This window comes from Trichosurus vulpecula, chromosome 4 (assembly GCF_011100635.1).
Source record: "Trichosurus vulpecula isolate mTriVul1 chromosome 4, mTriVul1.pri, whole genome shotgun sequence".
Lineage (NCBI taxonomy): Eukaryota > Metazoa > Chordata > Mammalia > Diprotodontia > Phalangeridae > Trichosurus > Trichosurus vulpecula.
In genome coordinates this window covers 163,113,443-163,223,818 of record NC_050576.1, presented here as the reverse complement: position 1 = coordinate 163,223,818, position 110,376 = coordinate 163,113,443, and the positions used below count along the sequence as shown (strand labels likewise).

General features: G+C 42.2%; 3 protein-coding genes across 3 annotated transcripts; 1 reads left to right on the top strand and 2 right to left on the bottom strand.

The window, feature by feature from the left end:
* Positions 1 to 24,954: 24,954 nt before the first annotated feature.
* SHE (Src homology 2 domain containing E) lies at positions 24,955 to 48,046 on the bottom strand. The gene is made up of 6 exons (XM_036757424.1): positions 47,375 to 48,046; positions 44,659 to 44,785; positions 37,515 to 37,844; positions 33,799 to 33,955; positions 31,667 to 31,786; positions 24,955 to 29,642 (listed from the first exon to the last, which is right to left on the bottom strand). Exons 1-6 carry the CDS (start codon positions 48,032 to 48,034, stop codon positions 29,456 to 29,458), a joined length of 1,581 nt encoding a protein of 526 aa, XP_036613319.1. The 5' UTR covers positions 48,035 to 48,046; the 3' UTR covers positions 24,955 to 29,455.
* A 13,232-nt stretch (positions 48,047 to 61,278) lies between these two features.
* TDRD10 (tudor domain containing 10) lies at positions 61,279 to 93,568 on the top strand. Its single transcript, XM_036755585.1, has 12 exons — positions 61,279 to 61,283; positions 62,069 to 62,148; positions 69,554 to 69,612; positions 80,039 to 80,109; positions 82,809 to 82,965; positions 86,997 to 87,072; positions 87,452 to 87,542; positions 88,374 to 88,521; positions 89,695 to 89,843; positions 90,692 to 90,846; positions 92,935 to 93,005; positions 93,275 to 93,568. Exons 1-12 carry the CDS (start codon positions 61,279 to 61,281, stop codon positions 93,305 to 93,307), a joined length of 1,095 nt encoding a protein of 364 aa, XP_036611480.1. The 3' UTR covers positions 93,308 to 93,568.
* Positions 93,569 to 97,130: 3,562 nt separating this feature from the next.
* Positions 97,131 to 109,089, bottom strand: UBE2Q1 (ubiquitin conjugating enzyme E2 Q1). The gene is made up of 13 exons (XM_036755903.1): positions 108,694 to 109,089; positions 106,272 to 106,376; positions 105,805 to 105,909; positions 105,324 to 105,374; positions 103,819 to 103,959; positions 103,489 to 103,573; positions 103,174 to 103,234; positions 102,821 to 102,911; positions 102,585 to 102,643; positions 102,449 to 102,497; positions 102,045 to 102,140; positions 99,544 to 99,610; positions 97,131 to 99,138 (listed from the first exon to the last, which is right to left on the bottom strand). The coding sequence occupies exons 1-13, from the start codon at positions 109,051 to 109,053 to the stop codon at positions 99,107 to 99,109; spliced, it is 1,302 nt and encodes a 433-aa protein (XP_036611798.1). The 5' UTR covers positions 109,054 to 109,089; the 3' UTR covers positions 97,131 to 99,106.
* Positions 109,090 to 110,376: the final 1,287 nt, after the last annotated feature.

Sequence of the window (110,376 nt, the reverse complement as noted above, 5' to 3'; positions counted from 1 at the left end):
TTGTTTGGGTTTTTTTTAATATTATCTGAAGTCTCATAAAGGTTTCTGGAACCTGAGCACAGCAGAAATAGTGCTCAGAGGAAACTTCAAAATAAGCATCTGCCTCACAAAGGATCATTCTGTGCCTTGCAGTTCTTAAAGTATTTGAAAGGGTTTTTTTTTTCTTTTTGCCCACATACAAGCTTAACAAACTCAAGCTGAGCCAAGTTAGACTGAGATGTGAAATTCAGATAACTCATTATCTCTGAGAGCCAGCAAGCTTTGATCTCAAAATGATGATGGCTCTCAGGATTACTGTAACTCTGAATGTTTGTTTTTTGTTATTTTTTTTTTAACTAACCAAAGAGCACTCCCCAAGCCTGTTTCTGTCTTTGTCTCCCTCTCTCTTTTTTGTCTGTCTCTCTCAATAAGCTAGAATAAATGAAGCCTAAGTCAGTTTGAACCTTCTTTTTTGAGTCCTATCCTTTCCCTGAGAAAGTACTACCCAAATTGTCTTGAGAGGTGGCAAATTCCCCATCACTGCAGAAGCTCAAACAGAGACTGGATAACCACTTGGTGGAGATCGCACAAGAGAGTTCTTGCTTCGGATTGGAATTTGGCTAGATGACCTTTGAGGTGCCTTGTAACTCTGCAAATGTATGATTTGAAGCCATAAGCTAGCACTAAGGTTCCCCTTTATCTTGAATGACTGTTGACTTTAATCTACGAGAGTCCATTTTGATCCAGACCTTAGCTTCATGTGTTGGCCTTCATCCACGATGATGGTGCTAGTGACTCAGCATCAGCAGCCACCTGTATAGTTGTTAGACTTGAACATTTATAGTAAGAGGCAACATGTCAAGAAAGGCCACTTATTTTTATGACTGAAGACTTGGAAACCCCTGTCTGTACAATGTTTATATTCAAATTTTTGCGCAGCCTTGAGGCTTATTGGAATGAGAAACACCAAAGAATGTGTTTTGATCAATGCTAGGTCCACCTAGTCACAAGTAACCCTCAGAGAGGCCTTTCCGCTAAAGCACAGCAATGAATTTGTGGGTTCATTTGCCAGGGACAAGTTATCATATACATCCTGGAGGAGGTGGGAAAACTGTGTGTCCAATGAGGACAAGCACTAGCAGGGTGGGAAGGAGAGAGCCCCTCTTGGGAAAGAGAGTCGTGGCCTGAAACAGGATCCAAGCAAGCACAAACCAAAAGTCCAGGCCAAGTAAATACCAGGGTTTCTTCAATGCACTCAAAGACGAAAGTAGGAAACCCAGTGGAGCTGCTGAGATCCAGACCTGGAGGAGAGTACCAAATAAGGTGGTGAGAGATAGGGAGTGCTGGGGAAAATTGTTTAATTCAATCTGGCTCTCCCGAGCTTCAGCCTTTTCTGGTGCCTGTGACCCATTCCCTACCCTGATTTGCACTGGGTTGTAGGACAGATATACCATACTCCTTGTGGACTCAATAAGGCTTTGGGGCACCAGCACTCATATTTCAGCTACTTCTGCTTCTGTGGGAAATTAACAGCTGTCAATAACCTAATCCTGAATTTCCTTTTATATATTGGAGAATCTGGACCATAGCAGCCAGAGCATGTATTGTGGGTAGGACCAATTGCTAGGTAATTGTCCCTCAAAAGCTAAGGCTGGTGGCATCTCCCACTCCATGATGAGAAGGGTCATGGTTTCTGAATTTCTCAGTGAACATTCTGGAACCTCATCCTCTTTCATACTGAGTCATAGCCTGTATCTGTGTTTCCTGACCTAAAGCCATGCTTCAGGTATACACAGCATTTTGGAGTCTGACGGCAGTCTGAAGATGTTTTCCTTTGGAGAAATGGCAAAAACTGAAGATGGTGATTTTGAGCAAGAGCACGGTGCCCTGGCTTTCTACTTGGGTCAACGACCAAAATGTTGTGTTTCTGGAAAGTCTGGAAAGTGGCAGTTTTTGGACTAGGTGAGGTGGGAGGTTTGAGGGGCTGGGGAGAGCCCTGAGCATAGCACTCAAAGCAGATGTCTCTTCTAATCAGCTAATGTCGATCTTTGCGTCACATCCTTGGGGTGGCTGGGAGCCAGCCATCCAGGGTTTCTATGGTAATGTTAACATTAATTAAGGGACATTCTCCGTTTCATGAATGTTGGCTCAAGCTAAGATGCCACTAGAGAAATGAGCCTGCTCCACATTGGAGAATTCTAGAAGGTGGCAAGGCGACGAATGCTACGGAATTTACCTGGATGTAAATCACTGGCTTGTTTTTGCAAAATACCTCAACTCTATGTGATTTTGTCAACAGAAGTAAGATTTTTCAACTGTCTACCTGATTTCCTGAAAGCATTTACCAAAGGTTAATATCTGTTATCAACAGGATACCTTTTCCATATATTTTCTATCTGCTGTTTTTATTTCATTTAAAGAAAATATTTTTTAATGTTTGAAATAAACACATTTCTAAAACTTATGTTTGAGATGAGTTTGTGTTTGGGGTTCCCAGACTGTTTGGAAAGACTATATGGACAGATGAAAGGCAGTTTGGCATAATGAACAGAGGGCTGGAGTAAGGAAGACCTGAGTTCAAGTACCAGCTGTGCCACCATGGGCACATTAATCAGCCTTTCAGTGCTCTAGGCAACACTGTAAGAGTACAAGTTACGGAGAATTGCTTACATGCATAGGGGTTGGAAGGGGGAGTTTCTATACTGGGAGTTCCTCACACCAGTGACATCACAGGTCTGGGGACCAACCAAAAATCGGTCTGTGACCCGAAGCATCACTTTCTGTCACTCAGTTTCCTCATCTGCAGGGGGAAATGAGGAGTTTGGACAAGAAATAACAAGACCATTTATATAGAACTTGAAGGTTTACAAAGCGTTTTAACAATAATAATAGCATTAATTTAACATTAAAATCAATAAAGTAAGAACTGCCAGCTTTATGTAAGCTCTTCAAGGTTTGCAAAGAGTATTACACATATGGTCTCATTTGTTCTTCACAACAGCCCTGGGAATGTAGGGGTTATCATTCTCTCCTTAGTACAGGTTGGGAAGCTGAGGCTGAAAGATTAAGTGACTTTCCTAGGGCTACACAGCTAGTAAGTATCTGAGGCAGGGTTTGAACCCAAGTCTTCTTGACTTCAGGGCCTGTATTCTAACCACTACACCAGAGGTGTCAAACGAGCAGCCAGTGGGCAACATGGAGCCTACAACACTCCCAATGCAGCCTGAACCAGATTAAAATGTAATTGGAAAATACTGAACAAAATAAATAAAACTATAATTAGAGAAGGAAATGGTAAACCACTCCAGTATCTCTGCCAAGAAAACCCCAAATAGGGTCACAAAGACTGATATGACTGAACAGTAGAAACAACGTGACCTAGGCCTTGAAGAAGAAGATTTTGTGGAGGAGCCCATGACCTAGGCCTTGAAAAGGAGGATTTCAACAGGAGGGAGTGCACCCTAGGCAAATGCAGAGAGGGAAAGGGCAGGATGAGTATGGGAACAAGTAGTAGTCCAGTTGGGCTGGAATGTAGAGAATGTGACCAGATTCATACACTTAGGAAATCTGGTTTGGCAGCTGTGAGAGGGATGGATTTTGAAGAGAGTTTGGAGATGTAGATGCCATTAGTGAAAGGAGCTCCTTCAGGGAGAGCTACAGGAGGGCAAGATTAATGTTCCCCTCCAGGAGGACATGAGTGATGAGGGCCATATGTGATAGAGACTTGGGGAAATGAGGGGAAAGAAGATGAAAAGAAGAGTATGACCAGAGGAAAGGAAGACCCAGGAGGTTTTGATCTCATCTTACAAAGGGAGATGGCACTGAATGATTAAAATAGTAAAGATTTGTCTGAGAAACCAGTGGGTCAGTTGGCTAAGGAGTTGGAAGGTGGAGGGAGAGAAGTCAGTCAACAAACATTAAGCACCTACTACATGCCTGGAACTGTGCTAAGGACAAAAGAAACAAAGATACAAAGAAAAGACAGTCCCTGCTTTCAAAGAGCTAAGTCTAATGAGGGGGACAACATGCAAATAGTTATGTACAATCTATAAACAGAATATAATGATAATCAGTAGAGGGAAGGCACTAGCTTTAAGGGGCATCAGGAAAGGCTTTTTCCCTGAGGAATGGAGACAGGAGGAAAGAGAGAGAGAGGGACAGAGAGACAGAATGAAAGAGTAAGAGACAGAAAAAGAGAGCGAGGAAAAGAGACACTGAGCATCTAATCTCTTTGGGGACTAATGGTTATACATTTAAAGGTCTCTTTTTGCTTTTCTTCTTCTAATAAAACTTTTCTCTAAGACACTCAGAGAGAAGGTCATGGTTTGCAGGGTGTTACATAGCGCACTGACCCAGTTTTCCTCTTCAGGAGCTACGTACATACTGGCCAAGAGACTGAAAAAAGAAAAACCCAATATGATTGCTAAGTGACTTTCAAGGACAGCATCCTCAAGTTGGGACGGATCACTGCAACATTTGTAACATCAGGCCATCCAATGAAGTCTAAGAAAACCGTCTCCTCTGATCGTGTTCTAGCCACCTAAACCAAGTTAAGAGACCATGGGAGTGTCACAGACTCCTTTAGAGTACTGCAGATGCTTATGGACTCCTCAGAATAACGCTTTTAGATAATTCAAGAAAATCTTAAATTTCAGGTAGAGATTAGTGAAATAAAGATACAATTTTATTCTATCCAAGTTCATTGACCCCCCCAAATCTATCCAGGAACCCCTGGAGGTCTATGCACCACAGGTTAAAAGCCCTTCTTCTAGATGCTGGAATGTATAACTAAATGTTGTTTTAGCCACATGACTTGCATATTAAATCCGTAAGATATACACAAAAAGGAACATTTGTTCTACCTGAGTAGGACTTTAGTGAGCTTTACAAAGCCAGCATAAGCTCATTTAAAAGGTCTTCTTTATCTGGAGGTTGTTTAAAGTGGTCTCATATTCTTCACCTAGAAAAATTTTAAATAATATGTTTAGCTTGTAAAAAAAAATGGAGGGGAAAGTGAAAAACTCACACTGCCCCCTCCCCCCCAGTTGTCTCAGGTCTTCCATGTCATGGAAGCTTCTGACACAAAAAGCATAGGGGGAAAGGTACAAACCAATTATTTGTAAGAGGGAACATTTTTGGTAAAAGGTGTTCTTGGAACCCATGACTTGTACTGATGTTGGGAAATTGAAATGCAGTGGTTACTCGATAGCCTAGGAGCGACAGTTTAGAAAGCCCAGGGTTGTACAAAATAAAAGACAAGGTAGAGAAAGTTTAGGAACTAGAATTGTGGAATTAACTCTTTTCAAAAACTGAGCTGAAATATCAATGTGAAGAAGATACAGACAGTGGGAGGTAAAGTAGAAACAGTTTGGGGTTGAAGGGGGGAAGAAACCTCCAACAAAACCCTGCAGGGATGCCTGAAAGTTACTCAAGGCAGATTGAAAAACATGTGAAAGCCATCTGCTGCCTGCTCCCCTGCCTGGGCAATCAGAGGAAAACCACAGGACAAGAATGGCAGTATCCACGGTTTCCTTCAGGATATCTACTTCTGTTTCTGAGGTCGGTTTCCTGGCTTGCTCAAAGGTACACAGGAAGCAGATGGCCCCAGGGTGACAATGCTGCATGGATAGTGGAGCCATGGGGTGAGAAGGAAGGCACAGGGCCAGAAGAAACAAGAGACCGTCCCTTCCCTTTTTTCTTACAGTGTAACTGTTAGGATAGCAAGGCTATGGTATTCATACCAAAGGAACTCCTACTGGCAGATGGTGTTTCAAACCAGGGACACTCTGTTCCACGAACAGTTTCTAAGAAAGCTGGATCGATGATATTGCACCAAGGTACAGCTATCCCAAGCCTGGCTTTCTCTCATGTACAGATATAACCTTCAGTCTCAGTTTCCTCATCCACGATAAGCAGTTATTAAGCCTTTCTTTTGTCCCAGGTACCATGCTGAGTCTACGGTCCTTTCCAGCTTTAACATTCAGGGATTCTGTATGGCCGAGTCAAGAAACCTGGGGGTCTGCCCTTAGCTTTGTTGGCCACTTTGGACATGTTGATTACCTTCCCTGGGCCTTGGCTTCCTCGTTTGTCAAATGAGGGGTTAGATTAGATGGATTCTAAGGTGCTTTCCCAACTCCAGCACTCTAGCCACTGTATGGTTGGCCATGCCAGAAGATCAGAAGCATTGACGAGGTTGTCAGTTATTCATAATGCACTTTTAAAACATCGAACCCTCAACTAAGCAGAGTCTTATAGGAAAAAGGAAATGAAAGATCTCAGGTATTTACAACTCCTCTTGGGTGGGCTTGACTTGGATTCTTATGTTGAAACATCTTCCCCATGTGCAGTGAGAGCCTCCCACCCTTTCAAATATTTCACCACTTCTCCTCTTATTTTCTTTCTGAAAGCCTCTCCTCTCTCCTTCAAATTAACTTTTTGACTCAGCTACTTCCTAACTGAGACCAAAATAGCTTTAGGTGTTGACCTAAAAGTGTCACAGCAGAAACGTGAGGGTGTATTCATCTCTGTTGGAATGAATTTGTTCCAAGTGTTAAAAATAAAGTACCTTCCCCAGCAGGTGCTCAAAGAGTGGTGGGTGTTTTTTGTTTTGTTTTATTTTTTTTTACAGATGTTGCAATTAAGTCCCAATTGTCAAATGAGGTATTTGTAAAGTACTTAGCACTGTGCCTGGAACATAGTAGATGCTTAATAAATGTTTTCCACCCCTTCCCCCAAAGATGAATATATATGCTATGGGACCCTGGCCCAAATATAACTAGGAATCTTTTCACCTGGGGCAAAAGCTTTGGATGGAGGGTCACACAAAGGATGGTCTGAGCTGGTGGCTGCCCCACAAAGGATTGTGGGCAGAGGGTGGGCTCTCTCTCTGTCCCTGACCTTCATGGCCCCCAGCTTTGCTTTTTCTATCACCCTCTCCTCTGACCTGCCTTTCTCTACCTGACCTCCCCGGAAGTGCAGATTTGTGGAAGGTCATAAGATGAGAAGCACAAAATTAATGGCACCTTGGAGGGTCCTCTCAAGAGGAGGGAGTTTGCTTCTCTCTTTCTCCCCTCCCTCCCATGTTGACTCCTGGGAAAAGCCCTAGATGCCCTGTCCTAGTCAATCCTCTGGATCTCAGGGTAGTCCCTGACCCTCTGTGTACTTCAGGCAACTCCCTCCTGAGATTTATTTACTAAATTAGGGATTCTTAACCTTTTGGTGTCATGGACCCCTCTGGCAGTCTGGTTAAACCTACGGACTCCTCAAAAAGCTTTTTTAAATGCATAAAGTGAAATGTATAGGGTGACAAAGAAACACACTTTGTTGTAATTGTTATTAAAGTTAAAAAATACCCACAAAAACCTCAGCTCATGGATCCCTGTGCTAAGTCATAGAAGGGTTCCTTCTGTTTCGCTGGAAGAAGCTACAAAGACAAAAATCACAGATCTTTCTATGTTTGTAGTAACTGGAGCATTGGAAGAACTCTATGTAAAGTGATTTTATGTGATTTAAATTTATCTGCTCACTGGGGAGGGAAAGGAATGAGGGAGACAGGGAGGGGGGTGCTGCTCCTGTGAAGGGAGGGGGCCAACAATTCAAGATGGGAGCCAGGGATAGAGAAGCAGGAGCAGGAGATGAACGTGTGGTGGTGAGGGCAGACATGGGGGCCAGACTGGAGAAAATGGATGACTTCTGCTTTCACTTGGAGGGGTTTTTTAAGGTTTGTTTTGGGGGGGAGATAGGAACACTGAGGCAAGGGGCAAGGTGGAGGGGAAGAGAAAGAGAAGAGAGAGAGAGAGAGAGAGAGAGAGAGAGAGAGAGAGAGAGAGAGAGAGAGAGAAGGGAGAGAGGGAGAGGGAGAGACAAAAGAGTTGTCGTTCAGTCATTCAGTCGTGTCTGTCTCTATGCCATCCCCTGGACTTTGTTCATGGGGTTTTCTTGGCAAAGGTACTGGTTTGCCATTTCCTTATCCAGTGTGTCCCCATTTTACAGATGACCTTAGGCAAATAGGGGTTAAGTGACTTGCCTAGGGTCACAAGTCTAGTAAGTGTCTGAGGCCAGCTTTGAACTCAGACATACCTGACTCTGGTCCTAGTGCTTTATCCAATTGCACCCAATGAAGTTAACATAGGTGTTTTTTGGAATGTGGATTTCTTTCAGAACTCTTTAAGTGAAGTCGAATTTGCGTAATACGAATTTACATAAAGCAAGAACTGTCTGTATTATGACCGTTCCATTGATTAACAAGATATGGCTTTACACTATTGACCCAACTTTTATAACACTAATGCAGTTTTAATTGAGGTGTTATATTCATGAATTGTCACGGCCTAAGAATTCATTACCAAGCAACCTGTGACGTGGTGAGGAACATCTCTGTACCTAGTGTGGTTCTTGAAAAGCAGCTTGTCCCGGAGACCATCTCAGAGCCTTTACTGCTGGGAGGAGGGGCATCTATGATGGTGTTCTGCTGGTGTAGCCTTTGAGAACCCAGAGGCATTTCCAAAGGGCAGTGAGGCCTTAGAATAGGACCACAAGTATACAGATTTAGAGCTCTACTGCATCAATTTAAGAAAAATATTTTTTAAAAATTAACCTACTGTTCTCACTACCTTTTCCTCCAACTAATCACACTTTAAAACAACCACCACAAATTCCTCAATACAAATCAACATAGTCTAGCAAAACAAATCCCTATATTAGTTTTGTCCCAAATTGGATGTTTCTTTCTGTATCTACAATTCACCACCATTCTGCTAGGAGGCGAGTGGCGTGTTTCATCTTCATTCCTTTGGATTCATAAATTCTTCTTGCATTGGTCAGAGTTCTAAAGGTTTTCAAAGTTGTTTTTCTCTGTAAGGTTAACATTGTATAGTTCTACTTACTTTGTTCTGCACCAAAGTCTCCCCAGTTTCCTCTGAAATTATCCATTCTTATGGCACAGTAAATTTTCTATTACATCCATATACTGCAATCATTTAGCTGTTTCCCAATAGGAAGATAACTCCTTAGTTTCCAATTTTGAGTTATGCACATAGATATCCTTTTCTTTTGTCTTCGATTTCTTTATGGGTAGAGGCCTAAATGAGGCAGTGAAGTGGTGAAGTAGATAGAGTGCTAGGCCTGGAGTCAAGAAGACTCATCTTCCTGAGTTCAAATCCAACCTCAGATACTTAGTAGTTGTGTGACCCTGGGCAAGTCGCTTAACCCTGTTTGCCTTAGTTTTTCACCTGTAAAATGAGCTGGAGGAGGAAATGACCACTCTACTATCTCTGCCAAGAAAAGCCCAAAAGAGGTCACGAAGAGTCAGGCATGACTGAAACAACCGAACAACATTAACAGAGGCCTAATAGTGGTATAGATGAGTCAAGGGGTGTGTATAGTTTTTTAGTTTTTTAACTTTCTGGGTATAGTTACAAATTGTTTGCCAGAAAGCTTTGACCAATTCAAAGCTCACCCAAAGGTACAATAGTGTACCTGTTTTTCCCTAGTTTTGACAGAAATTTGTCATTTTTTCCCTTTGTCATCTTTAATATACTAATAGGTATGAGGTATGTCATCAAGGCTGCTTTAATTGATATTTCCCTCATTATTAGCGAATTAGAGTATTTTGTTCGGATTTCTTCCTTTGCCTATTCATATCCTTTGACCATTTATCTACTGGGAAATGGTTCTTGGCCTTATAAATTAGAATCAATTCCTTATATATCTTGGAAATGAGAACTTTATCAGGGACACTTATTGCAAGGATCTTTCCCCCCTTTTTTCTATTTTCCTGCTGATTTTTACTATGGTAGATTTGTTTGTGAAAAATTTTTTAATTTTGTATAATAAGATTGTCCATTTTATCTTATGTAATCCTCTCTTAGAGATCACTTGCTTAGTCATGAGCTATCCCCTGTCAATATATCTGAACAGTAATCTTTCTCCTTTTCTTTCTTTCTTTCTCTCTCTCTTTCTTTTTCTTTCTTTGTTTCTTTCTTTCCTTCTTTCTTTCTTACAATTGGGGTTAAGTGACTTGCCCAGGGTCACACAGGTAGTAAGTGTCTGAGGCCAAATTTGAACTCAGGTCTTGACTCCAGGGCTGGTGCTCTATGCACTGCGATACCTAGCTGCCCCATTACTTTGTTTCTCTAATTTGTTTATGATGTGACTTTTTATATTTAGGTCCTGTTTCCATATGGAACTTACCTTGGTGTATGGAGTTAGGAGTTGGTTCACTGTTGCAATTTGAATGAGGTTCTTTCTGTGCTGATTCAAGGAGTTTTACAATGAGATACATGATTGGTTTTCTTCCTCCATTTCAATTCCCACATTTGGCAACAAAGGCCTCTCTTAGACTATGTGATTAGAGAGTAATTGTAAGGGAAAATGGAAAAGCCTACACAAAAGATTTGGGTCCAATAGGGCTAGAGACAGAGCATGGCTGTGCTGTGATCATCCAAATGTATGCCCAGACCGCAGCAGTAGTGTGGCAGTTCTCAAGATAGTTCCCTTGTTTTCTCCTTTTGCACAGAAGTCCTGCCTCTGATGTGTGTTAAGTGTGCTGGCTCCTTGGGGTGGAAGGCCAGTGATGGATAGGGAGCAAGGTGCTATTCACTACTTCTACTTCCAGAACCCTGTGTAGCCCAGGTAAGCTCTAGGGGTCCAACTGGGTCCTCAGATGGCTGGTTACATCTCCCCCAGAGCTCTAGGGGTTTCCTTGAAGGACAATGGATTTTCTCTTCTAATATTATCAGCCCAAGGTCCTATTCTAATGTGCTCTCTCCAATATCAATCTCTAGTTAATACCTCCTCAATATCACTGACATACCTTTTACAAAGGAATATTTAGTGAGCAGTTTAGAACAGAAAACACAAAACAGGCCCCCTTTCAGCACCAGGGGGTAAATTTCCCCCTTTCTCACTGTCGTCTCTGAGCGGAGTGGGTAAAAGATTGAAAATGCAGAGTACAGAAAGTACATCTTGGAGGGTATTTTATTTTCTTTTATTATTTTGTTAAGCCCTCTCAGCACTTAGTATACTGCCTGGTACACGGCAGGTGATTAATAAGTGCTACTAAATGTGAGTTGGAGCTGGAAAGTGCATTGGTATTCTTTTCTTTTAGAGCTCAATAGTGTTTTATTTTTCCCCACAGTTAAATGTCAAGAAATTTTTTAGGATTCATTTTTACCAGAAGGAAAGTGTGTTGGAAATTGGAAAGTCCAGAACCCTCATTTTGAGACTCAGAGGAGAAGGAAGTTGGCTTTCCCAATGTCAGTGCTGGGACCAGAACACTGGCTTCCCGACACTCTTAACACACCAGGTGGTTTGCCTTCCTGGCCATAGTGGTAGTCTGAAAAAATGTTCGTGTTTCTTTAATTGAATTGAATGAATGGATGAAAGGCATCTTTTAATTCTTTGGTGTGCTAAGCTGGGTGATCAAAATATAAAAATGAGATAGTCCCCGTCCTCAAGGAGCTTCCCTTTTATGGGGGGGAGGAGATGGCCAGGGAGCGGAATTACCGTCCAGGAAGTCACAAACACTGTCAGTAAAACCGTAAGGCAGTCAGTCAACAGAGTCTCCCTTTCCAGCGACAAGGGTGGAGTTGATTTGATTACAATTCTCAGAACAAGCGGTGGCATAGGCAGACACACTGGTACCCCAGGGGCTTAGGTCCTCCCCAGCACAAATCTCTGAAGGTCAGGCTTGGAGGATGGGGCACTCAGTGGGTGTGGCACTGGATACACACAATAACACAATAACTTTCCTACATTAAGATACCCTTAAAGGTCAACTTCACTGTTCACGCTGGCATCCGTTGGGAGTATTTTTTGAAGCAATCAGTCATTCAACGACAATACTTTAGCAAGCTGGGGAGGCAAAGTGCTGGGGATACAAAGATAGGCAAAGCAGTTCTCTGCGCCTGGGGAGCTCTAGTGGGGGGAGACTACATGCAAAAAGCTCTGTACGGACAAGATAAAGAGAACAGGAGGTAATTTTGGAAGGAAGGAGGGTGGGGAGGGGGACAAAGAAAGACCTTCCGCAAACGCTGGGTTCTGAGTTCAGCTTCAAAGGAAGCCAGGAGATGGAGGTGAGGAGGGGGAGGGCTTGCCAGGCAGGTTAAACTGTCCGTACCGAGACCTCAACACGGGACGCGGACTATGCACTCGAAGAGTAAATACTCTCGCAGAACTGGATTATAGAGTTTGGGGAGGGGAGTGAAATCTAAGAAGCCTGGAAAGGTAGGAAGGGACCTTAATAGGGAGCCGCTAGAGTTTACTGAGGAGGGATATGTGCTTTAGGAAAATAACTTTAGCACAGAGCATAGATACGTTGGAGAGGGGGAAGACTCGCGGCAGCTAGGACAAGTAGGAGGCTTTTGCAATAGTTGTAGGGGAGATGATGAGGGTCTGTACTAAGATGGTAGTTGTGAATGGAGGAAAGGGACTTGGAAGATGTTGCGAAGTTAGAAACGACTTCTTTCATGACAGTGCTAACGAGTGTGCAGTGCAGATATCCCTAGTTTGCAGATGAGGAAACTGAGGCTCACGGAGGGGATGTAACGTCATAATCTCGTAAGCTTTGGTTTCAGGACCCATTTGTACTTTTAAACATTCCTGAGGACCCCCCCCCACCCAGAGCTTTTGTTTTGTTTTATATCTATGTTTACCTTATTATAAATTAATAAGTAAATTGTATGATCAATAAATGTATTAATAATCAATATTAATAATAAAATGATAAATATATTAATAAATATAACAAATTATGAAATGGATACATTTAAAAATATTTTTCATTAAAATAACATGTACATGGTACATGGTAACAAATAATATTTTTAATGAAAAATATATTTTACAAAACAAAAAAATTATGAGGTGTGGCCTTGTTTTACAAATTTATGCAAATCTCCTCAATGTCCAACTTAATAGAAGACAGCTGTATTTTCATATCTACTTCTGCATTCAATCTGTTGCAATGTTGTTTTGGTTGAAGCATATGAAAAAAAAATCCAGCCTCACAGAAATGTAGTTGGAAAAGGGAAGAAGTATTTTAACAGGCAAATAACATCTTAGTATTATTATGAAAATAGTTTTCACTCCAGGGACACCCATGCAAAGGTGTCAGTGACCCCCAGGGGTCCACAAACCTTACTTTGAGAGCTGCCGATCTAATCTAATTCCTAATTACAGGAGGAAAGGGATTTGCAGAGCAGTGAAGGAACTTGCCTCAGATCACAGAGATAGCAAGTGGTTGATTCAAACCCAGGTTTTCTAGTTCCAGACCTGGGAGCTTTCTCTCATCACCCAATGTCAGTTTCTGGACCCCATTTAGTAAGTAGTAGAGTTGGAGTTGAAGTACACACACACACACACACACACACACACACACACTACATACACACGTTATGTATGTAACATACATTTTTTTTTACTTCTGTAAGTAATCCCTCTTCTTGGAGGCCCCTAGATCTGTCTTATTCTCATTTATTCTATAGCAAAAGAGGCTCCACTCTAAGACTTTAGAAAATGAATCACATGACCTGCAAAGAGGTACCTTCAGTGCCCTTATTTGTGGACCCCTTATTCAGTAAACTCCAATGGCTCCCTATCAACTCTGGATAAAAATATAAAATTGGCTGCTTGGCATCCAAAGTCCTTCATAACCTGGGCCCCCTCCTAATTTGGTTGGTCCAGTCTTCTAACTACGTAACTCCCCCAGCCCCACCCCACATACTTTACAGTCCAGTGATACTGACCACCTTCCTGGTCCTCAAACTAGACACTCCATCTCTAGACTCTGGGTGTTTTCACCAGCTGTCCCTCATGCCTGGAATTCTCTTCTTCCTCATCTCCACCACCTTCTGTTGTTGCTCAGTCATTTCGGTTGTGCCACCCCCCCCTCTGCCATGCTGCCTAGCCACCACTTCTGGGTCCCTGCTAAAACCCCACTTTCTACGGGAAGTCTTTCCCAATAATACTTGATATTAATGCCTTCCCTCTGTTGATTACCTCCAACTCCTCCTGTCTAGAGCTTGTTCGTCCATAGTTGTTTGAATGTTGTCTCTCCCATTAGGCAGTGAGCTCCTTGAGAGCAGGGACTGCCTTTTTGCCTTTCTTTAAATGCAGTGTCACAAACACAGTAGGAGCTTAATAAATGCTTGTTGACTGACTGACAAAGCATGGCAGACTTGGAGTTAGGAGTTGTTCAGTCATTTCAGTCATGTCCCACTTTTCTTGGCAAAGATACTGGAATGGTTTGTCATTTCCTTCTCCAGCTCATTTTACAGATGGGGAAACTGAGGCAAACAGGGTTAAGTGACTTGCCCAGGGTCACACAGTAAATGTCTATGGTCAGATTTGAACTCATGAAGATGAGTCTTCCTGACTCCAGGCCTGGCACTATGTGACCATGGGCAACCTCTCAGAAACCTCAGTTTTCTCAACCGTAAAATGACAGTAAGAATACCCACACTGACCACCTGTCAGGGCTATTGTGATGAACAGGCTTTGCACAGACCTGAAAGTCCTTTTCAGATGTGAGTTGTTACTATAACAGTCCACTTTGGAGAACATCTCTTGCTCCTGGGTCCCTTCTTTAGGCTGCTTGTTTTTCTCTTGGGTCTACCTCTTTTCTAACTTCACTCCCTCACTTCTTTATCCCAAGGCTTCCCCCTTATTGTTCTACCCACCCCCCAAACCTGTCTGGTTTTGTGGGATGTGTTCACACAACATACCCACTCCCAGAGATGACGCAGGTCTGTGATGCTGTCATATGTAAAATAAATGGATATCAGAGGTGAAGGATGACACACCCTACTCCAGAAGTTCAAATTCATAAAATAAGGAGTAATAGCAAAAGCACATAAGTGTACAGTTATCTGTAACCCGTGGCCCAAAGCATCTCTGGAGAGCCACAGACCCACATTCAAACTCTGGAGGCTTCTCAATAATCCTTCTCCGTGGCTTGTGGCCCCATCCAGGATAACCCTGGGACCGTCTTAATTTATCTTGTTTCCTTCTCTTGTTTAGGTGTCCCCAGTATTCTTGCAATCACCAAACTAACAAGGCATGAAAAATATAACCAAGTTATCATACGCAGCAAACAGGAAGGATTTATATGGGAGTCCCTAGAGAATAAAGAAAACTTTTCTCCAGGAGGTCCACATTCCTTAGGGCTGCTCTCAATTTACAATGCTACCTATGGGTTGAGAATTCCAATGTGAGAAAACAGTTTGGAATTTCTAGGTAGTAAAACAACCCACTCGTCTGATGAGCCCTGTCTTTCCCAAGGGCCTATCTTGTCACTACAGACTAGAGCTGTGGTTTCCCCAAGTCAGGAATAAGTCAGTATCACTAGAGAGTTGGTCCAACCATCTCCGAACCCCTACAGCCCACCCAACTCACAGTACCAGTGAAGTGCACGATTCAGCTGGCTACTCCATAGTGTGTTTCTGTTTCTTAAAATTCCTTGATTCCAGTTCCTGGCTTGAACCAGAGCCAGGAACTCCTCAGTGACTTTTTTTTATTGCTGCTACCACCCCCAGGTGCAGGTAGTACTGCTTTCGTTTCCTCTGGGCTGCAGAGAGTTTTACGTCCAGTTTCTTGTTCCTATCAAGGCTTTGCTGCTCCCACACACTGACATTTTTTTCTGCTGCTGTCATCTACTTTCCCTTCTACCGGAAGGTGTCACAGCTTATGCTACGGAGATAGTAAGGGCCAATATACAATATACTTCCAGGCTAGTTAATCAACCCACATCTAGCCAGTTGTTCTTCTACGCCCACAGAGGGTTCCATCCTGGGCTCTGCAGGTGAGCTGCTGCTCACCCAACTGTCTCTACCAGAGACACTCAACCTTTCTAGACCCCAGTTCCTCATCTGTAAAATGAAGGGACTGGCTAGATGGTTAAACTCCTTCTGGCTCTAAACCCACAATCCAAAGTGAATTAAAGAGTATGCATTCTGTTCATCTTCCTCCTACTTCAGCATATAGTCAATGTGTAGCCCATAGATGGGTCCTAATAGATTTAGAAGTTGGATTGGAGCTTAGAGACCACATAGTCCAATTCCTTTGCTTTACAGATGAAAAAATAAGGCTGACTGGTTCTACGCCTTACCCAGGGTCATACAGCTAGTAAGTATAAGAAGTAGGATTTGAACTCAGATCTTCCTGACCCAAGTCCAGCACTACCCACTATGCTACAAGGAAAGACACTAAATTTCCAACTCACTTCATCTCCCCCTAATCCCAACTCTAGGGTCAGACCATGCAAATTACCATGAGGCTCAGAGAAGACTCAAGAAAGCATTAGAAATACTGTAAAGGGAAAAGGCAGTATAGTACAGTAGAAAGACTGCAGGTCAGGAAAATCTGGGTTCAAAACTCACTTATGTACTTATGAGCCTGGTGACCATGACAACCTTATACCTAATTGCTTAACCTTATACCTAGCGAGAGCTATCACACATGGGATTGCTGTAAGGCTCAAATCGGACATCTAAATGCCAAAGGTCCATGGTCCCACGACATCCATAACAGTGTCAGGGTATGCAACGTGCTTTGTTCACAAGCCTGTGGGGGAAGACCACTTTAAGTCTGGTCAACTTTTTTATTGATGAGGAAACTTTTGGCTTACAGCCAAATAGCTAGTATCTAAGGCAAGATTTGAACTCAGGGCCCTGACCCCAAATCCAGCACTCTTCTCTCTGTATTTGTTCCATCATCACTGATACCTACCATCAGATGAAAGCATCATAGGATGTAAAGGAACCTTAGATATCATCTAGTCCATGCATTCTTCATCTGAGGTCAGTGAACTTTTTTTTAAAATAAATATTTTGTTAATTACATTTTCAATATAATCATCTTCCTTTGTAAACCTATTATTTCATTCATTTAAAAACATTATTCTGTGGAGGGGTCTTACAGGCTTCACTAGACTGCCAAAGGGGGTCCACGACACAGAAGAACCCCTGGGCTGATTCAACCCTCCCTCTTCCTCCCATTTTATAGGTGAGGAAACTGAAACCCAGACCAGGGAAGTGACTTGGTTAGGACCGTACAATTCAGCTCAATTCAGCAAATGTTTAGATGCCTTAATGTGTGCATTGTTGTTCAGCTGTTTCAGTTGTGTCCAACTCTTCGTGACTCCATTTGGGGTTTTCTTGGCCAAAATACTGGAGTGGTTTGCCATTTCCCTCCCTAGCTTATTTTACAGAGGAGCAAATTGAGGCAAATGGGCTGTGACTTGCTTAGGGCCACACAGCTAGTAAGTGTCTAAGGCTGCATTTGAACTCAGGTCTTCCTGACTCCAGGCTTGCCACTCTATCCACTGTGCCAGCTAGCTGCCCCTATGTGCAAGGCCCACAACTAATAGAATTAGGATTAGAACCTAGGTCTTTTGAATCTCAAACTAGTCATCTTTCTACTATATCACTGCTACCTAATAGGAACAGCTGACAGGCTTAAAAAGGAAAGAACAATGGGGAACAATGGGGACTCCCAGTTATTTAAAGAGCATGTTCTTTTCCACGGGATGGACCAAATTCTCTCCAGGTATTCGTTGTGCAGAAACAGCCTTTTTCACTCATTATTTGTCAATATAAGCTTTGACAAATTTCCACAATTTCTCCAACCTTGCCAATTCATATCCCCTCGAATTTAGAAATTGATATAATTAAATTTGAAGCTCAAATTCTTTGCACATTCTTTGAAGAAAGGATTAATTAGGAAAATTAAGAGTGCAAAAATTTCAGCAAAGGCCATTTAACTTAAAACATACTACAGTATTTTTAAGCACTTCAGGAACATCCATTTAATACATATGTTATCTATGGTCCAGGGGGTACCCTCCTATGAAGAGCTCTAGTTCTGGACTCACATGGAGTCTGGATTCATTCTGAGAGCGGCTTGACCGCTAAAAAAAAGAAGAATCAGGCTGTTCCCCCCTCATTTCTTTGGTGCTTTATGTCCCTACCCTAGAGAGCTAGAGATAAATTCCATAAACCGATCACATTTGTAATACACTACTGGGAGATAAAAATAAATTCATTCTCTTGAAATCTTCCTTCCATCCCCATTACTCCGTGAAAGCTGCTCCTCTGACACCTTGTCTTTGACAAGTCCAGTGGTTCCTTCTCAGTCCCATCCTCTTGGCACCATAGAGTAGTGGCAAGAACACAGGTGATGGCAGGGAGAGGGTGGGGTCAGAACACCCGGGTTACAATCCCAGCTTTGCTACCTGTGAGACCTTGGGGAAGTCTGTTTCCTCATGTGAAAAATGAGCGGTTTGGAACAGATAATCATTAAAGTTCACTAAAAAAATCACTTAGTTCCATAATTACCATTTCCGTGGCAGTGGACCCTTATTCACCATTTCTTCTTGACATTTTCCCACCAATTCTCCTTTCTGATCTAGTCTTTCTGATCTCTTTTGCTGGTTTGGCTTCCTTCTCCTGAGCATCCTGGTAGCACTACGGATATAGTGCTGGGCCTGGAGTCAGGAGAGACCTGAATTCAAATCTCACCTCAGACACTAACTAGTTGTATGATCCTGGGCAAGTCACTTAACCTCTGTTTGCCTCAGTTTCCTCAGCTGCAAAATGGGGATAACCGTAGCATCTACCTCCCAGGGATGTTGTAAGGATCAAAAGGGACAATAAATGTAAAGCACTTAACACGGTGGCTGGCACACAGTAGGTACTATAAGTTAGCTATTATTGTTATCATCATTATTACTATATCTAACAAGACCAGGCTTCATATACCATCCAAGTTTCTCACTGAGACTATGTGTCGAGGAGTAGACAAAAATAAAAATATATTACATTTTCCTCAATTAGCACAAATTGGTAATTCCACTTCATATGCAGAGGTTAGAAGGTTTTTTGTTTGTTTTATTGGTGCCTTTGGTTTTATATCACATTCATTTCTTAAATCCATCTCCCCACTTCCCTACCCAAGATGAGCCTTTCCTTGCAACAAAGCTTTAAAAAAAGAAAAAGAAAAAAAAAACAGCTCTGCAAAACGGACTGACCTATTGACAAAATATGTAACGCTCTACTGCCTGTCTCCGGAAGGAAGGGAGATGTTCTCAAACCTTCCCTGGTGCTAAGCTAAGGCACCATAATTACCCAAGGTTTAGTTTCAAATTTATGCATTTTTTTTTGTTCTCTAAGTTTACTTTGTGACAGCCATGGTGTACCCTGTCTTCCTATATCAGTTGATGTCTTCCTGCGTTTCTCTGAATTCTTCATATTCATTGTTTCTTCTGGCATAGGAATATTCCATTACATTCATGGGAATGCTTAGGCATCCCCCGATCAGAGAATCACATAGAATCTGAGAGATGGAAGGGACCCCAGAGTCATCTAGTCTGGCCCACACCCAAATGGAATCCCCAGTACAGCATGTATGACAAGGGTTGTTCTGGCCTCCACTTGAAGAGTTCCAGTGCCAGGGGATCTACCACCATTGAGGAAGTTGGGTAGTACTTTTATTTCCAGTTCTTTACTACCGCAAAAAAAAATACTGCAATGGCCATTTTGGTTTGTGTGGGACATTCTTGTTGGACCTTCTTGCGGTATAGGCCTAGCAGTGGTATTTCTGGTCAATGGGTATGGACCTTTTTTTTCTTTAAGCATGATTGCAAATTGCTTTTCAGGATGGCTGGATCAACATAATTTGCTTTAAAAAGTTAAACTCTAGAGGGCAGAGCTAAGATGGCAGAGTAAAAGCAGGGACTTGCTGGAGCTCTCCCCCAAACCCCTCCAAATAGCTGAAAAAAATGACTCTAAACAAATTCTAGAGCAGCAGAACCCACAAAATGACAGTGAAACAAATTTCCAGCCCAGGACAATCTGGAAGGTTGACAGGAAGGGTCTACTGCACCGAGCTGGGAAAGGAGCACAGTGCATCAGGACAGAAGGACCTAGCAAACCCAGAGCAGGCCTCTGGGGACTGAATCACTGGCAGCTGTGGCAGTTTCTAGACTTCTCAACCCACAAAAACCAAAGACAACTTAGAAGGTCAGTAAGAAAGGTCTGTCAGACCTTGGTGAGAGAGGAGCACTGTCTGGCCCCAGCCCCAGGGCGCAGCAACAGTGGCTTCTTCCAGAGCTCTCAGCCTACAGACAGTGGAGGGGGGGGAGATGGAGCAGCTCATTAGAGGGGGATTGCAGGGATCTCTTTGCTGGCACTGAGGCAGGATTCTATTGCTTTGCCTGTGCTTGGGTTGCAGTCCTGGGGCAAGAAGGAGTGCTGGCATGGTGAAGCTTGTGGCAGTGGAGGAGAGGGAATCCTCCTCGCAGTTCCAAGGCAGCAAAGAGTGCTTATGGTCACTCACAGACCACAGCACAGACCAGGACGGGAGTAAACACCTCTCCTTTGATCATACAACCTTGGAAGAACTGAAAATTGACAGGTCCCAAGAAATATCCCTGAAAACAACTGCACAAAACCTTTGAAACTTGGGACAGTACACCCTACACACTGGAAGCAGAGTCCTATCTTAACAAAGAGTTAAAAAGTCAAGAAATTGGCTGGGAAAATGTGCAAACAGTGGGAAAAGTTCAGACTATAGAATCTTACTTTGGTTGTCACTTTGGAAGATCAAAACATACAACCAGAACAAGACAACAAAGTCAAAGCTCCTACATCCGAAGCCTCTAAGAAAAATATGAATTGGTCACAGGCCATGGAAGAGCTCCAAATGGATTTTGAAAATCAAGTAAGAGAAGTAGAGGAAAAATTGGGAAGAGAAATGAGAGTGAAGCAAGAAAATCATGAAAAATGAGTCAACAGCTTGCTAAAGGAGACCCAAAAAAATCCGGAAGAAAATAATATCTTAAAAATTAGACTAACCCAAATGGTAAAAGAAGTCCAAAAAAGCCAATGAGGAGAAGAATGCCTTGAAAAGCAGAATTGGCCAAATGGAAAAGGAGGTCCAAAAGCTCATTGAAGAAAATAGTTCCATAAAAATTAGAATGGAGCAAATGGAAGCTAATGACTCTATGAGAAATCAAGAAATTATAAAACAAAACCAAAAGAATGAAAAAATAGAAAACCATGTGAAACATCTCATTGGAAAAACAACTGACCTGGAAAATAGATCCAGGAGAGATAATTTAAAAATCACTGGACTACCCGAAAGCCATGATCAAATAAAGAGCCTAGACATCATCTTTCAAGAAATTATCAAGGAAAACTGCCCTGATATTCTAGAACCAGAGGATAAACTAGAAATTGAAAGAATCCACTGATCATCTCCTGAAAGTGATCCCAAAAGGGAAACTCCTAGGAATATTGTAGCCAAATTCCAGAGTTCTCAGGTCAAGGAGAAAATATTGTGGTAATCAGCCAGAAAGAAACAATTCAAGTATTGTAGAAACACAATCAGGATGTTACAAGATTTAGCAGCTTCTACATTAAGGGATCAGAAGGCTTGGAATATGATATTCTGGAGGTCAAAGGAGGTAGGATTAAAACCAAGAATCACCTACCCAGCAATACTGGGTATAATACTTTAGGGGGAAAAGTTGACACGCAATGAAATAGAGGACCTTCATGCATTCTTGATGAAAAGAACAGAGCTGAATAGAAAATTTGATTTTCAAATACAAGATTCAAGAGAAGCATGAAAAGAAGAGATCACTGGCTGCCCAGACCAAGGACTCCAAGCCATTCCAGTCAGGTTGGATGTGACAGAGCCTATGTTCTACTGCCCCGAACTTGGAGAACCCAAGGTCACCATGATGAAGGCATGTGAGGTGGGCTAAGGGAAGAGTCAGATGTTGAAACAAGGACAAAAGAAAGTACATAAAGAATAAATACAAATTTAAAGCGATTGTGAATGTTACTGTCAACTTTTGTTATTTGCAGACTTCTTAGATTATCCTCTGCCAAGGCAAAGAAAATAAGAGTTATATAACTTTAACAAGTCACTAACCAGCTCATCCTATTTGTTTCCAGAGCCCCTGCTAAGCTTCTTTTTGTGCATGTGTATATGGACATGGATTTTATTGTCCTTGCTGAGATCTTTTTTATTTTTTTAAACATAATGGGTCAGTGTCTTTGTAGCTCTTTCCTTTATATTTTCTTCACCTTATGTCACTTCAGGTAAGGCTTCTAATATTTGTTCAAAGTCTTTGTATGCATTATTTCTTGCGCCAGACAACATTTTATTCAATTTACATATGCTATTTGTCTAATCACTTCCCAAATAGTCTTTTTTCCTGACTATGCCACAACACCATTCAAGAAGTCTCAGTGGTTCCCTTGGACAAAATAATATCAGCTGTTCTTCTTGGCATTTAAATCCTTTATAATCTGACTCTATATGATCATTCTTGGCTGGGTAAAGACTACTACTCTACCTCACCCACTTCAAGTTCCAACCCAAGTGGTTTGCTCCATGGGCCCATGACTTCTCATCTCCTGCCTTTATGCAGAGTTACAGGCTGTCACCCCCTGCTTGGACTCTCCTTTCTCCCTACTTCCACCGCTTGGAATCCCTACCAACTCTAGAGGAGGCCTGATTTGGAGGTGGGGTCAAGAAGACCCGAATTCAGGTAGTGCCTCAGAGGCTTACTTGGCTGTGTGATCTTGGGCAAGTCATCTAAAATTTTTCAGCTTCAATTTCTTTATCTGTAAAATGGGGATAAGAAGCATCACCTATCTCATGGGTTTTTGTTTGGATTAAGTGGGATGGATGATGTATGTAAAATGCTTTGCAAAGCTGAAAGAGCTAATTAAATGTGAGTTATCTGAATCTATTGGAGATAACTTGGATGTTAAAAATTTACAAGAAAAACTTATTTAAAATTTTTTCTCCAGCTAATCATTTTCTAATTTTAAATATGTTGGTTTTGTTTGTCGAAAGAATTTAATTTTCATAATTAAAACTGTTCATTTAAAAAAATTAAAATCTATCCTGTATGCCATTGTTTCTAAAGTTTGACATGGGATGAGGGAAATTATAAATAACAGGCAGAAAAAAATCTAGAATTAGTCACATACCATTTTTGAATGGGGATGCTAAATGATACAGAAATGGGGGTGGAGGGTACAAAAATTTAACCTCAAGACTGGTACCAAGTGTGGACTTTGGAAAATTATGTCTCTCATGCTTATTTCAATTTTGTAAATTTGAGATAAATATAAAAACTATGACTGTCAATACATCAAAACTGATCCAGGAATATTCTGTTTATATTTGATTTTTAAAAATCAGGTGCCTACTATATGCAATGTACGTAAGTGAAGCATAGTTTGATTATCTTCCTATCCAGTTGACTAAATTAGTTATTAGCATCAATTGAAGACTACTACATGCCAGGTGCCAAAGGGAACAGGATGGCCTGTGAAAACCCAACATCCAGTAGAAACACCCCAGATCCCTTTGTCCACCTGAAAATAATTTGAATCTTGAAAAATATGGCCCTCAAATGATATTTTCTCAAGTCAAATATCCTACCCTTTTGCCAAATATTAAGAAAAATAAAAGTGAACTCTCACACCCCCTTGTGGTCAAAATTATTCATGCTCAGTAGAACCTTATTTGGGATTGATGGATTTACTGAAAATAAGGGCTAAAAACCAAACTATTGTACATCCAAAAAAAAAAAAATAAATTCACTCCTTTATAATCTATGCTATTTAGAATGAATGTTGAGACACTCCAATGACTTTCACAATCTATGCTATTTAGAATGAATGTTGAGACACTCGAATGACCATGCCAAGGAAATCTAGTTCCATTTTTAAAACTACTTTCTCTGAAGAGAGAAGGTAAAAGAAAGGAAATTTGAGAGGTTAAGAGGTTTGAAAAAATAAAAATAAGGCCAAGATTCCCTGGTCATGCGTTTGAGAACTTGACATACATTTTTCACGGAAATACAGGAGAACTTCTCTGGAGCTGGACAAGACCTCAGAGACAAATTAATTCAACCTCCTCATTTTATAAGGGAAGCCAAGGAAGACTTGACCAATGTCAGAAAAGATGTGTTAAGAGGTGAGATTCGAACCCGAAGTTGTCTGAGGCCAGAGTCAATCTGTGTCCTCGCAGCATAACTTTTGGCTTCCCCCGCTGCAGCGGTCTGTCCCCTTTGCTTTTTAGTTTTGGACTATTTCATATCACATACATGGAGGGTTCCAATGAAGGGAGAAGGTACCTATTAAATTTAAATAAACAAAAGGAGTCATAACTATTCCCCAATAAGTAAGGGGTCAAAGGATATGTACAATTCTCAAAAGAAGAATTGTGGAGTATTAACAAACCATGTGAAAGGAATGCTCCAAATCACAAATAGCATGAGAAATACAAATCAGAACTACTCTGCGGTTTTATATCACACGCTGCAAATCGTTAAAGACGACCCTAAAAAATGGCAATAGTTAATATTGGAAGGTTTGTGGGAAGGAAGATAGGCACGCTGATTCATTGTTGGTTGAGCTGCAAATCGGCACGACCATTTTGGAAAGCAATTTGGAATTATGAAAATGAAGTACCCTTCAATTCAGAGATTCCAGTACTGGGCTTATGCCTCTAGGAAGCCAGACAAAAAGAGTCCCCATACACCAAACAAAATATTTATGACAGCATTTTTTTGTGATAGTAAAGAACTGGGCAGGGATGGGGTGGGGAGGTTCCCTTCGGAGGGGAATGGCTAAACAAATTATGGGTCATGAGTATAATGGAATATTATTGTGTTGTAAGAAATTATGAATGTGTTAAATTGAGTACTATGGAAAAATCTATGTGAACTGAGGCAAAGTGCACTTTTTCAATTAATTGAGCAATTGTGCCAACATTTTCTACTTCATTTTTTTTTCCTTTTTTGTCTTAAAAATACTATTTGTTATAGGGGATGGTTTTCTAGGAGAGGGAAGGGGAGGAATACTGGAGAAAACAATGATAATGTAAAAAACCAAAGATCGTTAAAAACTATTTTTTAAAAATAAATTGAATGAAATAAACCAAAGATTGTGATTTGTTTGACATGACATTTATTTAAGTTACATTTCAGGGTAAACAGCATTCAGGGGATGTGTAGCCTATGCTGGCTAGCACAATACATTCAGAAATTGTACAAAATATTTCTGTATTATAAATACTTAAAAATTAATAAGATAGGCAGTTGGTTAAAATACATTCTTCAAAAAAAAAAAAAGAAAAAAGAAGCCAAACCTATATATATCAACTGATATTTTAAAATGTCAAAGGTCCCCTTATAAAAACAGCTGAACAGAATTAAGAATTCTGGCAAAATTAGACATCTGCCCCAATTATCTGATAATCACCAGCACTTTCATTTAAAATAGAACTACAAAAAACAAGCTATACAAGCCTAAACAATGTTGAGCACTATAGTATCCCAGGAATCCTGGTTGAAATAGAAAGAGGTTTATTAGGATGCAAATCTCCTTTTAGAGGGAAGGGTATTTCAAGGTGGCTACAGTAATCAGCACCATGTCAAGTCTTTCTCCCATAGAGAGGGTTTCAGTAATTCATCAGGAAACAATGAAGGGGATTAATATTATCTCTTCTGAATAGCACTTTGTTCAGACAGTCAGCCATAAGAATCAGGCCAACACACCAATTTTCCCACTGCAGTTTGCTCTCATTTCCATGAGATGGTAGTATTAACCTAACTCTTTCCTTTATAATGTTAGAGGTTCCAAAGAAAATTGCAGGCCAGATTTTTTTTTAAGTTAGCCAACAGATTCAGTGACATCATGTATTGGTGAGGACCTGATGACTGAACCATTAGCAGCTAGGGTAATGATTCGTAATAATCAAAGAATATGTTCCCTGAGACATCATGACATTAAAAAGATACTGGTGATCACATTTTTCCCAACCAAAAATTGAGACTCAGGGTCTGACGAAGGATATGTCTTTTGCAAAGTCTCATTAAAAGTATACTTTTTTCCCTCCTTGAAATTGGAAGAGTTTCAGGAAATCTGGAGCATACGGTCACTGCAGCTACAGGAAATCATAAGGTAAATTAAACAAGAAGATGTGGAACAGGGGACTAACAATGTCTGAAATTTAGTCAAAGGCCAAAAGTACCCTGGGGATGGTGGGAAGAAGCAGAAACTAAAAAACATTCTTAATTAGAATGAGGGAAAAAAAAACCGGCCATCCTTTTCTGTTGGCAGAAGGCACTTAAAGGAACCTGAATTAAAAGAGTGGCTAATGAATGCATAAAAAACACTCCCAAAAACAAACGGAAAAAGACCTAACTTTACAACCTCTTAATTAGTCTTCTGAAACTCTAATACTTAACCAAAAAAACCCTCAAACCCTCAACTTCACATGAGATAGACTCTTTCTCAAGACAGACAGCTAACAGTACACTAATTAACAAATAATAAAACCAGAAATTTTTATCTCCCTGTTAAAAATTAAAAATAACTTGATGATAGTTACAGATTGCATGCTGTTCTCTCCTATCCCCCCATCCAAAGAAACAGTTAAATAAACTGCTGCTTGCTAAAGCAGAAGAATTTGAACAGTTAGGAATGAAGTTCTTTTCTAGAAATCTTACTCTTAAGCAACATTTCTGTTTAGAACTGCTAGGAAAAAAGAGGGGGGCTGGGCAGGTGCCCTTAGAGAGTAGACACATAGGCATATTTTGTTTTTATTGTTCACCCATATTAAAATTTTCCATGATTCCCTATCCTAACTTTTAAAATAGTACTTGTAAATAACGGACAGCTAACTATTCCTGGTTTCTTAGAAACTTGCCCTTTTAAAACAATTGACCCAAGTATTCATAGGTGAGGAAGAAGAGATATAAAACACAATTAGTGGATATTGTATTCAAATCCTAGAGACACTAGGGTGCAAGGAAATGCAGAGAGATGCCAGGAAAGACAGACTTTTGTTCCAATTCTGGGATTTTAGTTGCAATTCTGCTACTAACTAGAGGTATGATCTTAGATAAGTCACTGTCTCTGAGCCCCGGGCTTCCTCAGTCACAAGATGAGAAAGTGGGTCTGATCTCTAAAACACTAAGAAGCTGGATATTCTAAATGACAATACTGTCTCTTCATAAAGACTGAAATTGTTTCCCCTACTGGAAATAATTTAATTCACGTGAATAAAACCGTAAGATGCTTGCTGTTGAGACAAACTGATCAAACCCACCGATGTTCCCAGCTCACAATAAATATCTAGCTTTGATACAGCTTTAGATCAGCTGGCCCAGGCAGCTTAACAAGGAAGCCATTAGGTGACACCCTGCTGTGCCTAATTGTTTTTAGAACATATGGTACTTTGTGTCACCACCCCAGCTGTGAACTCTCAGGCTTTTGTCACCATCTGAAGAGCAGCTTAACTCCTATCCCCCAATTTACTCTACTTTCTGGTTTGTCGCCGTCTCCCATAGGCTCTTCTCTCGTCAGTCACTGGAGACAAAAAAAAATCACTTTTTAGAAGAACATAACTCATTTTTTCCTTCTGGCTTTTTAAAAATGAATGTAGTGAATTACATAGGCATCACAACAAAATGGCAAACCACTCTAGTGTCTTTGCCAAGAAAACTCCAAATGGAGTCACCTAGAGTCCAACGCGACTGAAACAACTGAACAACACAATGAATAAAAGTCCAGAAAAAGCACAGTGCTGGGAATATAAGTGCTTGGCTATATACTGGATTTATTTATCATTTATACCTTAAATGTTACTTCAGTATTTATCACAGTAGCTGGCACTGCCAAGTTTTTAAGTCATTTAGTGCACAAGGTAAACTTTAATAAATGTTTTGGCATTTGTTAAAATTAGGACATTTCATTAGATCCCATTTATGGAATAACTATAGAATAAGGTCTTAGATAAAATGGAACATAATGTAATTGTGATCTGTGGAGGCCTTAAAAATAAGCCCAGTTTTAAAGGTCCTAATCTATGCTTAAAAAAAAGTTATAAGATTACCAACATAAACAAGTATTATCAAAAAGTTTCCTTCAGAATTTTAAAACCAAGGGTATAAGTAAGTATATAGCCCCTTTGGCCAAAATTTGCATATCAAGCGAAATGCTAACAGTAGAAAAATAAGTGGGGACTGCGGAGATATTCCTACCTCAGAAGGTATACAAATTAATATTTTTCTGGCCTTCCAAAAAAATCCCCATACTATAAAAATTAACTTTTCATTGGATCTTTTTGTAGGCACCTAGAACATTTTTAGGAATAAACTGTAAACCCCAGAATACAGAAACAGCTGCTCAGCTTTAATTATAGAGCCTCTTACCATAATATTATTCTTCTCACAGTAAGTCTGTTATCCCCATGTTTTTCTCACAGTAAATAAATTGGCAATATAAGTTTATGGTGTATTATAAAGATACCATAAAAGCCTTATTTAAGAGCATAAGAAATAAAATTTATAGAAAATCTGTTATGAGGTTAAAAACACACATACACAACCAAAATTATTTTAAAATACCATAGCAGACAGACTAAGATTCAGTCTGGCAGATGCAGAACAGCAAACTCTTAAAAAAAAAAAACACCAAAAAAATTTCAAAGCAATTTAGCTTATATCGTTAAATCCCAAAGTACTACTTTTGTAAAGCAAATCTAGCCGAGTTGTCCCAAATCACAAAGATCCCATAGCAATAGGTTTTTTCCCCAATGAGGCAGACTCACAAATTATCCATTTCTAAAATCATATTTTGCTACTTAAAATTTTCTTTTGGATTTTTTCATCAATAACAAGCCCTTTGCTACTTATTTTACTTTACAATTTCAGAACAATGCCAATGTTTAGTTACAAGAGCAATTAAGACTTGGGGGGATTCCCACCTCTTTCCTCAGTTACACACACATGTGACAGATGCCAGGTTTGAAAATAAATCCTTGAGCAAACACTCCATTAGTAGAAGGTACAGGGGGATGGGATGCTGACCACCAAAGAAACCTACTGTCAAACTTCCAAATTTGGAGTTCTCCTTGAATGACAACTTATCAGAAAACTTCTTTTGAGGACCCCTTTTCCAGGGTTACCGGCCAATTCCCGTTTTGCATTGTTTCTCCATTCTCAAAGGTCTATCCCATGGTGATGTGTGCACTCAAGTACCCTGTCCTTTTCTGGCTGGTGCCTCCCCAAGTGCAGAAGGACTATACAACAAGGTGATGTTTTAGAAACTGGGTACTTTGGTGGGCGATGGGTGCCTTTCTTCGGCTGCGATTGAAACGGGCAGATGTTGCTTTTTGCTTATACTTTCTGAGGAAGTTTTATTTAGTATAGACACCTGGACAATGGCAGAGAACTTACTCTCCTTTCTCACTGCTCTCCTCTTCAGTGAAGAAGAAAGTGGTACTGAGGGCTGGATTTGGGACAAATAATAAATGAAGACTTTCATTCCCTTGAAAATTCCTGTAGAATAATTGAGAAAGTTGAGAAAAAGTCCAGCCCATCTGAGGGCCGAGTTTGTGCCTCTGTGGTCGGGGAGGCAGTCGCCCCAGGCTGTCACTGGTGGAGTCAGTGGAGTCTGCTGTGGACAGGGTACAGGAGGGTCATGTGTTCTGCCCCCTTGAAAGGTAACTTCTCGTTGGAATAGTAATGCACCACCTCTGGGATGCTGTCAAACACAGCACTCGTTTGATCTAGGGTGTACTTGTTGTCTTTAGTCTGGGCCACGATAATGTGAACGCATCCTTGACTGGTCCTGTAACAAGCCAGAGAAGAAGCCACTAGTGAGCAAGGCTTAGAGGGACCCTCCCCCAGTAGAGACTCCTCTAGCCAGGTACTCAGCAGTCCGACAGGCTCTCCTGGTCCTCCCTCCATTGTTCTATCAAACAGAAATAGCTCGACATCCAACACTCAAGCCAAGCACTGGAGGCTTCCCAACCCCCTGCTAAACTGGTTTCATCATTGGGAGCTGTGTCTTCAATATAAAAGACATTATAGGTGCTAACTAGACTTAAAGCCTTTTATATAAGAATTATCAATGCTATCCCATGATTAATCTTACCAGACTCCTTAAAGCACCCAGACTCAGGTTTTAAAAAAAAGTCCACCCCATTTCCTTCAACAACAACAAAAAAATAAAGTATGAATCCAAATAAATTCTTTTCCACGTCTGGAAAGGCCATTCCTTGTTTTAAGTAAGTTTGTTTTGCTCAGATACAGCCTGTTGGCTCAGACAATGTGAGTTGGCAGAGAAAGCTCCAGCTAACCCAGAAAGCGCCCGTTTCAGGAGCAGAGAAGGCTATTCCTGGCATTGTATATTTGTTGGCCATTTCAGTTTTATGAGCAATATTGCTTGGACACCCAGCCCCTTTTTCCCCCCTCTGGTCTGATTGTTTCAGCTACAGGGGCTCCGCTTCCTCAGGAAGGAAATGCAGTTAGTACTCCCGACAATGATCCTCCAATATAGCGCCATTGAACTAGCCTTGGAGACAAGGACTGCCGGGGAACACCCAGACTCCATGGGGCTGAGGCATAAACACGTCTTTGTGTACAGTCAGGGGCAACGGAGAGTGAGAGGCTGGCCATCTTCTCCTCTCCTCTCCATTGTAAGACACTCACGGGAAAGCTCCCGTCAGCCCTGCGGCGACCAGGGCAGCGTTCTCAAAGCCCAGAGTACAAAATGCAGAGGCAAAGTACTCCAGAGTGAGGGAGGACACAAAGGATCTTTATCACAAATGAGAGCTTATTTTTATTCAGTCATCATCCTCAAGGGAGAGAGATGAGGCTGGTCTGAAAAATTCTAACTAATAAATGGATTATTATTGAGCCATCAATTATGAAGACAGAATTTAGAGAAAGATGGGAAAATGCGTATGCGTATAGTAAGCAACACACAAGAATTGCAAAAATGCAGATGTGAACATTTGAAGAAGTCTGGCCTCCTAAGTCCCAGAACAGAGACTGTGACACAGCCCTCCCTCCTCGGGACTCGGCAGAGAGGAGAGAGGCTGCAGAGACAGAGGACTGCATGCACTCTCTGCTATGCTCACTTGTCAGTTTTGTTTCTGGTTATCAGAGATCGATCGATTTTGGGGGTTGGAGGAGAAAGACATTAAATCCAGAAAAAGCAGACATAAAAACAAAAGGCATCAATAAAATTTCTTAAAATTATTTTAAAAATAAATAATGTTGCACAGATGGAGAAGGGGTCACAAAACCATCAAAAACCATTCCTGACTGGTCAAGAGAAAATAATTCTCTTTTCTAAGTTACTCCCACAGAGAAACCATCTTATATTTTCCCATGGGCAGTCACTTGACATTGCAAGGCAGTCTTTTGCCACAGAGGTATTCTTTGAATCAAACCACTCTATGAGTTTGAAAGGTCTATTGTGACCATTTGAAAGGACCTTTACTCTTAATTTTTTCTGTTAAGTCCCCCCTCCTCCTGTCTCCAATATGCAGTCCTAAGAGTCTGTTAAATCAGTCATGAATGACTTAGTCCTAGAATGACACCAGGGAAAAAACCCAGGATTTGGAGAATTAGAGGAGCCAGGTTCAAAATCCTGCCTCTGACACTGGCTCCCTCTGTGTCTCTGGGCCAGAGTTCCCTTATCTTTAAAGTGAGCGGGTGGTGCCTGAAGGTTCCTTCGAGCTCCAAGTCCATGACCTCTCTTTCAAAAAAGAAATGCTTCTTTTTAACCTTATTCCATCTAAGACATTCTTTGGCCTATTTCTCATTTTCTCTCTCAGCAGTCTGGTGGGGCACCGAGGTACTTACTTTAGTGCGATAGAGTATCTACTGTTCCCAGACTCACTGTTGCGCACCAGGTAACTGGCTTCCTTACAGGGCTGGAGCCGACTCTCTGCCTCTGCCCGGGCGATGGCTCCATGATACCAACTAAAGTAAGGATGGAGGTAGAATTATGTTAAAACTCAAAGTCTGGAGACTGAGAAATTCACTCCTGGTTTACACAATGTACTTGGTGCCTTTAGTCACTTATACTAGATCCTACTTCCCTATTTTAAGCTATATCAAAAGGCAGTTAGGATAATTCCGCATCACAAAATCTATCAGAACAGCGAGTTCAGGTACTGTTGAAAAATACAATTTTCACTCTGTATAATATGTTTAAGGTTCAAGTCAAATGCATAAAGTCTGTGTGCAACCCCCACCTTAATACAGAAAACTCATGGCAGCCATGGCAATATAAGGTTCATTATCTATGTGTAACCTGTTGTTGTTTGTCTTTCATTCTTGAAGAGGACCAATGACATCAGGAGGGTGGTATCTTGACTTGCAAGTGAATTGGACTTAAGTGAAGCAGGGCTGTGCAAAGTTATCAGCTTCACTTTCTCTTTCAGGGTCATCTGCGTCCAGTGGCAAGACACAGGTCAGGATGACTGGTGACGGCCCTGGATGCAGTGGGAGACATGGCCTTTTTAAGCGAAGGTCTTTCCCAGGTCTCAGTTTGTCTGAGGCAAGACCCATTCAGTGATCTTAAGGCTAGGTAAGAAATTAGGCAAAAGATGGCCTAGTTTGCCTACTCAAAAAAAAAATCAACCTGGGAGGGCCAGAAAAGAAACAATTGCTATTTTACACTGTTAGGAACAATCCAGTGTAGAGAGTAGCAGTTCTCTAACTTTCTGGTCTCAGGACTGGATCCCTTTACACTTTTATATTATTGAAGACCAAAAAGAACTTTTTTAATATATCTATCAATATTCACCACATTAAAAATTAAAATGCATACATTTAAAAATATTTAGTTCACTCACCTTAACTTAAAAATTAACAATAATAAACCCATTGCATGGTAATATAAATAACATTTTTATGAAAAATATTTTCCAAAACAAAAAAAAAAATCACGAGAAGAGGCATTGTTTTACATATATCTGAAAATCTCTTTGATGCCTGATTAATGAAAAGATAGCTAGATTCTCATATCTGCCTCTGTAGTCAATATTGATGCATATTGATAATTAAAATTTGTATAGTGCTTACCATGTGCCAGGTACTGTGCTAAATAAACACTGTACAATTATGATCTTACTTGCCTCACAACAACCCTGGGAAGGAGAGGCTCTTATAAGCTTTATTTTGCTGATGAGGAAACTGAGGCAGAGATTAAGCAACTTGCCTAGCATCACACAGCTAATAAGGGTCTGAGGTCGAATCTGAACTCAGGTCTTCCTGACTTCAGGCCCAGTGCTCTCTCTGGTGAGTCACCTAGAAGCTCCCAAATATGTTTTAATTGACACATATGAAGAAAATCCAGCCTCACACAGATATGTAGTTGGAATAGAGAAAAGTTTTTTAGTAGGCAAATAATGTCTTAGTACAGTATTATTATGAAAATAGTTTTGACCTCTCAGATCCCTTGAAAAGGTCTTGGGGACCTTTAGGGGGGGTCCAAGGATCACACTTTGAAACCTGCTGGCTGGAAGTACCAGCCTCAGAGCCACAAAGACCTGGGCTAGAGTTTTACCATGGACATACACTAGCAGGTCATTTAACGGCCCAGCTCTTCAAGTAACATCTAAGACTATGAATTGCATAGAGTGTGTTGACTTACCTTGGTAGAAGGAAGCTCCCCATACCAATGAAACCACAGGCCCAGATATCCCATCTTGATAATGGAATAATCATTTGTCTCCAAGTTGTTGTTTTTTTATTTCTGCAGGAGCAGCCTGATGCAGTAGACCTGGCATCAGTGGACCTAGGGTCAGACCCCAGCTCTGCTCCTTGGAGCCTGCGTGCCTGTGGGCAAGTCTGAAGCTCTTTGGGCCTCATCTGTAAAATGAAGGACTTGAACTAGATGGCTCCTGAGGTCCTTCCAGCTCTAAACCTACAGCCCTACGAACATTCTACATCAGCCCAGAGGCGATCAAAGGAAGGGTCAGACTCACGGCTGCTTTTCCAGGCAAACAGCTGGGTCCACTCTCTCCCCTTCACTGTGATCAGAAAGTGTTGGTTTCAGGATCTTCTGGGTCCAGCTCTTCTGCCTGTGGTGATGTCGCACTGTTTCTTCCTTGATGGAAGGTCTCTCCGATCCCTCAAACTGGACTGGAAGGAAGGCTCCGTTTAATAACAGACTTGTCATTGCAGTGGTCTATGTAAGGCTTCAAAGAAAAAAATGCTTATCCTGACTCAGCTCAGGAAAGAAGGACTTTTTTTCCTTCAACAAAAACTGCAGAGAGCAGAGAAATATGTTGGTGTATCTGAGCACCCTGAAATCTCTGATATTCCATTACACTGCTAGCATCATCCCACATGATGCTACTTCCCAGTAGGCCATCCACTACTAAAAGGAAGTTTTAGTTGTGACCAAACACACATTTATCACATTTACTCAGGGATTCCTACTTTTGCACTTTTCAGACCCAAAGGGATTTCAGTGAGGTTGTCTCAGCAAAGCCCATGTCCACTGAAAATAATGCTTTTCTGGAAAGTTTTGGTATTTTTAAATTAAAAATTCCTAGCAAATGGAAGATGACAGGGATAAATGAAGACAGCACAGGTATTTTTTTAAAACTACTGACTGCAGCAATTTATTGTCTTCAATATCGTATGTGCTTTGGTATTACGGCTGGATGAATGTGAAGCGTGTACAAAGACAAACCAGGCACCTAATTTTGTCGTTGTTCAATCATTTCAGCTGTGTCCGACCCTTTGTGACCCCACTTGGAGTTTTCCCGGCAGAGATACCAGAGGGGTTAGCCATTTCTTTTTCCAGCTCATTGTACAGATGAGGAAACTGAAGCAAATGGGGTTAAGTGACACACCCAGGGTCACACAGCTAATAAGTGTCTGAGGCAGGATTTGAACTCAGATCTTCCTGACTCCAGGCCCTGTCCTCTATACACCAAGCCATCTAGCCACCCAGGGACCTAATAGGTACCACAGTACAATGGACAAAGGCCTGGCTCTGGACTTAAAGGGCCTGGGCTCAAGTCCCATCTGTGACGTTTACTACCCGTATGGTCCCGGGCAGGTCACTTAGGCGCTTTAAGCCTCAGTCTCCTCAGCTGCATAAACGAGGGAGCAGGACTAGATGACCTCTACGGTGACAGTTCCAGATCTATTATCCTAAAATCCTCAGATGAAATGGATTAAAGGATCAGCTGCTAAATACATCACCTACACGTTAATAAATCTAGATTATACCTTAGCTCATAACTAGAGTCATGTTAATTAACTGTTAGAGGAAAAACAGCCCGAAGGCATTCAAATGGAGGCAGCAGAAGCTAATGAGAAGCCAGGATTAGGCACTAGAAGTTTGATTTCGGACACTACTATAGACTCTCCCACTATCAATTTATATAAATATGTGTTCACGTGGTCATCCCTCGACATTCACGGGGTTTCACATTCATGGATTTCACATTCGTAGTTTTGATTATTTGTGGACCGGCCATTGATAATTAAATAGGAATTTTGGAGATTTGTGCTGTACTGGGGAATATCACAGACGATGTCCATATGTAAAGAAAACTAAAAACAATTAAGTCACAAATGCATAAATACTATGTGTTATCAATCTATTTTATTATTTACTATCATAAGTATGCACACATAAATTTGTTATAAACATTAGTTAAATTTTGTTGGAAGTTTCAGTGCACTAAAGAACTACAGACTAATGCTCTTTCTTTCGGAACCCTCCTCTTTGTCTCTCTACCATCCAGACTCAGTTGCATGATTTTCTCCCTCGGTGACCACTGTACCCTGCTTACTACACCAGTGGCTGTGAAGACTGCATAGTGTATGAGATAGTCATCTCTCTGGCTTGGAGACTGTAACTTTTTATGGGTGCCACATGATTTACTTGCTTTTTGTGTTAAATATGATCAGAATTATTAAAAATAAAGGTTTGGAATGGGGCCTAGAGTTATTTCAGCTTTTTCACATTTGTGAGGGTCCTTTGCCCCTAACTCTGGGAATGTCAAAGGACGACTGTATATACACATATATGTAAAGTCACTTTAATATCTGATTCCTTTGAAATATTAAACTGAGAGAGATACAATGCTCACTTAGTCCTTAGATGACTATTTTGTGTGTATCCCATTTTATTCAATATTGTAAAGAATATTATTTTACAAAACAGATCTTAACAGATTTGTGGGTTATCTCCAAGTTTGATCTGGAATACACATACAAAAGTCCCAAACACGGCTGAGTTTCCTCATCTACAAAATGAAAAGATTGAATTAAATAGCTTCTAAGGTCCATTCCAACTCTAGAGCTATGATCCCAAGTCATCTAAGCCATTTTGTATGTAATCAAGAGGCTTAACAGCAAAAAGAAAAAAAAAAACTTAAGACAGAACTTAGACAATATTTTAATAACTTTTGGATGATTCTAAACATCTAATAAGATATCACTTAGAGAAGAAAAAAGTGTATAATATAAATATGAAGAAGAACAACTTTAGACCATTTCCCTAAATAACTAAAGAAAAACTTCCCAACCCTCTTTTCTTTATAATATAATTCAGGATAGTCTTTACCACGGAGGTATCAAACTGACTGAAGAGCCAAGTGTGGGACTTTTCTTCTGATCAGACAAGTTGTGTTGGGCCCTCTTCTCTCTACTCCCTCTGAGGGAATCTCATCAACTGCCACGGGTTCAACTACCATCTCTAAACAGATGACTCTCAGAGTGGACCTCCATTCCTGGTCTTTCTCTTAAGCTCCAGCTCCACATTACCAACCAAATTTCCATTGGGTTTCTCAAACAATGTGTCCACAACAGAATTTATCTCTTTCTCCAAATCCTCTTAACTTTCTTATTTCTGCTGAGGGCAACACTATCCTTCCAGGAAACCAGGTTCACTACCCAGAGCCATTCTTTACTCCTCCCAACCAATCAGTTGTAAAGTTACTGATTCCACTTCCACCACAGATCTGACATCGACCCCTTCTTTCATCTCATATGGCCACCGTCCCAGTTCAGATCATCCTCCTAACTGCCCCTGGTCTCTTCCCTCTCCAATTCATCCTCCACCAAACTGATATTCCTAAAATGCAGAGTGGACCACATCCCTCCTCTGCTTAAGAAGCTTCGGTGGCTTCTTCTCACCTCCAGGATAAAGTAAAAACTGCTGTTTGCTTTTAAAGCCCTTTGCAATCTGTCCCAGTCCACTGCTATAGGCTTATGTGCCCTATACTCTCCTTCACATGCTCCATATTCTGGCCTAACTTGTTGTTCTCTACACTCAACAGTCCATCTCCTGTCTCCATGTGCTCCCTCCTCACCCTTATCTTACAGAATCCCCAGCTTCCTTCAAAGTTTGGCTCACGGGCTACCTTCTACAGAAAACCTGTTCTGATTCCTTCTTTTGCTCCTCCCCCTCCATTCCCTTTGATCTCTTTGGATATATGTTGGCATTCCACATTCTGTGTGCATGCTATTTCCTCAGCAGGAAGCTCCTTGAAGGCAGGACTGCTTAGTCTTTGCCTCCTTGGTGCTGAACACTGGCTGGCAAGTTGCTGGCATTTCACAAAGGCTTGCTGAATGAATGTTGACTAAAGAATTCCTAAGTAAAAAGCAAGCCCAGACGTTTTATGCAATGTGTGATTTGGGTGAAGTGGTATCACCCGTTTCAGTGATTTCCTCTTACCTGACAATGCTTTCACTATCTGTTCTTTTTTCCATTCCCACGGCTGTTCATACTCTGCCGCTGGTCGCTCATCATTTTCAGGAAGCCTGCTGTCTGGGGAACGCATCTTCCTTTCTTGTATAGTACCCATCTGTACATCTGGTTTGGGTCCTCCTTCTCCAGGTTCATAAGGAGTATCATATAGCTGCGGGGGTTTGCCCAGAAGGTCTTTGGAATTTCGTCTTTTAGCCAAAGTCTCTGGTTTAATGCCATTTTCCCCTGACTCGCAGGGGCTGTCCAGCAGTTGAATAGCCTTCACCAAGGGGTCTTTAGAACCTCTTCGCCTTATCTCTGAAAGGTGTACACATATATTAATGAAAACATGCATGTAGCACCACAGTTCCCTAGAAGGGGACATGCTGTTGTAACATTCGTGAAACTTAAGCACCTACCCATCTTTCTGTCTTATCTATCCAGTCAAGGCTGGCATGTAAGCCTGGAGTTATATTTCAATAGCTCTGATTCTCTGCCAGTAGCGCCAACAGTGACAGCAACTATGGGAGCAAGACAAGTAAAGTGTCTACTCCTTCCTTCCTCTATTTGCTATATAAATCCTATGACGTATAAACATTAGGCTGGAAACGATCACAGAAATCTACAGATCCCAAAGTAAGGCCCAGTGTGAAGCAATGTAGCCAAATGAAGCAGCAGCTCCAGGGCACACTGCCACATACCTACTCTAACCGTGCAGTCTGATCTGGCTCCAGTTTAGCCTTAAACTGTCTGCTCCATGTTGGAGAACAAAATGAGACAAGCCAGATGTAAAAGAGCCAGTGTGTAGGAAACTGCAAACAGCAGGAAAAATTTGTTTCTGTGAGCTAGAAATGATGTCTTCTAATCATGGAGAATAACCAGAGGGAGGAAAGTCTTTTGTAAAGTATTTTGTAAAGAATGCACATGATGGGAAGAAGACTGATTACTTAAATTTTAGAGCCACTAAGAATGCTGCAACCTAGGAAACAACAGAAGAGAAATAAAACCAGATTAAAGGGGGGAAAAGTTACTCAAACTTGGGGAACAGAAAATTCAACCTAGAATCTGTTTACAATGCATAGGAGATCAATGTCCATATACAGCTTTAACTCTGTCACTTTTGGGTCTCACACACCCTCTATCCCAGCTACTCCTGGGCTCTGCAGCTGGAGCCTTCTTCATCTGTTCTGTTCAAGGTTTAGGAAAAAACCAAAAACACCTTTCCTTTTAGCTTGGTCAAAACAAAGTGGTAGTTTTTTCCAAAGGAATCACAAATAAGAAATGAAAACAACAATGAACACAAACACAAGAAAACAGGAAAGGATAGGTTAACAGAGAACACATTTAATTCATTCTCAAAATCCAGCCATGTTATATCAGTTGGCATTCTCTGCTCTTCCTGATCTCACTTTCACCCTGTCTCTGCTGAACTAAGAGGAAAAGTAGTTTGTCTATACTTATGATCAGGAGAAATATACTTGGGTAGATAAGAATAAAGCAGAAATTGCCTCATATGGAGCAATTTTACGACAATGCTCAACATTTCATATTGGTTCTTTAAGTGTCCATGGTCTATATAACGTAAATGTCGGTGTTAGATGTCTTTCTGCTTTTTAAGAAAGAATGTCTGTAGAGTTCTGGGAGAGAAGTAACTGAGCCAAGAACTTGGGCTGGTGATTGGATCATAGAGTTTGAGAGCTGGAAGGGACCTCAGTGGCCATCTAGTCCAACCCATAAGCAAAAGGAAGGGAAAGAAAAGCACTCCTTCCTTTGAAAGTCCTTAGATTGGGTAAAAGATATGCAAAGTATTATTAGGTCTTTAAACAATGTTTAATTAGGAAAAAAGCAAGACTTACACATGGGGTCCCTCCACCCCCTCAAGCTCAATGACTTCAGAGTTCATTCCAGCACCTGGCTGTCTTGAACCTGAGGCGCCATAGTAACAGAAACAATCACATGGTTGAAAACGGATCCTTCCTGTAGGGAGAATAGCCCCTGACGTGCGGAGCTGGCTCTGAGAGGAAACAAGACTGAGAAGGAGGAAATGGAGAAAGGAAGCTACACCCAGGCTGTCTGATACAAGCCATTTACCATGGCAGACAACAGAAAGCAGTTAACTAACTGCAGATAAACAGTCATTTGAAGCAAAGGGCTGAAACCAAGAGCTGACCTTATAACAATTAAAATGTGCTGCTGGATGGAGCAAGATATGAAATGTGCTAAAAAAAATTTTCCTTCTTAATAACTAATTCTAGTCTTGTAGCATGTACTCCACATATATTTACATTTTTGATAACTAGAAGAACACAGAGGGCTTTAACCCACCCCCCCCCCCGCAACTTAAGCAATTTAGTTTTAGTCTGTAACTCCTCTGTTACAAGGATCTTTAATGATTAAGGATTCTTTGACGGACAAAATTGAGCCTTATTTTAACCGTAATGTAAATTTAAGAGTTTAATTCAAACTCTCAGTTTATAAAAATCAAAGAAGAAGAATTTCAAAATATGATACTTCAAGCCATCTTCCCCCATTTAAAGAAATCAAGCTTTTATGTGTAATATGGTATTGTGGGGGGCAGGGGTGGGGAGGGGAAGTTTTGATCAAAGGTCCTCTGACCACTACATTAATGTCATCTCCATGAGCTAAGTGTTTCTTATACCGGCTCTATTCAAAGACATTCGGAAAACATTGTCATATTTGGAACACATTTTTAGAAGTATTCAAACTACACAAGGATTTTCTTTCCAGACAAAAATGTCTAAGTTTATGCTCGTATGTGGAACAAAAAAATCAGAATGCAGAGTTGTAAACCCCAAAGTTTGAGGTTTACAAGGGAAATGGTGAAAAGTCTAAAAAAACATGACTGTGTTCCTCCCCCCCATAGTTGTTTTCTCCCCATATGTGAACTTGATAGAATACCCAAACGATGAGAATCTTTTAAAAGCCTGAATGTGTTTAAACTAAAAGACAAAACCAGAAAATAATCCTGAATGCTATGAGAAATCCTCATACTGGGAGGGAAATTGGGGCCGGATGACCTCTAAGATCTCTTTTAAGGATCTGTGATATTAATCTGGCAGCTCTGGACTAATAACAAACAATGCTAAATGCTTACAATCTTCATTGCATTCATTCTTCTGAGGAAAATGGTTTATGTTACTACTCCCCTATTCATAACCTCTCTTCTAAAGGAAGTACATATTCCTGCTTGTTTTAAAAATTCCCAGAGGTTCTGGGTTCTAGTCTCAGTTCTGCTATTAAATAACTACTTGACCCAGGTTGATAAATGCCTCCTCCTGCCACCCCACTCCCACGCCTGTTTCCTTCTTACCACATGGGGTTGTTACAAGGATGAAGAAAAATTAGAGGATCACAGTTCAAGTCCAACCTCCTCATGTTGTAGATAATATAAAGGGAGGTGCTTTCATACCAGATATTATAGCTAAAAAGCAGGTTTATACCCTCAACTTTATAGATCAAGAGACTGAAGGGTAACTCAAAAGAAGCCCAATAGGGTAGTATCCCCCACCATGAATTGTGCTACTTTATAAAGAAATGTTTATTTTTAAACATTTAAATCACTCTACAGTACCTTTAAACCATAACTAAGCAGAACAAAAAAAAAGAAAGAAAGAAAGAAAGAAAGGAAAAAACCCAGCAGCAAATCATTTATTTCCAGCTTCTGTTCAGCTCACTCACTTCCTGTTATTCTGCCCAGCTGTGTAGCCCCATGGGCAGGCTAAGTCAAGGCATTTCCACTACGTTGATAGAGAAGGGGATGTATATGTATTAGGTATCAAGGGAGGCAACTAAGACCCAATTACTAGGGACCAATGGCCTTTAAAAGGTTAAAAGGAAAGAATATAGATTGTTGTTCTAGTATGGATTGCTGAAAATGAGGCAGTTGAAGTTTTAGATTTTAAACAGAATTCAGATACTTATTAAGTGCTGACTACTTAGAAGAAATTAGAAATAAAGATTCTGCCTTGGCCCGCTCGCAATCATCCTTAGCTTCAAGCTTACGTATTAACAAGGGTAAAAAGATATGCACATAACTATTATATAAGGAAGAATATGACAAATATGAAGGAAGGTTCATTCAAAGTGCATGGGAGAAATGTGAGGAGAAAGAGATTGCTTTCAGCTGGGGAGAAAGAAATGGAGAAAGGAATACAGAAAGGCTTCCTGGAGAAGAAGACATCTGAGCTGGGCCTTCAAGAAGAGGGAGTTTTAAAAAGAAGAAAGGTGTGGAAGAAATCCATTCTAAGCATGGAGGTGGAAAATTAACACATAGCCCAGTTTCCCTAGAACATGAGGTATAGTACCATAAAACACGAGTTAGAAGGGTGAGGTGGAAGTCGATTGTGGAAGGCCCTGAACCAAGTGAATCAGTCTGCATTTTACCTTACAGGAAAGAAGGAACTACTGATTGTTTTGTTGAAATGGCAAATTTCACAGATACACTTTTCATTTGGCAGGATCAATTGATCTGTAACTTCCTTTGTAAGCCCACGACATTAAGATTACAACATTCATAAGAAAAATACAATGGTTTGTATTCAGGGGTATGTTTTTCACAACCACTTAAAAAGAACCCTAGAGACAAAATGATTTATTTCATCTAAAGAGGAAGAGAGCAAAAAATATGAAAACAAAAGGAGAACGGAAACTTAAAACAGGAATTCAGCATAGACTCTTAGGGGAAACTCCTTTTTTGAAATTTTACATCCCTTTTAATTGTTTTAATTTATCCTTTTTATTCCTCTCCTCCAACCACCTAATTAAAAAAATTTTTTTTTTTTACTGTGACTCAGTTCATTTTTCACTTCCTTTCATTCAAGGGTTTCACCAGGGGTCACAGTCCACTGACCCTTAGGGTCAAAGCCTGGCCAGGCTACACCCTCCCTGAATCCAGCTCCTTATCTCCATCCAGCAGAGCAGCAGGAAACAGAAGCACTGCTTTCCTGTTCTAGTTCATTTTCATTTCTGAAGCCTGCCCTGACTGTATCAGAGAGCTGAAGCTATCCTTGTGTTCCACTATTCTGTGACTCTGCTTATGTTGCTGTAACTTGACAGCTTTTCAATTTGTTTTAAAAACAGTAGGAACAAAGTCTTTAATGTGTGCCCAATTATTCTTTTCCCAGGCATGAAACTCATGACACTCAAGGGGGGAAAAAAAACCCAACCAAAAAATCCCTTGAGTCAGCACTCATATACTAGATGTCTGTGTATCTAAGTTAAGTTAGTAGATAAAATTAACTGAAGGAAGTATTTTTTATTTGTTCTATGAAAGTACTACAGTAAAAGACATATCAATAACTTAAGCTCATAAAGATGTAAAATAAATGTAATTAAAATAAGAAAGTTTAGTACAAAATAACAGCATGATTCTACTGACTTTATAATTCTAGAAATAAATCACTTATAAATTAAGATGCTGTAATCCAAAAAAAATGAATTTAAGTCATACATTTAAGATACAGAAATTTTAAGCTTTGTCACATTAGCCAGTTTGAGAAGTTTTTTTTTCCCCAGCAAAATAATAGGAACGTATCGTGTCTATATGATTTCAAGTTATTCTTTAAAACAACACATTGTTTCCTTAATGCACACTTGTGACTCACTGATATCCAACGGCTTAGCTAGGGAAATGAGGGATTCAGGAAATAGATATAGTAACCTTAGCAATGAGAATCCCCTTCTTCACTCATTTTAATTCATAGAAGTAGTAATCTTGCCTAGAGGCCAGAGTGGATTGAATTGAAATAGATTGAAAGATCTTTGAAAGTACATCAGACTCTGAGAATTACATGATCCAACAGAAACATGAAGCAAGTTAAGAAGGGCCTTCTGTTCTAATCTCGGAAAGAATCAATGTCCTGGACTAAGGAGGTCATGAGTCCCCTCTAGTCAGTCTTCCCTCCGTGATTATCTCCAATTAATCCTGTGTATCTGCTTTGTACACAAGTGCTTTCATGTTGTCTCTCCCATTAGACTGTGCGATCCTTGAGGGCAGGGTCTGTCTTTTGCCTTTCTTTGCATCCCAGTGTTCAGAACTGTGCCTGGCACATAGCAGGTTAATAAATACTTGCTGTTGACTTGACTCTGCCCTGGTTGACCAGGGTTGATGTCAACTATTTAAAATACAGCATCTAAATTTAAAGGTGATTTATTTCTGGAACTCTGAAGTCAGCTGGATCATGCTATCTTTTAGTCTCAAAATTTCCTATTCTTTTAATTAGCTATTTTAAATGTTTTCGGAGCACAAAAATTATTCACGTGTCCTTGCTTTCGTAGGTCAAATCAAAAACAATATTTGGAGTGCTGGGGTCAGTTCTGTATGCCATGTTGTTAAGGAGGACTCTAATACGTTGGAGAGCATCCAGGGAAGGATAAGCCAGGATGGTGAAATCATTTCACATGAGGATCTATTTAAAGAACTGGGGATGTTTTAGCCTTGAGAAGACTTGATGGGGGGGGGGGCGGTGAGGGTGGGAGTGGAGGTGGGGAGTGAAACATGATAGCAATCTTCAAGTATGTTAAAGGTTGTCATGTGTAAGACGGATTAGTCTTTTTGGGCTGAGTCCCAGAGGGCAGAACTATAGATAATGGGCAGAAGCTGCGAAAGGGGCAAAATTCAGGCTTGGTGTTAGGAAGAACTTACAATTTAGAACTATACAAAAGTGGAATAGATTGCCTCAGGAGGTAGCAAGCTCTGGTCTTCCAACAAAGCCCAAGCCCTCCTTCGATCTACTATGGATTTGGTCATGTTACTTTATTTCCTCCCTGATACCTACTCTAAAAGAACTTGAGAAAGTAGGTATCAGAGAAAGGTATATAAGCTAAAAATACTAATAAGTTTTTTTGTGGTTCATGATGACACCGGCACCTCCTACTGAGGAAACTCCCTGAACCGCTGCAGATTGTCAACTATCCTAACACCTCAGTCTTGGAGCTGTCCGGGTTCCTGGGAGGTTAACCTGCTCATCATGACGTAGCCTATACACGTCAGTTTCTTGACTCTGAGGTAGGCTCCCTACCCACTACACCAAGCTGCTTTTTTTGCTCGAAATGGTGAAACGTATGAAGTAGTAGGCTTATGTCCGCAATTAACCAGCACTTTTTCACAAACCTGTTATCATCTGCTGTGCATCGTATGGTTCCATGTAGCCATCATTCTCCCCTACCCTTTCTGCATCCCTTTGACCCTTTGTACGCTTGGCATCATAGGGATCAGCATAGTCTTCTAAAATGATCACCTGTAAAAAGAAGAGTTCAGGATTCTAAAGCACCTAAGTAGTAATTGTACCCAAATGACTGTCTTCAGTATCGAAGAATCACCATCAATGCACAAATGATTATACGGGTAGTGGATGTGCTTTGATATGCATGAGGACTATCATATGGTCTCATCATCAGCAAGAAGTACAACTGGATGCACTTTTTCCAATAACTGCTTTAGCACAGTGCACACAGTAGGCACTTAATAAATTCGAGGTGGAGTCGCACTACTCCATCCACTCTTGCATGTCCTCTCCAACTTCAAGAAAGCATTTGCTACATAAAGTCCATGGTCTGGGGACTTGAAATAGAAAACAAAGAAGCCAAAAACCTTAACAGCACATCCACGTGATGATTAACCCCATTACTTTGGCCTCTTTAATTAACTGAGCTTATCAGCCTCAGTCTATCAAAAATCAAATACTTACTGAATGCTTGCTAGGCATCCTGCACTGCTAGGAAGCTGTGAGAGCAACATGTAAGACACGGTCTCTGCTGTCAAGGAACTTAAAATATAGTTAAAGAGGCAGGACCAAAGCAAGAAATAGAAGAATTAGATGGTATTGTGTGGCTCTACTGGTAGGATGAGTTCAGAGAGGGGACTGGTAGGTTGAAGAAGGACTTTAGTTGTGTTTGTCACTAAGTATAGTGTATGACTTTGAGAAGCAGAGTGGGAGGAGGGAGAGCATCAAGGGTGAGCTCTTACCCCATGGGAATGAAAGGAGGGAAGGCAAAGAAGGGGAAATGAGCAGGACCTCTGAAAGGACTCAGAGTAGCTGTTTAAGCTGCAGGTACCCAGCAGCTACCTGTGAAGACTGAAAATGTGTCAGTCACATTACTTCTTTTACTCAACAAATTTTTATCAACAGCCAATTAAACTGCACATGTAGACTTGAGCTAGGCACAGCAAGAGATAAACAATATTATGCTATGCAGTTTCTGCTCTCAAGGACCTTATATTTTAGTTAGAAGGACAAACCATATTCTTGTGAAACACTAAATAACGTAAAAGTTAAATATGACAAGAATAAACAAGAAATATTCCAAAGCTGTATGGCCCTCATGTTATAGGCTCTTATCATCATCCAATTAAGCAGAATGTCCAAAAGGACTGTTAATTGGGCCTGCTAAAAATTTACTCTTCTGTTCAGACCTCCTCTCCAACCCAGGAATCTGTGAAGCCAGCGTACCCAATAAAAGGAAAATGCAAGACTGTTAACACAATGTACTAAATATTTTATCCCTCACTTTCACTGCCTTTTAATCCTGGACAGAATCCAGACTAGGATGTAATAATGAGGACCAGAAAATATTTTTGCTCTTCCTGATCGTAATCTCCTTAAGAGTGTTTTGAAAACTGAGAGGACCTAAAAGCAGCCTGGTATAGTGGGCAGTACTGCTGGAAGACCCTGGTTTAAATCCTGTCTCAGGCTCTTCTGCCCTTCCACTCTTCTTAGGGAGATGAATTGCTCTGAGCCTCAGTTTCTCTCCATCTGTAAAATGAAAAGGGTGGGTGTGCACTCAACTTCCTCTAAATCTATGATCTATATCCCTTTTCAAATATTAGCTGTAGGGATTCCAGTACTAGCAAAGAGAACTGGGCTGGTCCTTGATTGATTTTTATCAAAGTTTTGCCTATAAACTCCCCACACAAAATCACAATATTAACACACACCCTTCAGCAGGCAGACAAGTGTGGCAAAATAGAGTCCTATTTAAACAGAGCTTTGAACTACCAGTAAAATGATAACACTACAGGGGCAAGGTGAAGCTCCTTAATGCTAAGAATAAGACAATGTCACTAAGGATCCAAACATCTCTTTGAGGTGTCCAGTTTTTACTTTTCCTTGACTATAATGAATATTAGATTTTCTTTTAAGTAAAGATTCAACCCCCTAAAAGTGACATATGTATGAGGTTGTAGGGGAATAAGAAGACACAAGAAATGTTCCAAAGCTACATGGATTAAGTAATTTAGGTTCCTACCATCATCCAAATTACATGGCATGTTCATGGGTTGGGGAATAGTTGATTTAGTAGTAGGGGGGGGTTGATTTGATGGGGGAAAAGGTTGGCTTGATGGAAGGCAGGGTTGGCTTGATAAGGGAAATGATTGGTTTGATAGAGGGGTAAAGGTTGGCTTGTTGGGGAGAGGTTGGTTTGATTGGGTAACAGTTGGCTGAATAGGGGAAAAGGTTGGCTTGATGGAAGGAAAGGTTGGTTTGATGAGGGAAAAGGGCTTAATGGGGAGAAGGATCGCCTTGATGTGAAAAAATGGGTTGGTTTGATGGGGAAAAGGTTTGATGAGGGGAAGAGTTGGCTTGATGGAAGAGAAGGGCTGGTTGGATGGGAGGAAGAGCTGGTTTGTTGGGGTAAAGGTTGTCCTGATGGGGAAAAGGTTGTCTTGATGGAAAGAAGGGTTGGCTTAATGGGAAGAAAGTTTGGATTAATGGAGGAAGAGTGGGCTTGATAGGGGTGGGAGGGTGGGAAGGAAGAGTTGATTTACTGGGGTGGGGGGAGGGAAGGGAGGATTTTAATGGAGGACAAGAGGAATGCTTTCTTCATACCGTGTCTTGCTGCTTGACACCCCTGCCCTTGTCCAGTTCGGGTCCCAGGGAGGAGGGGGAGGAAGAAGTGCTGGAGCTGGAGCTAGAGCTGGAACTGGAATAGTTTTTCCCGTTCTTCTCCTGGGTGTCCACCTTGATGAGCCGGTTGATGTAGGTGCTGCAGCCGGTGCTCTTGACCGAGCCGCGGGGCTGCTCCTCCTCGGGAGCGGCTGCGGCTGCGGCGCGGGAGTTCTTGCGGCTCTTGCCGGCGGCCGCCTGGAGCATCCCTTGGATGCTGTCGCGGGACAGCCGACTGTCCTTGGCGGGGCCGGAGCCTGCCGCCTTGCAGCTGCCCAGCTCGGCTGCCGAGTTCTTGCGGCTCTTGCCGGACGGCGGGGGCAGCCCGGGGCCGCCAGCTTCGGAGTTCTTGCGTAGTTTGCTGGCCAGGCCGCCCCCTCCTCCCGTGCCCCCTCCGCCGCCCCCTCCTCCACCTCCGCCGCCGCCGCCGGGCTTCGCCCGCTCCGACACCGTCTTCAGTGTCAGCGGTAACTCCTTGAACCACTTGGCTGCCATGGAGGGCGCCCGGCCGGGGAGCGTCGTGGCCCCTCGGGAGTCCGAGCCGGCGAGCAAGGAGGCGAAGCCCAGACACCGAGAGACGCCCGGCGCCGGCGACACACACATTCCCCGGGGCAGCGAAGCGGCGGGGGGCGAGCCCGGCTAGGCCGGTCCCGGGGGAGACGGGGAAAAGGGGACACAGGCGGCTTTCCCACGACGGGAGGCCCGGGGGGCTGGGAGACCTGCAAGAGCGGCCGCGACTCGGCGGCCAGTCCGTGCAGAAAACACGAAGGGTCCTCGCGCGCTCCGCGCGGCTGGCCCGGGGTTCGAGGCGGGGCCGGGCGTCGCCGTCCCCCGGGCTCCTCTTCCTGCAGCCCGCGGCCCCCAAGGTTTCCTCCGCTCCCGCCCCCGCGAGCCTGCCGTTCTCCGGAGCCCCCGGACGGTTTGGGACGGCCCGGCTCACTGTGTACTCGAGAACAGCCCTCGACGCGGGCGCTCGTTCTTTCCGAGGTCTAGGACAGCTACAGCAGGGACCAGACGGACTAACCCATAGATAGACAGCGCCGGGAAAACCGCCCCACACCTCCGAGAGCCTCCCGTACTGCCCTTCCACTCTGCAAGCATTAGGCGCCGCCCCTCTTCCCCAGATTCCCGCCCAGCTCGCGTGCCGGGAGAAAGGGGGCGGGGCTGAGGGGGCGTGTCCTCGCGCCTGCTCCTTTCCCTCGTGAGCCCTCAGCTGTGGAGCGATGTTCGAAGCTCGAGGCCCAGCTTTGGCTGGCGCCAGTAGGCGGGGGAGGGGCAGCAGGCCCCTCATCCTGGCGTGAAGGAGGTGAAGAAAAGGGCTGACTTAGTAACAGTATCCCAGCCTCACATTCAGGTCCTACCCACCTCAGGGAATGTAACTGTTTCTCCTAAGTAAGGGTTAGTGGCAAGGGTTTGGAGTCAGGAAAACCTAGCTTCATATACCCATAAACTTATTAACTATGTGACTGAAGGCGAATCTGAAAGTCCAGTGAGACTAATAAAATAATTAAATTCTCCGCCTCGAAGTGTTGGTTCGAGGCTCAAATGGGAGATGTGCATTTTGCAAACATTAAAATGCTAATAATATCTAAATGTCAGTCGGGTGGTAATCTCTGCTTTCTCCTCCCCTTCCCCCCCAAAAAAAACCAAGTTGCGCTTTCCCCACCCAGCCTCCAGCATCAATCACCGGACATGCGCAGTACCCATCATCCCTCGGAGCGCCTCCCTTCTCCCCTCATTCTGCCTCGCGCAGCCTCACGAGGCAGAGGGAGCGGGAGAGTGGAAGAGGGCTAGCTCTTTTCTCTCTGTCACGGTCTCTCATTGCTGTATCCTCGCTTTGCACGTCCTGGGAAGGCCTGTGAAAAGAAAGTGGGTGCGAGGGGGCCGAGAAGTTCGGTAAGTGAGGCAATTTTGGCTACATAACCCTCCTCAACCCCTCCCCTCCCCCACCCCCACCCCCACCCCCACTTAGCGTCCAGGGCTGAGCCACATCCAGTCAGTCAGTCAACTAGTGTTTTTATCGAAGCCCCTACTGTGTGCCAAGCACCATGCTAAGCTTTGGGGATGCAAAGAAAGGCGAATAACGCCGTCCCAGCCCCTCCCCCCAGTCTGATGGTGGTGAGGTGGAGACATTATCAGATGACTCTTCACACTCGATAGAGACAGGTCTGGGAAAGGCTTGTTGCAGAAGGTTGAGTTTTAGCTGAATCGGGAAGCAAGGGGCCAAACACGTAGGGGCCTGAGAGCATGTGAAACAGATTTTAGTTTCTTCTCCCCCAGAAGCGTGGTTGGAGTGAGGGGAGTACCTCATCTCCCAGCCCCTTACCCCTCTCCCGAATTTGGTCTTGTAATTACTTCCCTTAAGTGTTCTACAGTTGGGACCAAGTCCAGCAGTTGCATGCAAGCAAAACTTGACTGTGTCTAAGTTGAATTGAGTTTGGGAACATCCCCCAACACTTGGAGTCCCTGGTGGAAACTGGAAAATGGCTTTGTTGTTTGGCCGACATTAATGGGGAGCTGAATGTGCTGGAGAAGTTAGGGGTGGTGGTGGGAGAGTTTTTTTGTGACCTGTTATTTTGTCAGTATTGGGGAACTTCTGGTGAGAAACTAATGGAAATCAATAACTATTCCATTATAGTCTTAGAGAGTTTCCAGGACCACCGAGAGGTTGATTAGCTTGTCCAGGTTCAGGCACAGTCAGTATACGTTCAGTTAGAAGGGGACCTTGAAACCCGGTTTTCTGAACTCTGAGATCTGCTCTCCATGTACTGGACCGTGCTCTTGTTGAAGGTAACAAAGTATCACAAAGTTAAAATGGTGGCGGAAGACAATGGCTGAGACCATTTGGATTCTGTGCTCGGCTCTGGCACTGAATAGACTTTGTGAACTTGGACTCATTGAATCTCTCTGAGACTGTTTTGTCATCTGTAGGAGGAGGGTGATAACAAGAGAGATAATCCTGTGAAAGTGTTCGGTAAAGCCTGCCCTATAAAGTTGTAAAGTGATATTAGTGATCTGTTGCAGATCATCCTTGTAATTTTGCAGTTAGTCAAGAAATTACAACATATGAAGTATAATGATACAATAATATACCCCACAAATCTCAGTTTCTCTCTTTTTATAATATACCTTGTATACGAAGGGAGGGCTGACTGGGGAATGGGGCAATCAGAATATATGCCATCTTGGAGTGGGGGGGGGGAGGGTAGAAATGGGGAGAAAATTTGTAATTCAAGCTCTTGTGAAAATCAATGCTGAAAACTACAAAATATTAAATAAATTAAATAAATAAAAAAATAAAAAATATATACTTCGTATACTCATTCAGAGTGCTAAGCTTAGAGTCAGGAGCAAGGATGGGGAAGAATCTTATGTCTATACTAGCTGTGTGACGATGACTGAGTCACCTAACTTCTCTAAGGCTCAACTTTCTTATCTGTAAAATAGGGATAATAATACCATAATACCTACCTTACACAATTGCCCTGAAGTTTAAATGAGTTAAGATATGTTAAAAAAAAGATATGTTAAAAAAATGATTTGCAAACTCTAAAGCATTATATTAATGCCTTTGTTGTCAATCTGTGTCATATACTTATATAAAGACTCTTGAATTCAAACAGGAATTTTATTCTGCAAATTTATTTCTTGCAGGTATAATTTCCTGCTTTGTCTTTCTAACAGCCTTGGAAAGCATGGGAAAACTATTTCCATGTTCCAAATGGAGACAGCCACAATAATTCATTTAAGGTCACAGAGTCAAAGGCAAAGTTGGGATGATTGTACTTATAGCCTATGGTTCTGATTATTAGACTTGATTTTATTTGTATATACATATATACTTTTTTCTCCATTTTAAATCATTTCTCCCATAGAGACTGTGTGTATTGTTGATGTATCTTTTAAAGGGAATAAAATCTTGAAGTGATGAATTTGTTACATATTTTAAAATGAATATCTAGTAATATTGATATTTAAGCCTATGAAACTAGGGAGCTTGAAACAGAAGAGAAAAAGCTTATGGGAAAAGAGTATTCTCTGGTTTACTGAGGTAAGGGTTTAGAGCTAATTAATTAATGAGAGATTGAACATTTTAATTAATTTATGAGGCACTGTCAAAACCCCTTGATTGCCTTACAACCCAAGATGAGAAATAATAAGATAATGAATCAAGTAGCAGGATAGAAGGGAAGGGGAGGTTCATGGTAGCTGTCAACTAGTATGTGCATGTGAAACCCACATGCGAGAATACTTGTCCAAAATCCTGCAACATAGGTAATAGCTCCCTTTCAATTTTGTGAGAAAAGTAATATCATTTAGTAAATTAAAAACTCTTTCTATACATAACCTCATTAGAACCTCACAATAATTCAGTAAGGCATTGATCCCATCTTACAGATAAGGAAATAGAGAGGCTTAGAAGTGATTCATCCAAGTTCATAAGGCTAATTAATAAATGGCAGAGCCAGTACTAGAACCAGGTCTTCTGATTGCATGGTACAATACCATGCTGATTTTCATAACATGGATTAACAGTCCCTCAATTATTTATGAACTCTTTTTTAACATATAATTTTTGTTTTATTTCTTTCTCAATTACATGTAAACTTTTTTGAACGTTTATTTGAAAAAAGTTTAGAATTAAATTCTCTCCCTCTCCTCTTCACCTCTCATTGAGAAGGCAAGCTGTTTGATATAGATTATATGTGTGTAGTCATGCAAAACATTTCCACATTAGCCATGTTGCACAATATGCAAGTTGAAAGGCAGCTCCCCAAGAAAAACAAAGTAAAAAAAAGAATGCTTCAGTCTGTATTCAGCTCCATCAGTTCTTTCAGTGGAGGTGGGATAGCATTTTTCATCATAAGTCCTTCAGAATTGTCTTGGATCATTGTATTGCTGAGAATAGCTAAGTCATTCACAGTTAACCATTGTACAGTATTGCTTTTACTATGTACAATGCTCTCCTGGTTTTGCTTACTTTACTTTGCATCAATTCATGTAAGTCTTCTCAGGATTTTCCGAAAGCATCCTGTTTGTCATTTCTTATAGCACAGTAGTATTCTGTCACAATCATATATTACAGCTTGTTCAGCCATTCTCCAGTTGATGGGCATCCCCTCAATTTCCAATTGCTACCACAAAAAGAGCTGCTATAAGTATTTATGTACATGTAGGTCCTTTTCCTTTTGCTTTGATCTCCTTGGGATACAGACCTAGTAGTGATATTGCTGGGTCAAAGAGTATACATGGTTCTATAGCCCTTTGGGCATAGTTCCAATTGCTCTCTAGAACAGTTGGATCAATTCACAATTCCACCAACAGTGAATTAGGGTCTCAATTTTTCCATATCTCCTCTAACATTTATCATTTTCCTTTTATGTCATATTAGCCATCTGATGGGTATGAGGTGGTATCTCAGAGTTGTTTTAATTTGCATTTCTCTAATCAATAGTGATTTAGAGCATTTTTTCATATGACTACAGATAGCTTTAATTTCTTCTGAAAACTGCCTGTTCATATCTTTTGACCATTTATCAATTGAGGAATGGCTCATATTCTTATAAATTTTACTCAGTTCTCTATATATTTGAGAAATGAAGCCTTTGTTAGAGAAATTTACTGTTAACACCCTCCCCCCCTTTCTGCTTTCCTTCTAATCTTGGCTGCATTGGTTTTGTTCGTGCAAAAGCTTTTTAATTGAATGTAATCAAAATTATCCATTTTAATCCCGTAATGCTTTCTATCTCTTGTTTGGTCACAAATTCTTCCTTTATCCATAGATATTTATTTTTGAACTCTTAGAAAATTTATTTCTGAGCTCTTCATATTTGCACTTTTTTGTTAAAGCCTTTTAAATTATCTTTAGTTATTTTCTCACAAATTCTTACCTTAGTAACCTTCCGCTAAGTATGTGATGATGATAAATTATGCGTGTATTCATATCTAACACTGGCTGATTTTTGCTTTGCAGGTGATTCCTTCAAAAAGAATTAAAGAACTGCAAACATGTAAGTTTCTTTTCTCACAGCCACCATCTGTCAAGCTAGGTGCTGAAAGTAAAAATGAATAAAATGTTTAAAATGTGGGTGTGACATTTTAGAAAGAATATTGACAAACTGCAACCAAAAAGGTGAAGGGTCTAGAAACCATGATATAGTATAGAAGGCAAGTTGAAGGAATTGGAGATGTTTAGTAGTTGAAAAGAGGACTTAGGCAGTGCATGGTACTGCTTTCACATACTTGAAGTGTGTTATTCATATGGAAAAGAGGGTGGATTTATTCTATGTTGCTCTGAAGAACAGAACTGGGGACCAATGGCTATTGAACAATTAGAGTTGCTCCAAGATGAAATGAACTATTTTGTGAGGTACTGAGTTTCTCATCCCTGGAAGGGATGAGCTGTAAGTAGGGAGAGAGGAAGGAGAATTGATCAGAATACAACTTAACAGTTGATTTTTCCCAGCCCAGGTGATGTCACCACAGAAAATAACAGTAAACAGTGAGGTGGCAGATTTTAAAGGAAAGGTCTACACTTTGTTACCTGTAAATGAAGTGTAAAGAAGTAATGAAATAGAGATTTGAAGAAGAGCCCTGTGAAGAAAGACTGATGCTTCTTTACCCCTTACAAAGTGTGAAAACATTCTTTAGTCCAGCTTGATAGGATTATGAAATTATATGGTGGTTAGCTATTGACTGGCCAGTGGGTCAGCCACAATCCCGGTGACCCTTCAAAAAGCAAGATACACACTCTAGAGCAGGGCTTCTTAAACTTTTTCCGCTGTCTCTTTTTGCATTTTGGTAGCAGGTGTTGGCTTTGTGCAGCCTGAGGGCATGCACAATGCAAAGTGCCCATGCTTTGTGTTTAGGACCAAGGCTATAGTTAAGTTGCCTGATTCAACATGGGCAAGCCCTGCCAGAAACCCCTCGTATTCATTATGCATTTGATTTTTAATTAACTTTTGGTCTTTGCACATTCAGAAACCTTTTACTGTTGCCAAATATGAGGTCATGACCCACAGTTTAAGAATAGATGAGGAGTCTAGAGCAGGAATCCAGAGAGCCAAATCTGGCTTGTTGACTGTTTTTTTGTAGGGCCCCAGCTAAAAATGATCTTTACATTTTAAAATACAATAAAATTTTATTTAAAAATGTAAAAATAATTCTGAGCTCATGGAGTTCTGACCCACATAGTACCTTGAAAATGGGGGTAGTCACCCTCCTTAGGGTGTGAGTTGGAAGAGGTACCCAAAAGGGGTGTTGTATAAGTGGTGTTGATACGCTAGGTCTGTATACTAAAGACGTCAAAAAAAGGGAAAAGGACCTATTTGTACAAAAATATTCAGAGCAGTTATTTTTTGTGCTGGTTAAGAATTGGAAATAAGATGCCCATCAATTGGAGAATATAGCTAAACAACGTGTGGTATGTGATTGTAATGTAATATTATCGTGCTGTAAGAAATGACAAGCAGGATGATTTCAGAAAAATCTGGAAAGACTTACATGAGCTCATGCTGAGTGAAGGGAACAGAACCAGGAGAACATTGTACACAGTAGCAGCTGTATTGTTTGCTGAAGAATTGTGAATGACTTAGCTATTCTCAACAATACAATGATACAAGAAAATCCAATGGGCTAATGATGAAGTATATTATCCACCTCTAGAGCACGGACCGATACTGTTTGAATACAGATTGAAGTGGGTTATTTTTTACTTTCTTTCCTTCTTTTTCTTTTATTCAAGTCTTCTTGTACAAAATGACTAATATGGAAATGTTTTACGTGATTACATGTGTATAACCTATATTTCATTGCTTACTATCTCAGGGAGGGGGATGGGGAGAGAGGGAGGGAGGGATAGAATGCGGAACTCAAAATGTTTTTTAAAAATTATATAAAAAATAAATAAAATAAGCCCATACAAACAAACAAAAAAGTGGTGTTGACTAGGGGAGTTTTTTAAACAGTTTAATAAGGTTACTTCTTTACCTAGAGAGTGTAGAGATGACCACTGGTGCCTTTTGTAAAACTAGGGGATATGTTCCAGCTCGTTTCCAAAGACCGAGGCTACTTTCAATATAATTGGCTAGCTAGAACTCTAGGAAAGGTAGGCTCTTGGAGAGGCCGTCTCCTTCCTGGGGTTTGTAAAAGTGAGGCCACAACCTGCTTAGCCCTTTTTGTGGGAAAGGGGGAGCTCCTTTTCCTGGTCAAAGGACAGATGAAAGTACCTGACAGACTAGACCTGTATTCTGGGTAAAGGCTTATCCACCAGGAATGAGTTGGGGTTTTTTTGAGGCCAAAGTGCCTAAAAGTTCCATGCTTACTCACAGTTTCCTGAGCCCAGGGAGACTGGAGACCTGAGAGTAGACTTTGATAGCTGAAGAGATGGCAGTAGCTGGGGCAATGATAGAGTTCTTGCAGAAACACTTATGTGCTTGCATGTGTGACCTTAGAGGGACTTCATGGACTTCTGACTTCCAGTCTACTGTTTGTTGGGGAGGGGGAGGAATGGGAGAGATTTTTATTTTCTAGGCAGCATTATCCAAGAATTTAAACTTCCAGCTAGAGAAGGGAGACTTCCTTGGCAGTATCGGCCTTGGGGATTGCCCCAGGAGTTAACTCCAAGTTAACAAGTAAAAGGATCAGGTCTTTTAAGAGAGAGAAGGGTGTTTCCTGAATAGTGGCTTGAATTGAGAAAGATCACTTCACCTACTTGGCCCCTGAACATAAAAGAACAGTAAGGCATAAAACTATTACTTGGGAGTCAAGAATCTGGGACCTTGCCACCCCCAACTGTTACCGTGGGTTTTTTGAGCTGTCTATTCCTATGAGGGTTCTGCCCTTGCAGACTTGAAGTATGTTTGCCTCCCAGGTGGTAAAATCAGAGGGGGCATTATGAGTCAAGATTGTGGAAGACCTTGTGTGTGTTGTGGGAATTTCACTGGAATGGTGTTTGTAATGACATTTCTTTCTAAAGAGAACAATGTGAGTACTTTATTTGTTCTCTGTACCTGTTTGTGGATTCCCGTGAGTCCTTTGTATCATCTGCATTTTGTATGGGGTAAAAATAAAGGTCATCCTTTATGTACGTACATTTGTTACTTTGAGTGCTTGTATGAGAACTGTGGACTTTGTAACCCAGTTGGAGGAATTTAGAGTTGGAGTATGTTTGAAAATTGTTTGAAACCTTGTAGGCCCCAGTCTGAGTTGTCCCTGATATTGTGGAACAACATAACAGCATAACACTAAAAAAGCAGCAGCAAGAGGCCTTCTCTCCAGAAGTACACAGAGCCCGAGCCCTAACATCAAGTGTGAAGTCAGGAAGTAGGCAGGAAGAATGAGCAAACAAAAAAAGAATCCTACCATTAAAAGCTATTATGGTTACAGAGATGCTTGATACAAACCGAGAAGAGAATGACTCCAAGACATAAGCCAAGGCTCAAATTAAAACACAGCTTGGTCACAAATTCAACTAGAATTCCTGGAGAGATGAATCAAGAGTTAAAAAGGTTAAAAATGTTTTTGTGAATGAAATGAGAATGCTAGAGGAAAAAATTGGAAAAGAAATGAGAGCTATGGAAAAAAAGATATGACAAGAGAATTAACAGTTTGGACCAAGAGGTACAAAACCTTGTTCAAGCAACAAATGCCGTGAAAATTAGAATTGAACAAATAAAAGTCATGACTCCATGAAACAAAAAGAAATATTAAAACAAAGTCAAAAGACTAGAAAAAAGAAGAAAATATAAGGTCTCATAGCAAAAATCACTAACTGGGAAATAGATCAAGAAGAAAAAAAAATTAAGTCATCAGACTACCTGAACTCTAGGACCAAAACATGAGCCTAGACATCATATGTCAAGAAAACATATGTCAAGCTAATATCCATAGCTTCCAGGTAAAAGAAAAAAGTACCGCAGGCAGCCAGAAAGAATTGAAAGTACTGAGGAGCCATGGTCAGGATCACATATGATTTAGCTGCTACCACTATAAAGGCAGAGAATTTGGAATGCCATATTCCATAAGGCATAGAATATAAATAAGCTCATAGACAAAAATAGCTTACCGAGTAAAACTGAATATAATACTATTTATTTTTTATAATATAATATAATTATATAATACTATTTACTATTATAATACTGTAAAATACTAACAGAAAAAATAGATCTTTAATTAGAGTTCTTCCAAGCATTCAGAAAAGCTGAGTAGAAACTTTGAGATTCAAACAGAAGTTAGGAAAACCATCACAAGGTAAACACCACTGAATGGTGATAAAGGATTAAACAAGGATAAACTGCTCACATTCAAACATGGAGAGATGATGCACATGTCCCGTTTGAACTCTGTCATCATCAGAGTCATAATTAAACAGAAAGTCTGGAAGTACTCTGTTATATCTTCATGACCCTAAGAGAAGAATGGAAAGAGAGAGGAAGAGGAATATACTGGGAGTGGGGGAAGGGAAAAGAGGATTAGGAAAAATTATCTCACATAATCAGGGTGTGCAAGTAGAAGTCTATCATAGGAGGAGAGGGTAGAGGGAATGTCTGACACTTGAACTTCACTCTCTGAGGTTTTATCTGACCTGATCAAAGGAGGGAAGAATACGTACATACACATGCATATACGCTATTCAGTTGTGTCTGACTCTTTGTGACCCTCTTTGGGGTTTTCTTGGCAAAGATACTGGAGCGATTTGCATTTCCTTCTGCAGTGGAATAAGGCAAACAGGTTAAATGACTTGCCCAGGGTCACACAGATAGAAAGTGTCAGAGGTCAGATTTGAATTCAAGTCTTCCTGACTCCAGGCCCAGTGCTCTATCTACTGAGTCACCTACTGGCCTCCTATGCATATTTACAGTTGAGTACAAAGATGTAAATATAAGGGGAGAAGTGGGAATTAGAGAGAAGGTAGATTAAGGGAGAAATTAATCCTAAGGAAAGCAAACTCAAAAGATTTTTGAGGTAGCAAACAATGAGAATCTGAGGGGATGTCCGCGAAGTGGGGAGTGGCTGAACAAGTTACCATATATAAATATGATGGAATATTATTGTGCTCTAAGAAACGATGAAAGGGGTAGTTTCAGAAAACCTTGGGATGACTCATATGAACTGATACAGAGTGAAGTTAACAGAATCAGAATAATTTGTATAAAGACGATAATATGGTAAAGACAATTTTCAGAGAACTAGGAACTCTGATCAGTGTAATAACTAACCATGATTCTAGAGAACTAACAATAAAATATGCTACCCATTTCATAATTGAAAGATGAAAGACTAAGAGTAAAGATTGAGATATATTTTTAGTGGGGTTTATAGCCAATGTGGAAATTAGTTTTGCTTTACCATATATATTTATAATGGTTTTTTTAAAAATTCTTTCTCAGTTGGGGGGGGTTAGGGTGGGAGGGAGATAAAGTAGATTTTTGCTTATTGAAAAAATATAATTTAAAAAGAAAGCTATTACAATATGCTGGGTGAGAGGTGATTAGGGTGTTTGTAGTTTAAATGGAGAGAATGGTCCAGAATAGCATCTGTATGAACTTTTGCATAAAATTTAAAACTGGAAAGGATAGCTAATGTGTTGAATAACAACAGATTCCAGATAATCTCCACATACTATAACTATGGACAGAATCCAAAGTGAGGAAATTTATTAAAGAAAAAGAAATCCTGTGCTTGAGTTTTAAAAAATCAACCATACAAAGGTTAGGGTGAAAGATAATAAAACTAAAAATCGTATCCATGTGAAAAAGATCCAAGGTCTACAAGCTCCATCTGAGTCAGCTTTGTGAGCTGACAAGAAAGTGAATGGAGTTTAATGTTGACTGTCCAAAGTAGAAGTATCATAGTCTAGTGAAAAGAACACTTGAGTCTGAGCTTGAACCCAGGTCAGATTCTGTTTGCTAACTGGGCAAATTGCTTAGCTTATTTGAGCCACGGTTTTTTTTCTTGCCTATAAAATGAGGGTGATACTTGTACTGACTACCCCTAAAAATTGTTGTGTGATAGCCTTTGTAAGTGGTGATTCACTATGTGGAATTTCACACTGTGCTTTATAACAAGTCAGTGTTATCATTATGGAAGTTGAAAATGCCACTATACTGAGCCCTGGTCAGACTATGTTTAGAGTTTGGTGTACAGTTCTGGGCACCTCATTTAAGAAGATTTTGATCATCTTGAGTACATCTACAGGAGAGGGAGAGCACTTTGGCTAAGGGTTTCTTATACGGGTCAGGTCAAAGGATTGGGATGTTTACAATGAAGAAAAGATTTTAGGGGGAATGTGATAGTTGCCTTCAAACATTTGAAGAGCTTTGGCTAGGTTTGGGAATTATCACCAAAACCATAAAATCTTCAGCATCGAAAGGGACTTAATGGGGCAGCTAGGTTGAGCAGTGGATAGAGCACTGGCCTTGGAGTCTGGAGGACCTGAGTTCAAATGCAGCCCCAGACTCTTGACACTAACTGTCTGACCCTGGGCAAGTCACTTAATCTCATTGCCTTGCAATGAATAATATAAATAAAAACTGAAAGGGACCTCAAAGGGCATCTATTACAGCCTCTCCCTGAATTCTCCTCAATATCACCAGTAAATTATTTAGCAGCCCAGTCCTGTGTGGGCTCCCCCACACTGACTGCTTCTGTGATGATGGTGGCCAGTCATTCATTACTTATTTGTCCAGTGCTACCATACTGCCTGAGAAACTGAATCATACACTTACTTGATTTGGTTTGGAGGGCCATAGAGGTATATATCTAGAGCACTTCCTCTGAGGTCAGAGGATCTGGGTTCATAATCTTACCTCTAAGGCGTATTACTTTGGACAAGTAACTTTCTCTGTGCCTCAGTTTCCTCATTTATAAAATGGGGGAGGGGCCCTGGACTAGATGGTCTCTGAGGTCTCTTTCAGCTATAATCCTATATAAAATACAGATTGTGTATATGTAGATAATATGTATATATATATATATGTGTATATCTGTGTAAACACAGATGTGTTTATATGTATGGGAGGGGCCCGATTCAGTAAATCAACTCATGCTTCTCCATTTAAAGTTAAGATGGTAAGCCTGTGTGTCTTAGTTGAGTCATCCATCCATCACATTAGAACTATGAGAAGGTCTTGATCAATTCAGAGGTCTTTAATGAGCCATTGGATGAACGAGAAATCAAGTTGCACGTGGAATGTTTGGATTTGTAAGAATATTTGGTAACATACTGTGGGGCCTGTAGAAAACCAAGGAGGATATTCCAACTAACCCCCAGAAAGGAATTAAGTGGTAGGGGTGGGTGGGGTAGAGTAGATAGCAAGGTTTCAGCCTTGGTCTTGGTCTTTTTCTCCTCCCTCATCCCCTTGACTGGAGGAGAACCTTGAAAATTTCATAGGGACAGGGTTTATATTTTTTGTTGGCCATCCAAGCAACAACCCCTTGAATTTTGAAGGTCCAGGCTTTTTCTCACATAACCTCCTTAATCAGATGATGATAGTATTTGCATTGGAAGCCAAGGGCATATTGGACGCAGATTCAGAGCCTAACAGAAGAGCTGCACCATAGCAAAGAGGAGCTTGTTGGGTATCCCATGAAGGAAAGATGGATTTCCAAGAACATGGAGTTATAGATTGTTCCTTTGCTACATGTATCTTCAAATTTCAGCCCACTTTACCCTGGACTCTCTATATACTGGTGGGAGAGTATGTATGTCATAGCTTTTTTGGTGGGATGTTTAATACTAACTATTCTTACCATACCATCTCAGTTAATATTCCTTTCTGAAAACTAACTGGCAAATTGATGTGAACTGACAGTCATTTTAGACAGCACAATGATGGAGAATCATGAGGTACATAGCATTAGAAAATCACCCTCCAGCTCCTCAGACCTAACCCTAGAACCCTGAGGGGAGATAGTAGCTGACCTCTGGGCCAGGCTGACCTGGTCGGTCAGTGAGAGTAGGGGCTGAGAAAGTCTCCCCAGAGCAATATATGTGCGCTCTCTCTCTCCCTCTCCTTCTCTTTCCCTTTTTCACCTTCTCTCTCCCCTTCCTTTTCTTTCTCCCTTATTTTCTCCTCTCTCCCCCTCTGTTTTTCTCTATCCCCCTTTCTTTTTTCTTTTCTCTTTTCATTCTTTCTTTTTCTCTTTCTGTCTTTCTCTGCCTCTCCTATTTCTGTCTCTCTCTAACACAGAAGTATAGAAGTACATATCAACTTTGTAGCATCATCACAAGATTAATTTGTCATGAAGTTGTAGCTTTGTGTGTGTGCATAGGGAAGGTGCCACATGGTAGTGTCTTACTTAAATTTTATACCAGAACATGGAAAGGGTGCTGAATTAAGAGTCCCAGGACCTGAGTTTGAGTCTGTCCTCTGTTACTTAGTACCTGTGTAATCTCTCTGGGCCTTTGGGTACCCTATCCTGTAAAAGGAAGAGGTTAGAGTGGATGTCTTCTGAGGGCCCTTCCAACTCTAGCTCTCTGATCCAGTGAACAAAATAGTGATGGCATTTGAAGCAGAACCCTTAGCTTCTCTTGAGGTTTCTAACTTACTATATGATCAAGTTTTATACAAAGAAAATCATAGGGGGAAGAATATTGTTCCAGAATTGATGCCTTTGTTATGGTTATGGCAGGTCTGTGAGCAGCGGTGAACACCGACCCTTTACTAAGTACCTCAAGAAGAATGGGAAGTCAGAGCAGCATAAAGCCTTGGGTGAGTAGGGTCTAATGGGGCTCATAAAAATGAAGAAATCACCTGGATGTTACTATAAGTGGTTGCTAGCTATTATAATAAACAACCCTTCTTGTTCTGTGTGTGTATAGCTCTTTATGGAAATATGGGAAGAATGTATTTTGGTATATCTGTTTTGTATAATTATATATGTATTGTAATATATTCATGTACCATAAGGGGAAATAAGAGAGGTATTTAGTGTAGCATCTTACATAGGGAGGTTACTCTCATGTATCATGTTTAATGGGGGTGGCTGTCATGACTAACTCAAATTCTCCTTGCACAGGTTTTGGCTGGCTTTTGCCTCAAGGGGTTATCACTAGTGGTAGGTCCATGGGTCAATTTATGTTCATTTTACCAATTTTGCTTATAAACACTTCTATTGCAGAAACCTGTGCTTATTTAGGGATATTATGTCATCTTTTTAAAAATAAAATTTTATTGATATCTTGTTATTCTATCACCTAAATTTCTCCCAGTACTTCTCTCTCTCCCCTGTTCCTGAGAGCCATCCCATATAATAAAGAAAAAAAATTCTGAGGGAGAAAGGCAGGGCAATTGGGGTTAAGTGACTTGCCCAAGGTCACACAGCTAATAAGTGTGTCAGGTGTCTGAAGTCGGATTTGAATTCAGGTCCTCCTGACCCCGGGGCTGGTGCTCTACTCACTGCGCCACCTAGCTGCCCACAAGAAAAAAATTTTAAAGAAAAAGAAGAGAAAAAAGTCAGCAAAATCAGTCAATACATTAAAAAATATATATGCAGTCTTCCACACTTATGGTTAGAGGTACTACCTCAGTGTGCTTCCTTTGCATTTGTGAATTATCAACAGCATCACTGCCTGTTCCTTCTTTCTTGAGTCTTGCTGAAGTGATCACTTTATAAAAATCAAAACTTTTTCTCAAATCTCTGATAAGCATGCCAGCATTTAATCACGCAGATAAGAATTAGTGCCCCCTAGATTTTTCTTTATGTTTGTGTGTGTATATGTATACATGCACATATACATATATACCCACATATATATAGCTAGATAGATATAAGATATACATCTGTATATCTAGTTATACATACACATAGACACTCACTATCCCCAAAGCAATTAAAGCTTAAAATGGATATATATGTACACATATATGTATATATAGATTTTGTGTGTGTGTGTGTGTGTGTATGTATACACACGCATCAGAGAGTGAAACAATAGAAAGGACAGTAAGCAGTGGTAAGGGGAGGAAGTGTTCATTTGGATAGCAGGCAAATAGCACCTTATGCGGCTACCTGCGGGGGCAGAATCAGCTTCTCCCTCATCTCAGCCTTCTTTCAAAAGGGAAAGGAAATCATCCACCAGCTTAATTAATGGACATTCAAGCATTGGACCAATTAAGTGAAGGGAGGTGCAGCTCCCTCTGGCTACTTGGCATTCTCACCAATGTATGCTCATCAGTTCTAGAAGGGGGAAGATAACCCTTGTTCCTTAGACTTGAACAGAGATTCTCAGAAAAGGGGAGGGGCCCTGGCACCCAGAGGTTGGGGCATCCTGCTTGGGCGTTTGGCTTTTTCACCATCTGGTAGATAACAGGAACAGGAAGAACGCTCACTCTTCCTAATTTCTAGCCTTTTCCCCCCAGAATGAAGGAGCTTCTCCAAAAATGGAGTTCAATGTTATCATCAAGTGAAACTTTGATATAGTGGCTGTTTGGAGTTCTCATCTTTAATTGTAAAAGGGCTGCTTTCATGTGTGTATATGTGTGTGTGTATATATATACATATGTATACATATTTATATAAAATAAATATCAGTCAGATATTACAATATAATATAGTTTGTTGCCTGGTAGCCTCAGTGAATATCCCTCCATTTTTCATCTTTCTACAAAGAATATTTTATAGTTGTATTTGTATAGCCTAAGTATGTCTTGGTATGTTAACTTGAATATTTTATACATTTGGTAGAGATTTTGAATGGAATCTCTCTTATGTCTCCCTGGTTTTAGTTAGTTACATAGAAATGCAGATGACTTTTGTGAATTTATTTCATATTTTTTTACTTCACTAAAACTGTGAATCATCTCAATTAGTGTCTTCTCTGATTTTCTAGTGTTTTCTAAGTATACCGTAATATCATCTGCAAATAGAAATAAATCTGTCTTCTCTTTGTTGATGTTTCTACTTTTGATTTTGTTCTTATGGCTATAGGTAGCATTTCCAGAATTGATAAATAATAGTGGACAGAAGAAGACTCTTTGATTTGCCTGTCTGTACGCTCACTCCTGGCCTTAAAATGCTTTGGATCACGATAAAGAAGGGTATTTCCGTGCCTGTACATTTTAGGGTTTTTAACATAAATGAGTGTTGCATTTTGTCACACTTTTCTGAATCTGTTAAAATAATCATGTGGTTTTTGTTTGTTGATGTGATTAATTACGCCAGTTTTCCTAATTTTAAACCATCCTTGCATCTTTTGTATGATAACAACTTGAATTCACAGTTTTTTTGGATATGGTGCTAGTCTTGCAGAGATTCTGTTTAACACATTTCTGTGTCAGTATTTGTTAGTGAAATTGTTTCTTTCTCTGTTTTGCCTCTTACTGGTTTAGGTATCACAAATATATTTTATAAAAGAGTTTGGTAAAGTGCTTTCTCTATTCTGGAGGACGATTTTTGTAGCATAGCTATTATTTGTTCTTTAAGTGTTTGATTGAATTCATTTGTAAATTCAGCTGGCCCAGAAACTCTTCTTCAATCTTTCTTCCAACCCACCTTTGGCAGTTCATTTATGACCTGCTTGATTTTCTTTTTCTGAGATTGATTTGCTTATTGACTTTTCAAAAAGCAGCTCTTGGTTTTGTTTATCAGTTCTGTTAGGGACAGTGACTGAATCTGTGATTTCATTAATATAGGGAATTCTGTGTTGAAGGAACTATCTCTATGAATGCAGATCAGAATCTTTTCTACAACTTATAGACTTAGAGAATTAAGTCACCTTCCTAGGGTCCCATGGCCACTATGTATCAGACACAAGATCTGAACCCTTCTTCCTGACTTAAAGGTCAGCTTTTTATCTCCTGTGCTATGCTGTTGCCTAGCGATTCTTCATTATTTTTAATTTTAAAGTTTTTCTGTTTCTCCTGTCTTTGAGATTTCCTCTTTTGTACTTTGTTTTAGAGTACTGATTTGCTTTCTAGTTTTTTAATGATCAATTTGTCGATCTCATTTTTTTATTTCAGTTAATTTTTTTTGAGAGAGAAAAATTTTCCTTTGAGGTCTGCTTGATCTAGGTCTTTCAAGTTTTGGCCATAGTCTCGTTGTTGTCTTTAATATAATTATGTTTTTAGATTTGTTCTTTGACCCACTAAGCCACCCGTGTAGGTATGTAGCTTTTGCTCATATAATCTTTATCAATTTAATTTTTTATTGCATTACAGTCTGCAAAAGATATTTGTTTTCTTTTTTACATTTATTTATGATTCTGTTATGCCCTAGGGTAGATCCTTTTTTTTTTTTGTAAAGGTTCTGTGGGAGAGCGAGAAATATATGTTCTTCCATTTAAAACTTTCTATATATCGCTTACATCTATTTTTTCCCATAACAATCTGTTGAGTTCTGTTTTTAAAAGAATATTCATCAGTTTATACCAAATTTTCCTTCTTGTTTAATATCTTTCTCGGAATTGGATAAATCCAATAGAAACATAAAGCTGCTTGCTGTTTTTGTGTTACTATCAATGTCTTTTTTGCAGTTCTACTGCTTTCTCTTTTAAGAACATAGTATGGTATTTGATGTGTGTATATATTTTAAAATGCTATTTTTGCCTGTGGTACATTATGTAGTTTCCTTATTTGTTTCTCCATATGATCAATTTTTGTTTTCTTATCCAAAATAATCACAATTCTTGCTTTTCTAGAGTTGCCGAAAGCATAATAGATTTTGTTTCCTTATTTCATTCTGTATTTGTCTATGTGGTTTAAGTCTGTTTTTGTATTTGCAAAGTTGTGTTTTTGTATTAATAAATACAGATTTTTTTAAATTGCAAAATTGTTGGTAATTTTAAACAAGTTATTCCTCTATTTTTTGTTGGAGAATTTAACCCATTCACTTTTAGGGTTATAATTAAATTTGTGACTTTGTTAAATCTTTTTATCTACACTGTTTTCCTCTTTTGTTAAGTTTACGTTTAGGCTCTGCAGTTTGTGGTCCTTATACAGATCCAATCCCATCTTCCTGGCTTCCATTCCTTCCTATTACCCAGTCTTTCTCAAGTTCACTGAGTTTACTTATGTTGATTTGTCACTGCCTCTCATATTTTACCCTTATCCTACCCAGTTCAGATGAATGGCATACCCAATGCTATCTTTCTTTATCCTCACTACGCCCCAAAATTCATCCTCTAAATTTCAGTGACATTAATTTGTAACGTCTCTTTCCAAGGAAATATTCTCATTCCATCACCTTTGTTTCTCCTTTCTTTTTTTTTTTTAAGATGCTCTAGAATCTGTCCTCAGAAATGTTAATCCTCAATGAAGCACCAGGATAAAGTTGGAAGCTCTCTATGACTCTATGGGTTGGGGGAGCAACCCTGTTCTTTTTTTTCCCCCATTGTCACTTTTGATGTGATGACATCTTTCCCTTTAATATGCCCTCTTCAATCCACTTTGAGCTATTCTTCCCCAGGAAGTGGGAGTTAGTAAGTGCTAACTAAGAACATGACCTTTGCTTAGAGAAACTGTTTGCGTAAAGTATAGCACCCCTCCCCAAAAAGTTCATTACCAACTCCTACTATTTTTGCTCCTCTTGCCTGCCTCTGTGTGTTTGCTTCATGATGTTAGCTGATCATTCCCTTTTTGTTGGCAGGAACCATCATCTCCTCTCCTCTTTGTGATCTGTCCTTCCAGGTTCTCTCTTTACTTTCCCAGTGCCCCAAAGGCAAGAATAGAAATGGAAAGCTTCTTGGCCACCTCTCCTAAGTCTTGATTGTCTTTTTAAGCCCACCCCATCTTCTTCTACATTCTCCTTTTTATCATCATGTAGTGTGTAGAGTGCTAAATTTGGAGGCAGGTAGATCTAAATTTGAATCCTGACTTAAATATTTAATTAGCAGGGTGACCCTGGCCAAGTCACTCAACCATTTAGCTTCAGTTTCTTCACTTGTAAAAGAAAATAGTTGGACCCAGTGACCTTTGAGGTTTCTTTCACTTCTAAATCTGTGATCCAGTGATTTACTAATGAGGTTTTTTTTTTTTGATCCTGAAATATAAATTCATTTTTCCCTCTTGTTTTCATGATTTTATGTTTTGCTCCCTAGATTCTTTATCCCATTGATAATCTCTTTGCCTTGCAATATCTGTCTGCCAGTGTGTATGTTTTTTTAAAACATAAAAGAGCAAATAAGACTTTTCTACCTCACATTATGGCTTTGTCTAGCCCTAGCCACATGAAAAATCATTTCATTTCTTAGTTTTTCATTGCTACCTTAAAGTGTTCACCTGTAAACTAATAGAGGAAATTTAAAACCCCCTTTACCTGTTGGTTGTTTTGAAGGAATGGCTTGAATAATTTCCTTTTGGTGATTGTCCAGTTGTTTACTTTGATGCTAAGGTTTAACTTTGCAAAATGTATTATTTTTTTCATGCCAACCAGTCTTCTTTGCTTTTTGGAATATTATATTCAGATTTTTCCTTTGGTGTCTTATGTACACTGAGTAATGAAGTCTATATCACTGATTGTCATTGAAACGTGAAAGGTTTTTTTCCTTGCTGTCTGCAAAATTTGTTATTATTTTGAAGTTTGGCTCTGATTTTCCTTGGAATTTCTTTGTCTTGGTGTTGTATAGATTCTTTAGATCTGTCTTTTGATGTCTATTTCCACTCTTTCTGGGCAGTGATTTTCTAAAATATTGTGCTCAGATTTTTGTAATCATACTTTTTCTGGGACACCTGTAGTTGTCAGATTATCTTTTCATATCCTCTCTTCAAGTTCCATCCTCTTTTTAAAAAAATAACATTTTTGTGTTCTTTCAGTCTTTGTTGTCTTTTGATTTTGTTCACTCAGTTTTCCTTCTGCCTCTTCACTTTTGTGGGCCACAGTTCTCTTTTTCAGAGAATCTATTGTTTGGGAGAGTCTTATTTTGTTCTAAATTCTCTATTCTCATTGTAGTTGTTGATTTCTTCCTTAAGAACTCTGATTTCTGTTCCTATTTCTTTGATATCATCTCTTAGTTCTTTGATTGCTCTTCCTATTTATGGTAGGAGGTTTTTAGAGTTTTTATTTCAGAGGATCTTCCAGAATTTTTGGGATATTTTTATTCCCTTTCATATTTGGGGCTTACCTTCTTTAATTGTGAAGTATTTGTTCATTGAAATAGTTCTTTTCAACTACTCATTTCTCTTCCATCAGCTTTTATCAGTCACTTTGCTGATGTTTCTATGTTATTATTTTAAAATACATTTTTAAGTACATTCATAAATCAGTACTTTCTGTCTGAGGGCCTAGGACTCCTGTGTACTTCCTCCAGTCTTGGTCTGTTTTCTCTTCCCTCATAGATCTGTAGTCCTGAAGGGATTGGAGTGATAGATTAGGCCTACCACAGGAAGACTTGTGGAGGTCACTATGGTTCTTTCCCATTCCCATTGTTCTTAGTTCCACATTTTCTTTCCTTTTTTTTGGTGTAACCCTGTAATATATGGGAATTCTGGGAATTGACTCCTTTACTCGACTTTCTTCAGTTCATAGATTGAGGAACTAATGGAAGAGGGTACCCTGAATAATTGTGAGGGATAGCTTTAGAAAAACCTTTAAAGTTATGTCTCTTTTCCACCTTTCACTCTTTCTGCTGGGTTCCTATTTTCTCCATTAACAGAATTAGCATTAAATAAGTGTAACCAGCTCCTCGTTTCTGTTCCCTTCTCCACAATATGCTCCATCTGGCTCTGCAGTTGCCCATTTTATTCTTCTCTTGCCTCAGGGCTAGTCTGATTCACTGGCCTCTCTGTAACTCCCTCCCCCACCTTCAAAGAACTGGGGTTGGAGTATTATCCACCATACCAGAAACAATAGAAATGGTCTTCAGTGTTTTGATATGTTTTTAATTTTTATGTAACAATTGCCTTGTGGTAGGTTCTTCCAACTTTTTTCTTCTTGTCATTTTTGTATTTTCTCCTTGTGGATATTTTATAGTTATTTGAGTTGGTAGATGGGGAGCTGCTCCCTAGGATTACTTGTCTCTCTTTCACCTTCTCAGAATTTCCCCTCTCCATCTGTTTTCATCAGAGAAGTTCAATCATCAGAGACTTTAGTCTTCCCTAATATTTTTGGGTCCACAGTAATGCTACATTAAAATGGGGTTACAGACAATCTTACTTTTCATATATTTTTTTCCCTCTATAGGACACAGGAAGAAAGAATCAGAGGTGTATGTTGGAAATCTTCCATTGGACACCAAGGAGGTATCATTGCCCTGTTTGCAAATGGTTCTCTTTTCCTTTCTTGTGTAAAAATATTTTTAATTTTCTTTTTAGAGGTTTGCATGTTCAAGCCAAAATTTTTTTATCCCACAGATTTGGAAGAATAAGTTTAAGAGGATTTGAATGGTAGAATTATCCCTACCTTATTCAGTTGTCCATTCTCTAGACATATGGAGGGGATCTGTGTCACAGATAATCCAAAATCCATTAAAAATTTTTTTTGGAATGTATTCAACACTGTGAAGGAAACTCAAGTTAAACTTTTAAAAATGTCTACTGTGTGCAAAGCACTAAAAAATGACAGTTACTACCTAACCAGGTGAGGTGAACTGGGGATTAGTCATATACATAAGGCCATTACTGTTTTCGGACTTTAATTATGCCTCACTAAAGCATTCATTTCCTTGAGATTAGAGACTGTTTCTTCTTATTTTTCTTTATATATCCAGGCTTAGTCCAATGCCTGGCACAAAGTGAGTGCTTAATAAATGCTTATTGATCTGAGTAGTTGAGGGGAGTTGCAGAGAGCTATACAACAATACAAAAAGATATAATTACATGTGAAATTGTGTAGCGCTCTAAATTCAGAGAAAAGAGATCCTTTTTGTCCTTATGGTAGATGATAGAACAGTCAGAGGGAGGTTTCATGAAGAAAGTAGAACATGAAGGATGCACAGCATTTGAATCAGTGTAGCAAGGGGACTTAGATGATCAAAGGCACAAAAATAGGAATGAACAGGAAATATTCATGGAACAGCAAATGAACTAACCTAACGCTAAAAGTAAGTATATATTAGGGTAAATTTGAGGAAGTAGGGTTATACACATATGCCAAGTTAAGATGGATTTTTGGCCAAGCACGAGTTTGGTGGGGGTAGGAAACCCAGAGTTTTTTGAGCAAGGAAGTAACATGATGAAAGTAGAATTTAAGGAAGATTAATATGATGAGTATTATATAGGACATATTCTCATGGTGAAAAATCAGACTTGGTGTGGGGGTCGAACAAAAGCTATGGCAAGAATAGTTGATGGGAAAGAATAGATAAAAGCAAAGTCAAAAGAAAAATCTACAGAAATGGGTGCTTACAGGATATGAAAGATGGAGAGGGATAAAGAATCATGGATGACTCTTAGGGTTTCAAGATTAAACGATTAAGAATGGTGGCACCATTGATGGGGGAGAAAGGGGGAAGAAAGTGGTTTCTTGGAGAGGAAAATGTTGAATTTGAGGCAATGAATAGAAATAAAGGACTAGGACTTGAGTAAGAAGAATTGAATGGAACTACAACTTTGGAAGAAGTGATTGTTAAAGTTGTGGACAAAATAGAGTGAAAGGTAAGCTAGGGGTCTAAGACTGATCTGTAGAATACTTGCCATTTTTTCAGTCATTCATTTATTGAACTTTTGTAACATGCAAGCCACTGTGCTAGACTGAAAGCAAAAAAAATCAGGAGGGGGCAGCTAGGTGGTGCAGTGAGTGGAGTACCGGCCATGGAGTCAGGAGGACCTGAATTCAAATCCAGCTTCAGAGACTTGACACACGTACTAGCTGTGTGACCTTGGGCAAGTCACTTAACCCCAATTGCCCTGCCCCACCCCCCAAAAAGCAAAAGGGAACAAAAAAGATCAGGAGATGCAGACTCCCCCCAGACTATTTTCATGGAAAAAATAGGCTGTCAATAGATAAATGGGGCACCATGATAAATGCTGAGCACTATAGGCAACAAGTGCTGCAGGAATTGAAGAGGACGATATCACTGTTTTTCCTGTTGGGGTATTTGAGTCCTTTGCTTTTGAGGTTCTTGCCAAACTTGAAAACTGTGGTCCTGATTTTTGAGTCCTGCTTTGAAGAAGCTACAGTTCTACGCTAAGATGGTTCAGAGATCTTAACAAGGTAAGAATACACCCTCTAATGATCATAGCCCATACCTGTCTTTTCATCCTTGCAGCTATTGTCCATGATTTCCAGTAAATCCTCCACAAGGAGTTCCTCCAGTGTATTGAGATATTCCTCCAAATCTCTTCACACTGCGTGGTTCCCAGTGGAGTCTGCAGGCTCTTTTTGTATTACTCATCTTTGCTATATAATTGGCCTTCCTCTTCCAGTTCTGTCTTTCTGATGACATTCTGATTCTTCTCCTGTATGATTCTTCATTGCTAATGTATTGCTGTCTACCCAGACCTACTCCTCTTCCTGGCTTCCCCATTTCTGTCCAGAGAGCCACCACGCATGGAGGTCTGCAGCTCAAGTCATCCTTGACTCCATACTCTCGCTTGTCTCATATAGCTAATGTTTCAAAATCTTATTAACTCCACAACATCTCTTGTGTCTATTTCCTCATCACTCAGATGCTTAGTACCTCTTTACTTCTCATATGGACTATTAGTAAACTTCTGTTTGGTCAACCTGCTTCAAGTCTCTCCTTCTCCAGTTTATTTTCCACGTAGTTGTCTGAGTGACATTCGCAAAGCACAGGTCTGATCCTGTTGCTTACAGGCAGCAGAGTCAGAGGACATGGGTTTAAATTTGAGTTTTGCCACTTATTACTAATGTGACCAAGTTGGTTATCTTCTCTTGTCTTCAGTTTCTTCATCTGTGAAATGAGGGGGACTAGATGATTTCTGAAATTCCTCTCAGCTCTAATCTGTGATCCTGTCATTCCCTGCTCAAGAAAATCGAATGACCATGACTTCTTTGGTCAAGTACAAACTCTTTGGTTTGGCAGTGAAAGCCCTTCATAGCCTGGCTCCAGCCTACCTTTCTAAGCTTATTATTCCCTTTATACATCCCATGGTCCAGCCAAAGAAGCCTTTCTAGGCTCCCTCTGCCATGACATTCCATCTCCTGTTGCTTTTCCTTTGCATTGCTGCCTGCCATGCCAAGAATATACTTTCCTCTCACTCCACCTCTTAGAATCCTATGCAGCTATGATACCATCTCTTGCATGAGGCCATTTCCATATTCTCATCCCTCCCTAAGCCCAAATTACCTGGTGTTTATTTTCTGTATACTTTACTTTAGATGTGTCCCTGTCATCTCCCCCTATAGAATATAAACTCCTTAAGGTCAAAGATCGCATCATTTTTGTCTTCGTATTTCCAGTGCATCCTGGCAGATGCTATGTGCTTTTCTTTAATAACGTTTTTCTCAATTACATGGCAAAACAATTTTGAGCATTCTTTTTTAAATTTTGAGTGTCAAATTCTGCCTCCCTTTTTCTCCCCCCTCTTCCTAAGATGCAAAGCAATCTGATATAGATTATACATGTGCAGTAATGTAAAACATAATTACATATTAGTCATTTTGTGGAAGAAAAACCTGGAGCAAAAAAAGAGAAAAAAAATACACACATAAAATGTAAAGAAAGAAATAAAAAAGAAAAATAATATGCTGTGGTCTGCATTCAGACTCCATCAGTTCTTTCTCTGGAGGTGGATAGCATTTTTCATCATGAGTCCTTTGGGATTATTTTGGATCATTGTATTGCTGAGAATAGCTAAGTCATTCACAATTGATCATCATATAACATTGCTGTTACTGTGTACAATGTTCTGGTTCTACTCACTTCACTCTGTATCAGTTCATGTAAGTTTTCTTAGGTTTTTCTGAAAGCATCCTGTTGTCATTTCTTATAGCACGATAGTTTTCTGTCACAATCATATACCACGACTTGTTCAGCCATTCCCCAGTTGGTGGGCATTCCCTCAATTTCCAATTCTTTGCTACCACAAAAGAGCTGCTATAAATATTCTTGTACCTGGAGTACTTATTTCACTGTGTTGCTATTATCTATATAATAACGTATATAAAGTACTTTGCAAGGCTTAAAGTTTAATATGACTGTCAGCTATTATTATAAAAAGGGAGGACTGAACTAGATCTTAAAGGTCTCTTTTCTAGCTTTTTTAAAGTTTTTTAAAAGTCTGATGACTTCTGTTCTGCTTTGGGATGATGGAAAGAGAGGCATTGTGGTATAGTGGATAGGGTGCTGGACTTGGAGTCAGGAAGTCCTGGGACTGGCCTAAGCTGTGTGACTCTGGGAGGATCACTTAAACTCTCTATGGCTCAGGTTCCTCATCTGTAAATGAGAAAGTTGTACTTGTTGATGTCTCAGGTCCCCTCCCAGCGCTAACTCATTAATCCTGTGAAAGTGTACTAGATTTGGAAGCAGGGAACTTGAGTTCAGATCCTGACTTTGTGGCTCACTAGTATGACCTTGGGCAAGACATTTAGCGCTGGGCCAGATGATCTCTAAGGTCTTTTCTAGCTCTAAATCTATCATCTTGTAATAACTTTAATTGCCAACTTCTGCCTCCTCTTGAGCCCAAGATGTACCTTTCTGTAACTTTCACTCATTTGGCTTTTTTTTTTCTTTTTAGGGATAGACAAAACAAATTGAATCCCTCTTCTGAATGTGTTTAGTTCTGAATGCTGCATTTTAGGAAGGATACTGAAAAAATGGAGCTTTTCCATGCAGAGGAAAGTGACCAGAGAGATGGTGGGGAAAAGGGGAGTGTCTCAAAACTCTGTTAGACAAGAAGTGGCTGAGCTGATTGAGGGTGGCTGGTCAAGACAAGACTGGAGGAACATGAGTGCTCTCTTGAAGATGAAAGGTTGTCATGTGAAGGTCTTAAATTAGAACATAAAAGGTCCTAGAAGAGCCAGGGAGGGGACTTCCTAATCCCAAACTCCTAATTAGCACAAAGGAAGATTTCTTAGGTAGCATGATTTTAGAATCTAGCCTTATATTTGTAGCACTAGACTCAAGAAATGCCAGTCATTTGAACCAGCAAGCATTGATTATACCTACTGTGTGGAGGGGCTGAGCAGAGGCATTAAGGATACAAAGACTGACACCTGGAACTTAAATATCTGCCAATTTGATATGCATGCCGCCTATGTCTTTATCTAAATCATTGATAAAAATGTAAATAGTATAGGGCCAAAAATAGATCTCTAGGACACTCCTCTGGAGATCTGCCAAGTTTAAGTTAAGCCATTATATCTTAGTAACATTTATCCTTTGAGTCCATTCACTTAGCTTTGAATTCATCTATTATTATTTAGCCCACATCTCTCCTTATTTTTCTACAAGAATACTATGAGACACTTTATTAAATGCTTTGCTGGAATCTAGGTGCGTTGTATCTATAATATATATATTATAGATATATATATATATATATATATATATATATATATATATAATATATAATTCAGGATATATCTATCCTGAACCTACCAGTTTAATAACACTGTCAGAAGGAAATGAGGTTTATCTGTCATGACTTGTCATTGATGAAGCAGTGCTGGCTCTTAGTAATCACCTTTTCCTTTGCTCAGTGCTCACTAACCATCTGTTTAATCATCCATTCTAGAATTTTTTCAGAAATAGAAGACAAGCGCATTGGCTTGTAGTTCGCAGGTTCTTTTTTTTTTTTTTTCAGTTTTTTAGAAAATCTGAATATTTGCCCTTCTCTAGTCCTATAGAACCTCTCACGTTTCCAGAATATTTTAAATGTCATTGACAATGATTTAATCACACCTCATAGTTATTTCAGTACCCATGTCTGTATCCTGTGACTTCAGTTCATCAGGTGAAAGAAAGTGGTCTCTTTTGGATCTCCTTACAGGTAACAACTCCCTGTTAACCATTTGTTCTCTTATTTACAGTACAAAAGTCATTCTCCTTGGCAGGAAACCAAACAGAAGCAAGATGAGAATTGCTCACTTTCTCCACCTCCCAAGCAGGGTTCCTCTCCCTTCTTTGATCCTTTTCTTTCTCCCACCATAACCTTTTAAAAACCCTTTTTGTTGACCTTAGCTTTACTTGCCAGCTTCAGTTCAATTTGAGCTTTTAGCACTTCTGATACTGTGTTTACAGGACCATGCCATGCTCTTATATTCTTCCTTTATTACCTACCTTGCTGCCATCTTCTGTACATATCTTTTAAAAAAAAAGTTGGTTGGTGAGTACACTGTGCATCCACACTGATCTCTTCAGTTAACTTTTTTCCTTTCTCATTAGAATTGTTTCCCTTTGTATCTTAAGAATTTAATTCCTTTGCTTCATGGGATGATGTTGCCTGTAGAATTGTAGTTCCTGGGATCCTGTTATTTTTTCCCTAAATCCTTTGTCCTTCTCTAAAAATTTAGAGTGCATCTCTGATTTTGTCCAGCTTTCATCTTCTTCATTACCAACTCAAAAAGGGAATGGTCACTTCTTCGCAGGGTTCCTATCGTTTCCATTCTAGCAGCCAGTTCCTTTTGTTTTTTATAAATCAGATCCTATATAAAAATTTCCCCTAGTTGATTCTTCCACCCTTTAAAGAATGAGATCTCTTCTAGACTTCAAATAGAACAATCCAACACTTTGACATCTAGCTATCTATTTCCTCTTTCTGTCTAGGTGGTCCAAGGTAGATTGTAAAGACAAAATTGTTTTTTTCCCCCTCTCCATTGATTTCACTCAGATCTTCTCCATTATGCTTCCTGTCTCTGATTTCTGGATTTTTTTCACATGTATATAACTTCTTAATTCCATTACTCTCTCCCTTTATGTATCCTGTTTCTTTTGAATAAGCTCTATTAGGAGCCATATGTAACAGCAAGCACTTGAGCATACCCAGGATGGCCTGCTAGCACAGGTTCTTTGATCTGCTTTTAAAGGAAAAATAGCTTTTAAAAGGGTCAGCGACCTTACTTTAATTACATTCACTAGTACAGGGGAGAAGTCAGCACCCTGAACGTGGAGAAAATACAAGCAGAGAAATTAGCACAAAGACCAACAGACAGGGCTCTAACTGCCTGAATCAAAGCAATATTGCTATACGTTTTACATACATCACTGGATTGAGAGAGTCTTTACATCTGAGTAGTTGGGGAGTTCTGAACATACAGAGTCTTGACCAGGAAATCAAAAGATCCTTCTCATAAGCGAACCCCCAAAGCAAAGTCTCACCTTAGAGTATATATACACTTTTGGCTAATAGGCTCGGAGCCAGAAGTCATCACAACCCTTGTGACTCAGTGCCTAATTAGCTTAGTAACAGCAGGTGTGAAAGCCTTCCTACAAGCAAGACTCCCCTAAGCAATCTCCTCCCCCAGTGGGCTCCACATGAGGACTATTAATGGGCAGGGAAGATCTTATATCCCATTAACATTATACCATATTCTAGTCCTGGATTTCATTCTACCAAATCTCAGTAATAGGTCACATTTGCATAATTTCTTTTGCTTGTTGCCTAAATGTTTGCCATTTGTGTATAAACATTTTGAGGCCTGAGTTTTTACTTCTGGCTCCTTTCTTGGATTTTGTCTCTTCTGAACTTCTAGGTGACTTAACCTGCCATTCTTCTTCCTTCTCTGTAAGTTATTCTCAGTGGTGTATTGTTTTCTGGTTAACAGTAGACATTTTTATCCCTCCCTCTGACCCATCCTTTTTAAAGCTCTTTTTATTAGATTAGATATTAGATTTGTTGGCTTATGAGATACCCTATAAATACATTCTTACCAGTCTTTGTAGGTGTCTATTATCCATATAACAGCTGTGGTCCAGAAATTCTGATCTCATTCTCAGACACTATTTTCTTATCCACGTGAATATTTACCAAATGATTTTTCCTCATTTGCATTCTTTGCCTTTAGTAGGTTATAGTGAGGGAGACAGAGCCAATTGTAGCTTCTTTCTCCAGACTTCATAACCTTTGACAATCTATCTTACATTCCTTCTGGCAGAATCATTTGTGCCCATGTGAATTGCCAGAAGTAAGGAGTAGTCATCGGTCTTAGGAAGTTCTGTTAGGTTGTGTCTCTATACTCCCAGAAGACAATAGACCTCTTTGTTGTTATCAGGTCAACAAATGGCTCTCATAGTACTCCTGAGCCAGGGAATTGTCAGTTCTTTTTCTTTGAACACTTACTGAGTTGATCCAATCATCTGATGACTTCAGTGGTTCAACTCTGTAATTCCTTGGAGGACAAGCAGCTATCTCTTCCTCAGTGCATCCAGCTCCCTCCTTTTCATAATGTGCCTCAAATCTGTAAGGGACTCACCAGGATTTGGGGATATAACCTATTATAGCATCCCCATGTGTGTCCTGGTGGTGTCTAAATTGTAGGGTTAGCACCATGAGTAAGGAAGGTAGTGTGTGGAACTAAATGTGATGTTGTAGAACAAGAAGTTCACTGCCATTCTAAGGGCAATCATCCCACATGGTGATACCAAGTATGGAGGATTTTAGTACCTTGTGGAAAAGTGACCTGTACCAGAGCAGAAGGATAATAGCAACTCATAAATTTTCTGTGGGGTGAAATAAAGACTGTCCTACACTCAGTATTTGCATTGTTTTCATCAAATACTTATGTGGAATTTGGGGGTTACTGTTCCCCACATCTGTGAAGCCCTAGACAAGAACTGGAGTCTCGAGGTTTCCCAGAATAAACTCTGAGTAGGGGTATAACAGTAATATTTTGGAGTCATACCCCCAACCCCAAGATTAAACCCAGTCTCCATAAACTTATGGCTGGGGGCCTGGCTTACACTGGGCTGTGGTTTACATTGGTATATAAAGCTTAAAATCTTTTGAATGGCCCAATGGTGATTTCTGTCATTTGGTGTCAGTAGAAAGAGAAATAGCTCCTTAATTACTAAAGTGTGTTTAAATGGCATTCTTTACCTGAGAATGGACTTTTCTGGTGTCTAAAACACTTGGTTCTGAAATTTGGGGAGTTTTTCCGGTCACTTGAATAGTAAGGATAATGATTTAATGTTGATCAATATTAATAATGATTTAATAAATGAAGGTTTAATAATAGTGACTTTTTCATGACCATATTGCTATAACGTAAGTAAATGTTTTTTAAAAAGAAATTGACAGTGGTCTAGAAGGAGTGCTGGTGAGGTAGGTAGAGAGATAAGATGACATACTATAAACAAACATGAAAATTTTGAAATTTTTTGAAGAATTACTGTGGAATATTTATAGATTAAAAAATTATTTTAGTCTACAAAGGCCTTATTCCCCCAAAATAATTTCTAATAACTATTATGAGGAAGATTTAAATAAAAACTAAAGCAATCTAATTTTAAAAACCTTTACCAAGTGCAAGACACTAGCTTGACTTTGAAGATCTAAGATGAAAAATAAAATATACTTTGCTCTCAAAGAGTTTGCAAATCATATGGGGATTATAAAAGTAATAATATCTGGCATTTATACAAGCTGTCCCAAGAGTTTAAGACTTTACACCCTGTATAGTGTTTAAGGACTATAAAGTCTCTCGCATATTTTCTCTCCTCTGACACTGCCACCACCCTGGCAGGCCCTTTACACCTGGACTGCTGACCTAACTTTCGGGTTGGTCTCCCTGCCTCTAGTCTTTCTCTACTGCAGTCCATCCTCAATTTAGCTAGCAGAAGTGATTTCCTAAAGCTCAGCTCTGACAATATCAACCACTCCCCCCCCCCAATAAATTTGACTTTAGCATCACCCTGTTACCTCTAGGATAAGGAATAAAATCCTCTGTTTGACTTTCAGAGCCCTTTATAACCTAGCCCCTTATACTTTAATCACCTCGAGTACTCTCTGATCCAGGGACATTGGCCTCCCCGGATGCTCCTAGTCTAAGATACTCTATTTTCTGACTGCATGCATTAGGGCACTGGCTGTTCTTTATGCCTCCTTTCTCACCTCCGCCTCCTGACTGTCTTCAAGTCTCAGGTAAAATCCCGCCTTCCCTCTGACCTTACTCCCAGAATATGTCTTATATGTATATAGTTATTAGCATGGAGTGGGAGCTCCTTTAGATTAGGGACTGTTTTCCCTTTCTTTGTATCCCCAGAACTTAGCACAGTGCTGGGCACATATTAAGTACCTGTTGACTTTTTGACCCAAGAAGTTTATATTCTATCAGCAAAAAACAACATGTGTACCTCTTATAAATACAAAATATGTACGAAGTAAACACAAGATCATTTTTGTGGGGAGGAGCCTTTAGCAGCAGAGGAAATCAGAAGACGCTTTAGGTGGGAGGTGACTACCCCTCTCTCGCATTACACTTGTCATGGTTCCTGCCTAAGTCCATCTTCTTCAACCAATATTTAACATGCCATAGATTCAGGCCCTTCACAGTCGTAATTGCTTCTTAAAAAGGAGAAGTCAACACAGTTCCTTTTGGTAATAGATTACCATATGAAATAGGGTTGGATTTGAAATAAATTTATTCTCCCTATGTACCTCTTGCCTGATGACAGGACATACGTAGCCCAGGTACCTGGTGTATTGCAGTTTAAGATTAAAAATTTAAGAACTATTATAATGTTGTTTCCTTCACCCTTCCCTTTCTCCCTCTCTTCCCCACCACTACTCTTCTTTCTTACTTTTCCTTTTTCATAATTCTCCTTAGGAGGACATTCTATCCCTTCTGAAGGACTTTGGCCCACTCCGTGTCCAGAAAGTCCAGAATGGCTGCAAATGGTAGAGTGGCTTTTCCTTTTTGACTTTTGGGGGAAATACTTCTTCTCACCTTTGTCCAGTTTGCTGATATGCTGCGCTGGCAAAGAAACAAGATTGAAAGGCTCCGAAGTGCACAGCTTTCCTTTAGCTTCCTCTTTGGCTGTCCATTCAATTTTGGAAACACCTTCCACAAACCCTTTGTTTATTCAACAAACATTTAAGTAGCTGCTGTGTGCAGCACACTGATAGGCAGTGGGGTTGCAGAGGTAAGATAGTTCCTTTCCTCAAAGAATTTATAGTTTGGAAGTGGTGATAAGATAGGCATATGGATACAATTGGAATTAAGAGAGTGAACAACAAGAATAAAAAAACACCATGAGATCCAATGAGAAGGACATCACTTCCTCCTGCAGGAATCAGAGGGATTTCCGGGGGAGAAACATTAGTTAGGCCTTGAAAAAGATGGGCCTGGGTCATTTTGCTGAGGTGGGGAGGGGAGGGTAGCCCTTTAATCATGAGGAACAGTGAAGAAAAGCCCAGAAGAATGGGAGGAATAGTGTATGCTCAGGGATGGCATAGTCCATTCAGACTGCAAAGTCTTCTTGAGGAACAGGCTTAAGAGTTGGGACTTTTTTCTTGGTAGGCAATAGAAAACCATTGAAGGTTTTTGAGCAGTGTGGGCAGGGTTTTTTTTTTTAATTTTTATAATCAGACCAAAGATTAATCTAGCAGCATCATAGGGAATGTATAGAGAGCAGAGAAGGACTAGAATTAGGGAGTCGTGTCGTTAACAAAAGGTCTTTAAGGTAAAAGTCATCCAGAAGAGGTCAGAACAGATGAGGAGGTGAACTTTTTTTACTCATCTCCAAAGGCAGAACTAGCAATGATGAGTGGAAATTGCAAAAAGGCAGATGTAGGCTTGATGTAAGGAAAAACTTAACAACTAGAGTTGTCCGGAAGTGAAATTGGCTGCCTTAGAAAGTAGTGGGTTGCCTGCATTGGAGGGAGGATTCCTCAAGCAGAGAGGAATATAACACTTGTTATTGCTGAGGGAATATTTTTCAAGCTTGGGTTGTGTTATTTGGTGCTGAGATCCCTTCTGTGATTCTGATAGAAATGGGCCCTAGAGAAATTGGGAGAGAATTGTTGATTTAGAACTTGAAGGGATCTTCAAAAGGAACTAATCTAATCCACTCATTTCATTTCATGGATGAGAACAGTGAAGATGAGATAAAGGTCACAGAAAAAGGAATTAGCCTTCACCAGAAAAACAACCAGATTTCCTCAGAGGTGGGGGAGGGGCAGGGGTAGGAAGGAAGGTAATAGAAGATGCATAAGTTTTAAAGTAAGAAGGAGGAGACCTGAGGGAGCTCATGTTTCAAGGCTTTTATATTCTCAGAAAGTAAGGGAAAAGGTTCATCCGTTAAGTGGCTAGATGGGTTTGAGAGTTGAAAGGTGAAAAGGTTTGGAATGGATGCTGTGGATGTGATTCTGCATCTATCCCTGAGATCACAATGCTTTGTTCTATTTCTGGCCTTGTCCTTGACCTACAGTGCTAGATGACCTTGAAGAAACCACATCTTGCTGACTTGGTTATCTGTAGAATGAGGAAAATGCACACTCGCTACTTTGCTGTTGTGCTAAAATGACAAAACATAGTGATGAAAGTGCTTTGACATTTTTAGTATATTGGTGCTATAGACATTCAAAGGAATAGTAATGTTACCCCCTCTTGATTGTCCCTGAGTTTTCTTCCCATGAGGCTGGGACCTGGCATGATTAAACTGAATTAGGAGAACATTGGAATGGAGCACAGGACTGCAGGTTGTTGGGTTTTAATCCATCCATTCAACTCTGTCTGTTGAAGTCCTCTTCTAGAGCCAAATCTTCCCTGACCAGACTGCCTACCCCCAGGTGAAAGTTCTCTCTCAAAAAATGTTTTGCCTGGATCTTCCCATTACCATGTATAGAAAATTTCAGTGGTCCTTGTAATTTACCTCCATTAGATTGTAAGCTCCTTCCTTGCATGTTTGGTTGTTAAAAATGAGGATAACACAGGGTGTCCCAAAAATCTTAGTGAAGTTTTGAACGTTGATAGCTTTTAATCTCTTTTAAGCTTAAAACTACAGTAACACTTTTGGGACACCCTGTATTATCCTCTAGCCAAGCATCCATGTAGGGCTATGAGGATCCAGTAAATCTGTAAAATGAGGAGGTTGGACTAGATAGCCTTGAAGGTCCTATCTTGGTTCTCTATGTTCCATTGAAGTGGTAGAGGAGTGTGAACCTCTTTATGAGGCTGTGTAGTGCAGTGGAAAGAGCACTGGATTTGGAGGCACAAGACCTGAGTTCAAATCCCAGACTTAATTATTTATTACTTATAAGAGCTTGAGCAGGCCTCTTTACCTCTCTGGGCCTCAGTTTCCTCATCCGTAAAATGAGGGAGCTAGAATCGATCACTAGGATCTCTTCCAACTCTATGGATCATAGAGTATGAGTTCCTTTTTTTGTGGGAACTTTTCTCCAAATGCTTCCTAAAGCCAAGGAGAAACCTTTGTGTTATGTGTTAGTTCAGTTCTTATCCCTTCCCCAGAACAGTGTGGCTTCCTGGCCTCAGTGTTGTTGGGCCTCTTGGTGCAGCAGCAGCTCATGAACTGGACATTGAATCGCTCTGAAGTGCTGACCTGTGTCAAGGTGGGGCTTCTCTCTTTCCCTCTTAGCTTTGCATTTGTTGACCTGGCCTCTGCGGAGAATGTGCACCTCGCAGTCAAGCAGCTGAATGGACAAATGTTTCATAACCGGAAGTTGTACCTGAACTCAAACAACTGGATCCCCAAGCAGAACTTGGACTCCACAAAGGGCAACGCAGAGTTACCGGTAAATTTTCCTCTTCTTCCTCTTGCACCTTTTAACAAGAACTTTCCTGACAGCAGATAACTGGACACAAGTCACTTGTGATCCTTGGCATTTACTTAAGGTTTTTTCATGATGAAACATGAGGTTAGACCAGTTGAGTGGTCTTGGATGGCAAGTCACTATTTTGTCAAATCTGGAGCAATGAGCCTTCTTAAAGAGAAGAAAAGGGTGGTAAGAGACATTAAGGAGACATAGATAAGACTTGATGACTGGATAGGAGGGACAAGGAAGAGTGGAGGATGAACTCAGAGAGAGCTTACACTTAGCTTCTAGGGATTTGAGTTTGGACTAATCCCCATACAACTATAGATGAAAAATTAACTGTCACTATTGTGCTGGAGGCACAAGAGCACAACCTGGGTTCAGATCCTGGCTCTGACATTCACTAGTGTATGACCCTGGGTAAGTCACTTCATGTCTCCCAGGCTGTTTTCTCACCTATAAAATGAGGATATTAATACCTATGGCATCACAGCGTTGTTGTGAGGATCAAAAGAGAATTTATGTGTTAATAAGATTCAGGCGACCTAGCGTATAGTGAAGCCAAGGTTACCTTTGTAAATATTTTACATATCTTAAAAGGGCTATGTAAATATTAACGTAGCTGGTTACCCTGGACCCTGCTACGTGAAGGGTGAGTGAGTTAACATTTCACCCTTCTCTCTGTTTTCTAGTACTCTTAAGGGGAGTTGGGGGGGGGTGTTCATTCTCTCTGCCATTGGCTCTAGCCCCCACTGATTGTACTCCCCCAATTTTAAGGGTCTCATGCATCCCAGTTCCATTTAACCACTTAATAGATTAGCTTTCACAAGAGAATATTCACTTTAAAGATATAATAAAATCAAATATATCTGCCATAGGCCTCAGTCTCTAGAGAGGGAAGGGAAATGAGAATCATAGCTTAAAACTCAGTTACTATGTATCTTAGTCATACCAAAGCCTCCTTTGAGTTCAGTTCTGGGTACCCTGACTTTTCTCATGGGTTTCCTTCCATGCTGGCCATGGCTTGAGTTTAGGTTTGGAGACTTACTGAGACCAGCAAGGGATAAATGAAACAGACCAAAACCCCAAGCCCACTTCTCAGGGCTACAGGGCCCGAAAGAGTGGAAGGAAAGGTCATCTTTGCCCTCACTCAGCTTAGTTCATGGTACCCATGCTGGGGATGAACAGGACCTTCACCCCACTGCAGGCTGCCAGAGAGAGACTGGTCCAGTCTGGTGGTTTGGCTACATGACCGGTGGAAAAGTTGGCGGAATGGCTTCCCCCAGAAGCGGATCCTTGTTGTCTCAGGGACTCTTACCTTAAGCGATATGAGCATGTGGGCGCAACCATTTGCGGCAGTTGATATTTTTGTCTGGCCCTGTGATTTCCTCAGTGTAGGGAGCACCTGGGGAAGAAACTCCCTTTGCCATTGTAGATTAACAGCTATTCTACACTCTGTTGCCTTGAAGCACTGAGAGGTTAAATGGCCAATTTAGGGTCCTACAGCCATTATGTGTCACAGGGGGAACTTGAACCAAGGGGATCCTAACTTGGAAGGTCAGACTTGTCTCCATAGTGCCAAGCTGTCCCTTGGGGTTTGTGTGTGACAGTTACTTGTTAAAAACCTGTATGTTTTTGGGTGAAGTGGGAAATTTGAATGTAGACTAGTGTTAGCAATACATGAACCTCTTTCTAATAATGAATAGCAACACAGCATAGAGCAGTCATGTTCAAAGTGGAGGCCTTGGACCCAAGGACTGTGTAATTAGCCAGAGGGTAAGAAGATGGTTCACATGTCTTCCCTTTCTGCATCATGGGGCTGATATCCGATCCATCTACATCTAACCTTATTCTCCAGTGTGGTGCAAGCTCCCAACCCTCCTGGCTTCTGATCCAGGTAGCATTCCCTGAAGACATGATCAGCGGCACCTGTAGGGCCATTGGTACAGTTTGCTTCACCTCTTGCTGGACAAGCTCTGGGGTCTGGGTTAAGAGTCCCACCTCCCACCTTTCATTTGGATGGAACCAAGTGAGTCATGTAGGGTGAACAGGCATGGATGGATTGAAAATCTCATTATTTTTTCATTCTCCTAAAACTAGCCTGTCTTCCCAGTTTCCCTTGCACTGTTGAGAGCACCACCATCCTTCCAGTCAACCTAGGTTCACTGCCTCAGGGTCTCTTCAACTGCCCATCCTCCCTTGCTCCACAAATCTAATCATTTGCAAAACTTTTTAGTTTTTGCCTGTACAGCATCTCTCGTATTTCTCCCCTTCTGTCCCCTCACACAGCTACTATCCTTATTAGGGCCATCTTCACCTCTTGCCTTGGACTGGACTATTTCAGTAGCTTCTTAACTGATCTCTTTGCCTTGTCTTTTCCTTCTCTGGTCCATCCTCCACATGTGGCTAAACTGATTTTCCTAGAGTGCAGTCCTGGCCATGTCATACCTCTACTCAGTGAACTTCAGGGGCTCCTTCTTTATTCTAGAATCAAATGTTATTTTGCCTTCATCTCATGCTTTTTTAATTTCTATTTCATATAAGTTTTATAATGAGCATAATTATTAATACAGTACTATGTATGTAATTTACAAATAGGTAAATATATACTTTGAATGTGAGTACTCAAAAATTGTTTAATAATAGGATTGCAGAATTTTAGAGCCCACTGGCATTAGTGGATAGTGAGCCAGCCTTGGCATAGGGAACACCTGGGTTCATTCCCTGCCTCTGACATACTGACTTTGTGACCCTGGGCAAATTGCTTACCCTCTCAGTGACCCAGGCAACTCTCTAAGGCTGTGGGATGCAGAGTAGTTGTAGTTATATGTGAGGAGGAGGGGCGTGTGTGTGTGTGTGTGTGTGTGTGTGTGTGTGTGTGTGAGCGCGCGCGTGCGCTCGAGCGTGTGTGTGTTTTCATTGGGAGTTCCCCTATGAAATCACATCTGGAAAAAAAGTTCTTCCTTTTTTACAGTTTATCTGTGTTGTGTGCATGTATACTAAATAATTGAGTAGTAATTGCTTTTTGTTCCTTAGTGTTCTCTTTGAGTTCTTGGCCTTGGAAATCTAAGGATAATTTATAGAGGGGAAGGACCCAGGGAGAAGTTGCTATGAAATTAGCCTGCTTAAAGTGTTGGAGTTAATTCTCACTCACTATCTTGCTTCTGTCTAGTCTGGTTTCCTAACGAGATCATGCCACAAAGGGAAGTACCACTGTTGGTCAGAAGACCTTGCCCAGGTAGTGATGGTGAAGACAGTGACAATATTAAGCAGTCATTTTAAGAAACCTTTTATTGAGTTAATGATTAGATTACTGACTTACCATTGTCACTCTACTGGACTTCACTGCTTTTGCTATTATTTTGCAAAAAGACCAGCTTCAAACCCAGTTTGTTTAACATGGACTAATGCTACACTGCCACACTTCTCTTATTTGTGTGTCTGGTACCTTACTGTAGTAACCGATGTCCTTTCATCCAGAAATGAGGGAAGCTATCAGAAAACAGACTGTCCCTCTGCTTGTCTGTCTTTCCATCCATCCATCCAGCCACACAAACACATATAGTTAGAGTAGGCTAACTTGAGCAAGTCCTTTCTCCTCCGTAGGCCCTATCTTCATCCCCTCTAAAATGAGGGGGCTGAACTAAATAATCTCTCAACTTTCACCCAGCCTTTGCCTGCTGGTAATTCAAAGGGCTAGAATTCGCAGAAGTAAATTCCCCATTCTGCAGTATCAGTCAAGGAAGAATTAATCACCTGCCATGTGCCAGGCACTGTGCTAGGTGCTAAGTGAGATAGGCCCTGTCTTCAAGGAGCTGACATCCTTTTGGAGGAAATCATGTCTGTAGATGTCCTGTATGTTGGTTTATTTCCCATGGAGAGGATAGAGACAGCATGGTAGATGTGGGGAGCTGAAAATCCTTCTGTCAGAAAGCAGTAGCAGCCCTTTTCCCTACAGTTAGATAATATGTCCTCATGTGGCTAATGTGGCACTCTTGGGTCTGCCTTAGGCTTTGGAGAATATTCCTTTTGAAGACAAAGCTGCGGTGATTCCTGGTGAGAAAGAGGAAGCCACAGCAACTCCTGGTAGGTGCCTGGACTGATATCCCTCCCCAAAGTGCCACCAGAGGGCTCTTCTCAGGCTAACTTGTTCTTTCCCCCCCCATCTTACCCAGGGGAACATTCTAGCTTTTCCCCCAGCTCATTTATGCCACTTTAGGAAATCTTCCTTGATTTGAGAAATCTGATCAGCCAGAGCTCCCCATTCACCCATTCTTTGCTTCCAGCTGACCCTTTGAGGGCAGGGGAAGAATTGATATTTTGGGGTGGGTTTTTTATCCTTTCTTTTCCCACTTCTCTGTTCCTCAGCTCTCTAAGAGCAAGGCCTGGGTGTCCCCTAGATGTTGGATTTCACATATTCTAACCTAGAACTTTGCAGGGGCTGAAACTTCTGTTTGTGTTCCAGTGCCTGCCCGGCAGACCCCTCGAGCACCTGTTTCCCCTAATGTAACCGAAAGACCAAGGACAGCCTCCTATGCAGTTCCCATGGAGATGAGGTCAGTAGAAGGGCAGGAAAGACTGATTAGGTATCCGGCAGGGAGCTTAGCCTTCTGCACAGAAGTCCAGGGACAGTGTCAGAATGTTTGGTGGTAGCAGCAGTAAATTTTTCAGGAGTCTTGGGGTTTAGTCTAGGCTCTGTTGTTCTGTGACCTTATGGAGCTCATTTAACCTTTGGGGGCCTCTATTTCCCCATATGTACAAGGAGGATATTATCTCTAGCTCAGATGGTAGAAAACAATTAATTTCAAAGCTCCTTCATGTCTTTGATAACTGGACTTTCTGTGCTAAGAGAGGAAATCCATAGTCCAAATCATTAAAAGTAATTTGTATTTGATCTTGGAATACTAAGTTTTAAAATTTCTATTTTAAAAAGCAGCAAATTTTATTTTTAATTTTGTTATGTATAGAAAGTAGCTCGAAGTCACAAGAGAAAATTACAAATGTGTTGAGAGGCAGTTTGGTATAGTAGGATGGGTGTAGTCAGGAAATCTGGGTTTGAATTCTACCTCAGAAAAGATTGCTAGTGGTATGACTACGGGAAAATCATTTAACCTCTCAGTCTTGGTTTCATCTTTGAAAAATGAGGGATAATGATGCTTGGATCATTTCCCTCACAGGGTTGTTGAAAGGAATATGCTTTGCAAATCTTAAAGTGCTATACGAATGTGAATGATTAGGTGTCAGAAGCAGGACAATTCACATGGAGACCTTGCTGGGTTACCACATGAATCCCTTTAACATGCTGGGAAGCTTCAGAAGAAAAGAGTAGTTGAGTGACTTTAGCCAAGGCAGTCTGTTTCATTTCCTGACTTTGCCCTTTCCTGTAGAGGATCCTTCTTGGTGTTTCTTCTAAGGGATTGCTTCCAAGACCTGAGCTGGCTAGCCATTATTCGCAGCATCCGTGGGGAAGTGGGGCTGCTGGTGACAGACACAGTCCCCCAAACACCATTCTTCTGGGCCATCCACCTCACCGAGGTAAGACTGTTGGCTAGTTGGGTCTGTGCTGTCGCTGCTGATTTCACCTTGGGGTGGGGGTTAGGAACAGGAGTTGCTTTGAATTTAAAGAGGAAGTTTAGTGTAGCAGATGGAGCATTGGATTCGGAATTAGAACAGCTTGGTCCCTAGTTCTGGTTCTTCTGCTTCTTACCTACTTATGTGACCTTGAGCAAGTTACTTTCCTTTCGTGGACTTCAGTTTCCTTTTCTGTAAAATGAAGGGATTGAACTAGGTCCTAGCCTCTCAGGTTCCTTTCAGTTTGTAATTATATGAAACCACCGCAAAGCAACCTCTGGAGCCCAAGAATAACATTGATGCTCCCTTCCTCAAAGTAGACTGAGCAGTTTCTAGAAGGTCAGAACATCAGAGTTCCTGGGAGCTTCATCTGTCTCCCAACCAGCATTGCTCTACCTGGGTGAGACAGGGAGGGGGCTAAGATTTAGAGTTGGAAGGATGTGATCTCATCTAATCCCCCTTCCCACTACTAACACTTTACAGATGAGAAATCGCCAGCCAATGACCAAGAAAGATATGTGTCAATATCTTTCTCTGTCATGATCCTGTTCAATCTTTGGCCCTTTTGTGGGAAGATGAGCTTCTATAGTGGCTTGAAATAAGCCTGACTTAACTTGTTTTCTCGGATTTGGGTCAAGTTATTCCCTGTCTCCTGCCCAAGGAGTGGCTATTTAATGCCTGTTAGTGCCTATAGTAGCACAGCATACTGCAATAAAATTGACACTAGCTCTGAAGTCAGAGGACCTTGGGTACGATTCCACCTCTGATACCTTGGACAGATCACTTAATCTCCTGGGCCTCAATATGCTCACCTGTGAAATAAGGGAATTGAAGTACACGGCTTCTGAGGATCCAGCTGTAGATCTCTGAGCCTGTGACCACAGTTGAGGCAGAGATATTGGAGGATTGACAGGATATAGTGCCAGCACAGTCTTGGTTACTCATACCTTTTTAGTTCAGGTGTCTCCTGAATAACTCCCATGCTTCCCAGAGAATACAATAGCTTCACTAACCCATAGTATACTCACATGGCCACAGCCTCTCTCTCTTCTTCCCCAAAGATGAGTATGTGATTGAATATATAGGCAGCATGGCTTGCAATATAGGAAATGTGATCAGGTGTGCTACCGTTGACAGGAGGCTCATATGAACATGGAGAAGCTGTTTTGTGCCCTGGCAGAAGTGGAGGAGCAGCAGCCTTACCTGGCGGAGGCAGAGGTTCAGCGTGGGATCCGCTGCTTGGGGGAGTGCCACCTGGGGGACGATGATGATGGGGCTTGGAACAGGTATATAGCAGGGAAGGGGGTGGCATAAAGGCTCTTAGGGCAAAAGGGAAAACTGATTTCCTTAATTAATCAGCTGGAAGAGTAGTCCTTGATATCATCGCCCATGGAGGCAAAGCCCTGTGCTGAAGACATAGAAAAAAAATAGAAGACACTTAATAAGCCCCAAAGGAAAGAAATAGCGACAGGAAGCAAGACTCATGGACACGAGTGCACAGGGAATGTGTCAAATAAATGGCTGTGGTTGGTTGGTTGCCTGGAGACATTAGGCCCTCAGGTCTCGGGCAAGACCGCTGGAGAAGATGAATTTTGAGTAGGGTTCACCAGTAAAGAAGTCATGGAAGCAGGCAGTGGGAGCAGGGTCGTGTGTGGGAAGATTCCCTTTTCTCCTTGCCTGTCTGCCCCATTCTCTCAGTAACTTTCTCCTTCCTCTGTCACCCCCTTCCTCTGGTATATTCAGCCCCTGCAGGGCTCCTAGCATCAGCTCTGTTGCCCCTTGCCTCATGGTTTCTCCACTGTTCACTGTCTCTAGAGCAGAATAAAAATTTTTAAAACCTGACTTTCTTTTCTCGCCCTGTTCCGCCGCCCCCCTCAGCTTTTCTTTCTTAAGAAGACAGGGTGCAGGGTTTGGGGGCCTAGGTGGCCAGGTTGCTTCTACCATGACTTCTTACTGTGGGGTCCTGTGCAAGTCATTTAACTTGTCTGGGCCTCAGTCTTCTCATCTATAAGATGATGAGTTTGGAATGTTGACCTCTGAGTCCTTCGGGCTATCTCTGGTCCTCTGTTAGGTGCCTTCCTTTGGTGTGGGTCTTTGTGGAAACAGTTCTCCTCTCCCTTCCTTCCTCTGGCAGGTGCTGGGTGTTGGACCGAATAGGTGACTGGGCGGTGGTGCTCTTCATTGATTTTGGCTGTTCAGCCACTGTCCCAGTGCGGTCTCTGCGCAGCCTGGACAGTGATGATTTCTGGGCCATCCCACCTCTGACTCAGCCCTTCGTGCTAGAAAAAGGTAATCCATGTCATGACTCTGCTCTGTCTTCTACCCCGCCCCACAGGCATGCCCTCTGGAGAAGAGTGGAGGGAAGGACAAAATGGGGTGGGGGGGAAGGCTGCCTGGCAGCTGGAGATGAAGGATTCAATCACTGTTCTGGGCTGAGAGCACGGTTTTCCAAACTGTTGTGCAGAAGCTTGGGGCTCTATGAGCCAAGTTGGATGCCAGGGAGCAGCATTCCTCCCAGCTCAGCTGTAGCAGGGGTTGACTGACCTGTTGAACAAGGCTATGCTATGTGGGGGGCTCCCATCCCACTCCAACCTTTGCCTTTTCAGATGGGGTTGTGAGTATCAGGGTTGTGTCTTCAAGGGATGGCACAGCCTGGGGCAGGAGTCACTGCCCTTCTAGCTGTGTATTTCTGTTAGAAGCAACATGATAGCTACCCCCTCCACAGGTGCACGCGCACACCACACACAGACGTGCACGAGCGTGCAAAAGAGACAGAAATAGCCCTGGCTCCTGCTTTGTGGTTCCTTTCCTAAAATACCCACCCCTGGGTTGGTCCTGGTTGATCTCTCCATTCCCTACCAAGTAGTAAATGCCCTGTGAGCCTTGACCAGGGACCTCTTCATTTGTGGGTTCCACTAACATTTGCAAGTCCCAAAGTGTCCCCTAGGCAATTTAATTTGGGAAGCACTTCATTAGAACTTGGATGCTTTAAGAGTTTGGACTGTGGCTGATTGGGGAGCTAGGCCCCCCACTGAGGACACCCAGTAGTCAAGGGGCACCCCCTCGAGGCTTTTCTTCAGAATTGCACTTGTTCAGGTATGGGGTAGTTTGTTAGTTCACTACAGTGTGGATCACTACTGGCAGTGTTGAGGGGGTGAAGGATCTGAAGGAAGGAAGTGCTCCCTGTCCATGAGGGATGACTAGTTAAGGGAGAAGACACACAAATATATCCATTTAGTAGAAAGTAAACTTCTTGAGGCCACAGAGCTTCAGCTTTTGTCTGTATTCCCAGTGCTAGTTGTGTTTGTCCTTTGTTTTTGAAGAGGACCATGACATCAGGGAGATGATGACATGACTTGCGGTTGACTTTGATTTGAGTGAGGCAGGGCTGTGCAAGGTCACCAGCCTCACTTTCTCCTCCAGAGCCATCTGGGTTCAGTGGCCTGGTATTCACCAGGATGACTGGAGGTGGCCCAGGATGCACTGGGAGACCCTCGCCCTTTGAGGCTAAGGTCTTTTCAGGTTCTCACTTTGAGTGAGGTAATGCCCATTCAGTGAATAGGCCTCTTTAAGTGCCTTGAATGGAGTAAGCATGTAATAAATACTTGTTTGCATTAAATTAAAGCAGGGCTAAATGTATAAGCGCATACATATACATGTGTAGAGGGAATGAAGCCAAAACATGGAGTAGTAAGTACATGGGAACAAGTCCAAATAAATAAGATACAGCCTGAGTCCTTAAGTACCATGGGAACTGGTGATGGTAAGAGCTACCATTTAGATCTTGCTTCAGGGTGTGTCGAGTGCTTTACTTATGTTATCTCACGGGAGCCTCACCACAGCCTGCTGACATAATGCCCCCTGTGAAAAAAGCTGCTATTCTTTTCCCCTCTTTATGGTCTGACAATGACCATCTCTGGGTGGGACCATGGAAGGCAGGGAATTGAGGAATTATTCCATCCCTCCATGCCCCCATTACTGCACAGGTGGAAGCCTTCCTGCTCCCTATCCTTCTGCTGCTGCAGCTGCCACATGAGTGCACTATAGCTTTTGGCCTCACTTGGAGTAGAGGGGGGTGTGAACCCTGTGCAGATTCTTCTTCAGAGTCCTGGAGTTACAGTGAACAGCATCACAACATCCTCTTGCATTAGAGAGAGAGTGCGTGTATGCATGCGTGCTCACGTGCCCCCACCCTCCCTCCACAGGGACACGATGTCTCACCCTCTGAGCCAGGGTGTCTGTGTGAGTAGAGGCTCCACTCTCCGCCTCCCTTTTGCTCACTGACACACTCCTGTTTCCCAGGCCTCTCTCTCCCCCTCCTCAACCCCAGCCCAGACTAAAAATGTGTTTGAAGGTCTCATTTTGATTATTAAATAGATATTCTCAGTTCCAAGCAAGCTGTTCGTCAAGTCATGAAAGGAAGAATCACTGGCTGCTTGAACATGGAGGTAAACCAGCTTTTCGGGCAGCCATTTTGTCTCTCTCCCACTACCCTTGTCGCTTCCCCCATCATTCGTGAGGTTCTTTGCTAGAGTTCATGTCCCAGCCCCCCTTCTGTCTGCCTGATGCTTGTTCCCTACATGCAGGTGCCAGGTGTGCAAAGATTCCATGTTACCTATGTGACCAAGGGTCCCCTTTCCAGAGGAGAGTTTGGGGGTTGGGTCCAGGGGACAGCTCACTATTCTACTGATGGGTTCCTCTTTCTCCTTCCTTCTAGTCTCACGTCCTGAAGTTTGAAGAAACGAAATGATAAACCTGCTCACTTATTTTTGGTTTCCCAACCCACCACCACCCCAGTTCCCTAGGTGATACCAACCCACCCATTTTGTTTGTAGCCATGCTGTTTCACCTCATCCTATTGGATCACTTTTATGTCTGTATCCCTAGGATAAGCTTGTGATTATATTTGATTAGATTCCAGTTCACAGGGCTCTGGACCCTGGCACAAAACCTGGAAATTCCAGGAAAGTAGTTAAAAAGCTTTTCATTTTCCCCGGTGCTCTTCTGAGAAATAAGCTGTATGTGAAGGGCAGTTCAAACTTAACATAGGACTACTTGGTGTATGTTAAGAGCCTGAGTTGGCCTATATGTTATTTTTCTTTTTGTACCCCCTTCTGCCACACTCCAGGAACAGGAAATAAACTGTCTTTGCAGATTTGTTGAATGGAGGGTACTGTTGCATTAATATCATGTCTGATATATATGAAATCATTTTAGGTGGAAGCTGTTAACCCAAGGGTTGTCAGCCTAGCTGGTGGAAGTTACTGGGAGCCAAATGATTTTGAATAAACTAGTTGAATATGCCAGAGTCTGATCTGGTGTTTCCTTAACTGTCCTAGCTGCTGCCCCTCCCTGCCACCCCCTTCCCTCCACCTAGTCTTTTTCTTTAAGCTGTGAGGTTCAGAGGCTACTCACCGTTCATAGAATCACAGAATTTTACAATTGGAAGGGCCCTTAGCAGCTGTCTGGGCCTATTCATATGTGAAAAAAAATTGCTACTGTACCGGCAAGTGGCTACAAGCCTCAGCTTGAAGAATACATCACCTCAGGAGTGAAAGGTTTTCCTGATGCCATCAGTCCTAAACTTGCCCTTTTGTAACTTCCACCCCATTAGTCCAAGTTCTGCCACCTGTTGCCAAACAAACAAGTCTAATCACTCTTCCACATGACAGTCCTTGAAATACTCGAAGATAGCTATCATGCTCCAAATGAATCTTCTTTGGGCTGCTCGTCTCCAGTTCCTTCAACTAATCCTCAGATGGCTCAAAGCCCTTTGCTGTCGTCTCTCCAACTTAGGGTCTTTTACAAACTCTGGTGCCCAGAACTGAGCATAGTACTCCAGGTCTGGTCTGACCATGTAAGAACGTGTTGGCATATCCTCATTTTGTCTCTGTAAGCTGTGACTTTCAAAGCCATCCAAGATTGCATTCGAGTCTTTTTTGGCTGCCATGTTACACTCTCCAATTATGTTCATCTTGTAGTCCACTTGTACAACCTACAGATATTTGCCATTATTTTTACTGCTGTCTTTTCACTTTATGTCACCTTCTGAATTTATTCCTTCTCTCTCACCCAGTAAGCCATCCCTCGTAACCATGAATTAAAAAAGAAAGGTGGAAGATAGTTTAGCATAACCAGACGGGCCTGACTGTATGGGCAATATTCCATACCCGTAATCCCCTGCCTCTGCAAGAAAGGAACTCTTTTCAGGAACTTACCTCTTCTCTGGGGCTAAGCTCGGTTATTATAATCACAGTGACTATTTTGGGTTTTGTTCTATGTTGCAGTCTCATTGTTTGCTTGGTTCACTCTGTATTGTTTCATATGTTTTCCCATGCTTCTCTGAAGTAACATTTCTTTTTAACTAGTACTCCATTATACATGTAGCACAATTTTTTTTTATTCCCCAGTTGATAGCATCCATCCCAGATGTTTTTCGAACTGTCTGACTATGCCTTATTGAATGCTCTATGGCATTCAGCTCCCTACTTTGCAGTCAGTTGTCCCCGTGTGGTTAAGGGTGGCATGGATAGGATTGCTTTATTTCTTGCCCTTAAGTGACATGATGAGACTTCTCAGTTTCTGGCTTCTCCCACTGCCTCACTAAGGTCTTGAAAAGAAAGGCAGTTGGTTTTTATGACTGTTTCGACCTCATGAACGAGTCTAAAGGCAAAGTTAGAAGTGGTCCAAGGGAAAAGTTCTAAAGAATTCAACAATCTCTTTGACAAAACAACATAGAATAGATTCTCAAAGGAGTCTTATCACCCCTGCAGTGGTCTCCAAGAGACAGAAAATCTAGAGTTCTCTAACCCAGGTAGCGTCCTAGGAATTGCTGAGTAAAGGTCTGATGACGCTAGTTTCTAAACATAGAACGCTGAATGATTGATAAAATGCTTCACCCGGCAGTGGATATGCACCAGGGTGATTCAGCTTGTTTTCGTGTACCTGTTGAAAAATAGTTACTGAACTGAAAAGCATAACTGACTCCTCAGCCAAGCTTGATGTTACTATGTGGTTATATGTAGTGTTATAGTCAGCAAAGAAATGAGGGAGGCACCATCTCACTCTTTTTTGGTCATTATAGTTAGACAGCACTGAGTTTTAATTTTGTTCTTCCCACTTACATTATTGATCATCGTGTATGTTTTTCTGGTTCTGCTGGCTTCATTTTGCGTTGGTTCATTTAAGTCTTTCCGCACTTTTCTATATTCACATTCATTGGTTTTTTAGTTGTTGTCCAGGCATTGCAGTCATGTCCAGCTCTTCCTGACCCCCTTTGGGGTTGTCTTGGCAAAGAGAGGGGAGTGGTTTGCCATTTCCTTCTCCTGATCTTTTATGGATGAGGAAACAGGTGAACAGGGTTAAGTGACTTGCCCAAGGTCACACACCTAGACGTCTGAGGTCACATTTGAACTCAGGTCTTCTTGACTCCAGGCCCACCACTTATCCACTGTGCCACCTAGGTGCTCATTTCTTTCTTATAGGACAGTAATATTCCATTATAGTCATGTGCCACAAGTAGTTTTAGCTATTCCTCCGTCTTCCCTACTCCAAAAAGTGTTTGGTGAGAGATGGTGGCTATATAAGACCTTTTTATCATTAACTTCCTTGGGGTATATACTTAACAGTGAGGTCTCTGTTTTATTAGGGTATGGACTGTTTTTTCCCTGCTTGCTTTCCAAAATGCTTGTACCAAAACAAGTGGTTCCACCAACATTGTATTAGCATGCTTGTCTGTATATAGCCCCTCAAACATTTGACTAGTCTCATCTCTCAGTCAAACATTTAAGCACCGTTTTTGTGCCAGGCACTATGTGGAGCTGAGTATATGGAAAAGTGTGAAGCGGACTGCTCTCAAGGAGCTTATGTTCTGGTTGGGGGAAGATACCTACATATGTAAGTATACACAGAATTAGTTATAAAGTAAATACAAAGTGGGTAGTCGGCAAATTAGAAAGTCATTGTGTTGTTTTTAAGATTTACACTACTTATATTAGTGATTTGGAACATTCAGTAGTTACTAATATTTGCAATTTTTGTGAGAGTGGTTGACCTCCTTTGACAACTTATCTATTGGGGAATGGCTTTTGGCATTACATACTTGTGCTGGTTCTCTCTATATCCTGGCCATCATATCCTTATCAGATGTGGATTCTAACAGAGGGAGTGGTAAACAGGAATGGTTGTTTTCGTCATAAGGATGGTGAGTTGGAATCATAGGGGAAGGGAGCTGACCTTTCTAGAAGTAATAGTATTGCTTTGGGTGTGGTTGCCTGAGAAAGAGGTGGCAAGCCAGAAAAGAGAGGATCTGCAGAAAAGAGAGGGCAGCAATGCAGATGGCTAGATGGCTAGAGTGATGTTGAAAGTTATGGTAAAAGCAGGACTGTTCAGGTTGGATGAAAGTTATGATGAAGAGAGGTCTGTTCAGGTTGGGCTGGACAACTAAGATGTCCCGGTCATTGCTGTACAACTTGAAGGTGACAGTTATTTGCCCCCAGTTTGTTTCCCTGGAGTAAGGTAAACCTTGCATATGAACTTACCTCTTTAATATTAAAAAACTGTTAGAGCCAAACTATTTAAATAACTTTTATTTCCATTTCATCCTTTGGTAGATGAGAAAAAATACATTACAAAAAACATTATGCAGAGAACAGCGCATGGAGTACACTCTACTAAAACACAATCTATACTCCAGCCAGGGCTGGTAACAGACATTAGGAGAGGAAGCAACAGAGGCCTTGAAAGCCAGATTTCTCCTCCTCAGAATGAGATTTCCTCTATGTCCCCTGTTCCACAAAACTCATCTTATTCTGGAATACCCAACAAGGTGAAGGTGGGGTTAGAGCAGCATTGAGTGTGGCTGGTGAACCCTTTCTATTCACCTGGAGCAGAAACTTTCTTTCCCTCAATGGAATAGAAAGAAAACAAACAAACAGAACATCCCAAATACAGAGTTAACAGTCTGGACACTCTATCCCTCCCCCAACCACTTTTCTCCAAAGCCTATGTGGGAGGAGTCTATGACCCCTTCCAGATGACTCAAGTCCTAAGTTGCCTGAGGCCAGGAGCCTCACTCAGGTATCCCTAGCCTGGTTCTGTGGCTTCCTTCAATAAGCAGCCTACGGGCACAGGCTTTTAGCAGAGTGGCTACCCTGGCCTCTAAAGCTGCCTTGCTGACAAGGAGATGTCAGAAGGAGGCTGGTAGCACCTAAACTGGGAAGCCCAGAAATCTGAGGCCACCACTAGCACGTGGAGTGTTTGTTTAGCACGTCCAGATTCTGTTAGGAATTATCCCTCCTGACACCAGGACCCTGGCTCTCAAATCCTGTGAGGGCACTGGACCCCCATCATCCAGGGTACCCTCCTTTTTAGTCAGCTCCACTTCTGGACAGTCCTATAAGATTCTCTGTTGAGAAACCGATCTAACTACTACTTCCATAGCATTCCTTCACAAACTAAAGCCAGTTCTTTTTTCAACTGACTCAGTGGTAGCCAGGAGTAACAGGAAGGTGGGGGCCGGGGGGGGGTTGTTGGAAGTTGCTATCCAGATGCTCTGATGTAGATGTTTTCAGGACACTAGCAGAGGGAGGAACATCAAAGACTACGTAATAGCTGTAGCAGAGCCCACGAGACCAGAAGAGACAAATATACACTTGGGTGACAACGGCCTCTACCTTGCTCTAGTCTTCACATAACTCTACGAAGCAGCCTCCATGCTTCTTTTTCCAGGAATTTGAAAATATTCCAACTAAAGGGAAAAAAAGAAAATCCCAATAGCACCGAAGGTGCCACTGAGTATAGTTCAGAAGGTCAAAAGCAGTTAGGTGGCTTTCTTCCAAGGGGAAAAAAATGATTAAAAATGGGTTTGTTCTAGAAGCCTTTTGGAGACATCATGGTCAAAGGTTGGACATAAGGTGAGCTTCAGATCTCCCTCCCCTCCTTGCCAGGGGCATGTGGCCTCCACCTTCTACACCAAAACTCAAGGTGGGCACCACGTGTCCCACATCCCACCCCCCACCACATAGTTCAGGGGATGGCATGTGGGAATAAAAATAAACGAAAGAGTCAAGACGAGCATCTTCAAATTAACAAACTGTAATTGTTTTCCCAAAGATACATTTTTTTTCCATACACATCCATCATACACTGTAACCAAAAAAAGCAGTGTACATGAAATAAGAGAAAATAAATTAAAAATCCATAGCATAGGTAAGGAGGCTGCTCTAGTCTGGAGCACAGCTGAGTTTCCAGCAATATAAGAAGGCTCAAAAGTTTCTTTTATAAGAATGCCTGCTAGCAAGGGTTCCAGCAAGGTGGTTGGTTGGTTTGTAAGTCAGTCTTGAATATCTGAAACAGTTCTGTGTTTTGTTTTGTTTTTTTCCTTAGCGTTTAGAATAGCCATCATTGTCCTGCAATAGGCAGAGCTATCACGTCCAGGAAAAGAGTGAGTGAGGGAGGGAACCACAGAGGCAGCGTAAGATCCAAATACAGCATTCAAAGGTAATTGGTCCAGTGGTGCCTGGGGAGGGAGGAGGGAGAAACTCCGGGGTTAGCCGTCTTCTTTGGGGGGTGTGTACCAGCCTGTAAACAAAGCATACTGTCAGCAGTAGTGTCCCCAAAGGCTAGCCCCACACCTTCAATCTTGAGACCTATGGGAAGGTTGGATCCCTGGAAGGACGTCCCTATAGTGAAGGTATGGGAGACCACAGAATGCAGAGCTGGATGATTGCTTCCCTGGACACCATAAAAAAAGGGAGACTGACATGGCTCCTTATCTGAGGTGGCTGAAGGAGAGACCAGATGTATTTCTTCAGCTTGTGACAAGGAATGGGGACCTGAGGGGGATGCGGGGAGAGTTATAAAGACAGGCTACTTCCTGCCCCTCCCTTTCTAAAAGCAATGGAAAGCAAGAATGTGGATTGGGGAAGGTCCTAAAGAGCATATGGGTTGTTATTCCTTCTCCCCTGACCCTTCTAGAAGTCTTACCATTTTTTTCATGGATCTGCACCAGGGACTTGTAGGACTGCTGTGCTCTTGTCAGACTGTATTGAGACTAGAGAACATTGAAAAGATGAGAAGTCAAGTTAATGAGACGAGGACCAATTTGTTGCCTTGTTCTCCCCTCTCAATTCTACGTTCAATTCAACAAACACTTATTAAGCTCATACTCTGTGCAAAGACAAGTCCTTGCCCTCAAAGGGCCTTCTATTCTACTGGGGAGCTACAATTATTGACACAAGTAAGCACATTCAAGGACGTCTAAGGAGGGTGAGGGCACTAACAACAGATGGAAATTGGGGAAGGCTGCATATGAGAGGTGACCCCCTAAGTTAGACCAAAAGAAAGACAAGGAGTCTAAGCTTCAGAGCACATTGGTCCATAGGGTTCTGAGTTGGAAGAGAAGTAATGTAAAAGAAGGCAAATGGGTAGGTTGGACTAGGATTGCAGGGAAGCTTAAGGGTCAAGAGGAGCTTGCACCAATCCTAAGGCTCCTGAACAACAGAATGACATACACCTGTTCCTTGGAAAGGCTATTTTCACAGCTGCATGAAACAGAATGGAGAAACTGGAATTGGGCAGACCAATTAGGAGGCTGCTACTTTAGTTAAGGCAAGGGATGGTGGTGGTCTGGAGTAGAGTACTGGCTGGAAAAGGACACAAGAGACACTGTGGAGACAGAATGGGCCAAATGTGTCAGCTGGAGATGAGCTTGGGGGACTCTAAGGTTATGAAGCTGGGAGACTGGAAGGAGGGTGGGAACTGTACGCAAGGTTGGAGAAGGAAAAGGTTTGGATGGGGAGAGGGGGTGGAGACAGGAGACAGCCGTCTAGTTTTAGACATATTGAGTTGAGAAGCCCACAGGCTGTCCAGGTGGAAATGGTCAGCAAATGACAGTGAAGGACTAGCATTCTGGGGAGAGATCAAGGCTGATGACAGATGCTAGCATTACCTGCAGAGAAGTGAGAAGAGAGCCTTAAACGAGCCTGGGGGTATGGTCATACTTGGGGATTAGGCATGGTGACTGACAGAGGCCAAGGCAATAGAGCGCAGGGAAAAGAGCACCAGGTTTGGAGTCAGAAGACCTGTGTTTGAATCCTCGTTCAGCTTCTCCCTACGTGATCTTGGGCAGGCCACTCTCTGGGTCTTAGTCCGTCATTTGGAAAGTGAGGCCATCAGACCAGATGACTTCTAATACCCCTTCTGGTTCTAAATCCATAAACACATCTAGGATAATGGGGGTGATAACAGTCAAAACTGCAGAGGTCAGAGAGAATGAGACTAAGGAAATAGTATCTTACATTATATGATGTTTTAAGCTTTGCAAAGTGCTTAAAATACATTATCTCATCTGATCTTGAGAAAGGCTACTGGGTTCAAGACTGAAGAGATCATTATTAACCTTTGAAAGAAGAGTCTGTAGTCTAGTGAGACTGGAAGACAGACTGCAAGGGGTGGAAAAGTGAGTGGGTGGAAAGGAATCAGAAGCCAAGAGAGCAGGAATCTTTTTTGAGGGGTTTGGCAGTAAAAGGGAAGAGATAAGGGTTTGTGGGAATGGAAGGGTAGAGAAATTAAGAAGTGGAAACTTCAGTATGCTTATAGGCAGTGGGGAAGAAACCACTTAATGAGGAGAAAGTCAAAACGAGAGAAGTGATAATCAATTGGGCAAGCTCCTGGAAGACACTGGAGGCAATGGGATCAAGAATCGAAGTACAAGGATTATTCTTAGCAAAAAGAAGGGCCTTTTTAACAGACTGGGACCAGAAGAGGTGAGGAGAAGTGGAGATGTTGAGTGATTTTGAGGGAATGAGGAGATGAGAGAGGTCACAAAAGAAGGCCTTGACTTTCTTAGTAAAGTAGGAACAGAAGTCCTCTGGTCTGCTGAGAAACAGGGAGTTGGCATTGGGCCAGCAGCTTGAGAGGAAGTAAGATTTGAAGCTACCACCGTAGGAATGTAAAAGTTACTTTGAGAAGAAGAAAAGATTTCTGTGCAACAGTGAGCGCCCTACTGAGACTGGACTTAGTAGCAGACCCAGGATGCATGATAGTGTGATTTGTTCCAGCAGCTCTGGGGACAGGAGCTTCAGGAACACAAGTGGAAGGCTACTGTCTGCCAATCTGGCTACTAGCTTCTCATCCTACCTAATAACTCAAGAGTATAAAACAAGCTATCAATATGCATTCATACTTGCTGTGTGCCATGTGCTATACTTGAGCAGTGGGGACAGATGGCCATGTGGTTGACACTACTCTCTCCTTTCTATATTCTTTAACAGTATTCAACCTTTTTCCCTCTTAATTCCTAAGGCCACCACTTTGGCTCCTCAGTATCCACTGTGGACATCTCAGGGCTCCCCTTTTCCTCCCAACTAATACCACAAACGGCGATGGCTTCTATCTTCCTTGAGTCTAAGGAGAAAGCCAGTGGGGCTGTTCTGATGGCTGGCACCACACTCCCTCCCTTGCCCCCCACCTCACCCCATCCTTACTTTGTTGGCTCCAAACTGTACTCGTGCTTTCCCTTTCACCAGGGTGGCACTGATCTGCATGATCACGGACTCTATGGAGTAGGCACTGCTCCAGCCCTGTGAAAAGAGGGGGAAGGGGAGGGGAAAATAATAGAACAGGTCAAGACATGGTTTCCCCCCAGTGTTAGGGATAATAAGACATCACAAGTGAGTTCCCCAAGGTAAGTGAGGGCTGTGCTGTGCCAGTGGTTCTAGGATGTCACCCTATACTTTACCCACAATATAGGCATCCCCAAACCACCTAGGGAGGATGGGCACTGGGTGCTCTCCTTGCTGGCTATGACAGTGATAACATATAAAAATTCCACCTGGGGATGTATTTGGGAAAAACCCCAGCCCAACATAGCCGAGACAGGTAAGCTCACTTGTTTGGTGAGAAGTTCCATGCAGATGGCACCTCCACCCAGAACATACCTACAGAGGAAAGACTGGTCAACTGTGCATGGTGCAGGCTCTATCCCCCCTTTCCACAGGGCATCCCTTGTTTTCCCATCTACTCACCCTCCTGAGAGGACTGGAGAGACAACCCTGACAAATGGCGGGTCAAAGGGAAAGTTGTCCTAAGAGGGAGAGAAACCAAAGTCAGGATGGTGTGAGTAGTCAATCTATCAATTAACAAGTGGCTACTGTGTGCCAGACATTGTCACCCCACCCCACCTCCCCGAGGAGAATGCAGGGCAAATAAGCAGCAACAGGCCAGGAAAATGGGGGATGTGAATTGAAGAGAACAGCCTTACTTTAAAAGAAAAGTTGAGGAGAATGAAGTCAGCTCCTTCTTTCTCTTTGAGGATCTGGAGATCGTTGTGCAAAGCGCTGTCCTGGTCAACCCTACAAAGGAAGGTAACAGGCTCTTGCCTGATCCCCAAGAGCTTCAGAAGGCCTCCACCTCAACCTCCATGCCCAATCTAGAGCCTAAGCTAGCTAGCAATCAAGTCAATTCCAGGCCACAGATAACTTTGGTCCCTGTTCTGGCCTCACCTCTCCCTAAGCCCTTGGGCTCTGCTGATGACAATTAAATAAGGCTGCTCTGGAGGCTTCTACAAATCGCCAGCCCTCCCCCTCAACCCCCGATACCAAGGTTTTCACTTACTTGAGGAGTTTGACGTTCCAATCGTACAGGCTATCATTTACTAGTTCGACTGCATAGTTTCCTGGGGTTTGGGGGCAGGGGAGAGGAAGAAGAAATGAGTATTACTAGGACAATAGGAAGGAGGACCCTTCCCTTCCTCAGGCTAAAAGACCAAAGGAAAGCGCTAAGGACTCAGCACTGGAGTAACATCCTCACTCACTTCTACATGCTCTACCTTCAGGCCCTAAGCTTCACAAAAGACCCCCTCCCCCTCCTTGGCTCTAAGGCCCCAGCTTCCTGAACAACAAAGTACCCCCTCTCCAAAGCTGGACTTACCGCCTTTGAAACTTTGTGATCGGTAAATATCCCTGAGCTCCTTCATCAGCCGGTCAGTGGCCTGCACCGAGCCAGACACTGCGCCCTGCAGGGGAGGGGACAATAGGAACCTCCCACCATTACAGGATTCAGGGATACATCTTGAACTTTAGAGGGTACCTGGCAATTGCCTAAGGATATAAGCACTAATTCTTTCTCCTACATTTCAAGAGTCAATAACCCGTTCTAGACCTTCTAAGCCTGGCACAGCCATGATGACAATCAAATACCAATGGGAGAAACCCACCCTGATTCAGGACCCTTGCCCACCCTCCCCCAGGGGACACGTACATTTAAGTAATCTTGCCTCTGGTTCTTTTTAATTTTCTCTAATATGGCCAAGTTCTCCTTCCCAATGCCATCATCCTCAGACTTTTTCCCCTCAGCTGGCTCTTCTTCTTTCATTTCATAGTGATCTAGGTCCTCTGTATCCTTGAAGAACAAAACAAAACATTTTTTTATTGGGGGGAAGGGAGTAGTTAACCATCTCCCCAGTCCTGTATATAGTGGAGATGTGAGCTAGGCAGGCAGTGGCCCACAGACTAAACTCCATGGTCAAGTCATCTCATCACTCCCACTCTTTACCATCCCAAAGGGGATATATCTCTCAGCACCAAGTTCGTATAAAGCACAGCTCAAATGAACGTTTAATAGAACTGAAAAAAATTTTAACAAAAGCCAGAGGCTGATTTCCCTAATTCTTGCTCATTTTTTCTCTATGATGTCCCTGAGCACCAATAAGAGGGGATTTGGATTCCCCACCATTACCCATCTGTATGGTTTTGTCTTCCTCAAGACTGACATACAAGCTACTATTTTACTTGGTAAACTCTTACCAGGCTGGTGGGTGGGCAGGGGGAAAAGGGAGAAGGCTTCAGATCCTCCCGTTTTCCACCTGGCAGACTTCGTAACAACATAATCATTTGGTTTGGTCCCAACCTGTGATTTCATCAATGTGATGTAGCTCACAGAGGATCAGCAAGACCTGGATTCAAGTCCCACTTGTGACACATACTGGCCACATGACCAAGAGCAAGTCACTTGATTTTGGTTCCCCAGACAACTTAGTGCAAAGACCAGAAGTAATAAATGAGTTGCCCATCTGAATCACAGGTCTAGACCAAAACACAATGACAATGACTGACATTTATATTGTGCTTTAGGATTCTCAAAGAGCTTCACATGCACTATCTCATATAATCCTCACAGCTAATAGTCAGGGTGACCCACCACCCCAAGAAGAGTAGGCAGAGGCTATCTCATGCCTTGTTTATTCTTGTATTTTTAGCAATTAACATAATGCCTTGTAGAGAACAGGCATTTAATAAAAAAAGTTTGAGATGAATCTTGAGTTATTAACCTAACACTTCAGACTCAAGTTATTGTAAGTGGGGAAACACAGAGAGCCCAGAACATGAAGTCACCTCTAAGAAGCAGTTAGGGATTCCCTAATGTCCAGTTTGATTTTCCCCCATATTGGCCTGATATTCCAGCCAAGAACCATTTGCCACGATTAACCCAGTCCAAATCCAATCACACCAATACTCATGTACTCAGCTGGAACTAGATTTACACTGAATGCTGTGCTGTTTCTTGAGTCTTCAGTTACTTCAAATACATGTATCTCAGTCTCCCAAATTCCTTAATGAATGACCCTAACTTTTTTCCTTTGGTGTCCTCTCTACAGGACTCTATAAATAGGGAGTGTCCCATATAGATGACCTTTAACTTACCAAAATTACTGTTACCACGAACCCCTCCTAACCCAGTTCTAAAGGGGTGAATCTGTCACCTACCTCAGGCATCTCTTCATCTTCATCTTCAGAAGAAACATCTTCTTGTGTGCACTATAGTGCATAGGGAAAAGATGGAGGTCAGAGCCAACGTTCCAAGAGTAGGATGGGTTCCAACATATCCTCTCCTCTAACTACTCTGGGCACTCAGGGCTGGAAGCCTGAGACTGCCAGCTTAGACATTTACTCAGGCTACGATGTGGGGAATAACTAATTTACCAGCCTGCTCATTACTCTTGACCATCTCTTTACCATTCATGGAGCAAGGAACTACAATTCAATTTTCCAAAGAGTAGTATCGACTTACTTTGGCCTCCCCAGACTGACGCTACGGGCATCCCTAGCTAAGTGAGCCACGAAGGAAAGGGTTCACTTTCTAACACCTCCATCTACCTTGGGCAGGGCTATGGCTGAGAGGAGAGATGGTGAAAGACGAGAATAGTGCAGATTCACCGGAAGGAAGAAAGCCCCCTTAATTACTCACCTGCTCTGCTGGCAGGGGCTGGTCCAGCATCTCAACATCTGGATGCTGAGGGAGGTTGTACAGTTTGCACAAGTCAGAGATGATCCTCTTCAGATGCTGCAACAGCTGGGAATAGTAGACCACAGTGACATAAGATACTCTTGCTTCTCCCCAACCTGGCCAGGTGCAGTGGGAGAAACCAAGGGCTCAGACCCAAGATGAAGGTTTAGTAGTATCCATTTCTCCAAGGGACATGGACCCTGGGTCATATTGGAAACCTGGTCACGGGAGTGGTTCTGTTAGAAAGCCCCGTGCTGGGGCTGATGACATATTCTCCCTCTCGCTAGGGGAAGGTGGCTTCCCTACTGAGTCTTCTTCAGGCCGATTATTTTACAGTGTCTTCTAAATTTAGGACAATTCCCACCCTTCGTCTGTCTCAACTGCAGGTTCTCTTCTTGGCTCAGGCCCCACGTCCCTGCCCTGCTCACCAGAGTATTCCCTTTCTTTATGTCCACAAGTCTCTCCAGAACGGCAGCCAAGTTAGGGTCATCAGACTCCACAGACCAGATTGGGGGCACCGCAGGATAAGATTCCTAAGGGGAGAGGATAGGGAGGTCAAAAATGGAAACTTCAGATTCTGCCTGCCCACCCATTCCCAGGTGCCAGTCTGCCCTTCCCCCCCTCCCTCTATGTCTCTCACAAATGCCTAGCTCAGCAGATCAGTGCCAAAGCAGGCGGGTTTGGGAGGGTCCTTCTCTGAATGGAAGCTTGAGGACTAGATCCCCTTTCCTCTACCCCAGGTCACCATGAGTTTTGAAAAATTATGGAAGGGGATCACAACTATTTCCAGTGATACCCCAGAAACTGTTCTATTCCCTACAGAGAGATCTAGGCTAAGGGATCCCCTTGTGTTTACAGAATAAGACTCCAGTCCCCTTTCCCCCCAAAAGGATAGAACCCAAAGTTATGAATACAACCAGAGTAGAAAAAGCAACAGCTCACTTTAGTTTTAGGAGGGGAAGACTTGCAGCAAACAAGGTTTTTATCTGGGGCCAGATTACTCTTCCCAGCATTCTGCCAAAGGCTTGATAGAATAAAGTGGTAGCACAAGCTCCTCTTTCCAACACTAACTGGACAAGATACTGTCCCCCAGTGACCAGTTTTGCCCATCTTTTCTTTGGTAACCCTGTTAACCTGCCACCCTCACAGTCTAAGTGTGGGATGGAAGCAAGAGGTCACAGGGCTCTCTACACAACTGATTTAGGAGAAGAGAACCTACGCTGCCGACATTCCCAGCATTCCTAAACCACAACAGTGGAGGCAGACAGTCCAAGTTCCCCCTATTTCCCAGAGAGGGGTTGGTTGAGAATCCAGGCCCCTTTCTCCCTTATCCCTGGAAGGGGGAGGACTATCTGGGGCTCTCTGGAGCTAACCTACTGCCTTGGATGGACAGCAAATAACAGAAAAAAGCATGAGGAGGGGCGATTCTATATCTGAGAAATTTGGGGTTTAATCCAGAAATAGCCAACTAGGCAACACAATACTGAGTAAATCATGCCCTTGTGATGGGATTCCTATCCCTTACCTAGCTAAAGCACCGCAATTCTGGAGGTGACGATTGTCAGAGAGATGCTAGTATCACATGTGACTAAACCACTTGTTTCTTCCTACCCCAATTTTCTGTGAAGAGGGTGTGTGTGTGAAGGGAAAGTCAGAAGATGGGAGAAGAGACAGGACTTCCGATGTCCAAGCAAAAACATTCCTGCCAGAACTTTGGCCTAGTAGGTAAAATGTGTTTTGGGAGCCGGCTGGGGACAATGTCCAAGCTGATCTGAAGTTGGATCTCATCCCCTCCACGCTCCCAAACAAAACTTCTCTACTCAAACTGGGCTGTGCCCACCAGCGCCCTGCCTGAGTTGGGAAAGATTTCACTTCCTCCCCCCCGCCCCCACCCCGTGAGGGGGCAAAACACTAAGGGAAGGCAAGGTGATGTCAGAGAGGTGAAGGTACAGTGACCATGTGGAATGGGAAATGCCCAGGAAAGGAGGGAGCAAACAGATGTCCTGGGGGTGGGGCAAGAAGTAGGCGACTGGGAGAGAAGAGCAAGTTCAACGTTTGGGGTGGTAGAGTCAACTACGAGCCTTCTGCAACTAGGCTGAATTCCTAGGATAGATGGAACAATACTGCGGTGGATGAGACAGGAGGACTGGGGTGGAATGGGGAAGTTCATAATCAAAAAGGGTAGAAAATGCAACTGCCCCCTGCTACCCTCCCACTAACAGGGGCAGGGAGAGAATGACTGGAGGTTGTGGCAGAAGGGGATGGGGGGTGGGGGAACATCGAGGGACCGAGGGTCTCTGAAAGCTCCGGCTTGGCACAAGTCAGGAGTCCAGAGAGGTGCTGCTGCTGTTCGAGGGTCCTGCGCTCCGCTTTAAAGCGCTACGGAAGCGTCAGCTATTGTTACCACCATCACTACTACTACTGACTGCCCGCAGCACCCAAGCTGGGATTCCCGAAGGAGTTGCTCAGAAGGGGAGGGGGAGTGTCTCGGAAGCGTGCGAGAAGTGCCTCGGGTATTTGGGGGGAGAATGGGGAAGGGCTAGTGCCAGAAACTGGGGGCGGGGGGAAGGGAAGGGGGTCTTCTTGCGGTGTTTCTCGAGGGGTCTAGGTCCTTAGGAGGCGGCCCCGGGTGGTGCAGACGGTGGGGTCGGACTTCGGGGAGGGCTGAGGAGAGGACCGCGCCGGATTGCCGAGTAGCAAATTGAGTGGGCTGTGACAAGGAGCAGGGAGACCCCACGTGGGGGCGCCCCACCGGCGGGGGCGGCTCTGGGGCCTGGCGGGGGCCCAGAGGACGAGGACCCCGGGAAGGGGGAGGGGGGGTCCGGGCCTGCCCCACGGGGGGGTCCTCACCGTGATGTTGCAGTGGATGCGGACGGGCTCCCCGGGCGCGGGGCCCCGCGGGGGGAGGTGCGGCCCGGGCGCCGCCCCCGCCGCCCCGGCCCCGGCCCCGGCCAGCAGGAACTCGCAGCTCAGCTCGTCCAGGCAGGCGCTGGCAATGCGGAAGCGCTCGTGGCCGCGATGGAAGATGGACTCGAGCAGCTTCAGCTCCCGCCTCAGGCAGGGCCCCGGGCCCGGGCCCCCCCCCGGGCCGCCCCCGGCCCCCGGCGCCGCCCCCTGCCCCTGCCCCAGCGCCAGCCCCTGCCCAAGCGCCCCCAGCTGCTGCCCCGGCCCCGGCTGCTGCTGCTGCCCCTGCGGCTGCGGCTGCTGCATCCTCCGCTCCGCTCCGGGGCCGGCGGGCCGGGCGCCTCCGGCCTCCGCTCCGGGCTCCGGGCTCCGCCGCCGCCGCCGCCGCCGCCGCGGTCCGCACTTCCTGATCCCCCCTTCGCCAAGATGGCGCCGCCGCCACCTCCGGGACAGGCCCCCCCCACCCCCCCCCCCCTCTCCCGCCGCCGGAAGCCGCGCGCCCCGCCTCCTCTGCTCCTCCTCCCCGCCCCCCCGTTCGCCTCACCCCCGTCACGTGACCATGTACGTCCACCCGGCCCCCCTCACGTGACGCCGCCGCCGCAGTCACCTACGCCTCCTTTGCCTCTTGGATCCCCTTTCCTGACACCCCCACCCCCTCCATGTGACCAGACGGGGCTTTTTCCGGGCCACGCATTCCGTCCAGTTCCGTGAGCTCCCCTGTCACGTGGCCCAGCCGCCGCGTGCTCACCGGGGGCGGCGTGCGCGAGCCTCTGTTGCCCTAGCTCCCCTTCCCCCACCTTCAGCCTTGTCCTTCTCCTGCCCCGCGGCGGCTGGGTGGCGGGGCTGGGCGCTGTCTGGGGCTGCAGTCGCGGCCTGCGATTCTTTACTTGCCGTGTTACCGTCCCCCTCCCCCTCCCCGTTCTTCTCCCCAACCTTCCCCCTGCCCTTCTGGTGGCAACCATTTGGATCTCTACCTCTGCATTGGATTTATCCTCCCCCTCCCCACCAGGCCCTAGAATGCCCCCAACCCAACCTTCTGATCCCCTTCCCCCTCCTCAATTCTAGTCCCTATGGAGTTTATTTTTGGAGGGAGTGGGGCGGAGAGAAGGGGCAGGAACCTGTCACTCCCAGTGCTTTTTTTACGGCTCCCTAGGGCCAGGGGATGCTGACCTTCTTCCCCAACCCAGCGGGCGCAAGAAGGTAGAAAGCATCGGACCCAAGAATCACCCACCCACGTCACATCCCCGACTTGGGGTCAGGTGGCGAAGGCCATCTGGTCCTCAGGAGGCAAACTGGTCCTCTAGGAGGGCTGCGATTAGGTGGCAGCATCGCCGGCCATTCACTAGGTGTCGCCGTTGCAAAAGACAAAGCTCGCGGCTGGCCCGCGGTGAAACGACAGCTGGTGGCCCCGGAGCAGCAGGGAAAGACGGCTCTCGTGGGCGGAATAAGCTTAGCGATTGTCTGGGGGCTTCTCCTCTGGGGGCCCCTCCTCTGGGGGCCCAGGCCGGGCCCTGGCATCTTGCACGGCACCGAGCACATAGTAATAAATGCTTGCTGAATGAAAGAAGACACCCGAACTAAATCCCTGCCCCTCTCCCCCTCCCTCCCAAACTCTTCCCCACAGGTTAG

What these genes read in the sequence shown, in the direction of transcription:
- SHE (XM_036757424.1), bottom strand. Translation starts at nt 48,034, where the DNA reads ATGTGTGTGTCGCCGGCGCCGGGCGTCTCTCGGTGTCTGGGCTTCGCC. An exon ending in GTGTCAAGCAGCAAGACACG is followed by an intron (nt 44,786 to 47,374) that starts GTATGAAGAAAG and finishes TTCTTTTTACAG; the next exon opens with GTGATCATTTTAGAAGACTA. An exon ending in TGCACAGCAGATGATAACAG is followed by an intron (nt 37,845 to 44,658) that starts GTTTGTGAAAAA and finishes TACACCTTTCAG; the next exon opens with AGATAAGGCGAAGAGGTTCT.
- TDRD10 (XM_036755585.1), top strand. An exon ending in GGAAGCCACAGCAACTCCTG is followed by an intron (nt 87,073 to 87,451) that starts GTAGGTGCCTGG and finishes TTTGTGTTCCAG; the next exon opens with TGCCTGCCCGGCAGACCCCT. An exon ending in CTGGCTGCTTGAACATGGAG is followed by an intron (nt 93,006 to 93,274) that starts GTAAACCAGCTT and finishes CCTTCCTTCTAG; the next exon opens with TCTCACGTCCTGAAGTTTGA.
- UBE2Q1 (XM_036755903.1), bottom strand. Translation starts at nt 109,053, where the DNA reads ATGCAGCAGCCGCAGCCGCAGGGGCAGCAGCAGCAGCCGGGGCCGGGG. An exon ending in AAGATGAAGAGATGCCTGAG is followed by an intron (nt 103,960 to 105,323) that starts GTAGGTGACAGA and finishes TTGTTCTTCAAG; the next exon opens with GATACAGAGGACCTAGATCA. An exon ending in TGGAACGTCAAACTCCTCAA is followed by an intron (nt 102,912 to 103,173) that starts GTAAGTGAAAAC and finishes CTTCCTTTGTAG; the next exon opens with GGTTGACCAGGACAGCGCTT.